Raw genomic sequence first — 144179 nt, forward strand, 5'->3', positions numbered from 1 at the left:
GTACAGTATACATATACTATCGTTAGCTATAGTTACTATGCTGTACATTACATCTCCCTGACTCAATTATTTAATAACTGGAAGTTTGTACCTTTTGATCAACTTCACCTGTTTCACTCACCTCCACTGCCGCACCTCTGCAACCAGTCTACTCTGTTCTCTGTATCAATAAGCATTTTTTCTTTTTCTTTTTTTTTAAGATTACACGTATAAGTGAGGTCATATGGTGTTTGTCTTTCTCTATCTGACTTATTTAATTTAGCAGAATGCCTTAAAGTCCATCCATATTGTTGCAAATGGCAAGATTTTCTTCTTTGTTTTGACTAAATAATATTCTATTGTGTATGGAATATTTTCTTTATGCATTCATTCATCAGTGGACACAGGTTATTTGCATATCTTGGCTATTGTAAATAATGCTGCAGTGAACATGAGGGTGCATATAACTTTTGAGTTCGTGTTTTTTTTTTTTTTTTTTTTTTGAGTTCATGTTTTTGTTTTCTTTGGGCTAATATCCAGAAATTGAATTGCTAAATCATATAATAGTTCTATGTTTAAATTTTTAAAAAGATTTTTTTTATTTATTCATGAGAGATACACACAGAGAGAGGCAGAGACATAGGCAGAAACAGAAGCAGGCCCCATGCAGGGAGCCTGTTGTGGGACTCGATCCTGGGGCGCCAGGATCACACCCTGGGCTGAAGGCAGATGCTCAACTTCTGAGCCTCCCAGGCATCCCTATTTTTAAATTTTTGAGGAACCTCCATCATCTATTTTCCATAGTGGCTGCAAGAATTTACATTTCCACCAATAATGCTGAAGGGTTTCCTTACTTTCATTTTTCTTGAATGGATACTGCCTTAGAGTTGTAGTTAAAATACCAATTATTATCCAGAAATGGCCATTTAGTTGAATTTGAAGGAACCAAAACTTGGACTAGAAATATTTTGTCATTCAAAACTTCATTTCCCTGTGAGTTTCAAGGCAAAGCAGTCCCTAGTTTTAAGGGAGAGGATTATAAAAGTAAAAGTAAAAGTGAATGGGTATTCTAAATAGCTAGAGAAACTAATATGTGTAGTTGGAGTAACGCCAAGGGTAAATAGTGGAGTGTGAATTAGGGTGAGGAACTTTGAGTAAGAAGGTGACACGCGGGGGACTGTCTTGGATGACCATCCCTTAATAGAATGTCTGTGGCTGAAACTTTTCCCAAACAACAGTGACTTGTAACATGTTTTGTCTGAGGAAATGGGTAACCAAAACTTCATACCCTTCCAGAGACTGGAGAGTGGGAAGACTTCACGCCCTGATTCACCACAGAGGGGCCCAATCTTCAAGTCCACACTGAACTCTCCTGCAGCCTCCTCCAAAGCTTTGAGACACCAGCCTAACACCAGTTGTGTCTGTAATGAATGAGGAAGAGTGGAAACACCCCTTTCCCTGTTGCGGCCCTGAAAAATTCTACCAAAATATTTCATTGAAAGCAAAATCTGCTGCAGGCACACAGCATCCTTTGTTCACATTTCTCACTCTGCTCCCCCACCAAAGTGGATTTTAACACTAAAAACTGAAGAAAGATGTGCAAAACAGAGCATAGGGATATACACATCTTTATTTTATCAACACTGTAAATTCCATTTTCTCAGAATGGCCAGTTTTTTTTTTTTTTTTTTTTTTCCTGCCTAGCAGCAAAAATACAGTTAAAGGGACTTTTGGTGACATTCCCTTTGTTTAATGAAGCTTGGAGTTACGGGCAAGTGCCTTGAACTGCCGTTATTATCTGCATGACTGAGTAAGGGCTGAGGGTCCAGATCTGAGCAAAGAGTTTTATTGCAAATAGGGACATTGATCAGTCATAATCAGACCTACCAGGTCAGCAGTGCTCAGTGCCAGCAAGCCCTGAAAAAGCTGACCAAGGGAGCACCAGTGCTCACAGGTTAATGCAATATTCAAGCAGAATGAGATCTTTCTCTTCTTACATGCTTGTCTCTTGGCTTTCTTCTGACAGAGTAGAAATGAGAATCAAAACACATTTGAACCGTATCCCATATAACCAATCATTGAGTCATCCTCTCTTCCTCTGAGAGCTCTACATGTTTCCAGAGACTTTCCTTTAGGGGTATATTCCTTCTGTGTAAAGGTTTGAGCTTTAGATCTATCATTATCATACAATTTAAGGTATTATGGAGCTGCTTCACTGTAAATCATTGCTTTCTGATTTACTCACATTAGAGATAATATTCAGAAGAGAGCATTTCAAAGAGATTACTAGTTGAAGATTCAGAGTGAATGTCAAACCACATGTTTGTTTCTTTATCATTCCTTAGGTTAGTAAGCTTTTAAAATATATTTTTGTGTACACAAACATCCTATTTAAAAATTCAGCTTTGTGTAAGTTATTGCACTTGTGGAAAGGGATGAACATATTACTAACGTGATCAGTCAGAGAGGTATTTATTTCACAGCAGTGTCTTTGCATATTGGATCTCTGACAATAACACAGGGACAACTGAAAAGGTGAGTGCCTTCTATTAGGTACAAATTTGGAAGAACTAGAAGCAAATGCATTTTAGATTTTATGCCTCCCAATTCTGCACAAAAGAGTAAAAAAGCTAAGGAGGTATTAATCACTAAGGGGCACAACCGTAGGTGACAGGGATGTAAAATTTGAGCAGAGTCTAAATCAAAGAGGAGGATTTTGAGATTAATAGCATATGGCAAAAGCATCAGAAACTTAATTTGATGTCCTGTGTTCACACAGAAAAATGATGTTGCTAGCCCTTTGTGAATTATTTTTCTATTGGTGATGAATTTGCAATGGTATATCCACATGCAATCACTCAACTGACCTTGTGACCAATGACAAGCATATGTCAGATAGCTGGCCAGGGTGAGAGGTTTACTTAGCCATCTGAATGATGAACTCATGAGCTTGTTAGCTAATCAGCTATGTTTAGTGAACACAGAGTGCACCAGAGGGTTAAGAAGGAAAATGTGACCAACTTGATAATCACCTCTTCAGGGACTTGATTCAGGCTATCCTTGGAATTCAACTTAGGGCATGATTATTCCATCAGGTGTTGAGAAATAAAGAAGAATTTTTTTTTTTTTTTTGAGAGAGAGAGAACACAAGCATGTAAGGGGGGGGGGTGGAAGGGAGACAGAGAGGGAGAGAGGAGAGAGAGAGAGAGGAGAGAGACAGAATCTTGAACAGGTTCTACACTCAGCATGGAGCCCAAAGCTAGGTGTGATCTCATGACCCTGAGATCATGACCTGAGCCAAAACCAAGAGTCCGATGCTTCACTGACTGAGCCACTCTGGTGTCCTGAGAAACAAAGAACTTTTAACCTAAAACAGCCAAATATATAGAGTTACAGATGAAAGTATTTTTAGATTTTTTTTCCATTTTGTCAAATAAACTTGAGATCATCACAAAAATTCAACTAACTTTATCATTGATTTGTGTTTAGTGAAATATTTAGTTATTATTTGGGCATGAGTAATTTGATTTAAACAATTAATTGTAGGAAGTTGAATCAGAATTTTAGAAATAGAAGGGACTTTATTGTTTAATCACTCACTTTATGACTAAGTAACCTTGAGGGTCAGGAAAGTGGGTTACTATTCTGAGGCTAGTAGGCTAGAGATTGTCAGACCTCAGGGTCCCAGTTTCTAGCTCAATGCTCTTACCTTATACTTTGTAATAATTTGTATTTTTTAAGTTTTGCACAAATTAATATTCATTTCTGATGCCAAAAAACCTTGAAGAATACAACTATTCTGGTAACCATGGTAATTTTGTATGAGACTTCTCATTTCTATGTCTTGTCATTTATTTGGCTAGTAAGCTTTTATAATGTATTTTTCAATACGTTCAACATATACTGTATTCTTTTAAAAATATTTTATTTGGAATTTATTTCATACTCAGAAAAATTGGAAGAAAAGCACAACAAACTCCTTTACCCAACTTTCATAAGTTTTAATATTTTATCATATTGCCTCATTCTCTATAATATATATTTATTACTTATTTCTAAACCATTTGAAATTGTTGCAGATATAGCTGCTTAGTATTCAGTGTATATTTCTTAAAAGCAAAGACACTTTCCTACGTGATCACAGTATAAGCATTAAAAAAAATCAGGAAATGGGCAGCTCTGGTGGCGCAGCGGTTTAGCGCCGCCTGCAGCCCAGGGTGTGATCCTGGAGACCTGGAATCGAGTCCCACGTCAGGCTCTGCATCTCTCTCTCTCTCTCTGTGTCTCTCATGAATAAATAAATAAAATATTAAAAAAAAAAGATTTAAAAAAATCAGGAAATTAGCAGTGACATAATTTCACCATCTAATCTACAGATGCCATTCAAATGTCATCTTTTGTTCCAATTATATTTTTTAGAGTTTCAGGATCCAATTGAGAATTATAGGTTGCATTTAGTTTTTATGTCTCTTAAGTCTTCTTCAGTCTGGAACAGTTCCTCAGTCTTTTCTGGTCTTTTACAACCTTGATGTTTGAAAAATATGGGCCAGTTACTTTGTGGAATGTCCCTCATTGGGGTTATTTTGAGATTTCATTATGATTAAGTTTAAGTTATGGGTACTAAGCAGGAATGCAACAGAAATGATGCTGTTTTATTTTCTGCATATCATACCAAGAGGTACATTCTTCCAAGTTTTCCCACTACTGGTGATATACACTTGAATCACTTGGTTAGAGTGTTATCTTCCAAGCTTCTCCATTGTAAAAGTATTTTGGACTTAGTAAAAGATAAGTAATAAGTATTTATGGGATGTTTGAGACCATGTAAGTATCCTGTTCCTCATAAAACTTTCATCCATTAATATAGTATCTATTGATGGTGTTTTGTCTGAAATTATATTTTTTCATAGTTACCAAATAACTATTTTCTAATTAAGATTTCTTCTACATTGTTCACTGGCATTTTACTAAGACCTTTCTAATCTCCCTCATTTATTTATTTAATCATCTATTTATATAAGTATGAATTCAAAGATATCAGTTTTGTCTACTGGAATATATTTTTATGATTATGATTTATTTTGTTATTCTATCACATATTCGACCAGTGGGAGTTCCTTCAAACAGAATTCCATGTCTTCTTGAAATGTGCCCTTCATTTTTTGGATACTCCATTAATTTCTGGCAAGCCATGACATTCTAGAATTATCATAGACTTTTTCTACCCCAGCCCAGAAATCAGCCAATTCTCTAAGGAACCCTGTTTTTTCAGTGGAGAGTGGTATTTAGAAACCAAGATCTGTGTACTAGGTGTGTTCATTGCTGTGTGGTATTAATGTTCCTAGGTCCTCTCAGCAGGTAAACCTAGGGGAATGTGTGTATGTGTGTGTGTACATATGCATATGTTTGTATATATGTGTATGTGTGTATGTATATATGTTATATATGTATATATATATACCCACACACACTCACATACATATTTATCTCTATTTTTTATCTTTGTATCTGCCTATCATCTGTATTACCTATCTTCAAAAAGAAACGTGAATTTACATTGATATCCTCAATTCCATTCTAAAACAACAGGTTTTTTTCTATCCTCCCTTTTTATACTTAAAAATTCCTTTTCTGACTACAAGAAAATTGGCTTTCATCAGCCACAGTATGTTTACTCATTTACTTAATCCCCTTACCAGTCTGAGAGACAGGTAAACCACCTCCTTGGACCTGACACCATGGTCTTCAATCAAATAGGATTCCTCCTTAGCCCTGGCCCCAGAAAATATACTAGTTAAGTCTCTTAATATGCTAGGAGAATCCCCCACTGGAATGTAATTTCCTGTCCCTCCCATCCCTTAACCTTTTCAAAATTCTGGTGGAGTCCACAACCAAGCCCTCTCTGACCCTGATCCTGGCTTAATGCAGTATATACCAGATGAATTCTCCTCAAAAAACCCCATAATTCTGGCAATATACATTTATAAATAATTCAAGTCCACTTTCAAGTAACACTATACCATTTCACAGGTAGAGTTCCTTATAACAACAAAATAATAACAAAACAATTCTAATTTCTCCATCTTATCTCTTATTCATTCATTTCACTTACACATAAGTTTTTAATATATATGCAAATGCATATATATGTAAATATATAAGCATAAATAATACAATACATTGTAACTGTTACTATTTGGAACAAACTGTTGTCTGTTAAATAAATTAAAAATAAGAATAAAAGTTTTTATTCTACCTTCATTTATTCCTTCTGAAGCTCTTAATGTAGTTCCAAGTTTCTTGCTTATATCATTTTCATTCTCTCTAAAGATCTTTTAATATTTCTTATAAGGTCGGTCTACTGGCAATAAATTCTCTTAATTTTTATCTAAGAAGGTCTTTTTTTTTTCAACACTATTGAATGATAATTTTGCAGGTTACCAAATTCTAGGTCAGCGATTTTTTTTTTCTCAACACTTAGTTCATTTTCCCTCTTCTTGTTTGCATTGTTTCTGAGGAGAAGCTGGGTATAATTCTTACTTTTACTTCTCTAGAGGCAAGGTGATTTTTTTCCTCTGCTTTCTTTTGAAAAATTTTTCTTTATCTTTTGACCTTCTTTGTTTTTTCTAAATTACATGCTTAGGTGTAGATTTTTGTTGGATTGTTGGATTGTTTGGTGTTTATTCTGCTTGGTATTCTCTGAGCATGTTGCATCTGTGATTTAGTGTCTGACATTAATTTAGCAAAATTGTTAGTCATTATTGTTTCAAATACTTCTTTTCTTTCTTTCTTCTCCTTCTGGCATCCCATTTGTGTACGTTACAATCTTTGTAGTTGTCCCACTATTCTTGGATATTGTTTCTTTTTTTTTTTTCTGCAGGTTTTTGTATGTGTGTATATGTGTGTGTGCGCACACTTTTCATTTTTGCAGTTTTTACTGAGATATGCTCAAGCTCAGAGATCCTTTCCTCAGCCATGTCTAGTATGCTAACAAAGTCCATCAAAGGCTTTCTTTCTGTTACAGTGTTTTTGATCTGTCATTTTTTTTTTTTGGTTCCTTAAAATTTCCTTCTCTCTGCTTACATTGCCCATCTTTTCTTGTTTGCTGTCTACTTTATCCATTAGAGCACTTATCATATTAACCATATATTTTAAATTTCCAGTCTGAGAATTCCAGAACTTATGCTGTATCTGAGATTGGTTCTGATACTTGCTCTGTCACTTCAAACTTTCAGTATGTCTTGTAATTTTTTTCTTGATAGCCAGGCATGATATACAGGGTAAAAGGAGGTGTTCTAAATAGGTCTCTGTAATGTGGTGGTGAGGTTTGGGGAAGGGGAAGTGTTTTAAAGTTTATGATTAAGTCTCAGTCTTTTAGGGATCCTTTGCCTCTGGACTGTGAACTTCACAAGTGCTTCTCATTTCCCTCACCCAAACCTTAGGAGAAACAGGAAGGGAGAGTGGACTGGTCTTGGTTATTTCCTTTCCCCCAGGTCAGCTGGACTCTGATAAAACCTCAGCTTATTAGGCTATGGTTAACTAGTTTCTCCTGAGTTCAGGTCTTTTTAAGAATAGGGTGTAATGATGTATTTTAAAGTGGTTCCTTTCCCCCTCCACCTGCCTCAGTATTTGTTTTGAGGACCTGGTAGGGCTCCTATGTACAATTCACAAAAGCATGCACCTTCACCGTGATGGTTTCCTCTGGAGTTTTTGTCAGACTGAGCCTCTAGCAATTTGTCAATGACACCTCAGCTTTTCACATCCCAGCAATTGTTCCTGTGGAGGTTTTAGCTCAGCGGTTCTGCTCTGGTATGTTGTGATTCTCTCTGCTTACCTGTTGGTCTCTCCAATTTGGGGGACAGTAGTTTGTCCTGTGATCTCTTTTTCTTAATAAGAAGAGTTGTTGATTTTTCACTTTGTTTAGATTTTTGCTTGTTAGGAAGGAGTGGTGACTTCTAAACTTCTTAAAAACTGGGCTGAAAAAAACAGAAGTCTTTATTTGAGCTTTTAAAAATTTCTCTTGATGATGTTTTGTAGTTTCAAGTGGATAAGTCTTGCACACATTTTGTTAAATTTATCTCAAGGTATTTCACATTTCGCAAAGGGCTTTTTTTTACGATGTTAATTTGTAATAGTTTATTGATACTAAATGAAAATACAATGGTTTTTATATATTGAACTCGTGTGCTGCATTCTTGCTAGTGTCAAAAATCCAGAAATAGCTGAATTAAAATCACCAAATCAATAAATAGTATTTAGTAAGAGTATATTGTGCATATAAGAACAGTTCATGAACTGGGAGCTTTTAAAAATAAAAACTGATATGAAGCTCAGAGGCAGTTACAGAATCGCTTATAAAGTGACAATGAGGAAGTTTTTTACCCTATAAAATGGTTATCACTGTGGTGGTTTCCAAATAGCAGGGGATTGGTTTAAAATGATTATCTCATACCAGTTTTAGAAAGGTGGTGTTTTAGGAAGGTAGTTTCTTTTTGACTGTCAGAAACATTTACAATAAATAACCTAAGTTAAGTTTTGTTTATGTTCATGAAATAAGATGTAGGTTTTGTCTTTTCAGGAAGTTCTCAGGTCCAGCCTCCATTTTGCTTTTAAATTTAACACTAGAAAGTAGCTTTATGTACATTCTTTAAGATTTAAGATTTTCTTCATTGATGATCATGTTATCTGAACAGAGACAAATTTTATTTTCTTCTTTTCCAACTCACATGCCTTCAATTTCTTTTTTCTTATAGTAGCTAGCACCTCCAAAGCAGTACTGGGAAGAATTGATGAGAGCAAACATTTTTGCTTTATTTCTGATATTAGGGGAAGTAGTCAGTCTTTTATCCTTAATTTTGACATTGGCTGTGAATTTTTGTATATGCTCATTATATTGATGAAGTTGCCTTTTTCCCTTGGTTTCCTGAGAGTTTTTAATCATGAATAGGTGTTCAATTTTAGCAGATGCTTTTTTTTTTCATCCCCTTTAAATGTGGCAATATATTGAATTATATGAACAGATTCTCAAATGTTAACCCAACCTTGTTTTCTTGGAATAAACTCTGCATAGTCCTGATTTATATATTCCTGGACTTGATTTGCTAAACTTTTAAAAGAATTTTTACATCTCTTTTTATGAGTATTGGATTGTAATTTTCTTATAATGTCTTTATCTGGTTTTGTTATCAGGATAATGCTGGCTTCATAAAATGGGTTAGGAAAAGCCCTGCCCCCCTTCTATTTTCTGGAAGCATTTGTGTATGTTTGGTATGTTAAAATTTTTTTTAAAGTGTTAGGTAGAATTGACCCAGGAAGCTATGTATTTTCTGGAATGGTTTGAATATGTTTGGTCTGTTTATTTTTTTCCTAAGTTTTGTTAAGACTTACCCAAGAAGCTATATGGGCCTATTGTTTTCATTGTGGAAAGATTATTCAAATTTTTTTTATAGATCCAGATGTCTCAGGTTATTTATTTACTCTTAAATAGTGCTTTCAAACTGTGTCCATTTTATTTAAGTTGTTGAATTTATTAGGATAAAGTTGACCTTAAAATTCCCTTATTACTCTGTTACTGTTGATGATAAGGTATTTAGTGATGACCCATCTTTTATTTTTGATATTGGTAATTTTTTTCAGTCATTTATTGGCAACCACTACAATAGTTATGATCTAAATTACAAGATATTATCTCATATAAGCATAAATATTTGATTAGTACTTTTTAAAATTAAGGTATTGTGAGGTTTAATCCGATTGGAAGTGAAATGAAATAGAGAGGCCAGGCAAAACTTGGTCAAAACAGGCTTTTAATGGGATGCACTCTCAGGGGGAGCCCTTATATAGGGTCTGGGTAAAGTATGGTTCAGGTTTCCTGCATATATCCAGTCTCCCCCTGATGATGTGTCTTCGGGTGGTCTGCGGGTGATGGGAAAGTTCTGAGGTGAAAGCAACAAAGTGGAGGATCCACCACCATTTTGTTGATGCCTCCGGATCCCCCTTGATCCCACCGGCCCAACAGGTGTAGTTGACACGTTATATTAGTTTCAGGTGTACAACATAGTGATTAGACGATTATGTATTATGAAATGCTCACCATCTAAGTGTAGTCACCATCTGTCCCCACACAAAACTATTACAATATTATTGACTCTATTCCCTACGCTGTACTTTTCATTCCTGTGACTTATTTATTTTATAGCTGTAAGTTTGTTCCTCTTAACACCTTTCACCTATTTTGCCTATCACCCACTCCCATCCCTTCTGGCAACCACTAGTTTGTTCTTTGTATTTATGAGCTATTTCTCTTTTATTGTTGTTATTTGTTCATTTGTTTTTTTTATATTCCACATATAAGTGAAATCATATAATATTTGTCTTTGACTTATTTCACTTAGCATAATACCTCTGGGTTCATCTATGTTGTCACAAATAGCAAGATCTTCTTTTTTATGGCTAATATTTTATTGTATATATACCACATCTTTGCCCATTTATCTGTTAGTGGACATTTGGGTTGCTTCTATATCTTAGCTAGTAGAAGTAATGCTGCAAAAAATTAGGGGTACATATATTTTTTTTAATATTTTCATCTTTTAAATTATGTTGGGACTAATTTATGGTCCAACATTGGATCAATTGTGGTTTCTATTCCATGTGTACTTGAATACATGGTGTAATCTGAGGTGGTGACATTACAATGTTCTTTAAATGTGAAATAGTTTAAGGTATTGTTGTTCAGGTCTATATTATTATAGATGGTTTTGTCTGGCTGGTTTATTAATTGTAGAGAAAGGTGAATTAAAGTCTGCGACTAAGATTGTAGATTTGCTGTTTTTTCCCTGTTTTTGCTCTATATATTTTGATGTTCTTTTATTGAGTCAAGTATATTATATTCATTTTATCTTCTTGATACATTGATTTTTATAGTGATCAAATATCCATCTCTATTTCTAAAAATCCTCTTTTTTCAAGTTTCTTATTATTTCAATATTCAGTTGTTCTTATTGTTAGCAAATAAATAGACAGCTTTTACTTTCAGCATTTGTGTCTTATTTTTAAAATATTAGCTCAATCAAGGCTTTTCTTTTTAATGTAAATGTTGACATAATTGCATTTTGACCAGCTTTTTTACTATTTGTGTTAAATTTTTGGATTGAGTTTTTTCTTCTCTCATCTTTCTTGCTTTTTAAAATTTTAATCAAATTTTCAAATGCTATTTTCATATTTGTGCTTGCTTTCTATTTATAACTGCTTATTTTTAGTGGTTGCTGCAGAGGTTGAAAGAAGTACTTTAAACCTGTTCAATCTATACTTATTTTATCTTTATCCAGTTACTCTAATTACAATAGATGAAGAGAGGTCAATTCACTTACTATTCTTAAACCTGAGTTTTTCGTTTGATGTAAATTTGATAAGGAGACTGTTTATAAAGGTATAGATATTTTATTACTTTTACAGCAGTTAGCTAGATATGTAATACCCACATTTTATTTGTTTTTTTAAAGATTTATTTATTTATTCATGAGAGACACAGAAAGAGAAGCAGAGACACAGGCAGAGGGAGAAGCAGGCTTCCTGCATGGAGCCACATGTGGGAATCAATCCTGGAATCTTGAGCTAACAGCACATAATCAACCATTGAGCCACCCAGGTGTTGTTTTTGAAGGAAATTAGGCAGTATTGCTTGAAATCTTTCCCTTGCTTAAATATTTTTTATTTAAACTTTTTAAGGTGTATATAGTTTAAAAATTTTAAAAGGCTCTAATATATTTATTTTTAAAAAATTTTTACTTAAATTTCAGGCAATAAGCATATAATGTATATTAGTTTTCAGGTGTACAATTAAGATATTATACCTTTTATAGAGGTCCTGTTCTTTAATCGTATTTTTTAGAAATTCAATATATTTTTAAAGTAAGACTTGTAAGATATGATCATATATGATTTTAAAAGAATTTTAAGTTTTTGTTTATTTCATGTAAGTATGGTATGCCTCATTGTTTCAAAGGCCAGTAGATCAAATAGGTAAATGATTTATTGCCACTAATATCCATTAAAAGTGATACAATGAGGAGCCCTCAAAAATTTGAGATTAATTAGTTGCATACTTTGCTTTGTTTATGAATTATAATCACAGAAATAGATAAAAGATATATATAAGCAATTACTACCCTGTACAGTATTTTATTTATGAAAACATTAAAAAAATATGCCTATATATTTGTAATTAAGTTACTGATTGAATGCTGTGGAAATAGTAATATATTATCTGAAGGTTTTCTAAATAAAAAGTATTTGAAAGAATTATATAGAAACAATCCACCTCATCTTTGTTCAGCAAATAATTTGATATATTTTATCATTAGATATCATTATGTTTTAGAGCTGAAAGGACATTAATAATTTTAAAAAACCTTTGAAATTAAGTTTGCTGTTCATTGCTTTCAATTTGTGATTTGATCTGACAATTCAAGTTAATAACTTAGGCATTTTACACTGGATATACATGCCTTTTTTGAGGAATTCGGTACTGTTTTTGCCATTTTACTTCTTTTATATTCACATCCTTTGTATTACAAGCATTTAGCAAAATTACAATAATAAAGGAAGGAAACAGTTTTTTAATGCTGCCCCCCTTTCAAATGCTGTGGAAATTATTGTTCATCACCAGATATTTCTAGCTCCCTTCCTTCTGCTTGCATACCAAGAAAGCACTTACCTGCCCCCTTTGATATTAGGTATGACTTAATATCTTGTAGGTTAGTGATGTGTATCATTTCCGTGTGAAAACCTTGAGAACCTGTGCATGTGTTGCCATGTTACTTTTTCCCTGTTGTAGAAGTTTTTATGTCAAGAATAAATCTTTATCATTCTGGGTCCTTGAAGGACTATGATGAGCATAGGTATTGCTGACCCCCACCTTGGACATGAAATAGACGTTTATGTGATAATCCATGAGATTTTTGTTTGTTACTCTGGTGTATTCCAGTTTATTCTGACAGATACAAAAATTATTACCAAAAGGAGATGTCATAAAGTCTAAAATATGTGACATTGGCTTAGATTTCTGGTAAGAGGCAACAGATGCTGCCTCTGGATGCTGGAATGATGGCAATCTATGTTATATGGTAACATAATATTTAATAAAATTGTGAAGATGTATCTAATGAACTTTTATCTCTAGGGTAGGAAGTTAAAAAACAGTCTTGTTAGTATGCATTGGGTGATGGCTGCATTTGATGAGAAATTATATGAAATGGACAAGTCAGAAAAGAATTCCCTTGAAAATAGAAATGAATGGAAGTCGAGTGTTTGAACTCAAGGTGTTGTAGAATTGAATAAGCAACTATTTCTGAATTCCCAATTAGTAAAACATAAAACTGAGAAGGATTTTGAGTCACAGAGGCTGACTAAAACTGGTTTAGTGAGAACAGTCAAATTAAGGTGTATGGTTTAACTTGTTTAGAACCTCTGGATAAAATGTCTTGGAATAAACTTCCAACTGAGGATGCAATACTCTTTAATTGTTACAAATGGACAAAATGACTCAAAGCTTTATAGATTACAGATGCCAATAATTAAGTTGCAAGACTACAGTAACACAAAGAAATATACCAATGTTATAAAATAGGACTAAAAAGAGTGTGATTATGGCTACTGGCACAGGAGGCTTGATGAAATTGATTAGATAAAAAAACTTACCAAGTTTTTTTTTTTTTTTCCTATGAGTTTTACTGAAAGTGGAAAGCCATGGCTTGCTGTTGTCAGAGAAGCCTTGTGGATTTAGATAACCTAATGGACAAATCTGATTTATTAACAATTGATACAATTCAACACTATTCACCTTGAATTTGCAAAAAGATTCATAATAAAATTCTTTACTATTAAGGATTTTTTATAGACATTATTTCTACCTGTGTTGCATTGGTAGGTATTTTATAACAGAACTGAAGTAATGACAAATTATTTATAAAAAATGCACAGTATGAAGAAAGAACTTATCAAGTGAATCAGAGGCTAATTTTTAAAAAGATTTTATTTATTTATTTATTTATTTATTTATTTATTTATTTATTTAAGAGAGAGAATGTGAGCAGGGAGAGGGGAAAGAGGAGAGGCAGGGAATGAGAGCAGAAGGAGGGGATGGGGGAACAGACAAGGGTAGATGGAGAAGCAGACCCCCTTGCTGAGCTGGGAACCTGATGTGAGACTCCATCCCAGGACCCTGAGATAATGACCTGAACCAAAGGCAGATGCTCAACCAACTGAGCCACCTAGGTGTCCCAAAGGCTGTGTTTTAAAAGCATGTAAAATCTGTATACTGTATATTTTTCTGTAACATCAATAATAATTATACTGCAACACTTTCAAAACATCCAATGATAGCTAATAAAACTCTACCAATAATGACTAATATAATTTTCAACTAACATAAAGATTATATGCAATATGAAGACTTGATTTTTAGATTTACATATTTCCTTATTCTGTTTCAATATTAAGAGAAGAAACACTTAAAACTATCAAGATAGTTTTATTCTTATTTCAGGATTCACAGAGCTACTAGTCTAGAATTCTGGTTGCTGATCTAGTTGTAGAAATCATGTTCTCTATGACAGTTGTGGAAATTAAGTATAACTTTTAATTATTCTCAAGTGAGGTTATTCAACCAAGGGCCAACGTTTTATGCACTGACAAATAAAATGTGTCCTAACAAAATGTGCTTCTGTGGTCCTTCTTAAAACATAATCAGGAATCTAAAAGTAGTCTTACTCTGATAAAATCCATATAAATACTTTTAGGAACCATAAATAAAAGCGTGGATATGTTTAGTCTTATTTATTTGGTTGATTTCCTCCCTTCCCTCCCTATCTTCTGCTACTTCTTGATCTTCCTCCTCCTCCTTCATTGCAAAAAAAAATAATAATTAGGCAACATTTACAAATTGAATAACAGTACTTATCACATTATTACTGCAAATAAGTCTATTATCTTTTTTTAAAAAAATTATGATCAGAGGTGTTAGGACAAAAAAGTTCATAATAATTTTGTAATAACATTTCCTTTATGAAAAATAAAAGGCTTTCCTGTGAAATAATGCTGGGGTCTAGTCATGCAAATCAAAGGACATTTAGACAACAATTGAACTCTCTATCTTCAACATGCTGCAATGAACTCATGAATATGTATGTGTCTAGTGGTAAGCACTATGACTTATAGGTTACTAAGTAGACCTCATTCTTAAAATAATATTTTAAAAATATGTTTGTATGTGTGAAACAGCCTTCAAGTAACAATTAATGAACTCCTAGTCCAACAAAGTTTGTAAGGCAAGATATTGTCATGTAGGTGCAGAGAAGGGGGAGAATATAGTAAGACTCGGTAAAGGTAGGTTGTGTCTCACTATTCTAACACAGTTGTAACAATAAGGCAATCTTACTTCTCAGATGAAACATCAACAGGGTCAGCTAAAGAAAGAGTGGATGCTGAGCAATGACAAATCATCCAAGGATGTTCAAACTGACCAATAATTATATAAAAAAATAGTGGATTATTCATAATTGACAAAAACTGGAGCTAACCAGAATGCTCATTAACTGATGAATATAAACAAAATGTGGTACATTTATAAATATTTATACAATAGAATATTATTCAGCCATCACAATTAATGAAATACTGATTTGTTACAACATGGGTAGATTTTAAAAACTTTATGCTAAGTGAAGGAAGTCAGACAAAAGGCCATACATTGTATGATTTCATTTATATACATAGTCCACAAAAGGTGAATCCTTATAAACAAAATAGATTGTTTGCCAGAATCTAGGTAGAGGGGAAATAGAAGTGAGTGTTAACAAGTAAAGGGTTTCTTTTGGGGTTAATGAAAATGTCCTAAAATTAGATAATGGTGATGGTTGTACATATTTGCAAGTATATTAAAAACCACTAAATGTACACTTTAAAGGTAAATTTTGTAGAATGTAAAGTATATCTCAACGAAAAGAGAAAGGAGTGGAATGAATGTGAGCCCTCATTGAACAGGTAACCCTTGAACCAACAATCTGGAGGTGACTATCTTTTAATCATCATAAGTACTATAGGCATCAGTTTTGATGATTTGTGAGTTTGTTTTATTGCTTTACTTTTCTCCCTTAAACAGTCATATTGATGTATTTATGGTTAAGATTGGACCACTGAAATAAAACTATTAACAGTGGTAGATTTTGTGATAGTCAGAAATGACTTGAAAATTTATGTCATCTTTCAGACACAACCGTGTTTAACTACACACTAGCTGTAGGTACTGAGGAGAGATTTACGATTTGGGCAATAATGGTTTACATCTTGAAGGATACAAAAATGAATTGAGTAGCTGAGTATACATCTAGGAATCATGGAATTACACAGAAGTTTTAAGTCAGAGCCCCTGCATTATAGGTTCCCATATCATCATCATTAACAATAACAGCAACAGCAGCAACAACAATAACTGCTGCAAGTACACAATCTAACCTCTAACAGAATTAGTGTGGGATGTGCAAAGGCTGGGTCCTATTCATGAGTCTGATATGAGCACTAGGGCTAGTCAAGAAATAAGGATTAGAGAAATGGAGAAAACAATTGTTAATGACCACAGTGTCTATATAGAAAAGGGGGAAATTTGGCAAGGAAGAAGGCCAAGAGACTGTTAAGATTATCTTAAAGCTTACATTTAAGTGCCCCCATCCAATGCACAAGTTGAACTGGGTTCCTACTAAATTGTTAATTATATTGACAAAACACCATAAATTCTGACTTAAAAAAATCTATGACTGATACTTAAAATAACCCTTGCTCTCTCAGCTTTCAGGAACCATCTGAAAAACTGTCTTAAACTCCAAGAAGGGAATATTCTTCAGTGCTTACTTTGTATGTGACCTAGTAGGATAATTGAAAAGGAAGGACCTCCCATTGAATAGAAGCAGAAGTCACAGAGAACAGTGGATTGGGGAAACCTTCTGTTTGACCAGATTGAAGTCTAGTCCAGAAACATTTCTTGGTTTAAGGGAGGGGATGTACAAAATCTCTAGATCTTCTTCTGATATTCTGAATGACCATATTTATTTGATGACCAGAGGGCAGAACATGAGTAGTTATTTTACTTTTCACTAAATATTTCCTCCTCTAAAACTTTTGGGCATATAAAATTATACTTCCTGTCCACTTTAGATAAGCAGAGTCATCCAATTTTATTTGATTAATAAAATGAGAATAGAAGTGATATATGTAACTTCCAGATGAAAATGATATAAACCAGTATGTGATTTTTATCAATATGCCAGTGTGTGATTTTTAAATATAGAACTTCAGTGTCTCTACACTCTCCATAATTTTAGTAAGTGCCTATTGTGACTTCTGGATTAATTTTCTAAAATATGTAGGTAATATTTCCAACAGAATCAATTGTCCATTTACTGACAAGAGCTTTCTGTTTTGCTTTTGCATAGAAACTATTTGCTATGGTCTAAAGAGGTCTCCTTAAAATGAATATGTTAACTAACATTGTAACTCCCAACAAGCTTGTATAAGGAGCTGGGCCTTTGGGAGGTGATTAGGTCATGAGGATAGAGCACTCATGAATAGGATAGAGCATCCTTATATGTAAGAGATCTCAGAGAGCTCCCTTGGCCCTTCTGCCATCGAAGAATATAATGAAAAGCCTACAACACAGAAGAGGGACCTCACTTGACCATGCTAACATGCAAACTTCAGACTTCCAGCCTCCAGAACTATGAGAAATAAATTTCTGTACCAAAATCTGTGTCAGGTTTCTTCAGAGACATGCAACTAGTAGGATATATATGTGGATATATATAAAAGGAGATTTAGTATAGGAATTGACTCATGTGGTTATAGAGGCTCAGAAGTCCCATGATCTGCTGTGTACAATGGAGACCAGAAAAGCCAGTATTATTCAGTCCATCTGAAGGACTTACCTAATAAAAGTAAAAACTGTAAGATTTATTAAAATAATAAAATTAGTTTATTACCTGAGTTACTTAGAAAAGATCAACCCAGACAAAAAATACTGAATGAAGAGGTAGAAAAATTATACTATGCAAAAGAAATGAGGCAATATTATTTCAAACAAAAGAATTTAAGGTAAAAGCTTTAGTAGGAATTAAGAAACATGCAACATAAATGATGAAAAAGAAAATCCACAATGAAAATATAATAATTGAGAATTTGCAAATCTCCAAGTACCTAAGAGGTAAACTCAAAATGTGCAAAGCAACAATTGATAGATCAAAAATTTGACATGAAAAGGTCAACAGTCACAGTGGGAGATTTCAACAAACTTCTTTTGGAATTTGATAGGTTGGAGGGAAAAGTGAGATTCAAAGAATACAGAAGACATAAGCAACAAAAACCTGCACTAAATACAGAATATACATTGATTTCAAGCCTACATGGAATATTTACTAAAGAAAAAATGACTACTTACAAGATTGTAAAGAACTCTCACTTCCAAGTAAGCAATAGGTTAATGAAAAAAATCCAGTGCATCTAACAAGAATGAAAATACCATGAATCAAATTTGTGGTTTGAAACTAAATAAAATACTTGTAGATTTATAGCCTCGTGTACATTTCTTAAAACCCAAGAAAGACAGAAAATAAATAAGTTCAGATTTCAAGCCAGGAAGCAAAGCAGGAGAAAATAGAATAATCTCTAAGAAAGTTGGAGGGAATAAATTATAAACAAAGTGGCAGAAATTAATTAAATAGAAACCAAGGAAATGAACTAGCTTTATGTGTCAAATAGCTCTTTAAAAATCCCCAAACCTCAGTGTTGAGTGAGAAAAACCTTAGCACAATATGCATGGAATATTATTTATGTTATTTAAACATCAAATATATATACCATTTATTGTTACATATGTAATATAGTCAGAAAAAATAAAAGAATACCAGTACAACATAATGAAGGTAGTTGTCACCAATGAGAGAGAAAGAAAGGAATGAGAATGTGAAGTGAATTAAATAGGCCTTAACTTTATCGATATTGCTATATTCCTTGAAGCAAAAATGGAATGATATTAACAATAATTAACTTGGGGCAGTGAGTTTGTCATATTTTCTATATACATTTTACATAAATTTTTATGAACACATTTATATTTTAAAATTCAGAATATATGTAAAATATATATTAAAATTGCACATATATATAAAACAGTGCAAAATAAGAAAAGAATGCAATTTAAGATCACTCTAGAGATGTTGTAACAGAACAACTGGGAAGACGTAAATAATATATTTTGAATGCCAATAATAATGAGAATGAGAATAAGAGGATATAGAATGTTGTGGGGCACCTAGATGGCTCAGTTGGTTTAGCATCTGCTTTCAGCTTAGGTTCTGATCCCAGAGTCCCCACATGGGACTCTCTGCTCAGCAGGGACTCTTTCTCCCTCTCCCTTTGACACTCCCCACCCAACCTCCCCCCAGCATACTCCTCTCTCTCTCTCTCTCTCTCTCTCTCAAATGAATAAAGTCTTGAAAAAAAAAAAGGAAGATATAGGATGTTGTTACTGACTTTATCTTATACCCTATATCCAACCACCTCATATTTCCAAATTTCATTGATTCTGTTGTATTCTTTTCCATTGATTTTATTGCCATCTAACAACTATATATTTTACTCCCCCCACCCCCCACCCCCAATTATCCATCTCTTCCACTTAGAATGTCCTCCTTGAGGAAAGCTATTTTTGACTGTTTGGTAACTATTATAATCTTCAGCACTAGAACATTTCACAAACATGGCAGGTATTAGTAAATATCTGGAGATTGAACGCATGAATTATCAAGATCAAATTCTGAATGCTAATGACAGAGTTGAGAAGGGAGAGGAGAGGAATAGGGAAGATGAAGTGATAACTTGAAATTTCAAACCTGGGTAACCAGAGAGTAGACCACCATCACTGAAATAGGGAGCTGACTCTTCTTTACAATGCTTTTACTTCTAATGATATAACTAATATTTGCTCATTGTAGAAAATTCAGTAGAGTGTAAGAAAGGAGAAAATAATCATCACTCAGAGATGCTCATTATTGAGGACCCCTACTCTACTGCCATCTTGCCCCCTCCTCAAAGTGCTCATTATTGATCTTTGATCTATTGCAGTAAGATTGAGATTATATGTATTCATTTTATGGATTTGTTTTTGGCTTTGTGTATTGGCAATCTACCCTAAACATTTTTTCATACAATTATTTTTGAGATTCTACATATAAAGATAGCATATTTTCCATTTTGTAAAATTAAAATTTACACACTTTTTTAGTAGATGTGTGTTGTGTCTATTTATCCACTATCCCAACTAATGCTATACTGAATGTCTTTGTTTCTATAATTAAGTTTTTATTCCTAGAAATAAAATTACTAGTGAGAAGATAAAGGTATTTCTAAGCCTCTTGAAGTAGGTTGTAAAACTATTTTCCAGAAAAGTTTTATCATTTCATTCTGACAGAATACCTTTTTCTCTCATAGTCTCTAATATTGACTACTATTCTTTTTAACTCTTTGTTAACTTGAGAGTTATATGAATGATATCTCAATTATATTTGCATTTTATAAAGAAATTAACATTTTTTCTTATAGTTTTCTGATGAATACATATAGTTTAAAGTGCTCTTTACTATTCTTTTTGCATTTGTATGCTACCTTGCATATAGTAAGTTTTTACCCTTTTGTATTTCCCCAGTTTTATGTTACTCTTGATTTTTAATATGATGTGTCTATTATAGAATACTTTCATTTTTATGTAATTAAACAAAGATATGTCTTTCTTTTTTGTCTTCTCTACTGTTCCACTTGGAATTCTTTCCCAAGGAGAGTTAAATATTAGCCTATATTTCTTCTGTGTGGATAGTTTGATTTTCTTATTTGTTAAAATCATCTAAAATTTAATTTTGTCTATTACATGAAGTGATATCTCAGTAAGTTTTCCCACATTGCTTATATTTGATTGCAATACCATTGCTTAGAATTCCTCACTATTTGTATTGCCACATTTCCCAAATGCACAGAGTACTTCTCAATTATCGTTTCATTTCATTTATTTGTCTATTGCTTTGTCAGTATCATATTAATTATTATGACTTCATGTTTCTACACTTGGTGAGCTTATTAAAATTTTTTTAATAAAGATTTTATTTATTTTAGGGAGACAGGGAGAGGGAGAAGCAGACTCCCCACTGAGCAGGGAGCCCAATGCAGGGTTCAATCCCAGGACCCTGGGATCACAACCTGAGCTGAAGGCAGACACTTAACTCACTGAGCCACCCAGGTATCCTGAGCTTATTAAATCTTCATCACACTTCCTTTTCAATACTTTTTAAATTTAGTCTTTAACATAATTTTGTCATTTTCTTAAAAAAATACAAAAATTCTATTGGCATTTTGACCAAGAATGCATTAATTGCATAGATTGGTTTGAGTAGAATTAACAATTTTGAAGTCTTAGTCTTCCTGTTTAGGAGAATATTATCTTTCTTCTATACTTCTCTGTCTTCAAATAAGTTCTCCACATTTCCTGATAACATTATTCTAATGTGTTTTATGATTTTTTCCCTATAATACCATAATGCATTTTTACTAATGCAACATCATAATATAGTTTCTTATTTTTATAAGTTGCTATTCTAAAAATAAAAATAATTTTAATAATGTTAATACATATCAATTATTAGAATCACTATTGAAAAATATATTATTTAGAATAGAATTTGTTTAGAATAGAATTTTAAAAACATTTTATTTATTTGTTTATTTTAGACAGAGAAAATGTGAGCTGGGGGAGAAGCAGAGAGGGAAGGAAAGAGAGGAGGAAAGAATCTCAATGGATTCTTAGCTGCTGAGTGCAGAGCCCTAGGTGGGGCTCCATCTTATGACCCTGAAATCATGATCTGAGGTGAAACCAAGAGTTGGATGCTTAATTGACTGAGCCACCCAGGTACCTCTAGAATAGTATTTTAAACTTTTATCAGTCTTTTTATATAAAATTAACTCATCTTAAAAATATTCTGGAGCCCAAAAGCTATTGACATTGAGCCCCGAAGCTGGATTTAACATGGTGGCCCTCACAGCTCCTTGATGCTTTACTCTTCTTAGTAGCTTCTGTTTGGCCCTTTGTCTTTTTCTATTTCCAGTTTCCTGCTCAGACAAAAGGCCTCAACATATCATTTTCTAGGTAAGGAAATGGCAAGACAAATGACTTTACCCTAGCTACAAGGATATTCTGGGTAAGAAACAGGTAAGAATTCTGTTTTTTTTTTTTTTTTTCACTTTAGCTCACTGATTAAGCAGTGAATTGAGACACCAATTGTTTCCTTTACTTTTTTAAATTTTTAAATTTTTCAAATTTTATTTATTAATGAAAGACACAGAGAAAGAGGCAGAGACATAGGCAAAGAAAGCAGGGAGCCTGATCCAAGACTCGATCCCAGGACCCCAACCTGAGCCAAAGACCAGATACTCAGCCACTGAGCCACCCAGGTGCCCTGCCATTGTTTCCTTTAAAAACGTCTTATTAGGATGCCTGGGTGGCTCAGTGGTTGAGCATCTGCCTTCGGCTCAGGGCATGATTCTGGAGTCCCATGATGGATTCCCATATCAGGCTCCTTGTGTGGAGCCTGCTTCTCCCTCTGCCTGTGTCCCTGCCTCTGTGTGTGTGTGTGTGTGTGTGTGTGTATATACACTATATATATGTCTGTGTGTATATATATACAGAAACTGGTTTCTGTACATTGATATTGTATCCTGCAACTTTACTGAATTTGTGTATCAGTTCTAGTAATTTTTTACTGCAGTCTTTTGGGTTTACTGAATAGAGTATCATGTCATCTGCAAATAGTGAAAGTTTGACTTCTTCCATTTGGAGGCCTTTTATTTCTTTTGGTTGTCTGATTCTTGAAGCCAGGATTTTCAGTACTATGTTAATTAACAGTGGTAAAAGTGGACATCCCTGTCTTGACTATAGAGGAAAAACTTTCAAGTTTTCTCAATTGTGGATGTTATTAGCTGTGGATTTTTGTGTATGGCCTTTATAATGTTTAGGTATGTTCCCTCTATCCCTACTTTGTTGAGAGTTTTTATCATGAATGGATGTTGTACTTTGTCAAATGTTTTTTTCTACATCTATTGAGAGGATCATAAAGTTCTTATACTTTCTTTTATTAATGTGTTGTATCACATTGATTTGTGAATATCGAACCTCTCCTGCAATGCAGGAATAAGCCCCAGTTGATTGTGGTGAATGATTCTTTTAATGTACTGTTGGATTTGATTTGCTAGTATTTTAGTGAGAATTTTTGCATCCATGTTCATCAGAGATATTGGTCTGTAGTTCTTTTAGTGGAGTCTTTGTCTGGTTTTGGAATCAGGGTAATGATGGCCTCGTAGAATGAGTTTAGAAGTTTTCCTTCTATTTCTATTTTTTGGAATGATTTGAGAAGAATAGGTATCAAGTCTTCTTTACATGTTTGGTAGAATTGCCCTGTGAAGCTACATGTTTCCTTAAAAGTTCATTTTATCTGACTTCTGAATTTTATATTTTTTTCCCTCTGTCTATTTGGACCTGAAGAATATACTTTACTAAGCTCAAAATTTCATTGAGCATGATTTTCTTTATAGTCTGTTAACATCCAAACATACAACTGTTGACAGTTGTATATTTTTGAAGGAACCTTGACATATTTAGTCTGATACTTCAGTATTCATACATAAACATTAGTGAAGGTCGGTCACTAATACGGTCATGGCTCCTGGATCTTTCTTCATCTCTTCTTGCTCCCTGTTATCCCACTGTTTTCCTTAGCATGGTCACTATTTCCCAAATACAAATGGTAAATATAACATTGGAAACTTTTCAAAGTTTGTTTCAATCCCAATTACAGAACATTTACAGAAAATGAATCTGTATTACTATTCAATTAAGCTCGTTCTAAACTTTTTTGTTGTTGTTGTTTAATTTTAGATTGGTATTATTTTCTGAAGATATTTTAAATTAATGTAGTCTGATAACTTAACACAACCATACTAATGGGAATTCAACCCCATGAACATGGAGGAGAGGTATTGAGAATAAATTTGAAGAATATTGATGGTAGAGTGGCTCATAATAAGTAAGAGAGGCGAATTCAAGCAGTGGCACATTTTATTTCCATGATAACTACATGTCTATTTATAATAAGGTAAGCAATAAGAAAATTTAGGTCATTGATAAGTTTAAGTGCTGTTTTATGATTTCTTCTTTCCACTACTAGGCTGGAATGAATTTTGAACCACTAGCGGTGCAGCTAAAGATGTCATAGCCTGAAGTCCATTTGATTTAGAAGTTCTTATTGAAGAGAAATATTCTGTCTCACATGAAGCATTTGTTTGGCCATTTTCCTTCTCAGTTCTTTCCCCTGTGTGTTAATATAATTTCTCCCCTGTTCCCTCCCTCACTTAAGTCTTCTTATTTTTACATCAATGCTGTGAGACCCTTCTGCCTGTGGCAGAGGCAAACTGGGCAGGCAGGCAGCTCCAGAGGGCCTGGCCAGCTGCATCATCTCTGACCTTCCTTATCTGCTTATCTGTGAACTTTGGATAGGTTTCTGCTGCACCACACCACACTGAGTTCTGTTAAGTGTCATCCCTTAAGAGCATCCACTGAGGAAACCAAGCTAAGAAAGACACTCTATTGTGTAGCACAAATTAATGTACCACCTCTCTGTTCTTGGCAATGACACTTTAAATGGCAGATGGTCTCTACCAGAGTATCATCATCAGATAGCTGGTAAAATCTTTTATTAACATGAAGACAATACATTTAAGATTTAAATGTTTTTGTCATTTATGGGTCTCTATAGTGGGGAGGAGTCAAGTGATTAACTCTATGACAGTTTCATTCTAATCCCATGTATCTGATTAAGGGAAATAAGTGTGTAGCTATAACATTTTTTTAAAGATGATTATGGTTTCTAAAGCATTGGATTAGTCTGAATTATTCATTGTATGTATAATTAAAAGCAGGAATTATAGTTTAGAATTGTAATTTGTCTGCCAACTTTCTGCTTCTCTGCGCATTCTCATATCGCCTTAAACTTCTGGAAGTATGGGAAAATCTTTCCTTGGAAGATGTTAGAATCAGATTTGCTAGAGGGACAAGAAGGGATGTGGACCTTGAAGGCAAAGTTGCTTGCAGCAGGAGAGGACAAAAAAAGAACAGAAGATAAGCAAACCCATAGCTTAACTAAAATTTTGGAGGGCAGTTGGGACCCATAATTATTTGAGCAGGATTGTATGATTATACTTTCTATGATGATTAAAATTTGTGTTTTTTGGCTAATATTGCAGAATATCTAGAATGGTGAATATGTTTCACAATTTCCTATCCTTTTTGAGATACTATTAGAATGATAAGTTTGGGGATTTTTGATAGTTACAAGGGCTGCAAATCTCCTGTCCATTATGCATTTCTTGTGATAAGGAAGACTGACTCTTCCCTATCTGTACTTGGCGCTTCTCAACTATCTTCATCAGAGTGTGATAGAGTTGGAAAGACAGCTTCATTTGGCAAATATCCTCAATTCTTGAGAACTTAAAGCTATAGCACTACAGGATATATTCACAATTATCACGGTTACAAAATTTTAAAAAATAAAACCTTTCCTTATTCTAGGGAAGTGAGGTTATTAATTATAAAGAATATAAAATTTTTTAATATTTTAGTATACCTAAAACTATACTGTGACCCAGTAAGTACCTTTTAATGTTAATACTCATAAAGAATAACTGTGTAGGATAATTTTGAAGATTAAACAAATTGTCATGGGGATTTATACATTTGTTAACGTAGCATTATGAAGCATAAGACTTGAGTACACTGCATCCTAATGACTCAATTATTTCATTTGTGGCTCTGTTCTGCTGCTAGTTCCATTCAGAGAACTAAACTGAACTGTTCTCTGACAGACATTTTTACTCTCACTAAAGAAAGACATGAATCAAACTGATCAGCTCTATAGTACAGGGGTGATTTTAGACATAGAATTCTACTCTCTGGTTATATTTTATTTGTATAATTAGATAGTTTTGATGATTTGCTCCAGTTCTATATTCTGCTATTTTATATAATTGCTGTGTGGCAACATTAATATAATGTGTGATAGTAAGAATAATGACACTAAATCTGGTATGTTCCTGAGGATTCTCTTTCTCCATCAAGGTGGGGAGAACCCTATTTTCTGCCAATTATTACAGTATGAATGACCAACTGGCAGAGATGACTCTCCTACATTTATCCATATTGTAAAGTCATAATTCAATTTGGTCATAAATTTGCAGATGGCAAATTATCAAATTGAAAATCCACTTGCTTTTAATCTAAACTTTGGAAGTAGGCAGGATTACATCCAAGATGTAATCCCTGGAACTTTCTATAAGTTATTTTAAAGGTGTCCTGTGTTTCTGGGTTACCTCCTCCCAAATCTCTTTAACTTTCCAATAGAAATAGTGAATAACAGAAGCATCTTCTAGAATTACATCATGTGGTCTTGAGATATTGTGTATTGTCAGTGAAGACATAGTAAAAATACTAATTCTTTACAAATAATTCAATATAGAGAAACAATTTCCTTTTTCAAATGTTTATTATAAATGATGAAATATTTGAAAATAGTGTTCCCCAAATGTGATAGCATCTATAAGCACACAATCTTGATGAAACAAATATCAACATTTTGCTGTAACTACTACAGATTCCTATTTATTTTTATTCAAGTATAAACTTATGGTATTATATTAGTTTCAGGTGTACAATATAATGTTTCAACAACTGCATACATTTTTCAGTGTTCATCAAGATACATGTACTTTTAATCTCCTTTTCAAAGCCACCCTCTCCATGTGACCTGGAATTCCTCACAACATAGCTGCCTCAGGGTTGTTAGACCTCATATAACATGACTTGGCTCCAAAGCTGAGTGTCCAGGTAGAATCCAGTGAAACCTGCATCACCTTTTGTCCTACTTTCAGAAGTCACACCACTTTATTCTGTTGGTCACAAGTAAGTCACAAGCCTTCCCAGTGCCAAGAGATCACATCTCTTTATAAGAAAACATTGTTCCCTCTGGCCAAAGATGAATTATACTCTTATCATATGTAAAATGCACTCACCTGCTCTCCCAAGACTCCCAAAACCTCTCGTCTCATTATAGCATCAAGTTTAGGTTAAGATGCAGGGTTGCATCATCTAAATCAAGTTCAGATGTGGATAAGATTTTTCAAGTGTTGTTCCTTTGGTACAACTCCTTTACTGAAGCCCCTCTTGATCTAAAGACTTTTGAACTAAAGAGACAAGAGTATCTGCTATCTATACATCCAGTATACAGTGGTTACATGAGTTTAAGATGATTGCAATAGAAACTTGTTCAAAAGGTGTGATGCATATAGCAGTCTTGGTCCAGAGCAACTGTGAAATTTATTTAAGCACATCTTTCCAGTTTCTGGATTAGGGCTTAGTCCTACTCTATGTGAGCTTTTCTCTGGAGTTATTGACCCTATGTTCTAAGTCATCCTTCTTTTTCTATAATAAATGGTCCATGATTGCAACTTGGATATCCTTCTTAGCCTGCTTTCTGCAGAAAAATTCTAGGAGTTCAAAGCCTTCTTTGCATTTTGTGCTGTTTCATTTCCCCTTAGTTGAATTTGGTGATATTTATGCCAATACAATTCTTGTAAGATTTAGTGACTCTTATTGAATATTCATTTGATTGTTTTCACCTCTAAAGACTAGCTTTGGAATATATTACCATTCTACTGTTTTTCTTTTCGAATTCATTAATTTATGCTTTTTTCTTTACTATATCCTGTTTTGCTTTCCTTAGGTTTATTTTATAGTTCTTTTTCTTTTTTTTTTTTTAACGTAAGTACTTCAGGGTATATATTTTCCTTAGACCATTGGTTTGGCTGTAGTCTTTATATTGTCTATGCATATACATTCTCCAATTTTGGTTTGTATTTCCTCTTTGACATATGATTTGCTTAAGGTACAACTTATTTTTTAAACTTTTCCTTTTTGAAATTTCCAGAAGTAGTTTTTCTAATTTTGTAATTGTCAGTTGTTAACTCCCTGGAAGTTCACCATAAAACCTGAGGATAAAGCAAAGCTAAGTTCATATGACCTACTGCAGTAAGAAAGAATACCACCTTGATATAACCTTTGAACTATATTGGAAGGAGGAGATCATAGTAGGATTTGTACATATTTTCAGTCCTGGGCTTCAGTGGTATAATAAAGTAGGGAAATGTGGGGAAAGGTGGGGAAATGATTGGAATTGGTCAAAGTTAAAAAAATAATGGTTTAATTATTGCTGGATACAACTGGATACAATGAAGAGAGAGAGTCATGAAGAGAGTCTTGATAAGTAAAGTGTTGTTTGATAGGTAAGGTATTTGCCTACATAAGTATCCTGTTGTAATGATACACAAGTTATTTGCCCAGATGAGTTAACTAGTTGTCTGGACAGACTGATTTGCTGGAGTTTCTGAATTACTGGAATTACTGGAGCAAACAGTAACTTTTTGGTTTATAGCTTTATTTTCATGCTCAGTAATTTCCTGATACAAATAGTGAAGTCATGTCAACACAGGTGGCCTCTGTTTCAGATTTGATAATTAAGATATGTGGAAATCGGTGGTCTCAGTTTTTATTATTGACATCTAATTTTATCATATTGTTAGAAAATATCATCTATGTTATTTCCATATTGTTAGAATTTAACCTACATTGTCTTTTTCCTGCTACCTGACATTTCTTAGGATTTCATTGATTATTTCAAGTTCTTTTTATATATGGACAGCCCTGCAACCTTTTCCTCCAAACTGTGTCTTCCGACTTAATTTATTTACTCATTCACTAACAATAATTTATTAAGTGCTTACGAGGGTCATTGTACTATTGACTGAACTTGACTCCAGTTAAGATATTTCTATTCTAACTGGATTTTTGAAATGGATTCTTTTCCTAAATTAGTTTTTTTTTAAGTTAATGGTACTACTGTATCACTTAGATTCAACTGAAGTTATCTTTGATTCATCTTTGTTTCTCTTTATTATTAAATCTATTAAGTATTCCTTCCAAATATCAGTTTACTCTCTTTAGTCCTAGTGTCAAAATTGTTGATCAGCATTTATTATCTTGTACCTAGACTTTCCATAATAGTCTTCTAATTGAGACATTTGACTCTAAGACTTTTCAGTCTCCCTAATTTCATGATTTACACCAAAGTTTATATTCATCAGCCTTCTCATTATCTACAAGATAAAGGGTCAAGATAGTTTGGCTTTGGTAATCCTTTTCAAATATCAGTCTTCTACATAAAGTCACTATTTCATGCTAATGGGTCAATTTGCCAGCTTTCAAATTATCTTAGTCTTTCCAATCTCCTTAGCTGATCCTTAGGGGGGGTGTAGTAAAAGCTGGCTACTAATAATCACTTGAAAACCATCTTTTCATACTCTTCTTTGAATTACAGTTTTACATTGGGTTATAACCCAGTATTGTTTTTTAAATTTTTAAATTTTTAAATTTTTTTGAATTTTATTGTTTTATTTGTTGCTCAAATCATTACACCTGTGGCCACTGGGAGCTCATGTTCTTCTGTGATATATCCCCATCAATATTTGTGTGCATGTGTGCATGTGCGCATGCTTTTGCCCATGAATATGCGCATGCACACACTTCCTTTCTGGCACCTAAAGATGTTTCATCTTATCTTGTATATTCCCTACCTCAGTCCTAGAACCAGTATTTCTTTAAGGAGCCATGGTTTATTTTATTGGAGAACAGTATTAGAGGCCAAGGTCTGGGTGCAAGGTGTGCTCAATGCTACTGAGATGTCATTTCTTTTATATCCTTTGAGTGGATAGAGCAAAGAAATATTTATCTATAAATATGTATGTAACCCTCTGTATATATATATATATTAAATTAAATATGAGTTATTTTGTTTTTCATAATAATCTATGACTACATGAATAATCTATGACTACCTATATATTTCCATTCCAACAGTTAGAAACCTGACTGCTATCATCAACCATCCATTTAATTAAATATTAAATCCTAGTATACATATATAGTAGTTTCAGAATTGTTAACCCCATGTGTGTGTGAAACAACTTTATCAATTAGACTACAGTGATTATATATAGTTTCTTTAGCCTTTAGTCTTGTAGATTCTATTAACTTCCATAGCTTCCTAGAGGTCAGTATCTTTTCTGCTAACTCCTTCAGAGAGATTGTTTCATACACTTGTAATACAGTTAGATTCTCCTGTCATTCCTTCTTAGAATCCCCTGACCTCCAAAATGATTTTTTCAAAATTTGCATAAGTTGAGGTTCACTCTTTGTGCTGTCAAGTTCAATGGATTTTGACAAATGGTCATGTATCCACCATTACAGCATTATACAGAAATAGTTTCACTGCCCTAAGATATCCCCTGTGTTTTATCTCTTCAACCCACCTTTCTTTCCCTGAGCCCCCTACAAATATTGATCTTTTTATTGTCCCTATAGTTTTTCACTTTCCAGAATGTCATATAATTATAATTGGAGTCACAAATAAATAGCTCTTTCAGATTGACTTCTTTCACTTACCAATATGCTTTTAAAATTCATTTATATCTTTTTGTTACTTGATAGCTCATTTCTTTTTTATTACTAAATAATATTCAATTGAAAAGATGTGCCACAGTTGTTTTATCCATTCATCTACTGAAGGATATCTTAGTTGTTTCTAGTACAGAAGGGTTTTGTGTGGGATAAAATGTCAAACCAGATGGATAAATATCTAGCTAGGAGTGAGTGCTGGGTTTTATGATAAGATTATATTTAGCTATGTAAGGAACTGTCAAATTGTCTTCTATAATGGTTGCATGTACTTCACATTTTTTGAGATCAAATTTTTTCAACAACTTTTCCAAATTACCTTTAAGACAAAATAAGTCATAGAATTGTTATGGTGTAGTTAATTGCACAGGCTCTGAAAGTACACTTTTTGGGTTCAAGTCTTGATTTTGCCATTTATTAAGTATATGACTTTGAGCATTTGGGTAACCTTTCTATACTTCAGTTTTCTTCCCTGTAAACTGAGAATTATCTTTTAGGTGTTGTTAGGATTAAATTAGATAGCATGACTTTGGTAAGAGTAAGACACTAATTGTTGTCATTTTTCTTTCAGTGCTTTGCTTTAGATTTTTAAAAGCATTTCCCCGCTCTTCCTCATTTCCTTCCTCCCTAACCACTCAGGAAGACAACTTGGTCTTTATTCCTAAAGTTTAGTTCCTCCTTAAAGTTGGTAGCAGAAAAGGCATAATAGCTTTTTGTTTCAGAGCCGTTAAGGGAATTAAATGTATTGTTCACAGTGGAATCCACCCTAGAGGAGGTTGAGGGGAGAGTGGCCTAAATTCAGAATGGTATTACCTGGGGGCAGGCCCACCACTAACTGACTTGTAAACGGTTTCTGTATAAAGTTACAAAAATACTCTGTGAGAAAATTAGCCCAGAGCCAAGACGCAACCCTTAGCCGGAGAAACAGTGCTGGATTTCAGCTCTCCCACATACCACTGGGTTTTATTGTGTAGTTCACACACTATGCAACTTAAGTATTGGGTCTGCCTGGGGGATGAGAGAGAGGATTGTGGGTTCCATGTAGGATAAACACATGGACTAAGTACATTGGAACACAGCATCTCAGAAGTTCTTGGACATCCATCCCAAAGAATGCTGTGAGATAAGAAAGTGTGAGTCACTAAGGACTGTGCTTTGGGAAGAATTAGGCTACTTTCAAAAGCCATCAGTCAATATAAGTTTCACATGTTGTCCCAGCCAAAAAGCTAAACACATGAGAAACATTGCAGACAGAATCACAAAGGGGACAGATAGTGGAAAACCAATGTCTAAACAAGCATTGAGTCACCATGTACAGAAAAGGTAAAGTTGGTTATAGACTGAGAGACTTCTGTGATGCATCTAAGTCTTAAGACTTTCCTAGAAAAATGAAAGGTTCCCCCCCCCAACCCACCCAAGGAATGATTGATGAGAATTCCTGTAGACTTTAGAGGGTGAAAAAATATGATTTGGAGAACAAAAATAAATGGGAAGTTTCTTTCACCCAAGCATTAAACCTTGGTATAAATAAAATTTAGACCTATATATTTTAACCAGACTCTAAGAATCAAATTTTTTAGCAGTTGTTTATACAGACAAGTTGAGTTCTACTTGAATTCTCATTTGGCATCCTCCAAAGTATTGTTATTTCTAAGTTACTAGAATCCTTCCTTTAGGCTTCTTGTTAAGTGGGAAATGTAGTACAAATATTTTCAGATGAGTCACCTCCCTTTATAAGTGATTTCTTAATATTTTGACTTTCTGGTTGGGAGTCTGTCAAAACAAGGGATTGTCAGAGGATGAAGAGGGTACATGTAGAACACATAAGATATTTTTTCTATAAAATAACCACTCAACTCTAGCTGAAAGTATCAGGAATCCTATTATTCCCATAATCTATTTTTAGTTCTAGTATGGCTTTTTTTAATGCGAAAACTTTTATTTCATTTTAGCCAAAGACACTTAAATTTTTTTTTTTAATTTTATTTTGGTGTATTTATTCCCATTACACTGTCAGGCCAAACATCTGTCATTATATTCACAGCTTACTGCTCTTTTGGATAGTAGACATGTAAGAATCTAGCTTGTTATTGATGCCATATAGCATTTTGCAAAAATATTTAAATATACCCCTTTGGAAAGACATTTGTTTAGACCATCTAGGAGCCCTGACGTTCTGTGGATATTTCTGTAGCAGGGAGATATAAACTTGTGAAAGCTATGCAATTTTCTCCTTTTGTTTAATTAACCACTTTGGGGCAAGAGTGTAACCCTCTTATATTCTACAATCTGGATGTACCATTAAATGATACATAAGCCCAATAAATTAATTTAAAAATTAGTTTGGTTGCTATGAATTCTCTCATTATTATGAAAATCATGTCCTTTTACAGGGAGGTTTTGACATTAGATTTGATTTCTCACCACAATATACAGATTCAGCATTCTATGTGAAAATGCTGCTTAACACATACCAGCCTTTATATACATGTTATATGCTGAATGTAGCTTGTTATTTATAAAACATCTAATGAGCATGTGAGATATGGGACATTTTCAGGTAATCCTGTAATATAAACATAAGGAGATAATATTTACTGAGCAGGGATTGATTACCAAACAGAACTGTTTGGGAAACATTACAGAGAAAACCCTTTGTACAGAATTTCAAAACTTAATCATTCAACGCTGACCAAATTATCCTGCAGATTGATTGTATTTGTTTGAAAACCCATCTGTTCTTATCAGATAGCACTGTATTTTAATGGATGTGGTTTGAAACAGACTCAAAAGAATGTTTGAAAGTTTCACTTACTATCTTTTATCTCTCACAATTTCATTTTAATTCATCCATATGAAACTGAGTTACCTGTACAAAACCAGTCTCCTTTTCTCTATACTAATAATTCATACAAGTAGATGCCTGTGAACTTTTAGGATAAGTGGGAATTAGCTGGTCTAGCAGGATGCAGAAGAGTGTATGTACCGCTGAAATAACATTTAGGTCTAGTATGAGGAAGAGGAACATGTATATTTAAGAAGTACAAATTTCACGCTCACTTCAAAAATCTTTTATAAAGGAAATTGGGAGCCAGTTGAATATAACGGTAGAGTGCTGTATTAGAAGAAACAATTTTCAGGTCTAGTATTATCTACAATTCATTTAGTCAATAATTTTGTAATGAACATATAGTATGTGTCACGCATTGTACCAAATTCTAGGTACTCACAACCCCATAGTGAGTAAGGCGCAGTTAGTCCCACCTCAATCACAATCTCGTAGGGGATATAGACAGAATTCCCACATAACTTGGGGATCTCATTTCTCCTAAGCCTCCTGAGTTACCTAAGAATTCCCAAGTATGTTTCATAATGTGCTCACAGAATCCTTCAGTGTTCTTTGAGTTCCTGCGAAGGTACTTCTCCCTGACACTATCACTGAGAGAGTTAGTCTGTGTTAATGTTGCCTGCCCAGTGTTCAGTTTCTCATATTCTCAACCCTGCAAAATCCTTGAGCCACCACTATGTTGCCATTGGATTGGTGTGACACACTGTTCTTCAACAGAATGTAAAACATGCCCTGAGCCGTGTCTCTGTTGTACTTTGTCACCTGAACTCCTAAGCAGTTCTGCTTATGACCCAAGGCTCACAAAGTTCTCTGTCAGATCCAGTGCCTGAGGACAGGCTGGGGAAAAGATGCATATTCTGTTCTCCCTTTCCCTCTCTTTCCTCTCCTTGTTTAAAAACAAACAACTTCACAGATCTTTTTCTCCCAATAATAATTCACACAAATAGGTGCTTGCAAATATCAGCTAATAATTTAGTACACAAAGAAACATCCCACTTTGTAAATAAACAGGTAATATACTGTTTACAATAGACTATGATAAAAATTATAGCAGAGTTCACTTATCAGATTTTGAGGGGCACATATAGGAAGGGCCCTGGACCCAGGCTCAGGGAAGCAAGGGTGGGGGCCAGAAGTCTCTCTGAAAAACATGACAACAAAGCTGAGAATCTAAGGATAAATGGGAATTAGCTGGGCTAAGAGAATTCATAAGAGTATATATGCAATTTAAATAGTGTTTTTGAAGCTCTGAAATTGAGAACACACTTACTTAAGAAGAACCAAGCCGGAGATCTTTTATAAAGCCTTTTCCTCTTCTCATTTATATATTTATACTCTCTTTCTGTATTCAATATATTCAATCTTCTATTATAAATATTTGTAAGCATATCTGCCTATTATTAGAAGATAGGCTTATTGTGGGTTCTGCTAAATTACTTTTCACATCCTCCATTTTAATAGCCACAATGGTTTGCATATAACAGGTGGTTAATTAAAACAATATGCTTGTAGTGGTTAAGGGTGCTTGGGATAAATAGATTTTTCATGAGCTAACAGTGGCATTAAATGATTTGAACAAATAGATGCAATAGAAAGCACACTGGTTCTAGATTAAAAGGAAAGGCTGGATCTTTTCTTATCTGTTAGAATAATTTCTTAGTGGTTAGTGTCACCAGAACATTTATGAAGCAGTGACCAACAGAACTATCTCTTAGTTCTTTGTACTGTTGACCTTAACAAATGGGTTTTAACTGCATGGGTCCATTTAGATGTGAATATTTTTCAACAGATACATATATAGTACTATAAATATATTTTCCTCATGATTTTCTTCATTTTCTTTTCTCTAGCTTTAGTACAAGAATACAGTGTATAATACATATACAAAATATGTATTATCGACTGTTTATATTATCATTGAAGCTTCTGGTCAAGAGAAGGCTATTAGCAGTTAAGTTTGGGGGAGTCAAAAGTTATATGTGGATTTTCTGCATGATTTCTGCATGATGTGGGTCTGTGCCCCTACTTCCTGCCCTGTTTAAGAGTCAGTGGTGCCACTTTTTTTTATTTCAAAAAATTAATGAAATAAATCAGACAAAATAATATGTAGCATATACATAAATTTAAAGATTAATAATAAAACAAAACTCAGGTACCTGACACAGAGCTTAAAAAATATAACTAAATATTATAATGAAAAGTTTATTCTCCTAACAAAATGGCAAACCAACATGGGCTGCTGGATTCCTCCTTCAGGTATGGGGAAAGTTTAGAACTCAGAACTAAAATTGCAGATGAAATTCACGTAATGGGATGGAGGAGACTGAAGAAATATGACAGCATGTGGTAACATTTGTCTTATTAGGGAGAAAATTCAAATCAATTATAAGTTAAATCCATTATCATAAGAGCATGTATAGAAAACATGACACAAACAGAATAACACGCAGTCTACTTGATGGAAAGCAGAAATAGAGAAAAGAAAAGCAAAGAATGTATAGGAAATGGAAAAAAAAGATAGCAGAATTAGATTCTAAAATAATAGGAATTGCAATAAGTATAAATGGGTTAATTTAGCCTTTTAAGTCAGAGACTATAAGATTTTATTTAAAATAATCAACATTCTCTATGAGTCCCAATTTTAAACAATATTAAGAGAATGTTAAAAATAAAAGCATAGATCAATTTGAACCAGGGAGAAGGGGAGTAATAACCTTAAATTTTGACAAAAGAGAACTTCAGGCAAAAATATAAGTGACTAAGAAGCATACAGTATATTTAAGAAAGAATAGACTAAGAGGAACAGATATGTATCTATAAAGCCTATAGGCTACTATGTAAATATGAAAAGAAACACCATATTAACTATAGCTTTGAAGTCCACCTTCACTGATTGCATCCCACTCTCTACCTCCTAGAGGTAACTACTACAAATTTTCTATTTATTTCTATATTAGTTTTTTATTCCTTTGTAACAAATTACCACACATAGTGGTTTAAAACAACACACATTTATTGTCTTTTAGTTTGTGTGGGTTAGGGGGGCCAGAATAGATTAGCTGGGTCCTCTGCTCAGAGTCTTACAAGTCTGCAACTGAGTCAGGTGGACTACATTCTCATCAGAGGCTCAAATGGGGAGAGATCCACCTCTAGCTCCCTTAGTTTGTTGGCAGAATTCATTTTCTTGTGGTTGTAGGACTGAAGTTCCTGTTTTCTTGCTGCCTTTTCTTGGGGTCATGCAGTTCTTTGCTATGTAGGCTTTGTCTTGGGCCTTCTCAGCATGTCAGCTTACTTCAGGGCCAGTAGGAGAATGTCATATTTCAGCTGTTACTCTAGAGTCTTATATAATGCAATGCAATCACTAGAATGGCATCTCATCACCTTTGCTGTAGTCACAGATTCCACTCTCACTGCAGGAGAGGAACTTATACGATGGTGCTACACTGCATTGACTCACTTTATTTTTTGCCGAAATATGTATTGTCTGGTTTGTATATGCTTTTGAATTTTACATAAATGGAACCATTCAGTATTATTCTATAATTTGTGTTTCTACTCACATTTTTTGATGTACCCATTATTGATGTGTATTCCTGTAGTTTGTCATTTTAATTAATATATAGTAGACCATGGTAAGACTGTCACAAAGTTGATCTATTATTCTACTGTTGAATAAAGTCTGGTCTATTTCCAGGTTTTGCTAGTATGAACAGTATCGTTATGGGTATTCTTGTTCATGTTTTTGCTGTAAATGTGTAAGAATTTCTCAAGGATTATAATCCATTCCTCATTTATAACCAGGGTAGGAAGTCTTTTAAAAATATAAATCAACTTTAACTCTTCCAGGTCTAAGTGACATCTCACTGTACTTTGAACAAAATCCAAATTTCTTTATTGTAATTTATAAAGTCTGATATGCTCTGGCCTGAGTCCATGTCTGTGACTCCTTCTTGGGCTAGTCTTACCCTTGCCCACTACATTCCACATAGCTTTTTTCTTTCTCTCAAACATACAAAATTTATCATTCTTTCTTGCTCTTTGGATTTTGTACCCTCTTACTAGAATGCTGTTCCTTGTGTCCTCTGAATTTTGACTCCATCTCATCATGCATGAATCATCTCTGAAAGCATCAGAAGGCCCTTCCCTAGATACCAAATCCAAAGTATCTTCCCATTCACTCAATCTCCTGACTCAATTTTAATTCTTTTCCCAGAATCTATCACTATGATATTCTTATTTCATTTATTAATTGACAATCTGTTTATCTCCCCATTTTGAATGTAACTTCTCTGACAGCAGGACTTTTTCTACTACTTAAATGTATATCCCTAATACTGGTATGTATAAAGTACTCAAAAATCTCGGTGAAAGAGTAAAATAATAACTGCAGTATCAGAACTTATGAAAGCCAATGGCACAGAGATAAAGAATGAATATAAAACAACTTTTCTATAGCCTGCAGGTGGGCTAAGAGGATCTGCCTGCCCGGTATTCTCACTTGTTAAGGAATGTTTCCAGAAACCAAAATACAGAGTTTTCTTTCAGACATTTTCAATTCTGAACTAGGAGAGAGTGACATACAGTGTTGGAAGATTTCATCTGGGGAAGCATTGGGAAATGCTGTCTTTCCAGGCCTATCATTGGGCTTTTTAGTTGTTGACAGCCTTCCAGGCTCACTAATTAGAACTGTAAAATTTCAGGTGAGTGACAGTAGCTTATACACTAATTCTGCTTTTTGCAGCTGCAATTGCTGGGCAGGTAATGCTATAATTGATGGATGCTGCCAGTTGCTGAGATGGATGGAAATTAATACTTAAATTACCATTGTTAGAGGTCATAATCACATTTTCAGTTGCCTCCATTAATGAAATGATAATTTTGGAGAATAAAGATGCCATGTATAACTTGGATGTTGAATATTATAAATATAGATATAAATATTTACATTAACTTCTAAATTTCAGTATATAATGTATGCAAGTTCTATCCTACCCCCAAGTAACAGTTCTTTAAGAAAAATACAAAAATAAAATAGATAAATAGATAAATCCTCAAGAAGAAAATTACTTGTCCCATAAGGGACTTTGATTTTGTCTTGGAACTCTAAAATTATTCAACATATCTGATTAAAATCACATATACTTCACCATGTTTTAAAGGAAATGAAATTTTGGGGAACACATTTTCTCTAGTAGGGTATGGAGAGCTAATGATTCTATATTGGTGAAATAAAGCTTGAACTCTTGAAGTGGTAGTCAAGAATTTCTGAAATGATAGTACATCACAGTATTAACTTTTAAAACAATGATTATGTCATATTCACTCTATTCTAGTGAATACAATTGGGAGTATGAAGGTAGTGTCAGATTTTCTTTTTTATGGTTCTCTTTATATGTTTCCGACCCTTCCTTCTTTCCTTCCTTCCTTCCTTCCTTTCTTTCTTTCTTTCTTTCTTTCTTTCTTTCTTTCTTTCTTTCTTTCTTTTTTTTTAAGATTTTACTTGTTTATCAGAGACAGAGAGAGAGAAAGAGAGAGAGAGAGAGAGAGAGCAGGGGGAGGAGCATAGGGAGAAGGAGAAGCAGACTCCATGCTGAGCACAGAGCCAGATGTAGAGCTTAATCCCAGGACCCTGAGATCATGACCTGAGCTGAAATCATGAGTTGGATGCCCAACGGACTGATCTACCCAGGCATCCCTCTGACCATTTCTTTTTAGTTTTTTCCATGGGCTTGCAATCTTAGGTTCCTCCTTATTTTCACCTACCCAGTAATTCCAGACCAAGGCTATACCTCTCTAAGGTTGATTTAAGTGGTTTAAGGTGATACTTGGTCATAAGTATCTTTTTGATTGATTCTAATATGCAATCAGAGTTGAAATCCAGTGTTTTATACTACTTTCTTGGGTAGTTCATTCACTTATATAATTTGAACTATTATACTGATGATTCTCATGTATATCATCAGCTCTAACCTGAATTTCACTTGAATATGAAAATACATGTTTTTCTTCTCTCCTTGGATGATCTCAACATGCCAGTACTGAACTTATCAACCACCATGTCTCCTCCACTTGCTCCTTGTCCTGTTTCTTATCTGGAATCCTAGAAATAATTATAGTCTTCTTTCCATGTGCCTTTCCAACTCTATTCAACGATCCTGACAAATTTTCTTCTAAATATTTTTCAGGTCTTTCCCATTTTCCTCACCCTAAACATCAAGTGTTCCCTAACACCCCATGTTTTTGTTCTTGTTCTGATTTTTGTCTAAAATTATCTTTCCTTTAAACTGTCTTTTAATCTCTCCTTACTACTTAACTCCTCATATCCTTGCAAAATGACTTCTCAGACTTGCTAGACTTGGATAAATGTCTCTCTGTCCTCTCCAGCATTCTGAGAATTCTCTTATCATAGAATTAGCCAAATTAAAATCAAATAATTTACTTACTTATTTCCCTCTCCATTAAAATGTAAGCAGGACCTGTGTCTTACTATCTTCATATCCTCAGTGCCCATGTGGAACTTATACCTGGAAATTAATTACACACTTCTTGAATGGAATAATTCCTGATGGCTCCAATAAGTCACCATATATCCTTTAGGCACTGCAACTCAATGAATGTGTTTTCCCACTCCTGAATGGATTGATGAATTACTGTTAAAATTAGTTTGTGATAGTTCTATTAATATGTTTCAGGAAGCATCAGGTAGTATTAATAAGAAAATGTCATTTTATTTCACACTTGTTCCTCTTTACTCGCTATTCCTTTTAAGGCATTCCTAGTGACTTATGTGTGAAGCTTTCCTTACCTAATGCTTAATTGCATTCTTTGCTTTTTGCACAGTCAATTCTTGATTATCCATGGTCATGGTAGAAAGGGAGAGCGTGAAAAATCTAAAAATCTCATTTGCATCAACTGCCTCTCTCACCAAATCTTTTGCCAGAGATAGTAATGAGTGCAGCAAAGCTGGTGGAGGTGCAAATGAGCTGTGAAATGGCAAAAACTCCTGTTGCCAGAAAAATTGAAAATGAAAAGCTCTGAATAGTACACATCTGGATAGTCACAGAATAAAATAAAATTGACTATATTAAAAAATAGAATTTAGTGTATGATTGATGAAGACTAATGCCTTTGGTTCTGTAAGGGTATCTGGTTTTGTTTTACTCATGGGCAAAGTAAGTGGTTGCATACATACTATTGTGTCAGGTGTTCTAGGTTGATGCTATTTCTCCAAATGTCACATTCACTCTCTTGCCTCAGTGTCTGAATTTTCACCATTAAAATATATAAAGTGTGTTAATTAAAAAATAAAATAAAGTATTGTTAATTAATAAAATAAAATAAAGCTTGCTGAAAATGGGTACGTAACTGGGTGTGCAAAAAATAAAAATAGATTCTACACCTAATTTTCTTAAGTCTGGCTATCCTTAGCTATATAAACATTTGCTTTCAGATTCTGATCACAGAGACTTTTAGAGACCATTTTATTTCATTCCCAGCTTTAGAGGACAGCTATAAAGCAGATAAATCGATGAAAGTAATACTTCTGTAGACACTTTTCCCAGTGGAATTGATAAATTGGAACTTCCAAAATGTTCTGTAAGTTCCTGTAACTTTCAATACCCATATGGTTTTGAATGTTGTTATTGTTGGAGATAGAAAAGTCCTACATTTATTAAATAAAGAATAGTTGCATGTGATTTTGGAGAATGGAAAGTCCAGAATCTGCAGAGTGGGCTGGCAGGCTGAAGACCTAGGAAGAGCTGATATGCAAAGGACATGTGCTAGCAGAATTCCATCTTGCTTGGGGGAGACCAGTCTTTCATTCTATTCATACCTCCAAATGATTAGAAGTCCATTCACATTATGGAAGGCAATCTTCTTTATTTAAAGTTCACTTGTTTAAATGTTGATCTCATCTATAAACACCCTCACAGAAATATCCAGAATAATAATGACCACATAAATGGACACCATGGCCAAGCCAAGTTGACAGATAAAATTAATCATCACACTCTTCATCTGTTAGATGATAAAAGGGGGAAATAACTTATCTGAACATCGAGTAATTGAGCTCAGACAAGTATCCAAAAACTTCTTGATATCTTAATTGGCACCTTTTCTACCATAGAGCACTGATTTTTTTTGTAACTGTGATGAGAAAAAAGCAATAGGATTTAGCTCAGAAATAAATACCGTGTGACTATCATAAATAAATAATAAAAAAAATAAATAAAAATTATAAAAAAAAAAAACTCTGTGTGTGACTATCATAAATAAATAATAAAAAAATAAATAAAAATTATAAAAAAAAAAAAAAAGAAATAAATACCAACAGTGTTTCATTAAAAAAAAAAAAAGTCTATTGAACAAGGCTTTTGTAATATTTCAGAATGTCTGGCATACTCTGTCCCTGCCTAAATTGCCAACAGTAGGGTCTTATTTTTTCTTAAATAATAGTTTTTTATTGAGATATAATTCACATACCATACATGTCACCCTTTTAAAGTGTAAAATTCAATGCTTTTTAGTATATTCACAAAGTTCTGTAGCCATCACCACTATTTGTTTCTAGAACATTTTTATCACTCCCTATTCTCCCTCTCTCCATTCCTTGGAAACCATTAGTTTCCATCTCTATAGATTTGCTTTTTCTGGACATTTCTTATAAATGGAACAATATAATATGTGGCCTTTATGATTGCTTCTTTCACTTAGCATAATGTTTTTAGGGGTCACCCATGTTGCAGCATGTATCAGTACTTCATTGCTTTTTATTGCTAAATATGTTTCCATTGTATGGATATACTGCATTTTTATCCATTTGTTAGTTGATGAATATTTGGGAAGTTTCCACTTTTTAGCTAATAGGTATAATGCTGGTATTAACATATGTGTACAGATTTTTGGGTAGACATGTTTTCATTTCTCTAGGGTGGAATTGTGGGGTCATATGGTAACTATGTTTAACTTTTTGAGATGCTGCCAGAGTGTTTTTTCACAATGGCTATACCATTTTAAACTATTAGCCATGTATGGAGTTCCAATTTCTCTCCATCCTTTTGTTCTCCACAATATTTATTATCTATATTTTCATTTAAAGCCATCATAGTGGGTACACAGTGATCTAATTGTAGATTTTATTTGTATTTCCCTAATGACTAATGATTTTGACCATCTTTTCATGTGCTTATTGGCTATTTGTATATCTTCATTGGAGAAATACCTGTTCAGGTCTTTTACTCATTTCTTAATTGGGTTAGGTTTCTTTACTTTGAGCATAAGAGTTCTTTATATGTTATAACTACAAGCCTACTTGTAGATCTATAATTTGCATGTTCTCCCATTCTGTGGTGTTCATCAAGGATACTTTCCTGATGATATTCGCAAAGTATAAATGTTTTCAATTTTGGTGAAGTCCAATTCATATTTCTCTCTCTCTCTCTCTCTCTCTCTTTTTTTTTTTTGCTTTTGTATTTGCTGTAATATCTCAGAGATCATTGTTTAATCCAAGGTTACAAAGATTTACTCATACTTTTTTTTCCTGAGTTTTACACTTTTAGTGCTTACATTTAATTTTATGATCCATTTGAGTTTTTGTTTTATTTATATGTTGTGAGGTAGGGATCTAACTTCATTCTTTTGCGTGCAGATATCCTGTTGTCCCAGCATCATTTGTTGAAAACATTATTCTTTCCCATTCAATGGTCCTGACATCCTTATCAAAAACCTATTAACTTTAAATTTAGGGCTTTATTTCTGGATTTAAATTTGATCTCATTGATTTTTTATAAGTATTATAAAAATAATACCATTATACCATTAGCACACTGTTTTGATTACTGTTGCTTTGTAGTAAATCTTGAGATCAGGAAGTGTTGAGTCCTATACATTTTTTTCTTTTCAAAGGTCATCTTGGCTTTTCTAATCCCTTCCATTTCCATATGAATTTTAAGATCAACATGTACAGGTCTGAAAAACAGGAGGTTGTGATGTTCATAGGGATTGCATAGATAGTGTAGATAAGGCTGAAGAGTATTTCCATTTTAACAATGTTGAATCTTTCAATCCATGTACATAAAATATCTTCCCTTTTGCTTAGTTCTTCTTTAATTTCTTTCAATGATGTTTTATGGTTTTTAGTATATATGTCTTGCTCTTCTTTGCTAAATTTATTCCTATTTTATTCTTTTTCATGCTGTAATAAATGGAGTTGCTTAATTTTTTTGTTAGCAGGTAGAAATGCAATTGATTTTTGTATATTGAGCGCATCTCTTGCTATATTGGTGAATTTAGCAAGATAACTAGAAATTTTTATAACTAGAAGTTACTCCCATATGTTTCCAAAAGCTTGTGGATAGGGGAAGGTGGTGTTCTGCCCAGTGAGAATCTCAAATGAAGAGAGCCTGAACTTGGTTTGAAAGGTGAGGGTTGAATTCCAGAGAACTAAAGGTTCTGCCTAATAAAAAACTGAAGCTGTTAGTATTGCCAGTTTTCAATGCTGGAAATTGGGATTGGTCAACCTCTTGACATGGAAGAGGAAAGATTAATGACAAGGATACACTTGAGAGAGTAGACCTTTATTTAGAAGGAATCATTATTATTTTATATGGTTTACTTGTTTCCAAAGAGCTAGGATACTGCAAAATATATTTACATTAAATGTTTCCTGGACTAAAGAGGAAACATGGTAAAGTGTTGATAACATAGGAGAGGAGGGGAAAGATAGAGAAGGAAATACTCTAAGAAGTGTTTTTTATAGGCTGTAATATATTAATACAACATATCTATGCTATAGGAATTGTCATCACCCATTTCACAGATGCAGAAACTAAAATTCATAGAAATTTAAAAGTTATCTGGGGGTAATGCAGCTAGTAAGTGGCCAAATCAGGTCACTAATTCCAAAGCCCTCCCAATCCTAAAATTTGTATGGAAACACAAAGGACCCTGAATAGACAATGCAATGTTGAAAAAGAAAAGCCAAAGCCGCAGACATTATGATTCTGATCTTTAAGCAATATTACAAAGCTGTAGTCATCAAGACAGTGTGATACTGGTATAAAAACAGACACTAGATCAATGGAATGGAATAGAGAACCCACAAAAGACACCTGGGTGGCTCAGTGGTTGAGCTTCTGTCTTCAGCTCAGGGTGTGATCCCGGTCCAGGGATCGAGTCCTGCATTGGGCTTCCTGTGAGGAGCCTGCTTTTCCCTCTATGTCTCTGCCCCTCTCTCTCCCTGTGTCTCTCATGAATAAATAAATAAATAAAATATTCTTTTTAAAAAAGAAAAAAAAGGGAAAAGAAAACCCAGAAATATGCCCACAACTATATGGTCAACTAACCTTTGGCAAAGCAGTAAAGAATACCCAATGGTAAAAATATCCAAAATCTATTTAGAAAAAAGACAGCCTCTTCAAACAAATGGTGTTGGGAAAACTGGACAGCAACATACAGAAGAATGAAACTGGACCACTTTCTTATACCACACACAAAAATAAATTCAAAATGGATGAAAATGGATGTGAGACAGGAAACCATCAAAATCCTAGTGGAGAACACAGGCAAACAACTTCTTTGAAAGCCCTCCCAATCCTAAAATTTATATGGAACGTCTTACTAGACATATATCCAGAGGACAGGGAAACAAAAGGAAAAATGAACTATTAGGACTTCATCAAGATAAAAAGCTTCTGTACAGAAAGGAAACAATTACCAAAACTGAAAGGCAGCCTACAGAATGGGAGAAGATATTTGCAAGTGACATATCCAATAAAGGGTTAATATCCAAAATCTATTTAGAACTTACAAAACTCAACAACTCAAAAAGCCTGAATAATTCAGTAAAGAAATGGGTGGAAGACATGAAGTCAGAGAAAGACAAATATCATATAATTCCACTCATGTAGTATTTAAGAAACAAAACAGATGAACATATGGGAAGGAAAAAAAAGAGAGAGAAAAGGAAGCAAACCATAAGAGACTCCTAACAATAGAGAACAAACTGAGGATTGATGGAGGGATGTTGGGGGACGATGGGCTAAATGGGTGAAAGCACTGTTATGGTGAGTGCTGGCTGTTATATGTATGATGAATTATTAAATTCTACTTTAACAAGTATTACACTGTATGTTAACGAACTAGAATTTAAATAAAAATTTGAAAAAAAAAGAAAAATCACTATAAAAACAAAAACCAAAGCCTTTCCTATTTCCACTGTATTGTGCTGCTTTTTAGGGCAGCTCTGTTGCCCAAATGCTGGAGTGCTATTCACATAATACAATGTGCCTGGTGCCAGCTAGAGTTGGCAAGACAGTTCCCTGAAAAGGAAACAAGATTTTGGTCCTAGCTATGTGATCTGGGAAAGTCATTTGCCCTTTCTGAGTCTTAGTCTCCATAGCTGTACCGTAGGGATCCTAATATCATCTCTTGATGACTGCAGTGGACTTTTGTGAACCAGAAGAGATAATGTAAAGGGCGCCTGAAAAGATATAAAGGTAGGTAGAAATAAGAAATGGTGAAGAAGATGCGGAATTCATGTCAATGTCTTAACCTATCATTTGGTCATCATGACAAACATTATTTATCATTATACCAGAGATATGTGTTGGCTCCAGCACCTGAAGAGTTTTAGTTAACAGAATCCTGACTGAAAGAGGGTTTGCCACCAGGCATTTTCTGTGGAATGAAAGACTTCATGATTACAAGGCTGCCCAGCTATATCCAGATTCTGTATTTAAATGTGTATGCTTGGAAGACAGCTGGAGAGGCTATGCTTGACTGGGAGTCTGGCAAGCTGCTTAGCATCCTCCTGAAGAAATGAAAAGATCCTGTAGCATGTTCTGTCAGGGGTCTGCAGAAAATGGGAAAGATCGCCCTATTTGTTATTTTTATTGGAGATATTATTATTTGTTTTATGCTGTGTGGAAGGAGGGCCAGAGCTATAATCTATTGATCATTTAGTTTTATGAAGTTCTCAAATGAGTGATCTGGTATTTTTCTGACAGAGAGGCTATGGTTCCTGAACACCAGTAATAAGATTGTCATGTCATTTTCTTCTCGTTGGTCTTTTTATTGCTTTTTATCTCTTTGCTGATATTGCCTCTACCCAACCTCACTTCCCCCATCCTTGCAACTGTATTTTTTTTTTTTTACCCCTCAGGTCCATAGTTAGGACCAGCTTGACTCATTTCATAGAATCTGCCCCCACGCTTTTAAGAGATTACTCATCTTTGCTTTTCATTTTCATCCTCTAAAACAATCTGCCCACTGCAGTCACTGTTGTAAAGTCTTCATTGTAAACACTGGAATGTAACTTGGGAAGAAATAGGTCAGGGAAGCAGAGACCAAATGTTCATTTTGTAGCCACAGTGTGAGCAGATGGATCACAGAATGAGGTGGCTCTCTTTGTGGACCTCAATTTTCTTTAAACTGTTTCAGGATCTCCTAGGATTCATGCTCCTTAAAGATCCCTGAGAGTTTTGAGCAGACAAATATTGAGAATGATATTTTTCTAATATGACACCAAAGTTATTATTTTCCTTTCAGTTCTATTATTATACCAAGAATAAATTTGATGGGCATACATCCTTTCTGCATGTTATCATCTAAGAATGCACCAAAGAATACAAAATCTCTTTGGGAAGCAGCTTGGCTCTCAACTGGTGACAAATGAGGGTCATTGCCCCCAGGTGGTCACCAGTGGCCACAACATGGATGAAACTCAATTCTGCCCTCATGCCAGGCAGTCAGCCTGATGAGGTGGTGGTTCTAACTCATTCATAGGCTGGTTATGCCTTTACTCCCAAGGAACACGGAGTTTAAAAGCAGAAACTGTTCAAAACAAAGATAAATCAAGGAGTATACCTTTAAGGAATAGATTGGAATGCATGCAAAGATAGCAGAAAGATTAGCAACAGCAGGCAGCTAATGTCCAGGCTAGTGAAGAGTTAAGCTCTGAATGTCTGTGGGAGGATGGTGTTATGGCTGGGAAACAACTGCCTAATGTCTTTCAACTGGACTGTTTCGCAAAGCTTCATTATGAATGTAATTGTGTGCTTGTGCAGGCACACCACACGGAGGGAATGCTCACAGTAAAGGTATGATTGTATTGCCCGCTGCCATGCCAATTACTGGATATTAATGGCAGGATGGCATGCATATGCCGGAGCTGGGAAGCAGAAGGTTAATAGACGAACAGCACCAGAAGAGCCCATTTATCAGTTTCTATTTATCTCTCCTTGGGAGGTGGCAGGTTTACAGTAAATACCTTCTGTCCTCCTAATTTCCTAATGATGGGGATAATGATGGAGAATGGTGAAGTCATTAACTGGGACAGGCTCTGCACATCACTCTGTCAACCACATCTCCCCAAGACCTGCAATGAGAAGTGATGGGCTCCAGCTGTTCACCAGAATCTGAGCCCCTCCTCCCATCCCCTTCACCTTAATCTGCAGATTTGGGAAATGTCTTCCCAGATGAAGAAGATGGAGGCTCTGGGTGGGTGGAGAAGCATGAGAAAAAGAGAGCAAGTCTCTTCAGACAGGAGTATAGCTTTTCCTGCCACTCCCCCTTTTCACAGAACGTGGAGAAAGCACTGCTGACACATGCTGGAATGCTTCTCCAGTGATGCCAAAGCTACTAGGAATTATGTGTAGAACTGGATGATGAATCAGTAATTGAAGAGAGTGTGCTGGGGGATGGTGGAGAAGCAGATTTTGCTAAATGTTCTTTTCAAAAACTGGGAGAAATTAATAATTTATTTTCTCACTCCACCTCTAAATGGACTAGATATATTGGAGGAAAAATAGCCTTTTGTAGAAGCAAGTTTTTACTTTAAAATTCTAAAGGCAGACTAAAAAGAGCTTAGATCAATTAGCTTGGATGTGCTTTTCTTCCCCCCTCATAGTAATCACGAGGTATCTATTCCATCTAGTTATTGTACATAGAATCTTTCAACCTTTCATTATTGCCTAAAAGCAAGTTGGTTTTGCCCCCATAGCTTATAGAGCTCTTGAAAAACTATGAGCTCAGTTTTTAATCTTTTTATTTGGTGAGCCCTTTGGCTGTTTCTAGAAATTTGCTCTCTATTGGTTGAAGAAAGCTATCTATTTTTATTTTTTTACTTATATATGTTAGGAATGTTTTGCTAGCAAATAATGGATAATGACTTGGGCCAACAATAGCAAAACATTAAGGTATATTCTAATGATATATAGTTCTCTCAGGATAAGGGATATAGTTGGGCCTCAAGAATGAACTGAGAAAATTGATATGAATTCTGTTGGTACTCTCTTTCTCTTGCATGTCTTATTGCTCTTTACCCATTTAGTTATTTTTTTCTTTGTATAAATCTATTCTTTTCAGAATACTGGATGGGAAATAGAGCTGCCCAGATTTGTATATTTCAGGTTCAGACCCTGAAGATAGATCAAATCAACTGATCTTTATTTGTTTCTAACTCTCTTTCTGCCTTCTATTCCAGGGGTGAGTCTCTGTTCTAGTTATTTTTCCGTATGGCCAGGCCATTGGAATCAGTCATATGAACATGTATGCTGTGAGGATGGAGGGATGGGGAGTCAGTGGAGAAAGAGAAATTATGAGCTATGAAGACAACCTTTTAGGTGCCCTATACTCTAGTTAAACCTTATAGAATGACCTGGTGGTAGGAAATGGGGAGCACAGTTCATTGGCATTTGTCTCTTGGGAAATTTCCTTCAACAACACTGACTGAACAGTGACAAGCACTTTTAGCGTCAGATCAGATCAATTCCCTGTTCTGTTACATATTGACTATATGCACTTTGCATCTGTCATATCAGCTCTGTAACAGGGACAATAGCACTGTACCTACTAAATGTCACAGGGTTAAATGAGGTGATGTCTCTGAGGTGCTCAGTGGCACCTCACATAGAGAAAGTTCTCATATGATGTGGATATTATAGTTGTCAGTAAGAATTTTCCAAATTTGACAGGTTTTTGTCCTCCAGAAATGAACTAGCTGTTTATAGCAAACATGTGGCAGACTATATTTTCAGAAATGACCGTATCAATTATTCCCAGCTCTACATGCTCTTCCAGATCTTGGTCACACCAAGATGTGGAGTTATTTCTCTTCCTCTTAAAATTGGGTGGGCCTTTATGACTACTTCAATGAATGGAATGTAACAGAAGTGATGCTGAGAAATCCTAGATCGTAAAATACAATATGGCTCCTACCCATGGCCAACATCATCATGGACATGTGACCTGTGCGGTGGTACAGGGCCCTGAATTCAGAAGGTCCCATCCTTGATTTAATGCTCTATTGTTGTCATCTTGAAATTCTTACTAATTTTTGAGCAAGGAGCCCTACATTTTCAGTTTGCATGGGCCTTACAAATTGTGTTGCTAGTCCTGCTTTCAGAAGGTTCTCTATCTCTTGGGACACACACCTTGGTATCCCTAAACTGAGGGCTAATAAAGCCAGCTCTGCTGAAGACACCATGCTGGAGAGGCCGCATGGAGATTACATTGGGTTAGAGAGCAATGCCCAAGGAGCTCCAGCTCCTCTAGCCATCCCCTCCTCTAGTCCTCTATTTGAATCTTCTCAGCTCAGGAGGCAGATATGTGAATGAACAAGTCTTCAGATATTCCAGAACCAGACTTAAAGTCATTCAGCTGACACTGAGTGGAGCAAAGACAAGCTATATTGGTATAAGCCTACTTAGGTTGTAGATCTATGAACAAAATAAATGTTGTTGTCTTAAGCTTCTTGGATTTGGGGTCATCAGTTGTATAGCCACAGGTAAGAGGAACAAAATGATTTCTGAAAATAACATTGAGAAAGGGGTTGTCTTAGTTACTAGAAAGGTACAGATGTGAATGATTAGTTTTTCTAATTCCTAATCTGTACATTAATACATACTAATGTTAATATTACATGAAACATTGTTTTCATTTTCATCCTAAGTTTTCAAGACCTTTTGTGTCACAGTATTATTATTACTAACATTAGTGTATATTGTTCTATGAATGTGAAGGCATAATTTAGCAAGGGCAATATAGAATATTAAAGATTAAAATCAGAAATGCCTAGACTCACTGGAACATAAATGTCATATAAATGATACTAAATATGACTGGTTTTTTAAATGTAATTCAGATCTTTCTGAATGTTTATTATATATTGGGTATTGCACTGGGTGCTGGAGATCCAAAGGTAAATAAGACAAATGTGGTCCCTGTCATCATAGAGTATATTCAGGTGTGGTGGGGAAAATATAGTGAACAAATATATACATTAATGAATTTATAAATAATATAATATAAATAATATGTGCTATGAAGAAAAAGAAATCAATGGAGGACAACATGAGAGAGAACATTCAGGAAGGGCCTTTCTAAGGAGACACATTTACAGTGGGACATGAGGAACGAAAAAGAGCCAATTGTGTGAATGCTGGGAATGTCTCTGGCAGAGACTAGAGTGTTCAGGGCCTCTGAGATCAGAAAAGACTTTGCATTTTGGCCTAGTGCCAGAGATTGTGTTGAAGGAGTCTTTGTATAATTGGTAGGAAGTTTGGATATGAAGGCTTAGAAAAATATTAAGAAAGCTTGAGGAAATTTATTCTTCAAGAAAATAAGGTATAGAACTTTTTAATTTATTTTTTAATTTTTTTTGATTACTAGACTGACTCTCCTTTTCCTCTGTTCTCCCTTCTCAATATTTTTACAGCTGTAACCTATGAGACTTCTAGTAGGGGGTATTTTTTTTTTTAAGTTCTGGCTTTAAAAAAAATAATTATGAATACTAGAGGGGAAGAAAAGTTTTATTTTGGGTAGATACAAGAAAAGCATACCATTGGCTAATTGAGATTGTTCTGTGAAATAATGTTTAAATAGTATAGCATTCACTAGAACCTAAGCTGTGAAACATTCTTTTAGAGTTGGCTCATTGATTTGGTCAGTACATACCTGCTAGGTTCCTATTCTGTGGCTGGTGTGATGCTTGGCACTGGAAGCAGTGTCTGCACTCTTGATATCTAAGTATCTAGATATATACAATCTAGATGCTAACCTGTAGATAAAATATAAGTAACTAAACAAGAGGTAATTTTATGGTTATCCTACAATAAAGGCTATGAAGGGGTAGGTACAAGTGCTGAAGCATATAATATGGCTTGGGAATGAAATCAGGAATTATTTTAATGTGAATATAGCACCATTATTGGAAAATGTAACATAAATCTTGTAATTTTAGTAAAAATGTTCACAGATTATTTACTTTGTTTATCCACGATCAGTGTTTAATTTTAGTTGGCCTCTCTCCTGATTCTAGGATGTTTATTTAGGAATACTTAGCAAATGATGATTCAAAGGACAAATCTATAAACACTATTAGCCAAAACGAAGACCAGAGTAATACAAATAACATTTGGTTGATCTGCAGTTTGTAGATTCTATGTGGGAAAATGCCTAGCACCAAGTCTAATAAATATGCATTAATCGTTAATTTGCTTAGTTATTTATATTGTTTTCCTTTATGGATGTAGAAAGTTGAACACATTCAGAAACTTAGAACACTAAGCAGAATGAAAACACTATGAAAGGCAGAAATTAGTAAAATTAACAGAAAAAAGTGTGAAATCAGGAGCTTGGCAGTTTTGCCTTGAGCTTAAAATTCCTTCATTCTGAATCATAATTCCTGATTTAATCATTTAAACATTGGGAAAGTAGCGTTTTCAATGATTTCATGACTGCACTATAAAATATAAAGTGAAAGGAAATGTTAGTGGGAAAATGCTATCTCTTAATAGTACATATTTCCTTTATAAAACCCATTTTCTGACATTGGAAGAATTTCCTTGAATCACTCTTGAAACTATCTTTTTTTAAAAAAATAGTAAGCTTCCCTAGTTGCATTGCAAAACTATATATTAACTTATTTTAGGAGGAAAAAAAAAGTTTTACCTTAGAATACTTTCTATAGTTTATTGATAGGCTTTAAACACTTCTCTACAGAGACCAAGCAGCTATTTATTTTGTGGATTTTTTTTTCAAGTCTCTGCTTGTCCACACAAGAGCTTTATTTAAATACGTGATGAAAATCAACAACACTCAAGGCTTATTTCAAGAATGGTCCTTGACAGCCTCTCCTTCATCTACAGGAGAGATTCTCAACTCTGGTGGAGGACAAAGGTTATTAGAGTCACCTATGGCAGTTTTTTTCTAGTCCTCCATGTCCTTTGAGCTATTCTGTATTTAGAAGCATGGATGTACACTAGTAGAGACTGACTCCTGCCTCTTTCAGCTTCCCCCAACCCTGTATTAACCTCAGGATGAAAGACTAGAAACTGTCTCTGGTGTGGCTAGTTCTCAGGTATTCCTAAATAAGGGGCATAGTTCTAAATCAGATTTCTGCCTGCGCTCCAAAGTCAGATTATCACTTACTAGCATTATAATCTTAGTTAAGTGATGAAGAATTGCTGTGATAGATTGCACAAATCCTCTTTTGGAAATTAAAGACTGTATCCCCCAGAAGGGCTCCTGGCGTGCAGCTCTCAGAAATAAAAAGCACACATGCTAGAGTAAGTATCTTATGTTAGACTGGAAACCCACCAGAGGACTGTGTTCTATGGGAGACACTGATGCTATACTCATAAGAGAGGTATCACTTAAGAGTTCAGCTGTGGCTGCCTTTTGTAGGACAGGGCTGAAAGTAGGAGATGCTATGGTGAAATGGACCCAATGAAAGCAGCATTTTGGGGCCCAAAACTAGATAGGCAGAGGAGTAACATGATACAATTTATATTTTTAATAATTCACCATCTGTGGTATTGAGACCAGACACTAGGGATATGAGACTGGAAGAAAGAGAAAGAGGGTGTGGCAATAATCCGGATGAGAAATTATTGTAGTTTGGATTATGGTGACAACAATGGAGGTGGTCAGAGGTGATCAGAATCTGCATGTGGAGGGTAGAACCGTTAGAATATGCTGATGGATTGTGTGAGGGGTAGAGAAAAAGAGGAATCAAACATGACTCCCAGTTCTCCCCATTTGGCCTTCCTTACCCCAAATGCCAAGGTTGAGACATCAAGTACTTTCACTCGTTCAGACCAAATAAATCTCTAGGTATCAATGAACCCAAACAAATACACTAATGCAACATAGTAATTGTGATGGTTAATTTTATGTGTCAACTTGACTGTGCTAAAGGATGCCTAGATAGCTGGTAAAACATTATTTTGGGGATATGTCTGTGAAGGTGTTTCCAAAAGAGATTAGCACTTCAAATGATAGACTGAGCAAAGAAGATAACCCTCACCAATGTGGATGGGTGTAATCCAAGTCATCGAGGGCCCCAGTAGAAGGAAAAAGCAGAGGAAGGGCTAATTTGCTTTCTTTCTTTGAGGAGGGACATCCATTTTCTGCCTTTGGATATCAGTGCCCCTGCTTCTCTGGCCTATGGACTCTAAATTATACCACTGGCTTTCCTGATTTTCCAGTTGGTCCACAGCAGACTGTGGGACTTCTCAACCTTATAATCCAAAAGAAATTTCTATCTATCATCTATCTATCTGTCTTATCTACCTACCTACCTACCTACCTATTTCCTATTGGTTTTGTTTCTGTGGAGAACCCTAACAAAGTTGTCAGCTTAATTACCATTGATATTTATTAGGTTTTTATTAGGAAGTGGTATTCAATTAATTATTCAGTAAAGATATTTAGAGGTATATGCAAAACCAAAACAAGCAAGCAAGCAAACACACTACCTCACTCCTACTTCCCAAGACTGAAAACTGTAATCAGAATGAGTTGGGCGGTTTTGTGATAATAACAGAAATCTAGTATCAAGCATAGAGTAATTAGGATACTGACAGGTTTGGAAGGAGCAGTCGAGGCAATCTCGTCCAACCCTAGTTTTATAGTTAAGAAAGCTGAGGCACAGGAAGCTTACATAACTCAAGCTTGGCTGAGCTTCAGGCAGAACTGCTGTCTCCTGACTCCACATTTCATTCCTCTCTGTCCACAAACCCTTAATCTCTGCTCTCTTAGCTCCCATTAGACAGTGAAAACTGTGCCATATGGGACCTTTAAGAAACCAAGATGGATATACTTATGTGATGGATATACTTTTGTGTATCTATACACATAGATAGAATGTGATTTTGAGATAAAATGCTGCTTGATGGAGACTTTGAAGATAATTTTTTTTTTTTTTTCCAATGAGAGAGCAATGTGTTGTGTCTTTGGTCCGTGTATTTCTTGTGAGTCTGGTGGTTAGAGAATAGGGCAGCAAGTGTGAAGAGCACAGGCAGCACTGACCTGCTCCAATGCCAGTCTCCATCCATTCAGGCAACTGTGTAGTGAACTGAACTCTGTAGGGGCTAATCAAAGATCATAGGATACTCCTGGTCTAGTATCACATTATATAATCTCACTGGGAGGTGCATAAACATGTATGAAATACACTGAAACTAGATAAGCTTGTCTCTCTTGTTCACTTTTTATCTCTATGACATAGAACAGAGCCTGGTACATAGTAGGTGTTCAGTAAATATTTACCTAATGAACTATTACACATAAGATTAAGAAATCAGGCAAGTAGAACAGAAAATAAAGTGTCTAGGAGTTTGGAGGAGTAGTCATTGTAGGCTGAGGTCATTTGGGAAGGCATCACAGAAAATGAGAGCTTCAGGTAATCAAGAATGAGAAGGCTGAGATTATCTGGAAAGGAGAAGGTAACCAGGTTGGGGGGGGGGGGGCGGATAAAGAGGAGGGAACACAGACAAAGGAAAGGAGGTTGGCATTAGTAAGGCATGTTCCCAGGACAACGAGAAGACAAGTTTAGCTTTATTTATATTTCCTTGGAATAACACAAGCTGTTATTTATAAGGTCAAGTCAGATTTTTGCAAGGTCTTTATGCCTAGGCTGGCCCTGGAACTAGAAAGAGCCATTGAAATTTAGAAGATAGGTAATGATAATGATATCCTTGGGCTACAGTGGAGCTGGGCTCCTAGGGCCATAGCACTTGGAGGAGATAAGAGGATAGAAGAGGCCTAAGACACACAGGAGGAGGGAGATTCCCCACCTACTGGCCTGTCTGGCTAGTCCTGGGCACTCATGTTGCTCACCTCTTGCTACTTCTCATTCCTTCTCAGCATTTAGGTAGGGGCTTCTGTGAAGAACACATTCTTTAGAAATTGAAGGAACCTTGGATGAGCACTGTAGATTAGATAGAATGTGATTTTGAGATAAAATCATCCGGTTTTAGAGAAAAGTTCCATAGAGTCTTTTCAAAAAAGACGAAGAAATGGGCAATTTCTCTGAGAATTAGACATTCTGAAACAATATATTTATATCTTTTCACATGTTCCTTAAATACAACATATTCCTGATGCTAAGGCCTTTGTTACAAGGGAGAAGTGGGAGAGAGTGGGAAAACAGTTCCCTAATGCTATTCAGATGCACCCTATGTCCACATCTTTGAGAGGCTGTGTAAGAATCCTGTGTTGTGGACCACTGGGAACAATTTAAGGTCTCAGAGTATGAAGTTTGTCCTCTGCTGTGGTTCCTTTTCTTTAGAATTTACCAGCCAGTGCTAAGAGACCAGAGGAAGCAGTGGGAATGTCTGTATCTAAAATCTCCAGACTACTTTGGAGCAAAATCACCATGACTGAGTTACAACCAGATGCACCCGCTCATTTAACAGTTGCCTCCTTAGCTTTGAAACATTGAGTATGACATGAATCAAGGTGCATATTAACAGGGATGATATAAAACATCTGTGGATTCTAAATAAGGAAAAAAATCACATTAGTCACCATGCAAACAATGTATATGATAATTTACATAAAAGCAGAAGGTATTCAGGAACCCAGACAAAAGAGCTAAAAGTAGAGCTTTTATCCCAAAGCAAATAATGTACAAAAGGAACCAGCTATTGTGTATCTTCCCCACACTCCCAACCCCACCCACTAGAAAGTAAAGGATACTTAAATAAATAGAATGCTTCCACTTCTTTAAGACAAACAGATTCTTCTTAAAAGAAAGGGAAAATGGTTTCACTTTGAAGCACCTAATTGCTGGCAAATGATCCTCCGAGTGTCTAAGTCACATGCTGCCCATTAGGAACAGTATTGTTGCCCATTGTTCAGTGTTGCCCACTGGAACAGTTTGCTGCTTACTTCCAGACACAACTTCTGTCTTTAAAATTCTTGACTAAAGTCAGTTTTGCAGAAAGGTGAGCCCTGAACACCCCATAAAAAAGACATGAGAATTCATATCCAGGCGTGGCCATTGTAAATATTTTTTGGCATCAAATAACTTATGTGCCTAGTTACATAATGTTCTCAACTGATATATGTCTACTAACATCAAAAGAAACCAAAGATGGTTGATTGTGTGCCTTGTGAAGCATTAAGGGAAATTCCCAAGTTACCATGCCCTTTCCTTTTCCCTGGATAGTAACACCTGACATTAAGCAAGTAGCCTTAGAAATTACAGAAGGACAGTTGTAGGGATAAGAGGCAGGTATCCTTCTTCCTTTGTCCTTAAAATCATAAAACTTCTCATTTCAACAACCACTGTACCTGAAGTTAGCAGTTTGTTTCGTCTGTAATTTGTGCTGTATAACAATGAGAATGATGTTTTCATTATTCGTGGTATATCAGTCTGTTCCTTTCCTTGCCCCCATTAACAATAAAAACCCATGCAGTTTTCAGCCATTATCATTTTTCTCCTGATAAACCATCTGTGACATGGAGACCTTGAAGCTGGGAGTTCTGGCCACAATGCTCAATAGACTGTGCACACAGCTTTTTCAGAGGTAACTGCTGTAAAAAATCAGCTCCACTGTTATTCCTTTCTGTTATGATTTTTCTCTCTCTCCTTTTTATATATCTAGTGTAATGGAGTTCACAGGGATTCAGCTAACAGTGTTTTACCTGACAATAGAAATTACATTTAAGGTTCCTATTGGGTGCTAGAGTTGTCCTTTCCCTTAATTCCAGTGGCTCTTGCTGCTAAATTTAATCGAGAGGCTAGAAGGAAAATGTTCTCAGTACAAAGCTACTTTGTCCATCTTTTTATAGACTCTTTTCTTATAGGGTTTGGGAGCTATGTGCCTTTTGAATAGACTAGGTCCACATGAACTAACCTAGCCACAAGTAAATGAAAAGGAATCAGATGAAAAAGTCTCATCCTCAACCAATGGGCTTCATAAATGAAAAAGCATATTTAGCTTTAGTGCTCCGGACTCTGCTGGTTTTGACTTTTAAGTCTTATAAAGTTTAAGTGATAATGGCAATATGAAGAGAATATTTAAAAATCAGTTATAAAAATAAATTTAAAATAGGTGTTAATAAATCAACTTTTGTGTCTGTGCATGTATTAGGGTTCTCCAAAGAAATAGAATCAACAGGAAATATATATATGTAGAAAGTGAAGCAGAGAGATTAAGTAATTGGCACACCCAGGACTGTGGAGGTTTAGCAAATCTAAAATCTGATGGGGGAAGGCTGGAGATGAAGGAAAGAGTTGTAGTTTGGATACAAAGGCAATCTGCTAGAAGAATTCCCTCTATCAGGAGAGGTCAGCCTTCATTCTATGAAGGCCTGTAACTAATTGTGTGAGGCCCACCCACATTATAGCAAATAATCTGCTAGACTCAAAGCCACCATTTTAAAGGTTTATCTCATCCAAAAACACCATCATGAAATACCTGGGATAATTTTTGACCAAACATCTGGGGACCATGGCCCGGTCAAGTTGACACATAAAATTAACCATCATCACACACATAATAATGTTCTGTAATAATGTATTACAATAATAATCTAATGTTATGTATAATCCCTATAATTAGATCTCACTTTGAACTCAGAAAGTCATTTGGACAAGACAGTGCTTTTATTTCCCATAAATATCCCCAGGACAAGAGATTATAGGTTATATTTTAGTTACAGTCACTCTATGTAACTATATATGTAGATACCGTATTTAGTTATGTAGTTACTGTACTTGTACAGTCAGGAGGTTTGTACAATCAGGAAGTTTTCTCCTTAGTCTATGCTAGTTTGTGGTACCTGGTTTTCTGTTGTCTTTGGGAGAAGCTTTCCTGTATTATTGAACACATGTAAGGCCATTGTAAACTCACTCAACTCTACTCAAACAGGAAATTAGGTGTTGCCCCAAAGATAGAACTTATTTTATATATATTTTTGGAATTATAAAATATGGACATTGTGTATGCATGTATGTGTGTGCGTGTGTGTGTGAATTTTTATTTTTTAGCAAGTCATTGAGTGTCCATAACTGGAAGAAACTCTGTGTTCAGCTCATAAGGCTTTGGGGACGAACCACATTTTATCTTTTTGGTTGAATTTTATTTTTTTCTCTGAGAGCATCTGCACCAGTGATGAAATGGAGTCCAGAAGAGGGGGTCTCACCTGTTACCTCCTGGACTCTCCTCTGTTCTCTTCTTTCTTAACTAAGCTGTGAACCCTCACCGATTTCTTCTTTACCTCAAAATAAGAATGACACAAACATGGAAAGAAATATCATGTGGAAGAAGGAAATGTCCATTTTGAGGGAAGAAAATGTCCTCTCATATATTATTTGAAGATGGAAGCCCAGTGCTCCAATGTTCTTAGAGCCATCAGCTCATTTGAGGGATACAATTCATATTAATGGTATGTAAATGAAGTTAACATAATTGTTTCTCCTAAGTGGGTTTGTAATAGGCCTAATTTGGTCTTTTATCCCATGAGATTTTTATGTTTTTAGTGATGATAAGAACAGGTCAGATCATACTGTACAAAGTTGAGAGTTTAGGATTCTTGGTATTATTTCTTTGAAGTAAATTATCTTCTTGGTATTATTTCTTTGAAGTAAATGATCTCTTATAGCAGTTTAGTTCCTGGGAAAAATAATTTCTCTCAAATGAGGTAAGAGGAAAAGTTTATTACCTGCCTTATTCTACTTGGGACTAGGTTTCATACCAGCTATGCTAATAACCAGATAAAAACATCACAGAGATGTAGATGTTAATACCATTTGGGGAGGATTAATAACTTTTGGAAACATTCCTCATCTAGTCTGACTTGAGTGTTCTTATAGATGAGAGATATTATCAGCATCTGAGTTGAACATGAAAAGTAAAATCGAGCACAATAAGAGACAAATAAATCAATCTTTTGAACAATAATACTTAGAAATATTTCTAATTTAAAGTTTACAGTGAATTTTAAATCTCATTTGTTAGTTGCCATGGCCCAGAAACTTGACTATACTCAAAGCTACTTTTATTCATGGTTTTCTCCCTACTTAATGGTTAGGTAATTCTTTGAATCACAAATATTTTTCACTTGCAAAATAAATGATATGAATCTGACATATGTATTAGGGAACTGGCAAATACTGTATCAGTTGTGTGGTTTGGGAAAACATATCATGATACAGATATTAAATTCAGGATATTTAACTTCTTCACAGAATATGAGTATTACTAAGTCAGTTATTGGATATTTTCAAATATTTATTTAGTTAATTTGATATAAGGCCTAGAGATTAATTCAAATGATGATCTAAAATATTCAGGAAAAAGTATATTAGGTAGGATAATGATAGGTAATGAGAGCTTCTGTTCATCCCACAAATATTCACTGAGTGCTTGACATGTGCTTTTAGGTCCTGTGCTAGGTACTGGGCATGTTGTTTTTATATAGCAGAAGCCTCGTCCCTGCTCTTACAGAACTTCAAGTCTGGTAAGGTTGTACAATAAACAATCAAGAGAAACATACACATGCATATACACTGTGATAAGTTCTGTAGCATAAAAGGACTGATGCTGAGACAGAATAATCTTTGTGATAGTTGCGGTGATGCAGGTCTACCTTAGATTGACAGGTCAGGGAAGATGTCTCTAATTTGACACTAATATGCTAACGTGTTAAGGATGAGAAGACCGCCATGCAGAGAATGACAGAAAGCCTTGCAAAAAGAAAGAGGAGCAAACGTGAAAGCCCTAAGGCAGGAAAGATCCTTGGGAATTCCTGAAATTGAAGGAAGGCCAATGAGACTAGAGCATGGGGAGCAAGAGTGACAGGGCCTGGTGGGGAGAGAGAAGGGAGGGTGAGGGGAGAGTTTGGATTCACGCTGTCCAGATTGTCATAACTGTTTCAGGCATTAGGGTTTTCCACAAGTGGAACCACTGACAGGTTTTGTATAATGGTAAGTGTGATATGATCATTCAAACAAATTTGAAAACTCGTGATACTTATTTCATGACTTTAAAAGGATAGATTTTAACCTTTTTTCACATATCATGTTCCACATTCTTAGGTTTTGTTGTTTGCCCTAGAGTCATTTTCAGTAGAGAAGTAGCAGTCATCTATAATAATTAGATAATATTTAGGAGAGAGGAAAACTTCTGCAGCTTCATACTGGTAAAGTTGTTTAGCCATTCTCTTCCCTGCTAGCACTCTGAACGTTAAAAATAAAATATGGTATAGTAATTTTAAAGCAGCAATCTAAGAATATTTTCTTTGAGGTGTATTTACATTTTGTCGTATTACTGATTATGTTCTTTTTAAAAACCTTTAATAAGGGGTGTTATCTTTCAAAGATAGTCCAGAAATATACACAATGGTTTTCAAATACCATTTTAGCAAAGCCATTGTCTACTGCTCCCTGAGTGACCTCACAGTGGTGTAAATCCTTTAGAGCCTCTTGGGTCAGGCAAGGGAATGAGAGCAAATACTGAGGCTTGCATGATCAAGTAATGCTTTTTGAGAAAACAAAAGGAAATGTTCTTTCGATTCAGACCAAGCAGAAACTGAGGGCAAATGCACTAACAATGACATGCTATTTCTCCATAAAAGATGATGAGATATTTTATGGTGATTTTGAATGCGTATGTGTTCTTCCACTTGTTGAAAATGAAAGAATGGAGTTTATCACTTTGGCTGAAAGAATACAAATACTAAACTCTACCCTTAACAGAAAATGAGATGTGTCATACTAGTAAAAAGAATCATTAAATATAAGACAATATATACAAACCACATGTTTTCTCTAAAATGTAAAATTCTTAGGAGTTCACAAATTTACATTTATATAACCAGCTATCCTCCCCGGTTATAGGTGGATGAGGTCAGAATTCTTCTCTGCTTGCTTGCAACATATTCCTACTTGCTATGGACAACGTGTCTTGGCATCTGGATTCTGTCTCTGCTAACCTGCGCCCACTGCTCTAGTTCTCAGCTTTCTCCTAGGAAAAAGCAAAGACGAAGTTGCCAGAGGGCCACCCACCGTCTATGCACTTGTCCCGAGTGCACTATGTGGGTGGCACATTCCCGATGCTGCTGGCCAGCTGCTGTGGACTCCGTGCCCTACTGCGGTGAAGCCCGGTTCCCAGAGATTTTCCTTCACTCCTTAGAAAGTTCTAGGAAGAAATTACGCATGCTGTGGTCATGATTGATTACACTGAACGGGAAGGAGACTGAAAGACCATAAGGTGGTTTACATTAAGGAGGAATTTTACTCCAGGGGCACATTATGGCTAAGTTTCTTGGTTAACAGTCCTGTAGTTTATTAGTCTCTGACCTTGTGCTGCTGATTTGAAACTATGTAACCTGCTCCTGATTCTGTGTTCTCTTGCCTTGCCTACTTTTGAAAGAGGAAAAAGGTTAAAATATTTAATTTAGGATGATACTAATTTTACACTAAAATGTGGAGTTGAAGTTGGTGTGTGAGTGCTCTGGCCACTTCAGTCTGTGCCTTGGATAGAATTCACTTAAGTAAAATGTAGCCCTTTTATTCAGGCTCATCTGCTACTACTCTTAAAATTTTATCACATGCTTTGGATAAAGCGTCTGAGTGGAAATACTTAGACATCTCTTTGGTGAAGTTGTTTCATGTATGTCCTAAATTAATCCTTAAAGAAATTCCATGAAGTAGATGTATTGCAGTTTTAGAGACAAAACCAAGGATCAGAAAAATTAAATGATACATACAGAATCACAAGCGATAACTGCTGGGACAGAGATTGTGCTGTGGATGCAGATTAGTAATCATGGACCTATTGGTTTCCCCCTTGCTTCACCAGCGAGCTAAATTCATCATTTTCGCCATATTAAATATGAAGATAACGAGGGCACAACACAATCAGGATTGTAGCATCAATGTTTATTCTTAAGGTATTTAAAGATCTCTGTTGTGTATTCATAGCAACAATTAAGCTCCTCGCAAGGCCAAAGGGTGCAAATATTTAAATGAATCTTTTTCTGCCATCCATTATCAAACTGGAAAATCAATACTAACAGGGGAAGCACAAGAGCAATGCCCAAGTTTGTTACACGTGATCAGAAAATGAAACACATCTACCATGTTAGTGTCGCTTTCAATTTATGGTGACATTTACGGAAAATATTCTGCAATATTTGGCAAAGTTAAAAGAGAGATTGCTCCCCAATTAACCAGAGGATCAAAGAGGGAAGATTAGGGAGGGAAGTGTTGTCTTTTTTTTTTTTTTTTAAGAAGCAAATGTTTGGAAAGGTCAGGCTTTGAGTTAGCTAACCTCTACCACTTTTAGTATTCAGGTTGACTAATGAGCACTTCACTCAGCATTCTAATGGATGCATTTATGCAGAGAAAGAACAATAAAGTGCTTTTCTATTAACTGGTACCAATGGCACCTCTAATCACAGAAGCTAAATTTCTCTATTATCTCCTTTACGTCTAAAAAGTCTGCAGGTTTGCTATAAACTATAATTTTAATACTGTAGTATTTTGTATTGAGTACTTTGAGATCATTAATTTAACCATCATTCAACCAATATTTATTGAGCTTCCGCTATGTGCCAAGCTCTGTTCTAGGCTTTGTAGAAACAGTGCCGTACAAAGTCCCTAACCTTTTGGAGTTTTTACTCCACAGCGTCTTTACAGGAATTATCTGGGTATAGTTAAGAAAAGTTGTTCTTGTGGTGATAACATTTTCCCTCTCTGAACATAGATTTGGAATGTTTTAAAAGGATCTGCATAGATCTCAGCACCATCTCAAGTAATGTCTGAGTCTTCTCTGTATGAAGAAAATTTTAATAGCTGTAAAACTTTAAATCTTCAGGTGGTTGCTAGGGTATACAACTCTACTCTGTCCCCTACTTTCTTCTTAAACATTATGTTACCTTAAGAAACAAGTTCCAGTTTTGGTATTGCCAGCAATGACAGGGATCTAAAATGGAAGAAACAAAATCTTTGCAAAAGTAAACTAGAACTCTCATGTTTTTAAGTGCTTTCTATTTAGGTGGTAAAGTTTAGTTAGAAACAACGGGGCCTCAGAGAACCCAAGTGGCTCTGTCAGTTAAAGTGTCTGACTCTTGGTTTTGGCTGAGGTCAAACCCTGATTCTCAGGGTTCTGGGACTGAGCCCTGTGTCTGGCTCCCCTCAGTGAGGAGCCTGCTTCTCCTTCTCCCCTTGCCCCTTCCCCTGCTTGTGCTCTCTTGCTTTCTCAAATAAATAAACTAATATAAATAAAGAAATAGTGGGGCCTAAGAAATTACAGTAGTACTGTCATTTTTCAATGATTTCTGTGGAGCGTTAATGCTCACGCTGGGTTAAAGTTATTTCACGTTCAAATAAGCTGGAAACTCAAAATAAAAGCCTCTTGCTGGGAGATTTATTTTGCATCTTAATATATTATGCTGTATGAAGTCCTGCAATTGAGAAACCTCTTTAACCCAATGATTCTTAACCATATTTGGCCAGGGAAATATTTTCATGTATCAATAGTTAGCAGTTGGAGAAACTCTTCTCAAATAAAAGATGAGTTCTTAACCAATGCAGAAAGAGGATTCCTTCAAGATTTCACTAGGACGATGTCTTGCTATATATTCTAATACCCTGGGGAAGTGAGTAATTATAATACAGGCATACCTCAGAGATATTGTAAGTTTTGGTTCCAGACCACTACAACAAATTGATTATGACAATAAAGTGGTCAAATCAAATGTTCAGTTTCCTAGAGCATATAAAAGTTATGATTATACTATAGTCTCTTAAGTGTGCAATAGCATGTGTAAAGAAAACCAATGTAAATATGTTAATTAAATACTTTATAGTTAAAAAGTGTTAACTGTGGAGGCCGAGAAAAATTAAGGCCATCCCACCTCAAGGTTAGCATTAGCACAAGTACAGCCATCTTAGGCCCCTGTGAATAAGAGCTGAACTTTATGGGAAAAACTGCAGAATGTCCTCAATGTCCTCAGCAGGTAATCCCATATCAGAAAGACAACAGAGCCCACGCCCGTGGTAGAAAATCCCATATTAGAATGAGAACAGAGCTCAATGCCCTTGAAAGCCCCACATCAGAATGTAAACAGAACTTAGAGAAATTCTTCCACCCCTTCTGAAAATCCCCTAGACCAGCCTATAAAAAACCCAGCTGTAACCCACTTCGGGGTCCAAGTCCCTGCTCCACTGTGTGGGGTACACTTGGACCCAAGCTCGAGCTTGCTAATAAACCCTCGTGCGCTTGCATCGGCGTCGGCTCCTTGGTGGTTTCTCGGATTCGCAATCTTGGGCACAACATTAACCAATGTGGAAAACAATGATAGAAGAAAAAAATTAAATTTCCTTACAACTTACAGCCCATTGACGAGTCCTTGAGACAGGAAGAGTGACCTTCCTCTAGGAACTCAATTGCCAATTTTAATACTTTGCTAAAGGCAAAAGGCAATCTTAACACTATCCCGAACTCCAGGATCCTATATTACTTCAACATATAAAAATTCCTTTGTATATACTTCCTTTATCTCTAATCCCCCAAGATAAATGTTTGCTGTCGTTCCCCAAGCATATAGCCTACTGATATACATCTGGAGGGTCTCATGACTCAGGGTTTACTAGACAGTATTAAATGACCTTTTCCCAACAATAGCTAGCCCCCTCAAATTTTGCTTCCAAAATTCCATAGAGACTTCTACTATCCCTAATCCCCCCCCAACCTGAAAGTGTTTAATCAGTTGCTCTTCACAATCTCAGCACAGCTCTTTCTGCTCAGGGGGCCTGTCCCTGTGCTTTTATAAAACCACCTATTTGCAGCAAAGACATCTCAAGAATTCTTTCTTGACCATTCACTCCAATCCCCAACATTTCCACATCAGTAACCATCATCTGAGTTTTTGGCAAGTTGTAATAACATATCATAGATCACCATAACAAATACAATAATAATGAAAAAATTTTAAAATATTGAGAGAATTACCAAGATGTGACACAAAGACACAATGTGAGTAAATGATGTTGGAAAATGGTGATAATAGACTTGCTCAACACAGGTTGCCACAAACCTTCAATTTTTAAAAAGTGCAGTATCCAGGAAGCATGGTAAAGTAAAACAATAAAAATGAGATATGCCTATACTGCCCATCTCCAATGTCCGTAATTCGCTTTTATTCTAGTATGACTGCTATCTTTTTCTGGTCTTGAAAATACAAATCTGTTTAGCCTCCGTTTGTTACTAAACCAATTGTTTTATTCTTCCTAAGTAAAATTCAATCCATTGTATTTTACTTAGGAAAAATAAGTAAGTCCTGTGTTTTCTTTTTCTTCGATTATAACAATGTAATATTTATGACTTCTGGTTTTCATCAAAAAATATTTTTAAATGAGGATTAAGTTTTATCATGTGCTGAGTTTTATCTTTCATAGTTTAAAATCTGTTCTACCTGGACAACAGTATTTATTGTAAGCATTCAAAACACTGGCTCTCATACTGTTCACACCATCTACATTTCTGTTAAGAGTCATGTAAGTTAGAGATGGTTTCTGTCTGTTATTTAAAGATCAGATGATACTTTAGCAATAAAAACATATCCAAAGTTGCTTCTCCTGGCAAATTAGTGTCTGCAGAGCACTTTCCCAATAGAGTGAAATATTGCAATTTGTTTTAATGAAGCCCATGTTATATTAAGATAAATGCCAATTTTCAGGTAATCCTATAGTCATTCCCATAAAAACAGCCCTTTTTTTTTAATGGCAAAGAAGTTTTTAAAATATGATGAACAGCTACAAGGATAGCACCTAGAATTCTTATGCAGAGATGCAAAGTAGCCTAGAGGAAACAAAGTCACTAAAAAGAATTCCTAAAATAAAAGATTATTGGATGGAAAAGAGAAAATATCAGATAAGAAGGGAATGGGTGAAATAGGATAAGGGGATTAAGAGTATATTTATCATGATGAACACTGAGTAAAGATTATTGAATCACTATATTGTACATTTGAAACTAGTATAACATTGTATGATAACTATACTGGAATTAAAATTAAAAACTTAATAAAAAATAAAAGCTACAAAAATACAGATGAATTAGTGCAAATTAGTCATCATTAAAATAAACTTTTTCAAAGAATTAGTCATTTTACAGAAAGAGAACCTACAATGTAAGAAATATTTCGATCAAGTAGCATGCCTTTTTTTTCTGTTAAGACAAATGTAACATATTAGAATTTTTTAAATCACTAATTTTATCCCCATTATAACAAAACTATTTTTATTTTGACATATTATATCCCGACTTTGTTGTCTTTCTCATTAATAAGTATACATTTAAAAATAGTTGCAATTAAAACAAATAATAAAGCCAGTTATTACAAAAATTGAAATCACAGGTGAATTGTTGACTGCATAGTATAGATCTTTTGATTTAGTCTGTTGCATTCACTCAGATCTCTGTGGGTCTGAAACACCTTGGAACCCCTGCCTTAATTGCTGGGCGCCAACTAGAGAGAAGAAAGATCTATTGTTTTACGTTGGATCTTAATTTATGCATTGGTTAGAGCTTACTCAGGCTCCTTGAGTCTGGGAAAACAGAACAGTATTCTGGAAGAACAGCTGTTTCCTACCAAATGTTGTGCATAGGTGTTTTTGCTAAGAGCTCCCCCCCCGCCCCCGCCTCCATCTATGGCAGTGAAAAATGACTTTTGCGGTTATAAATACATATATTTCTAGAAGACAAATAGAAGTGGATATGTAAGTTCACTTCCTCTATGTAACATAGACATTTGAATTTACCTGAAAACAGCAATTGTATCAAGTCAGTTAACTGGCAAAAAGTGAAAATTTCTTTTGATTTTGCTGGCCAAAATAAATATTTTATTGCCTCCATCCTTTTTTTTTTTTTTTTCTTTATTTACTCTTGGATTTCTGAGTGGGTGTTTATCATTGAATAAGCTAGATAAAAATTCTTTGTAGATAGATAGGATTTCTTTGTAGAATTGTTTTTGTATTGAATTTTACATGCTTAAGTTTGTTTTTAATTGTAGTTTGGATAATATATTCCATTTGATATGGTTAATATAAGAGCTTTTCTTTCATTTTATGTTCTCTCTTTATACTTCTTTTACTCCAATAGGCAGTATTTTCTACACTTGATGCTTTTATTCATGTGCTGCCATGTTTAACAAAACATTGGTTCAGTTTCATTTCTCATTAAAGAAACCAGCTAAACATCTAACAAAGTCACAAACTTTCATAGAATGCACAATGACAGGACAGAGGTCTTCTCTGCATTTCCTATCAGCACTTTTCTTCCCATAATTCACATATAGGAGTCTTTCTTTGGGGTTTTGAAATTTAATGGTTAGTGATGTCATGACGGGAAGACAGTATATCTTTAGAAAGCAGATAATGTGGCACACTGATACTTTTCAAAGAACTGATTGCAAGGATGCTGGGATGTTTGGGGATTGAGTTTGGAATCAGGAATTTCCTAGATGATCCTAAACTCTTTGGGGGAAGTTGCTATTTTAATGGATAAATAATTCTCTTGTAAAAAAACAGACTTGCTGTTTCTTTAAAAAGCTATTTCTATGTCTCTCAGTCCAATTAAAAATCTCTCATTGTGTAGATATGGCTTTAATTTGAAGCAATATGGTATTCTCTTTTTTCCCCCATTCTAACTAAACAAACTCTGTAAGAATTAGCTTTGAGTTATTCCATCTGTGGACTTTTAATTTTGTCATAAAAACACAGAAGCCTGGCAGGGAACTCTTTCCAACTGGCTACATGTATCATCTTGTCTGAAAGCTGGTTAAGTAAGTATGGCATTTAAAATGAAATAAAAAAACTTCATTTATGGAACTAGTTCACACGAAGTGTTTGCCCACTTCTTTGACCATCTGTTTATGTTGACAACCACCGCCCCACATTGTGCCAAAGTGCCCTTGGCTATTAAAAACAGTGTTTTGTGTGTGAGTGGTGTGTGTGTCCTCACACATGTATGTGTTTCTGGGGTGCCATTTTCTTGAGAAATGTCTTGTTAAAGGTTTTATATGATCCATGTGGAGATATTTCAGGTCATTTGCTGTTCAGGAAACATTACACTAAAAATACTACAAGCCCTCTCATTTTTTAAAGAAGCTCTCTCATTCCCTTCTCTCCACCCCCCTCCTTAGATATTGAAATGTCTTCTAAAAGACTATGAACGTATTATCAAAATACCTGTTGAGTTTGGGCTAGCATGGTAATGATATTATGTGTTGAAGGAGAATTCAAATAGGAATCTAAACATTTCTGAGTACAGAAATACTTTGGGAATGGCTCAGGAATCCTAAACTCTTGGCAAGATTCTTTCTGCCAACAGGAAAATCTGAGTTGATTTTAATTCCCCAGACAACAGGGTAACCCTTCTTTTACATTTAACAGTGTAAATAAAGCCTTTGGGGGCAAGATGGCCACCTTGCAGATGAAGAACTAGGACACAGGAATTGCCAATCTGGTATCATCATTTTTCATACTTTGAGCAGCTACTTATCAAAATTTTCAAACACAACTTATTAAAAGACAGTGCACAACACTAGTTTAAGCTGAGTTGGAGAAATAAAATGGCACATTCTCAGTTGTACCAAAATGACAATTCTAGTGGGAAGGAGGAGACATGGTTGAAAAGATAAGGCAACTAAGAGATCTTGTTAAGTGGAGATAAAAATTTTTAAGAGCTCCAAGAACAGAGAGGTTCTGGTGAGCTGCTGAAAGTCAGTGACAGGTCAGCTTCTGTGCTGTAAGGGCTTCGTCTTCTCTTTCCTCAAAGACCCTAACTGATCTGGAATGTACATGGGAGCAAATGAGAAGCTCCTAACTTCCCCTGAGCACTAAAATGCATATGATAGCACCAGAGGAGCAGTATGAGAGCAGTCATATTTATATACTTGAGTAACTCACAGGGATACAAATGCATGATTTGGGAACTAGTGTAATAAACTGTCACAGAACTCTTTTAGATAAGGTTGAGTGAGTATCCTTTGTCTGGCTCTAATCTGTAATTATTTTTATTATTACATTTTAATCCTCTAAGATGAAGTGAGGATTTTATTTTACTTTATTTTTACCATTTGTTTTTAAAATAGGTTTGCTTTTTCTCAAATAATTTTCCATGTGTTACCATCAGTTGCCTTAGAATTCTTTCTGAGAGCCTGGGCTGAGCCGAATAACAGATATCATTTCTGACAGCTGTAAAGTGAGGCTAACGAACATCCCAATGAGGATGTACAGTGCCAGGCTCATCCATCCAGCTGAATTTGCATTGTGAGTGCAAATAGCTGCATGTCATGGCCCACTGCTGCCCAGGGCTGGAGTCATTTATTTAATAGCTCAGTTCACAAGCATTATAGGGTAACTGCAGCAGTTCATATTATTGAAGACAAATAAGAAATCAGAAAATGCTGCATAGAAAAAAGTAATGTCTTCGTTGTTGTTCTCACTGACTGCAGCTGTTTAAATGCAGAGCATTACAGTTACTCCTGAGGAGTAAAATGTGAACAATTTTTGCCAAGTGTGGAAGCTGTATTTCCATCTGTGTCACTTGATGGCATGCAGTTTTTCTTTGTGTTTGTTGGGAAGGGTATTTAAGATGTGTTTTTTTGTAACCTTCAGTATTTAACGTGCAGACCATTTATGCATTTTAGCAAACTGAACTTGCTTGTAATAGTTGATAGTTAGAAATACTTGTGAGAAAATGCATTAACAACGAGAACAAAAAAAAAAAAACAAAACAAAATAAACAAATCCACTGTTAAATATGGATTGTTTGTTTTACTTGGAATGAATTTTCTCTCCTTTCATTGGATCTCTTCCCATCCCCTCTTGTTCATCCATCTACAACTAGTTTAGGTATTCCACATCTACAACTAGTTTAGGTATTCAGCCTTACTTGGAATATTACAAAGTTATCTTTGAAACAGCAAGCTATAAGCAAAACAAAAAGAATTATCTTCAAAGGGAGGCAAAAAGAGTGTTAAAGTAGCAGAGTAAAGTTACTAACTTTAATTTAAAATATATGATCAGGGGCACCTGAGTGGCTCAGTCAGTTAAGCATCTGACTTCGGCTCAGGTCCTGATCTTGGGGTCCTGGGACTGAGCCTCCCATGGGCTTCCCTGCTCAGTGCTCAGGGCTTCCCTGCTTCTCCCTCTCCCTCTGCTTTTCCTCTCACTTGTGTGCTCTTTCTCTCATTTAAATAAAACCTTAAATATATATATATATATAATTATGATGTTAATGATGAAAAATTTTACCCCTTGGAAATGTAAATGTGGTAAAAACCTCCTTTTGTTTTTATGATTTATATCTTAGCACATCCTATTTTGCATAGTAAATTCTCAAGACTTGTTGAAATGAATGAATGAAAAAAAGATATACCTTTGTGATAAAATCACACCGATGGAAATAAAGAAAAAGTCTGGATTTATAAAGTGAGTCTTAGAGAATATCCAAAAACATCATGTCAAGACAACCAAATCTTTTAATTTGTTTTTCCTAAATAAAGATATTTTCTTCCAAAGAGGATTTTTGAGTACTTAAGAGCAAGTCAATATTAGAAGAGTCCAATATAAGGTGCAATTTGTTTTCTCTTCCTACTATGAACTTGTACGTCTATGTAACTACGTCTCATTTAATCAAATGCATAGCTCTACACCTGGCTTTAAAGTTATCTGTATTCATACTGAGGGGAGCAGAATATGCCACCCCAAAATATGTCCCTTTGGCATGTAGATTATTTTGAGCTGAAAACAATCAGGACTCCGCAAACTCAGTAAGAGTCTTCTTTAACCACCTAATTTAGATAGAGGGCCTATATCAGGAAGAGAGCTATTATAAGAGATAACTTTTTATATCAAAAAGCATTATCGGCATGGCATGGAAAACATTTGTTTACCAAACATTTGCTCTTTTTGTCTTCCTATGTATTGTCTTTCTCCCTTTAGAAGTGCCAGACTCCTATCCCCTTCTCCTTAGCTCTGGGTGGTATAACAAGCCTCAATTACCAAACTGTCAAGGGGAGTCTCATATTTTTATGGCATTCCCCTAAGTAGGAAATTTGTTTTTCTTCTGTTAATCTCTTATGTCAATTTAATTATTAGACCAGACAAAAAATCCGGAAGGGAAGAAGGAGAAGGTTTTCTGCCACTAATGTTCCTTCTGAAATAAAAGCTCCTTGAGACAAGTCTGTGTCTCCTTCATTCTCATAGCTTTGTACCTGCAGTAGCTCAGTAATTGTTAAATAACGGAAAGCTTGTTTCCTTGTGGTCTTTCACAATATTAAGGTTGGGAGCCACACACTACTCCTATGGGCATTCCTTAGTTATACATGAAGCACATAAAGCAAAGAATAAAGATACTTAATCATAAAAGTAAAACAAAGCATTCATCATTTGTTATGTTGATATTAGTACTTTATAATTTGGGAGAAAATCCAGATTCAAACATAAAAGAAATGTGAAATTTATTCCTCTGTGAATTGCAAAACTAAAAAAAAAAAAAAAAAAATACCCAAACAAAAAACCAAACTGAATGTGTTTATAAGGGGAAAAGTTCGTATTCTTCTTGGATTGTTTTTACAAAGATGAAATTTCACAAAGGTATTTTAAACATCTTATTTCTATCTGGCCTAATACATGAAACTATTAAACAACAGCAACAACCAGGGGCGTCTGGGTGGCTCATTCAGTTAAGTGGCCAGCTCTTGGTTTTGGCCCATCTCAAGATCATGAGATGGAGCTCTGCACTGGGCTATGTGCTCAGCCAGGAGTCTACTGGGATTCTTTCTACCGCCCTCTGCCCCTCCCCTCACTTGTGTGCATACATGCACAGTCTCTGTCTCTCTCTCTCTCTCAAAATCTTAAAAAAATATATAAAAGCACAGATTAAACTGTTAATAACTTATCTTAATGTCCTGATGACAAGAATTAGAATAGTGATTCCTTTATTTAACATTTCCCGATAACTTAATCATGATAAACAGTTGCTATGCAAGACACTGAAGGTAAGCCAAAAAAAAAAAAAAAGTCAGTTCTTCCCCTGGAAGAATTGTTTGCACCTTAGTAAAAGGAACATACTTTTAAAGAAATAATTACAGCATAGTGTGAGGAATGAGAGGTAAGAGTCATTCTGCATGATGTAATGTTGAAGGTTCCGTGTGGGTCTTTAAGAATGAATGGAGATTTAATAATGTGACTCTGGAAGCCTAGAATGGGATGAAGTAGGGCAGAGAGAGTGGAGGGGGGTGATGAGAAATGAGGTGAGAAAGAAAGTAAAGAGCCCAGTTTTGAAAGGCCTTAGGTGGCATGTGTATCAGGATTATGTTTTGTTGTGAGGATCAGAAAATCCTACCCTAGGCGATTAAGCAAGTATAAGATTAATTTTTCTCACATGCCTGGCAGTCTGGGGTGTTTAGTTTTTAAACACTACCATGATGACTATTTTCTAAGCACATTATAGAAATTAACTCCTCTGATGCTTAGAACAACCTTTAGTATGTCTTATTTATATCCCTATTTTACAGATGTAGAAACTAAGACATAGAATAGTTAAGTAACCTGCTCAATGTTACATGAACAAGTGGCGGAGTCCAAGTTTGAATCCAGGTTGTGTTAAGGGTGCCCTGAGTGACTCCACTCTGCTTACCAGAGTGGAGGAGAGGCTTACCATAAAACAGCAGGGCAAACAGCGAGACACTGCCATATCCCCAAACTCCAAGGAAGTAGAGGCTAAGGGGACTGGAAGGAAGAAAAGAGTCCAGTCTTATCTTTAGTATATAAGAGTGAGAGATTCAATTGGAATAATACATTCTCATCGTTCAAGATCTTGTGCTTCTGATAAGAATGAGATAATGTTATTTGACAAATACCTAGAGCTTTGGATTCTGCTTATAACAGAGAATAGACCAGCACCTACATGATTGGACTCTCATGAAAGACTTGACAGCAAGTGGTGGATAAATAAACAGGTGGGCAGTTAGAGTGAGGTTGAATATAATTTGGGGTTGGAAGTTTTTTTAATTCTCTAAAATGTATTTATATGGATGAACTTACTCAGTTTATAATTCTATTTTATTTTATTTTAAAGATTTATTTATTCATGAGAGATACAGAGAGAAAGAGAGAGGCAGAGACACAGGCAGAGGGAGAAGGAGACTCCATGCAGGGAGCCCAACATGGGACTCGATCCCAGGACCCCAGGATCACACTGTGGGCCCAAGGCAGCACTAAACCACTGAGCCACCCAGGCTGCCTTGTAATTCTATTTTAAAAAGGGAGTTTGAAATATGTTTTTATCCTAAGTAAGTGGACATTTTTACATACAAAAACAATAAGCTTAGATGCAAAAATACTTTATTCTTTTCTTTTTTTTTTTGGATTTTTAGATCTTTAAGAAAACTATTTTATGCTGATTAGCTATTTTAATGAAGAACTACTGGCTAGAATGTTAGACTAAAGCAGGTAAAAAGAACTTTCATTATTCCTGCAGTATCTTTGTAAAACATATAAAGCCTATTATATCATTCCTTTGCTTAATACAAAAAAAAAAAAGGCATCTCTTTTGCCTGCAGTAGACACCACAATTTGGTCTTGCTTTACGCTTCCAGCCTCTTCTCCTGCATCTTTATACTCTGTCCACATAGAATTTCTCTCCATTCTCTGCATGGCTGATGCCCTTACATAACAGATGCCCTTTCAACCACTCTGCCCTTTGCATTGGTTCCCATGACTAGAATGCTTTTGTCCTTATGCCCTAGGGGCATGTATGCCTAGATCTCATCTCCTCCATGAAGCCTCCATAGCCACCTAGAGAGAATTATTAATCACCCTCCTCTGTGTTCCCATAACACTGCTAAGCTTTTACCTCATTCTTTTTTATGATGATGAATTAGTCTTTAATCTCTTCTCACACTAAGGTTTAATTGTACTATATTCATAAAATCAAGGGAAAAGGAACCTTAGAGTTCAGGTAGGCAACCTTTTCATTTCACTGGAAACAACTGAAATCTGAAGGGACTGTCCAATATACTATTTCTTGTTAGTTCTAAGATGCAAACTAAAACTATTTCCTGAACCTGTGCCTTTTCCATCATATGTGTTATAGCCAAGAGATGAATAATTGTTCTAACCTCCCCCCACCCTCCACCTTAAGATTTTGACATTCTACTCCATGTGAATATGTTAGGTTATATGGCAAAGGGAAATTAAGGTTGTCTGTGGAATTAAGATTGCTAATTAGCTGAAATTAAAATAGGGAAATAATCTTGGTTTATTTGGCTGTGTCCAGTGTAATCACCAGGGTCCTTTAAAGGTGGAAGGGTCAGGTAGAAAAGTGATATGACATGAGAAAGACTTGACTGGCATTCACTGGCTATGAAGACGGAAGGGAGCCATGAGCCAAAGAATGTGGACAACCTTTAGAAGCTCAAAAGGCAAGGAAATGAATTCTTCCCTAGAGCTGCCGAAAGGAAAAAGGAAACCTGCTGACACTGAATCTAGCCCAAGGAGATCCTTTTCAGACTTCCAACCTCCACAACTGTAAGATCGTATATTTATGTTGTTTTAAGTCACTAAGTTTGTACTAGTCAATTGCAGCAGCAACAGGAAATTAATACAGGCACTTAAGCCCAGTAAGGTAAAATAGATAACTCAAAGCTTGGTAAAGAGGAATTTAAACACCACTATATACATATTTTTAAAAGTATATTCTATTTTTACAACTTTGGATCTATTCTGAAGATTTCTGGTTTTATTTATTTATTCATCCAACAAATCACTATTGAATGAGTGACATTTGCTGTACTAGAACTGAAGGAGATTGGATTATTAGTCCTAATGTATTCCCTTCTTCCCTGTATCCATATCCTTACCATGACCTCATTAGAGGTGCAGTGTACTTTTTTATCCATTGACTTTAGACTAGGCTATCTGACTTTGGCCAATGATATGTGGGCAGAAGTGACAATGTGCCAGTTTTGATCCAAGTCTTACAAGGCTGCATATAGTTCCTCTTGCTTTTGTATGCTTTTGTCATTCCGTTGCTTTAAGAAGAGCTTTCCCTTGTCTTTGGTACTTAGCTTGAACAACACATGAAAAACACTTGAAACAAGAGTACTGACCTGACCCACGTACCAGTGAGTAAAATAAGTGCTTATTGTTTTATGCCACTGATATTTACTGGGTTTATTATGCTGCCTTGTTATGGCAGTAGTTGACTGGTACTATTATATAAGGAAATGATCTAAATACATTTGCATAAAGATTTTGGTAGAGGAATATGCAATATAGTACAGGTATAATTCAGTATAATTTCAGAGTATAAAAGAGAGCCGTATCACAGCACCTACCTCTGAGAGAGTCAAGACAGATTTCCCACATGAAGTGACATTTGAGCTGAGTCATAAAAGATAAATACAATTTCTGTAGGCTGATAAAAGGTGTAGTTAGGTAGATAGGAAGGATTATGCAGGGTAATTACAATACTTTTAAGTGAATTTAACAAGAATTTAGAGTTTCAGCTGAAGAAGCTGGTAAATATGCCTCTGGTTTACTTTGGTTTTGCCTTTTAAATAATTTTTCCATGGGCCTTGCAAAGTAATATTTCGCAGGTAGTTTGTTAAACAGGTATCATATCTGCTTTTGTGATGATAATCACAAAATTATGGTAAACTCTCTTTAAGAGAGTAAGAAAGCAGGAAGGGCAAGAAATGAAAATGGACTGGTTTTGAGAGACTCCCCTTGATCCAGGCAGTCTATGTCTCCTTTGTGGGGATGAGGGTTGTTTCCCTATCAATTTTCTTATGCCCCAGAAAACACTACCTAAATTATGCCTCTTTTTCTGAGAGTATTTTTAGTGAAAAATTGTACTTTCCAGCTGCTCTTGGCTCACTTGAACTGTCAAGTGTTCTCAATTAAGCATGGGATCAATAACTAGCAAGAATTAATGGATTTTGAGAAGATTATGACTATTATTTGTAAACAATGTCATGAGTGGTACTAATGAGCCATTGTTTAATGTCCTCATTATTTTGGTTTTTACTAAGTTCTGGGGCTTCTTGGTATACTGCCTAACCCTAGTTAGCTATTTCTCAAATGCACACTTGAAGTCACACAGGAAAAGAAGAAAGTGCAGAGTCCTTCCCTTCTAGGAAGAAGAGCATAATTTTCCAAATGATCCTTCATCAGTAGTATTTTTATCCAAGATACATATATGGTCATGATTACTATTTCAGCAGAGATTTTGAATTTGTTCAAGAGCAATTTTGGGAATACTTAGAAGCATGTGCACATTGCAATGTCTGTTGAACTTCCCTCTATCAAATCTGAAATTTACAATTTTAATTCATATGTAATATATTTTTGCTACTTAAAAAATTTCATATTCACTTACTCAAATTCTATGCAACCTGCAGGAAAACATGCATACTCTTTCTCTATGGGAAATGACATGCAATTCTAGCCTAAGCAGAGTTGAAGATGTTAATGCAGAGGGATCTGCAAGTGTAACTAATATCTTATATTTAAACAATTCACAAATAAATACTATGGTTGGATTTAGATACCAGATGTCAAACTACATAGTAATACAGATACAGTTGCTTGCCTCCCTGTCACTGGTCGCCAGAAAGAAACAGATGGTTAAAAAGATATGTAGCTAAGGCAAGGCATGGAAATAGGAAACCACAGAGCAGAAATTCTGCCATTTAAGCAACAGTAATTTTCTCGTCTGGAAAACCTGGCTGTTTTATACCTCCGCTTATGCACTTAAGCAGTTTAAATGTGAAACATAGCAAAAATAGTCCAAGCAAGGTTGGCAACGTGCAAATTTTGCAATGCATAATTACATCTCAAAAATCTTGGAGGCAGACGCACAGCAGTAAAAAGTAAACACTTGTATGCAGTTGAACACAATTATGTGGTGGTTATTACCTAAGCTCATTATAGCTTCAGAGAGGGCTCTGTGAACTTGTGCTCTAACTAGCAGGTCAGGCAAAATGCAAATAAGTACAAAATTTGAAAGCAAGTGATAAAAAACCAGATACAATTTAGACTAGGAGTCTATAATTTGGCTTTTAAAAATAATCCTCAGCAAGAATCATCCTCATTACAATAATGGCTTGTTTATTCTGCACAACTTGTTTGCAATTACAGACCCTCTTTCAAAGCTGATTTCAACAGGAAATAAGAGCATGCGAAAAAAGGGAGAGCTTTGTGGTTGGTCAGTTGTTGTAATTAGAGTGGATGCATATATGTATCATAAAACTGTTTATGCCTTTACTCCAAATATTTTAATTTTAGATTCCTGTCATTTAAATCGAAAGCCTCTAATAGTCTATTATTCTAAAGAAATCATTATAATTGAATTTCTAATGAGGGTGTCTACGGAGCTTTGTTCTTGGTATTTCCATTATAGGATTGGAGTCCTATGCATCTATTATGATCAGGTGACCATGAAATGATGAGCTACAGCTGTTACAAGTCATGTCTCTGCTGGTGCTTAATTCATGGCAAATACACATTTTATTGCTAATGTATTTCTTTATTCATTTCTCCAAATATTCGTTCAAATATTCATGGGCTACCTATAACAAGGAGGCTTAGGTCATGATTTAAGATGCCAGGCTGCCTGAGTTTGAATCCTGGCCCCATTACTTACTATAGTTGTATGACCTTGGCCTTAAAAGGAGGGTGATTTTAATATCCTCCTGTAGGAGTGTCGTGAAAATTAACCCAGTTAATACACCTAAAGAGCTTAGAAGGGTACCTGGCATATTGTAATATGAAACCTATTAGTATATTTGCTGGACCTTGGGGACAGAGTGGTGAACAAGATGGAGATGGTCCCACCTTTGATAAAACGTATGTTCTGGGTAAGAAGGAAGAAGGCATTAAGCAACCAATCATTCACTTAATTATTTAATTACATTTGTGGTAAGTACGATAAGAAACTGTAAAAGTGTAAGGATATTGTATAACTGGGGACTTGACTTGTTTTGGTCAGATTTTTGGTTTCTAGAAGGAAGTAACATTAAAGACCTAAATGATTCTCTATTTAGGAGAACAGATATTAGGTGAATATTTAGGGAAAATGTTCCCTTTATAGAAACCATAGGAGAAATGGAGATAGATTCATGTGAGAAAGTATGTGAAATTCATAATTAGAGATCCTGTAACTGGAAGAAACTCAATTATAAAAATGATTTGCCCTTAGATTGAATTTCTTTCTTTTTTTAAAATATTTTATTTACTTATTTATGAGAGACACACAGAGAGAGAGAGAGAGGCAGAGACACAGGCAGAGGGAGAAGCAGGCTCCATGCAGGGAGCCCAATGTGGGACTCAATCCCAGGACCCCAGGATCACACCCTGGGCTGAAGGCAGGTGCTAAATCGCTGAGCCACCCAGGGATCCCCTAGATTGAATTTCTTATCATTGATTCCTCTTTCTCTTCCAGTTAGACTTTGATCCTTTGCAAACTCTTATCCATGTAATTCCCTGTGAAATCCTTGTTTTTCATTGGTATAGGTTTGTCATTTTCTTACGAGTTCATGACAGAGTTGTTTTCTGCTGTACTTTGTTGCTATCCAGAAGTCAAAGTTCCAATTCAAAAATGCATGAAAATAGATGTGTAATAAGCTGTATATAATAAATATACTTGTGTGTATGTATATACAATTTTGTATTAAATTTATAACTTTTTTTTACAAGTTGGCTTCAGGAGGCCACATATCCTGGTTTTTCCTTAATATTTTCCATGAAATTTTTTGGAAGTTTTATGGTATACCTTGAAAATAAGATTTTTTAATAGTTTGAAAATATAACATATGGCTCTACTTTATCTTATTTATTGACCCATTAGACAGTTACAGTGTTTGCCAATTTTCACTCTAAAAAGTAATGCTGTAAAAACTTTTTAGAACTCTTTGGGCAAATGTTAGGTTAGATTCTTAGTAATAGTATTACTGTATCAAGACCTGTGGACTTTTTTTTTCTTTAAAGATTTTATTTATTTATTCATAAGAGGCACAGAGAAAGAAGCAGAGACATAGAGGGAGAAGCAGGCTCCTCGCAGGGAGCCTGATGTGGGACTTGATCCCCGGACCTGGAATCAAGCCCTGAGCCAAAGGCAGACGCTCAACTGTTGAGCCACCCAGGTGTCCCAAAGCCTATGGACTTCTTTTTAAGTTCTCTGTACATATAAAAAATTGCTTTATAGAAACATCAAATTTACCAGAAGTGAATGAGATCACTAGTTTCAATGTTTTTTCAACAATTTGGAGTACTGACAAATGGAATCTTGTTTTAATTTATAATTACTTTGATAATCATTGTTTGCTGTATTCATATTTATTTTGCTTTCTCCATGAATCATCAGATTTTGTCTTTTGCTTTTTTCTACTTGTATACCATTTTTTTTTTTTTTACACTGGTTTGTTAGAGCTCTTTCTGTAATAATCCTTTGCTTGGTATATATGTGGAAGAATTTTTTTTTCACTTTTATTTTGATGATTTTTATTATTGTTAGTGTTTAGGACTTTTTAATCTTTATTTTTTTCAAAGATTTTTATTTATTTATGAGAGACACACACAGAGAGGCAGAGACATAGGCAGAGAGAGAAGCAGAGAGAGAAGCAGACTACACGCAGGGAGCCTGATGTGGGACTCGATCTCAGGACTCCAGGATCACACCCTGGGCCAGAGGCAGATGCTCAACCGCTGAGCCATCATCGATTTTAATCTTTATGTGGTTGAATCTACAGATGATTCTATTTCGTTTTTTTCTTTCATTTGCTTTTGTGGTTTAAATCTTCTTCACGTGTACTCTTCAACTATTCCATGTAAACATTCCATTTTATCCATCAGTTCTCTAAAATATTGCTTCTAAATTTAGACCGAAATTTATAGACATAGGATAAATGATGCTTAAACCACCTTCAAGTGATTATTGAGTTATTTAGAGATGTTTCTCATCGAGCGCTACTGTGAGGCTATCAAGCCAATAATGTCAGCCTGTGGTATCTTTTCTAATACCTTTGTTTTCATCACATTTTCAAACAGGTGAGTCCTGTAATGTGTTGGCCGTATTTACACTTGCCTGAGCTCTATAGTATTTTTCTGAACTGAACTACAGGTTTCTGGTTTTATGTGAATATAAAATGGAATTTCATCTTTCAAAAGTCTTTTTATTGGCCATTATTGGTAAGGAAAAGCATCAAAATAATTGAACCTGCTTATCAATGTAGGAATGTTGCTAATATGTTTAGAATTATAGAAGTTTATATACATGTTATCATATATCTTCATTGCAGTGTTGCACTCAAAACAGTTGAAAGCTAACTGGTTTCTGTAGCTGTTTAAGTTTTTCTTAGAGCAACACAATCATCTGGGTGCTGTATAATTTTGCCTTTTATTAGCTTAATCAACTATGAATTTCTCTGACTTCAATGAACTTTTCCTGCATATAGAATGTAGGTGTTTTGAAAATATTAAATTTATGTATTTCACGACAGATTTTATTTGTTGATAGATAATAACTTTATACAAATATTTTAAAAATTGGGATCCCTGGGTGGCGCAGTGGTTTGGTGCCTGCCTTTGGCCTAGGGCGCGATCCTGGAGACCCGGGATCGAATCCCACGTCGGGCTCCCTGCATGGAGCCTGCTTCTCCCTCTGCCTGTGTCTCTGCCTCTCTCTCTCTCTCTCTCTCTCTCTCTCTGTGTGTGACTATCATGAATAAATAAATAAAATCTTTAAAAAAAAAACAACAAATATTTTAAAAATTGTATCTATTTTTTTTTTTAAAAGATTTTATTTATTTGAGAGAGAGAGCACAAGTAGGGGAGTGGGGGAGAAGGAGAAGCAGACTCTCCACTGAACAGGGAGCCCAACGTGGGGCTCGATCCCAGGACCCTGAGATCAGGACCTGAGCTGAAAGCAGACGCTTAACTGACTGAGCCACCCAGGCACCCTTGTATCTATTGTATTGTTTTTCTTCCTGAGGTTTCTAATTATCCCAATAATGTTATTTAGCACTGACAGTTTTAGAGCTTTGCTTTCAGAATTACTTTAAACCAGTTTATAAACCATGGAAGAATATCCAGGTCTCAAAGAAGAAAAGGAAAAGTTAACAACTGAGGTTGATTTCCTCTCATTTATTAGGTTTGATCAAATGATAAATATCTGACTCAAAGTAGTCAAATAGATGTATTCTAAACTTTGAGGTCATTCAAGGCATCTTGCAATACACATACAGGCATACACTGTTAAAGTCTCATAAATATTTAGGGAAACGGACAAATGGAAATAAATATGAGAAGATAGTGAAGGACTGTATAATGCTACAGAAGTGCACATACTTCACAGCTTCTGAGGTTGTTAGAGGTAGATTATAAATTTGTTTCTAAGCTTACTTGTGGTAAGAGGAAAGAGAGAAATAAAATCAGTTACATAATGCACAATGCCCATAAAATAAAAACACACTATTTTCCTGGAGGAGTGTCCTTTTTCTGATACTGTGACCTAAGTATTTAAAATATCAAAATATATATGTATAATAAAAAGAAAATAAAATGGAAAAACATTGAAATAGCTGTGACACTCAAAGAATTAATAGTTCTCATGTATATTAATGACAAAAAGATGAACCCTCTGATAGAAAAAGAAATAAGGACCATGAACAAGACATCCTCAAAAGAAGAAATACGTATGACTAAAATATATTTTTAAAATCCTGTTCTTGGGGGTGCCTGGGTGGCTCAGTGGTTTAGCGCCTGCTTTCGGTCCAGGGTGTGATCCTGGAGTCCCCGATTGAGTCTCACGTCGGGCTCCCTGCATGGAGCCTGCTTCTCCCTCTGCCTGTGTCTCTGCCTCTCTCTGTGTCTCTAATGAATAAATAAATAAAATCAAAATAAAATAAAATAAAATAAAATAAAATAAAATAAAAATATTCTGTACCTAATGTTATGGACTGAATTGTGTCCTTCTCTCCTCCAAATGTATGTATTGAAGCCCTAATCTCCAGTGTGACTATATTTGAAGATAGACCTTTCAAGAGGTAGGTAAAGTTAAATAAGGTCATAAGGGTGGGGCCCTAATCCAATAGAACTGATGTATTTGTAAGAGAAAGAGATGCCAGAGATGTCTGTCCCCAGCCTCCCTACCCCTCAACCCCCATGTGCACACAAAGAAAAGGCCATATGAGGATGTAGCAATAATACAGTCATCTGCAAGTCATAAGATTGTCAACCAACCTTGCTTGACACCTTGAACTTGGATTTCCAGCCTCCAAACCTGTGAGAAACTAAATTTCTGTTGTTTAAGCTCCGTAGTGTGTGGCATTTTGTTATGGTAGCCAGAGCAGACTAATACACTCTGTACATTCCTTAATATATTAGCATAGGAAATTGGCCAAGAAAGTTATGATCCAAAGGGTTATCATTAGTAGCCACTTGGTAGTGGGAGATTGTGACTGTTTTAAACAGTTTATTTTTTATACTGTCTTCTGTTTTTTTCTACAAAGACTAATATTGTTTTGTAAAGAAAAAAAAACACATTGTTTTTTATTTAAAAAACAAAAAGAATTTTCTTTCGATGGTGATGATATCTTCAACAATCTTTATATAATACAATTATGAATTTTATATCCTTGTAATAATGATCTGCAGTGTAGGTTGGTGTCTAACATTGAAGCATAATTCTTTTTCAAGCAGTTGTAAAAAGGTAAAATTATAAACAGCATTCTGATCAAGTTTGAACTAAAAATATTTAGAGAATTATGAGAACTGCCTGGCCTTCAGACAATCTTCAACAAACAAAGTTCATAAAACTTGGCTTCCAGTAGGGATCGGATAGGAATGGCAGGTACAAGGTGAACAAAGTCTCCACTTTTGAGACTAGACATTCTGGTTCTTATTCCCATTTGGCCTCTTACTAAGACATTTCCAGAAAGGCATTTAAACTCTCTAAGCCTCAGTTTTCTCATTTAAAAAATAGTATAATATTGGCTCTCGCATAGGATTGTTATAAGAATTAAGTGTGATAATACATAAAGACCCTACCATAAGACTTAGCTGCTCGGGCAAAACATAGTAAATAATAAATGTTAGTTATAAAATTGTAGAATTAGTTGAGATTTCAAGATTCTGTATTTTCTGTAAAGGAAATATTCTGTGAATGAGTTCAAGTATAGCTATTTTCCATTTCTGACTGAAGCAGTGTAGATGATTTTCATTATATTTTTAGCTCACATGTAAAATAAAGCCTTTAATGTCTACAAGGAGGGCACGTGATGTAATTAATGAGCACTGGGTATTATAGAAGACCAATGAATCACTGCCCTCTACCTCTGAAACTAAAAATACATTATATGTTAATTAATTGAATTTAAATAAAAAACATACATGCAGAAATCTTAGGAAAATTCATGTATAACAACGTACACAAATCTTATAGGTGCTTTCTTATTTTTTTATTGTATTTTTTTATTGTGAATAATTTTTTTATTGTGAACTTGAAAATAAATGTTGAATTCCAATTAAAAAAAAAAACAAAAACAAAAAGTAAAATAAAGAAAAGAAAGACTCTAAATCGAACTAGTTCTTGAATAGATAGTCACTCTGCCTTCATAAAAAAGGAGATTAAGCCCAGGCAGTAATTCTAGACTATATTTTTAAACTCAGTTTTGTTCCTAAGTTAATATCCATAGTTTTATAACTTAATATTTTATAACTAATAGTCACATCTGCATAGGGTTATATATATTTTACAAATTGCAGTACTTTGACTATATGGGATAATATCTCTTGATAGGAATTCCTTCTAGATTGTGAGCTTTAAAAAAATGAAGGAATCATACATAAAACTAATAATTTGGATTTTTATCAGCAATGATAAAAAGCCCCCCAAATCTAGGGGTCAGTAAATTGTCAGTGACCTTAACAATTATCTGTATAACTGCTACAAACTGTCCTTTGCTTCTGGAACATAATTTTTAGGCTTGCATATATATTTCCTGGCAATACTATACTTCATTTAATTTAGGAATTATGTACTAAATAGCTATCTGCCTTCCTGAAATTTGTAAATGGACAAGCTGGTAAAAAGTTTATGGGATGAACAATTTTTTTAAAATGTTGCCTGAATGGACCTTTTTCTGAAATATATTTGACAAATCTTAACAGCACCAAATGACCTAAATGAGTTAGGATCCCTCTTCCAAACCCCTAAATTAGTATCAGGAAACAATTTAGGCACCAAGGAGAATTGAACTCAGTGTGTTAGTTAGTGAGAAGAATAATTGAAGCTTTTGAAGTGGGTGATAGATCTTAATTATTACTTTTATTTATAAATTCCTAAACAAGAAGTCTTTATTGAGATATGGTTGGAATAGCTGCCATTTGTCACTTGGCCTACACATGCTTCATCATCTGTATTTTCAGCCCACTAAAGGCATATTCAGTATATTGGAGCAGCCAAAAATAGTTGACCCATCCATTGAATAACCAATCTAAATCCCCTAGGAGGGCAACATAAACATTGGGAAGGAATTTGGCTTAATGTTGTCTTTCTGAGCCAATAAACCATTATTATCCCTATATCCCCATAAGTTTCAGTTAACGTTAATATATCACTAGGAAAAATACAGGTATTTTTGCCATTTTAATTCTCATTTAAATTTGCATTGGAATTATAGGAATTATTTTTAAAATGAAGTTAAAATTTTATATCAGACTTAATGTAACTGGTGCTGCAATAATGCAGTTTAGATTACATTGATTGGTCAGACAGTGCGTCATGAAATGTATTAACTGCTTACGATAAAGGAATGATACAAAAGGAATCTAAAAAGAGTTTAGCTTCCATCACCCAGACTAGCATCATAAGCTTTTCTATTCCTATATGGGTAATACATGCTTTAATATTTGTGAGCTGTTTTAATTTACCTTGAGCAAGAGGCAGCCTCAAGTGGTAGTTAACAAGACAGGCTATATGGAGGGATGCCTGGGTTGCTTAGATGGTTAAGAGACTTACTCTTGGTTTCAGCTCAGTTCATGGTCTCAGGGTCATGATCTTAGGTCTTGAGATCAAGCCACTTCCAGCCCTGCATTGGGCTCCCCTCCCTGTTCAGTGCAGAGTCTGCTCCAGATTCTCTCTCCCTCTCTCTCCCCTTCTGTCCTTCCTCCCACTCATGCCTATGCTCTCTCTCTCTCTTTCTAGAATAAATAAATTTAAAAAAAGAAAAAAAAAAAAGGTGATGACAGGCTGGAGACAGATATGTCTGGCCAGATCCTGGCTCCTGGGGTCAGTTGTTGAACCTCTCTAAGCCTGTCTCTCCTCATCTGTAAAATGGCAAGAGTAATGTGGTACCAAGCACACAGGGGCATGCCGAGGAGTAAAGGACACAGTAGGGGCCAGGGCTTTTGTGTTGTGATGTGCATGTAGTAGTCATTACATATAATTTTCTCTTATTGAATCTTCTCATTTGTTTATCTACTCATACCATGCTGTGCTTTTTTGTGCATTCCAGCACCTACACAACCATCCTATAAGCATTAAGTGTTGATTTGGCTTCTTTAAGCCTTCTGACTACATTAGCTGTCAGACCAGAACCAGCTCAGTGATGCTGGCTGAGCAGTATAAAATATGAGATTTAGGGGAAAAAAAAGATCTTTTTATATTCATGAAATATGAAATCTATATATTTTCTTAAGGTGTATGGGCATGTTTTAATAAAGGCAAGCAGCAGATGAGAAGAATTTATAATAGCTAAATTCCATATATTCTTAATTCTACTCGATAATTTGTCTGTGGTAAGCATGTAATTTTTTTTCACAGTAGTTATTCCCAGCTGCATATGCGTGCTGCAGAAAGAAAGAGCATATGGAATATATACTGTGTATATATACATATAGAGATATTCTGGCACCGGGCATGGGGATTCACAAGCATCTACATGTGCACACTCACATTATCAGTCTATGTATGTCTGTATGTACAGAGAGACAAATATATGTATAGATATCTATCCTTCTGCTCTTTTCATTGTGTTACGCATGTCAGAGGCAGGAAGAGTTCTGTTCTCCTCCCTGTTCCCCACCCCCCACAAGCTGGAGGGCCAGAAGGTAGGGCGGTACCTCAAGATAATGGCAGCAGAAGGCAAAGGGAGCAGACAGCTGGCAAGCTCTGCCCCAATATGCTTCCCTGAAAGAGGCGAGGAAATTTCAGAAGATGCAATGCCTGAATGGCTCACTTTGCAGAAAAACAGAAGCAGCAAGGTAAAATTCCTTAGAATGCCCTCCATTTTAAAGGGTCTAGAATTTACCATCTTCTTTTCACTACTTGGTAAACTGCCCCAAAGCCATGAGTTTATAAACACTTCATCTTGGAAAATAGTCTAGAAAGAAATGTCAACTTTTTTTTTCTCTCTCTCTCTCTCATGAGAGCTATTCTCAAAAGCTTAAAAAGACTGCCAATGCCAGGTGTCTCCCTGGAATTTTCTAGAACAAAAGTGTATGGTGAAGCCTCTGTACACTAGGAGCATTAGAAATTCTGGATAGCAGATCCCCTGTCATAAACACTACAACTTCACTATTTCAAATGAAACAGTTTCAAAGCTAATTTTATATGCCTCCTTGCCATCTTAAGCAGATTATTCTAATTTCATTCTTTCTTGATGATTCAGAGTCATCATTAAGAACAATAATTAAAACATAGTGCTCTTAGGGGCCATTGAGATATGTAGGATTATTGCCCTATTATTAAAGGTTTTCTTTTTCTTCGTTTTGCTCTGGACCATTATTTCTCTCAAGATCTATTTTGTAACTTTTAAATCATTTGTCTGCCTCAATTATGTAGCTTAGTTTGTTAAGTTATTGTAAAAATAGGAAATAATCTCCAGGTGGGGGCTTAAGGCTTCCCTTTTTATAAAGGCCTTGGAATGTACCACATGATAAAAGCTTTTTTGTGCTTGTTTCCTGGGTTATAAGAGGTAAATGATTACAGGCTAAATCTCAATAGATAAGAAATTTCTGTCTTTCTCAATATTATCATTTGTATAGGGCCTTGTAATGTTTGATTTTGTCCAAAAATCGTAATCTTATCTTCACAATTAAGTTGTAAATGTTTTGTGACAGGGACCATATTGCATACTATTTTCATCATTCTTTATTATACTCTACACATAAACCAGACACTCACTCACTTATACATTGATTCCAGGGTATTAAAAAAAGTATCCTGGTTAGTTATTATCACAGTTACAGAGGTATTAGGTGGAGCTATCAAGCTAACAAATTAATTTCAGAAACTACCAAAAGCACAGGGAGATAACTGTATGGTTGAGCCTTGAACAACACAGGATTTAGGGGTGGTAACCCCTCACAGAGTTGAAAATCTGTGTATAATTTTTGACTCTTCAAGAACTTAATTACTAATAACCTACTGTTGACCAGAAGCTTTGCTGATAACATAAAGTAGTCTATTAAGACATAATCTGTATGTTATATGTATTCCATGCTGTAAAAAAAAAAAAAAAATCCACATGTAAATCAACCCACACAGTTCAAACTCAGGTTATTCAAGAGTCCACTGTATTTTGGGACAGATAGGAGTATGAGTAAAGTAAGAGCTATGGAGTTCAGATATTCAGTCTATGCTGAAAATATTCACAGGCAGGCAAGTAGGTATCGGTCAGAAGTGTAGATAGTAAAATTGACTGGTAGATGTGATTTGTAGCAAGAGTTAGCTTTCTTTAGGGTATGAATGATCAGTGCTAATCTAAGATTTGGGCGTACAATTTGGCCTGACTTTCATTTTGAAAGTATTTATAAATTCAGATTTGCAAAAGCCCTTTTTCCTAAAGTCAATATTTGAAGTTTCGTGGGCATAATCTATCCCATTCTATGTGTACTATGGTAAGGAAAGCAAGATTTAGGATTGGATTTTATATGGCTTTATTTTATGTGCCAGAACTTCATAAAGTGAAAACATAGCTAAACTCTGATTTATTTGTATGTTTTCAACATAGTTGAATATTTTCTAGCTTACATGTGGGAGAAGGGGTCATTTAGCTGTTTATCTTTCTAAACAAGATCCAGCTATTTATTTTCTATGTCATGTTGGTTTTAAATTAGGTAAGAGTCAGTGCATAACTTTTGTCCCTCACTTTTGCACTTGTTTTTGATATGCTTGCAGTAACTAACTCCACCCAGTTCCAATTGCTATCTTCAGAGGCAGTGTTCCTTAGGCAAGAATTAACTTCCCACCATTCACATTTGTCCTTCTGTAGGTGCCTCTGCTTGATTATGAGAAGGAAGATAATACTATGTTTCACCACCTCTATCTCATTTAGTGCTCTTTTCACAAGACACTTAGGTACCCAAACCAGAAAATGTGAATTTTGTAGCCAGCTTTAAGGATTTATATGCAGATAGGTAAGCCTGGCTAGAGCTACTAACTAGGTGTATCATACAGTTTATTGTATTGTCTCTGAGTTAAAGCCTATATCAGTTAAGATGCTTTTGGCTTCCAAGTAAAAGAAAGCTCCAGCTCTGCCTGCTTAGACAATGATGGTGTTGATAGTTTCACAAGAGATTTAGTGTAAATGAGTGGCTCAGAGGTATTATCAAAGACTCCTGGTGTCTTGTTTTTCTTTGCCTCTCTCAGCCTCAGCTTCATCCTAAATCTGTTTCCACTCCTGGTTTCAAAAGGACTTGCTTTGGCAGTCAGACAAGTCATTACATGTTTCTCTGTTCACAAACAATAGGAGCATTAGAAATGCACTTCTCAAAGTATGGAGTCTATATTCTTCTCTTTAGTCTGTTCAGGTCAGAGTAAGTATGTGCCCATTTTTTGACCAATAATAGTATTAGGTGAAGGCCAAGCTCTTCTTTATGTGGATGCATCAGAATGTCCTCTCTAGAGTAGGAGAAGGAGTGGACAACATGCATAATCAAGTTCTTTTAGGAGAGAGAAATGGGAGAAAATAGGGGTGGCTATTGACAACAGTGTCCCCCACAACATACATATTGATGGCATCATTTTAGAAACAGAACTGTTGATGTTTCTATTTATTCATGGCATGCCCAGTTTTGCAAAACATGCAGTTAGGCCCTTAATAAATAATGATGTGCTGGAGCGAGCTTGTACTTGTTTTTGTGAGCTGATTGTTATGTGGTCAGGAATTTTGCAATCTGATTGATAAATCATTGGTAGCTTTAAATTAACCATGGTAGGATTTTTTATAATAGCAGTCCTTGATTCTTAGGATTATTGAGTAAGCGTTAAATGAGTCCATACATATAAATTAGAACAACACCTAGCAAAGGGCAAGTATTACACACCTTATCTATTAGTATCATTAAAAAAATACGTTTTAAGAAAAATCGCAGACTTCGATAAACAATAAATATTATCCACTCATAGTTATCAAAGGGAAATATACATGAATCACATGTTCTTAACTGCTCTGCTTTACTATTTTTATATATATTTATACACGCAGAACACCTATTAACTCAATTATTATCACTTTTTAAGCTATGTCCAGTCCTCTGGTGAGCAAAGTAAGATATAAATGAAAAAATAATTGTACATTACAGAAAAGTTGGGGAACATAAATCAGAATAATAAAGGGAAAGAATCATCCAGAAACCTATTATCTAGAATATTCATTAATACCATTTTAGTTTAGGGATGCCTGGGTGGCTCAGTGGTTGAGTGTCTGCCTTCAAGCTTAGGTCATGATCCCAGGGTCCTGGGATAAAGTCCTGCATCAGGCTCACTGCAGGGAGCCTGCTTCTCCCCCTGCTTATGTCTCCTCCTCTCTCTGTGTGTCTCTCATGAATAAATAAATAAAATATTTTATAAAATCACTGTTTTAGTTTACTTATTTCCAATATTTTTCCTAAATATTTGATATATTTGAGATCATAGTGTATCACCCTTATTCATTTAATTTTACATCGTAAGCATGTGACCTAGAATTTTTCCTATATCACTTTAAGAAGTCAGTGAATTTTGAAAGTCTTTTTTTTGGGTGGGGAGGATATAATTTACCTTTTTAATTAATAATATCAATCAGCAAAACTTCTACTTAGTAGATTCATCAAATAACTGAAATGGCATTGTACATTCTTGATGTCTGTATAGAAGGATTCAGTGACTTTTTAGTGCCTCAGGCTGAAGTTCTTTAAATGTATTTTAGAAAATACATATTTCTAGCTTTATCCTCTGAAATGACATTACCAAACATTGAAAACTTACTGTTATTAATTGGAAGCAAAACAAGAAAATTTGCTTCCATTATTACTTAGGTTTTTTTTTTTTTTTAAGATTTTATTGATTTATTCATGAGAGACACAGAGAGAGAGAGAGACAGAGAGAGAGAGGCAGAGACACAGGCACAGGGAGAAGCAGGCTCCATTCAAGGAGCCCGGTGTGGGAGTTGATGCCAGTACTCCAGGATCATGCCCCAAGCCGAAGGCAGATGCTCAACCCCTGAGCCACCCAGGCTTCCCTGTTTACTCAGTTTTTGATACCTTCTTGCATTTCTTACCAGCTCTTAACTTCATAAGTTTCCTATTCACTTAAGTCTTGGTGGATGGCTGGTGAAATTGAGAATATGCCCATGCCAGTATTGATGGAACAAAATGGCTTCAAAATAAGGCTCTCTTAAAATGTATTCTGTTTTCCTTGCAAATTTGTGAGTTTTTTTCCTCTAAACATATGCATATCTGAAATTCAAATTGAGTACTCCTTACCTCTTGCTCTCCTCCGTACCTCTAATGAGGTGGAAAAATGTACATTAATGATGGAAAGTTATTTAGTGCTGAACAGAGTTAATTGCTTCTAATCACTGCTTACATCCATCTGGTTTTATGGTAGACAACAAACCTCTTCATTGGGCTTGCACATTAGACATATTGTAAATCACAGAGATGCACTGGCATCTCGCATATTGTGCTTCTATTAGTGAGGCTGCATTTTCATATAGCCCCGATGGCAGGCATTGGGATGCAGATCAACTTGTCCATGTTCTGGTAGAACTGCAGGGAGCCCTGGTGAACTGGCCTCCCCAGGCTCACTTGGAAAGCAAAGGAAAGCTACTGCCTGTCAAACTCTGGATCAAAAACTATGAAGAGTGCCAGAGATTGGATAGCATGATGTCTTTGCCATAAAATTGGACTTGAGGCGGTAATATTGTTGATAGTCTTTTTTTTTTTTTCCTAAAAGCATAGGGTTAAAGCCATCTTCTACTATGAGTTGGCAGGATAAACAGGGAAAGTATTGTATAAACAAAGAATCAAGGTTTAAAACTAAACTAGATACAATCTTTTATCTTGTGTCTAATGCTAATAGCTTTTTAAGGTTTGAAGACTTAAACAATATTTTATTACAACTTTAGGATCATCAAAGGAAATCCATAAGCACAAGAATTGTGATAAGGAATAGCTTTATTACAGCATAATAATATTTAAGCTAGAACAAATTTAGAATGTTATTAGTACAAGGATGCCATTGGCTAAAATCTATTGATACTAAGAGATTTAGGCAATTAGTATGGGAAATAAGACCTGCAAATTCTGTGACAAGCTAGGAAATTTGATAGGATATTATAATTACCATAACATCCTACAGTTTAGGTGATTTTATCAGTTAAATGAGGAATAATGCCCAAATATTAAAAAAGAAAAGGAATTAAGAAAAAGTAGGAGAGGAAGAAGGACTATTTCCAAGAATCTGATATCACTTTTGCTTTCTTTGCATTTGCCTGATTCCTTCATGATAAAGGTGAATAACTTTAGAAAGAGATAACTAAGTCATAAAAGATACAGAATTTAAAGCTGAGTAGTAATTTAAGTATTATCTGGTAATATATGCTCTCCTCATTTCATAAATGACAAAACTGAGGCCCAGAAAGATGAAATGACTTGTCAAAGACAGGTCAAAGAGTCATGCATGGCAATATTAGGGTCAGAGAACAGATCAATATCATGCATCTTCACTCAGACATCCATTAATTTGTAATCCAGATTACCAGTGACACACAAATAAACACTGTGTGCTCCTTACCTCCATATTCCCTATTTTTGTATTCTATTTTTATGAAAGAAAAAGAAATGACAAGTTCTTATCAGCTTTTTCATTGAAGAAACTACTTAGACAATATGGTGTATGATAACTACCTATACGGCTGAATTTCTATACATAAAATTGTGAAGTCCTGGAAAGCTTTCTGAGTCATGAACGAATGATTTTGTAGATTGGAGTAATAATTAAGCCTAATTTAAATATTCATAAGGCCAATTTTTTTTTTTTTTAGGACAAGTTTTATTAAAATTGGTATCTCATGTATGTCATGCATAACTATTGTCCCAAACGCCTTATTATCTATCAGGGGTGTGGATATAGATAGATATAGATATACATATAGATATAGATATAGATATAGATATAGATATAGATATAGATATAGATAGATACAGATATATAGAATTTCACCATAGTTCAGTTTTTTGGAATAATTATCCCAATCTTACTCCTGCTGCTAATATTTTAATGCTTAGACTAAATTGGATTTCTGAATCTTTCATGCTTTCTCTGTTACCTTTATATATGAGCTGAAACTGAATAAATTCAACCTGATTTGAAATTACTTTGAAAAGATTTTCAATACAACCATACTTTGGTCTCAAGATTTTGCTTAGATTCTCCAAGGCTCAAGGGCAATATGTGTTCAATTTATGTCTGCTTAAAATGCTCTTCCTTTAATTCTAGACTACCTATGCAAAAATTTTGCATTTCTAGTAAAAGATGCACAGACTCATCTTTATTCTTCTTTCTCTTTTGGGAAGATGGTGTGTGTATGTGTATGTATGTGTACATGATGTATAACAAATATACATATATATATAACTGAGTTATTAAGGAACTTACTTATAAATGAATTATGCCCTCTTTTTTAGTCTCTACACTGATAATTCATATTTTAGTTGTAACTCACCACCTCACTAATGATTTGATTTGATTTGATTTGATGATTGAAATGAGATTTTAAAAACTCTATTTTGGCAGTATCTTTTCCTCCTTCCACATCTTTAGCATTCAACATGAGTGGAAGGCCAATATGGGCTTGGTTGATTGGATGAGGGTTAAATGAAGAGTAGCCATTATTTCCATTGCTTTAATTACACCATCTTCACGCCATGATGGACCTTGCTCCATTTCCCTCCGGTAGACCTGACACACTATAACTGACCTAATTGATACCAGATGACAGCTCAAATAAGGCCTAATAAAGAAGTAATCACACTAATCTAATGAGCAAGCTGTTATGATATTGGCTTATAGGAAGCTGTTTTTTAATCCCTCCATTTTTCTTTTATTCTCTATAACCACTACTCAAAATCTCCTTTTCTGTTACTATAGAATCAGAGCACTAAAATGGACCTTGTGGGGAATGTCAGCTGCAGTTCCTGTTCCTTGCTCTATTAGATGTACATGGACATAATTTTTTCCATCTTTTATATATATAAACTGTAAACATACTGGAAAGTTGGAAGACTAGTACAATGATCCTTGTACCTATCATTCATCTTCGATAACTGTAATTATTTTTGCCATGTTTGTTTTGCCTGTATATGTATATATATGATATATACTTTCTGAATCATTTGAAAATAAGCTCCATACATTATAATATTCTGTCTCTGAATATTTCAACACATATTTCTAAAAAGTAAGGCATTCTCCATTTGTACAATGTCATTAGCAAATTAACAATAATATCCAATTAATAGTCATATCTTTTCATATTTCCCCAAATACCTTTTCTTAAAGAATCATTTTGCTTTCAAACCTATCTAATCAAAGTTCCATTAGCATTTGAACATTTGCTTGCCTTCTTGCATAATAAAATGTCTTAGGTTCACCTTGTACTTTCCTTGTTCTAGATCTAAAGCCAATCATTGTTTCAGGGAGCCCCAGATCAAGATCTGGACTATTACGCTCATTGCTATAGGAACATTGTTAATTCCATAACTTTTCATTGGAATAGCTAGTGTGTGTATGTGTGAGTGGCACGTGTTGAATTCCAATTAATATTTCCATTTCCATTTTAATATTATAATGTTTCTTAACTTTTGGATTATTATACACATGATATACATTTACAATATTTATGCAGAAGGTGTTGGTATCAATGGCATTAACACTATTTACTTTTTTGTATAATCATAAAATAGTTTCTAAATTACAATACCAATATCATAGTTTGCATATTATATGCATATTATATGCATATAATACCAATATATATAATACCAACATATTGGTATATACCAACATATATATAATATATATATATATAAATCAAGTTAAAGATTTCTCTGTGCATGGCTGTTTTTTCATTTTTGTTTTTTTAGACTGTATCCCACTCAGTAGCTATAGGCAAAATATTGTACTCAAAAGTCACTTGGAATAATATTTTTATGCATGATTAGGTTATTCATTTGAGTATATGAATGCATATGTTGCTTCCAATTCTGGGGTTTTTATTTAAATGTATGTTTTGATTGTGTAAAATTTACATGGCTTAGAAGTGTATATATAAAATAATATCCATGGATTTGTTTCTTCTATTCTTATATGTCTTACTATATTTCTCCCAATTCCACCCCATATAGATAACAATTTTAGTTTCTGTTTTATAATTTCAGTGTTGTTTTTTTTTTTTTTTTGTAAAAATAAGTAAACAACTGACCACAGGGTGTCAATTCTTCTGCACTTTGAAGTTACACATGAAGGGCAGGGTTCTACATCTGGAAGTCTAGGAAACAATAGGGCAATAGTCAAGAAGGGCCAAGTGTAGGTGTGAAATGAAAAGCAAAGCATGGCCAGGGGACAAGACTGAAAGAATATGGCCCCAGGTGGCATGTGGTGCCACTGCTGTAGATGCCAACTATGTTGATGCCAGTGTTGCTTTTTCAAAGGGCAAGTCACAAAATGCTGTCTACTACCAATCTCAAAAATTTTCAGTATAGATAACATAAACTCTTTTCCTGTTCATTTGTTTGTTTCTTCATTTAAATACCTTTATTTTTATTCATATGAAGACTTGAATATCTTTAGGTTTGAAGATTTCTTCCTAATAAGTATAGTTTTTCAAATCTAATTATTATTGCTATCATTTGAATCTTTCCCTATTTCATTTCACTTGAGAAGCTAAACTGATATACTTTAATAAATATAAAACCTCAATACTCATTTTTGATACTTTTCTACTCTAGCATTTGAAGAAAGAATATTTATTCCTGATTTCTGTTCAACACATATGGAATATCTACCAGATTCTTTTTAATTCCATTCTTAGAAATGAGATATTTGAGGGGCACCTGGGTGGCTCAGTCATTTAAGCAGTCTGTCTTCAGCTAAGGTCATGATCCCAGGGTCCTGGGTTAGGGCACTGCGACAGGCTTCCTGCTCAGAGGGGATCCTGCTTCTTCTTCTCCCTTTGCCTGCCGCTCCCCCTGCTTGTGCTCACTCTGTCTCTCTCAAATAAATAAAATCTTAAAAAAAAAAGACAGGAGATATTTGAGTAATTTTTATTTATTCTATAAATTACTACGTTTATATGTCTTGATTTGCTGTTTTTAAATTTTGTCTCCACTTTTAAAAATATTCCTTTATTACACAAAATAGTACATATAATTTGTGTAAATTTTAAAAAGATGTAAAAAGGGGGAAAATTGCTCTCCCCCTTATATCCCTGTCTTTCTGAGATATCTGGTATAAACTCCATATATTTATGCTCCCCTATTTTTACCTGCTTACAGAAGCATACACACACACATATATGTAGGACAATTTATCTTCCTTTTAAAAATATGGGATAAACTTTTACACATCTCCTGATAATTTTTTTCACTTAATTGTAACATCTTTCCTGATCAATAAATTCAGATCTAACTTATTGTATTTAAATAGCTATGTGACATTCAGTATCATGGGTATATATAATTGTATCAAACATTCTCTTTTGTTGTACTATCAGATTATTTCCAGGTTTTGTGATTTTAAATAATTTTACAACAAGAACTCTTACACATATATCCTACACACTCACACTCTTATTTTTGACAGGTGGATTCCTAAGACTGAGAATGCTGGGTCAAAGGATATGTATATGTAATGTTTTAATAGATACTCCCAGATTGCCTTCTGTTTTGATTTCTCAGATGGCATGAACACATGGATGTTGTCATAGTTCCCCTGAAAAGAAGCCTTGAGATAAAGAATTGGGGACAAGTAGTTTATTTGGGACATTAAGCCAGGAAACTGAAGTGAGAGAGATGTTAACTCAATCTACTTCAAGTCCACTGTCTCTGGGTTGTATACTGCCCTCCCAGTATCAGTTCCAGATATGGCTTACCATGGTCCAGCAAGGACCTTTGCATGGAACTTTCACCAAAACTTCATTAAAAGCAGTGAGGCCAAGGAACTATGATGTAGTACATTATAAGGGCCTGCTATACATGTTGACAGGGGTCTTATAATATTTCTACTGTTATTAGTTCAATTCAAATATTTAAGAAAGTGTTACTTTAGTTCATTTGTATTTTATTCGACAACTGTTTCTTGAGGATCCACTCTGTGCCATGCACTACATTAACTAGCAGGGATACTTTATAAATTGGGTATAAAGCAAACATAAAACATAGTCCTTTCTCACATGGAGTTTATAGTTTAGTAGTAAGTAAATGTACCAACGAAAAAGAATATGATTCGATTCTAAAGAAATGTAAGACAAAAACCCTCTAAGCCTGACTTGAAAACTGGGAGTTGTGAGAAATATTTGCTGAGAAAGTGCCTTGAGCATAGATCTGAAATATGAGCAGAAGCTCATCATATGAAAGTGGAGAGTGAAAGTGACAAATGAATGTTCCAGAGAGAGAGAGACATATTTTTGAAGTGTCCATGGCACTTACAGATGGCCAGTGTGGCTAGAATTTTGAGAATGAAATGAGAAATGGAACAAAGTAAGGCTAGGACCACATGACAGGTGAACATCAACAACGTTAAGTCACACTGCCAGTACGTATCCTTGGTATTATATGATGGAAACGGCACATTACCTCCACGGTCATTCTCTCCAAAACCCATAACCCCATACTAATCATGAGAAAAATAACAGACAAACCCAAATTTCTACAGGTGTTCTACACAATACCTGACTATACCTCAAAACTGTCAAGATAATCAGAAACATGAAAAATTGAAAAATCTGACAAAACGTCTTATGGAGACAAGATGACTAAAAGTAGTGTGATATCCTAGATAAGCTCCTGGAACCAAGAACAAAGATATCAAGTAAAAATTAAGGAACTCTAGAGTGCCTGGGTGGCTCAGTCAGTTAAACAGTCTGTCTTTAGCTTAGGTCATGATCTCATGGTCCTGGAATTGAGCTCCACATCAGGTTCTCGGCTCAGCAAGAAGTCTTTTCTCCCTCTCCCTCTGCAGTCCCCATCCAGCTCATGCTCTCTCTCTCTCAAATAAATAAACTCTTTAAAAAAATAACTCTAAATATATGTGCTTTAGTTAATAATAATGGTATTAGTTCATCAGTTGTAACAAATGTATAATATTAATATTAATAGAGGAAATAGCTTGGGGATATATGAGAACTCTGTATTTGCAATCTTTCTGTAAATATAAAACTATTCTAAAATAAGTTTATTTTAAAAATGTTTGGAGAGGTAGTAGCTGGGTGTTAGACTTTGTAGGGCCTCATAGACCATCTGAGGTTTTGGTCTTTTTTCTAATATATTTGAAGAGCTGTGGTCTTTTAAACAGATGTACCATGATTAAATTTACTGTATTTAATATCACTGTAGCTGTGATGCCAAGCACTGAATGACAAGTGTGGAGCAGAAAATCTGATTTTAAGGCTGTCTTAATATTCCTGGCAAGCGATGATGATAACATGGGTGGGGCAGTGGAGACAGCATGAAATGCACAGAATTGATACCATTTTGTGGATAAAAATCACAGCATTGGATGGCTAGCTTGACATCATCAGAAACAATAGGCTTGAGAGAGAACATAATACACTTAATCTTATGTCTGCCACTAGGCTGGCTCCCATTTTCTTGTGTAGAGGACCTACATGGGTTTAATGGAGGAAGCTTGAAAGAGGCCTACAGTCTTATTTCCTGTTCTTTGGTTAGTAGTAGCTGGCTTTTCCAACTCTACAAGGCTCCAAGCTAATGATTACTAATTAATATAGCTTCAGGCATTGCGAATCTTCCTTAAAGGAGCTGCCTTTAAATAGTGTGTCAGTTTACATCTCTCTTACAGTGTCTTATTAAAAAATGTCAAGGTGCAGTCAATATACATGTACCTTCTGGCTCTTTCCAAGTGCTTTTTCCCTCATGATACAGGTTCTATAGGAAAGTGATGTCCCTTCCAAGTTAGGTCAGGTGACAGTTTTACAAAACATTTTTACCATGGTATAAAGAAGCTTACCAGCTTCCAAGCTTACAGAATCTGTGCTTGTGTGTGTTTGTATGTGTGTGTGTATGTGTGTTGTGGCACTGACTTCCTGACTATAGCAAGTGATTGCCACATATTTTAAGGTTTTTTTCAGCAAAACTCTATTATTGAGGTGCCTGAGTGGCTCAGCTGTTTTAGCATCTGACTGGTGATTTTGGCTCAAGTCATGGTCTCATGGGTCCTTCTCCAATTGACTTACTTCACTCAGCAAAATACCCTCCAGTTCCATCCACTAGAAGCAAATGGTGGGTATTCGTTGTTTCTAATGGCTGAGTTATATTGCATTTCATTCATAAGGGGAATATAAGAAATAGTGAAAGGGATTATAGGGGAAAGGAGAGAAAATGAGAGGGAAAAATTAGAGAGGATGACAGAATATGAGAGACTCCTAACTCTGGGAAACAAACAAGGGGTAGTGGAAGGGGAGGTAGGCAGGGGGATGGGGTGACTGGGTGATGGGCACTGAGGGGGGCACCTGATGGGATGAGCACTGGGTGTTATACTATATGTTGGCAAATCGAATTTCATAAAAGAAATATATATATTAAAAAAATTTAAAAAAATAAAAAATAAAAATGATCTTATGGGTCATGAGATCAAGCCTTGTATCTGGCTCCATGTTCAGTGGGGAGTCTGCTTGAGATTCTCTCCCTCTGCCTCTTCCCCCACTCATGTACATGCATGTACTCTCCCTCACAAATAAATAAATAAATCGTTAAAAAAAAAACAACTATTAGGTATCGGAATTTTCCTTTATTAGATGTGGGGTAAACTGACAATAAAGAATGACAAAAAATATGATGATTGAAACAAGATAGAAATGAATTTCTTTGGACAAACTGTCCAAGGAGAGCAGGCAATCAGGATGCATGAGCAGCTCTGCTCCATGGGATTGGTCATGGACCCAGGGTCAATACTGTAGCCCTGTCACTCCTTCAGGTATGCTACCTTAGCTCTTCACTAGATTTTCATTCACAAATGAGGAAAGAAATGGAATAGAGGTTAGGACTCCCTTTTAAGAAAATGACATGAAAGTTGCAGACATCTCTTTTGCTTGACTTAGGCACAGACCAAGCCATAATGGAGGTTTTAGTGGCCATGTGCCCAGCTAAAATTTTATTTCCCCTGAAGAAGCAGAGAATGGATTTGGGGAGCCAACCATCAGCCAAAGGAGATGGAGAAGGACAAGAGGGTTATGAATAGTGAATATCACAGAAACCAAAGATAGAGAATGTTGCATGAAGAATGAGATGTTGAGTGCAGCCTAGAGCTCACTTGAGAAGAACTGAGTATCATGCATCAGCTATGGATGGCAACATGTATTTCACTGGTGACTTTAGAAGTATTGTTTCTTTTATCTTTTTCATCTATCTTTTTTTTTCTTAGAGATTAAGCATGGGAGGGGCATAGAGGGAGGAAGAGACAGAGAATCTTAAGCAGACTCTGTGCTGAGTGTGGAGCCTGATGTGGGGTTTGATCTCATGACCCTGAGATCATGATCTGAGCTGAAATCAATTAGATACTTAACTTACTGAGTCACCTAGGCACCGTGAAAACATTGTTTCAATGAAGTGATAAGGGTTAGATTTAGGATCGAGTAGGAAGAAAGAATATAGGCAATCTTTCAATGAGAGAAAAAGTGTAAGTGGAGAGGGACTACTTGTATGTTTTAAATAGGAGATATTTGAGAATGTTTTGATGTTGATGGGAAGAATAGAACAAGCACATAGAAGTCAATTTCAAATTGCTCTAGTATTTGACATAAATTAGTTTGAGAGTGTGAGTGGGTCTCTCAAGAAACAATTTGACATCACACTAACAAGTTGGGTATGGAATTCTTAAGTGAGACAAATATCATACCATGGGTAGGAGTGGACATTGATTCATTGATTATTCAGACAGAGCACTGCCAGTTCCCTCAATTCTTTTTTTAAGATTTATTTATTTATTCATGAGAGACAGAGAGAGAGAGAGGGGCTGAGACACAGGCAGAGGGAGAAGCAGGCTCCGTGCAAGGAGCCTGATGTGGGACTTGATCCCAGGACCCCGGGATCACACCCTGACCCAAAGGCAGATGCTCAACTGCTGAGCCACACAGGCGTCCCCCTCAATTCTTTATATAACAAGGTTTCACTTTGGTGAAGTTCATTTCCTCATATAACAGATAATTTAGGATCTACTTTAAAGGATAGATACATAGATCTAATAGTTCATAGATCAACCCAGACATATATACTCAATTGATTTTTTAATGAAAAAGTAAAAGTTATTCAATGGGGACAGTCTTATTAGCAAATGATGCTGCAATAATTAGGTGTCCATAGGCAAGAAAAACAGTGTATCAATCCATTTTTCACACTATACAAAAAATTAATGCAGAATACATCATAGATTAAATGTAAAACCAAAGTATAATTTTTTTAGGAAAAAACATAAGAGAAACACATTGTTATCTGAAGTAAGGCAAAGATTTCTTACATATAATACCAGAAGTACAATCCATATAAGAAAATATTGATATATTGGATCTCATAAAAAACAAAGTATCTGCTGTGTAAAAGACACTGTTAATAGAAGGAAAGGACAACCCAAAGATTAGGAGAAAATGTTTGTAAATCATGTATCTGATAAAAGACATGTATTCAGACTATATAAAGAGGTCTCAATACTTATTAAGAAAATAAATACCCAGAACAAAAGATGGGCAGATGATTTAAGATGAGAGTTCACTGAAAAATATATAAAGATGGCAGTTAAGCGTATGGCAAGCACATGAAAAGATGTTCAAAATAATTAGCCATTAGGGAAATGCAAATTGAAAGCATAATGAGATAGTACTCCACATCCACTAGAATGCCTGAAATCAAAACAATACCAAGTGCTGACAAAGAAGTGAAGTAACTAGAACTCTTATACATTGCTGATGAGACTGTGAAATGGTGCAGCCATTTTTTAAAACAGTTTGGTAGTTTCTTATTTGGTTAATCAAACATATACTTACCATATAACCCAGTAATCTCACTCCTATTTACCCTAGAGAAAGGAAAACTTATGTTCACCCAAAAACCTATACATGAACATTTATAGTAACTTTATTCATAATTGCCAAAAATTTGAAAACAATCTAAATGTTCATTGGTGAATGGATAAAACAACAGTGGTACATCTATGTATGAAGTACTATTCGGCAATACAAAGGAATAAAAACATGAATGAATTTCAATGAATCATGCTAAGTGAAAGAATCCAGACTCAAAAGTTACATACTGTATTACTCAACATATGTTCCATTCTGGTAAAGGCTAAATTACAGGGATAGGGAGTGGGGATGGGGAAGGAAATAAGTCTAAGTGGCTAAACAAATTTTGTTAAAACCTTTGTGGTGGTGGCTACATGACTGTACAAGCTCAGTGACAGCTACAAGCGCCAAATTATGGAAAGAGTCCAAACGTCCATTAACTTACTGATGAATGGATAAAGAAGATGTGGTGCAGGGATGCCTGGGTGGCTCAGCAGTTGAGCGTCTGCCTCCGGCTCAGGGTGTGATCCCCTGATCCAGGATCGAGTCCCACATTAGGCTCCCTGCATGGAGCTTGCTTCTCCCTCTCTCTCTCTCTCTCTCTCTCTCTCTCTGGGTCTCTCATGAATAAATAAATAAATAAATCTTTTTTAAAAAATGATGTGGGAAAGATGGCGGAAGAGTAGGGTCCCCAAGTCACCTGTCCCCACCAAATTACCTAGATAACCTTCAGATCATCCTGAAAACCTACGAATTCGGCCTGAGATTTAAAGAGAGACCAGCTGGAATGCTACAGTGAGAAGAGTTCGCGCTTCTATCCAGGTAGGAAGACGGGGAAAAAGACATAAAGACACAAAAGGCCTCCAAGGGGGTGGGGCCCCGCGAGGAGCCGGGCTGAGGCCGGGGCGAGTGTCCCCAGGACAGGAGATCCCCGTCCCGGAGGAGCAGGAGCTGCACCGATCTTCCCGGGCGAAAAGGGGCTCGCGGGGAGGTGGAGCAGGACCCAGGAGGGCGGGGATGCCCTCGGGCTCCCAGGGACACTAACAGGCACCTGCGCCCCGGGAGAGTGCGCCGAGCTCCCTAAGGGCTGCAGCGCGCACGGCGGGACCCGGAGCAGCTCTGGGGGCTCGGGGGCGGCTCCGCGGAGGGGGCTGCGGGGGGGGAGCAGCTCGGGGGGCTCGGGGGCGGCTCCGCGGAGGGGGCTGCGGGGCGGGAGCGCGAATCCACCAGCACAGGCCCCGGGAGCACAGGGCGCCGGGACACAGACCAGGATCCGGCCTCCCCCCGGGACAGGCAGAGGCCTGTAGAGCCCAGGACAGCGAGGACACTCCTGCAGCCAGCGGCCCCTAGATGAGCAGATCAGTGGCCCCGCCCCGGAGTCTCCAGGCCCTGCAGACGGAGAGCTCTGGAGCTACTGCAGGAGCTGACTCCAGGGCTCCAGCGCTGGCCGCCGCCACTTGTTGTTCCTCCTGGGGCCTCACGGGGTAAATAACTCCCACTGAGCCTCACAGTGGCCTCACAGGATAAGCAGCTTAAACAACCCCCACTGAGCCCTGCACCAGGCAGGGGGCTGAGCAGCTCCCCTAAGTGCTGACACCTGAGAATCAGCACAGCAGGCCCCTCCCCCAGAAGACCAGCTAGAGGGACAGGGGAAAAACAAGTTATTGACCAAGCAGCACTGGAAAGTTCCAGGGGAAGTCAAGGGACTTACAGGATACAGAATCAGAGGATACTCCCCCTTGTTTTTTGTTTTTTGATTTGTTTTCTTCCCCTCCCCCTTTTTTCTTTTTTTCTTTTCCTCTCTTTCTTTTTTTCTCTCTTCTTTTTTTTCTTTTTCTTTCCTTCTTTCTCTTCTTTTTCTCCTTTTCCCAGTATAACTTGTTTTTGGCCACTCTGCACTGAGCAAAATGACTAGAAGGAAAACCTCACCTCAAAAGAAAGAATCAGAAACAGGGGGTTTATCCAAGATCTATAAAGAAGTTATTAAACTCAATAGCAAAGAAACAATCCAATCATGAAATGGGCAAAAGCCATGAAGAGAAATCTCACAGAAGAAGACATAGACATGGCCAACACGCACATGAGAAAATGCTCCGCATCACTTGCCATCAGGGAAATAGAAATCAAAACCACAATGAGATACCACCTCACACCAGTGAGAATGGGGAAAATTAACAAGGCAGGAAACCACAAACGTTGGAGAGGATGCGCAGAAAGGGGAACCCTCTTACACTGTTGGTGGGAATGTGAACTGGTGCAGCCACTCTGGGAAACTGTGTGGAGGTTCTTTGAAGAGTTAAAAATAGACCTGCCCTACGACCCAGCAATTGCACTGCTGGGGATTTACCCCAAAGATACAAATGCAGTGAAAAGCCGGGACACCTGCACCCGATGTTTCTAGCAGCAATGTCCACAATAGCCAAACTGTGGAAGGAGCCTCGGTGTCCATTGAAAGATGAATGAATGGATGAAGAAGATGTGGTTTATGTATACAATGGAATATTCCTCAGCCATTAGAAACGACAAATACCCACCATTTGCTTCGACGTGGATGGAACTGGAGGGTATGATGCTGAGTGAAATAGGTCAATCGGAGAAGGACAAACATTATATAGTCTCATTCATTTGGGGGAATATAAAAAATAGTGAAAGGGAATAAGGGGGAAAGGAGAAAAAATAAGTGGGAAATATCAGAAAGGGAGACAGAACATGAAAGGCTCCTAACTCTGGAAAACGAACTAGGGGTGGTGGAAGGGGAGGTGGGCGGGGGGGTGGGGGTGACTGGGTGACGGGTACTGAGGGGGGCACTTGACGGGATGAGCACTGGGTGTTATTCTGTATGTTGACAAATCAAACAGCAATAAAAATAAATTTATTAAAAAAATAAACTGGAGTTTAAATTAAAACTTTAAAAAAATCATAGCAATATTTGAAAAAAAATAAAATAAATATAGTGCATTAAAAAAAAGATGTGATGTATATATATACAATGGAATATAGCTCAGCCATAAAAAAGAATGAAATATTTACAATGACACGGATGATGCTAGAAAGGATAATGCTAAATGAAATAAGTCAGTCAGAGAAAGACAAATAAATACCATGTGATTTCACTCATGTGTAGAATTAAGAAACAAAACAAACAAAACAAATGATCATGAGAGGAAAGAAAAAAGAGAGAGAGACAAACTAAGAAATGGACTCTTAACTATAGATAACATTGATGGTTATCAGAGAGGTGGTGGATGTGGGGATGGGTGAACTGGGTGATGGGGATTAAGGAATGCACTTATGATGAGCACCAGGTGTTGTATGTAAGTGTTGAATCATTAAATTGTACACCCAAAACTGTATGAGCTTATCAAAATTAATAGAACTGTACACCAAAAAGAGTCAATTTCACTAGATACATTGAAATATATATTGAGTGCTGCCTAGACCTCAATATCAGTATATATTGATATATACAAATCATATCAAAATAAAATAAAGAATTCCAAATTCTTAAACAAACAAACAAAAAAAGGTTTTTAGTGGTGGGAGTTGTATGGTAGCTATGATAACAGTACTAGATTTAATATTGGAAAATCCAGTAAAACATTACTAATACTCCTCCAAAATGTTCAGGAATTAGATATCCCCAAAAAACTTCCCTGACACCCAAAATTGTAGCAGAGATTCCCATAGTGTATTATAGCATTCTCTACTTTCTTAGCAACACTTTCTATATTCTAATTCTTTTTAAATTTCTATATGTATATTTTCTGAAGCATGTTGAGAGGGTAGGATTGTGCCTGTTTTGTCACAACTTAGCATAACGTACAATGTATATTAAATATTCCAGAAATGATTTCAACAGACTGATGTAGAAAGCAATTGAGGCCACTAGTGTAACTTGTTCCTTGGATACTTTTGCAAGGGAAGCTAAATGTTGGATATGGCAGATCACTCTAGAAAAAGAAGCCGCCTGTTGGTCTGGCATAGAACTCATTTTATAACTAAATAAAATTAGCAACTTTCTTTCGGTGAAACAATGGGGGAGAGTATTGGAATCATAGAAGGACTTGCTAATGGAGAAGTTACTGGTACTGAACTTTATTTTTTCCACAATTCTATTAAGGGTATTCCAGAGAAGTTGCCTTCCCAGTTCATAGTGTGGGACTTTAGGGTTTTTTTTTTTTTTAACCCCTCATTTGAGAATATTTGTGGCTAAATCCCGTGTCTGAAGATTGTAAACCACAGCTAGTAGTAGGGAAGTTGTGTTTTCCAAAAAATTTTTTGTTTGTTTTTGAAACTGTGTCAGCTTGTTTTTTGGAGGTTTATATGCACCCATAAAAGTAATCCCACACTTTTTAGTGGATGAGTCAGGTTGATTAACATCTGAACCAATTAATCAACCTTTAACGTTATAAAAAAACAGATAATCAGATAATGTGCCTTCTAATGAGATGCAATAGGGAGATAAAACACATGATTTTTATAATTTATTATTGCCAAAAAATAATTAAACCTAAATCTGATCAAGCGTTTACATCCCTTACCAGTTTATAGGAAATACAAGGCAAAAAAGAATGTGTTAAGTAACACCATGGAGATGCATTCAACTAAGTCCTGAATATAAAATATTTTCTAGGACAAATCACATGTATCGATGTATGTAATACATATATATGACATAATCAGGGATATTTGAACAATAAGTGGCTATTTAGTGACACTAATAATTTATCATTTGTTTTTTCAGATAGGTTAATGCTGTTGTGATTATGTTTTTTAATAGTTATTATCTTTTAGAAATACATTTTGAAGAATTTTTAGATGAAGTAATATGCTGTGTGAAGTTTGTTTTAACATAATCCAGTGGGGGGTGGGTATTGTTAAGGCTAGGTAAAACAAGATTATTATTATTTTTTTTAAGTTTTTATTTATTTATTCATGAGAGACACAGAGAGAGAGAGAGAGAGACAGAGACACAGGCAGAGGGAAAAGCAGGCTCGATCCCGGGTCTCCAGGATCACGCCCTGGACTGAAGGTGGCACTAAACCGCTGAGCCACCAGGGCTGCCTGTAAAACAAGATTAGACAAATGTTGATAATTGTTTAAGCTAGGATAGGATAAATGACATAAACAATGCTTCTCTACTTTGTGTAAGTTTGAAATTTTCCATAATAAAAAATGACTTGTAAAAAACCACTAAATAGTGATCATGCATTTGAAAATTTCCCTTTAGCTCCAAAGCAGCTATTCAATTTTCCACAATTCTCCTAGGTATATTTTCTAAAATTGTTCTGTGATACATTGAAACGCTTAATGTTCTTCCTACACCTATTCAGGTTTCTTTACTATGTGTTTATCAGCATGCTTCAGAAGCTTATGAAGTTTCATTCATAAGATGAAAATATTTACGTCAAAAATAGTTGGATTTGACATTTGTGTAGCATGTACCTGGCAAAGTCAGGAAAAGAATCCAGTTTTTCAGCCCCTCTGTTGTCCTCTATTTACTGGTACAGAGGACTACTAAATTATGAGCCAGATGACTCATATAAACACCCAAATCCTTCTGACATATCCTATGAAATGAGAATTTGTTCTCGAGGATAACATCTGTTAGAGAGACTTTTGTATAATACCTGAGAGCCCCAAGGTTCTTTGGATACTGACAACTGCCATGGATCAGTAACGGAGCATAGCAGCAGGATAATCAACACTGGATTGATTCATACTCTGTTCATCTCACCATGGATTATTTTTTGTTTTTCCCAGGGAAGACAGTTGTCACCTGTGTTGAGAAGGAACATGCCTGGTGGGTGGCTCAGTATGGATTGAGTATGGGTGGCTCAGTATGGATTGATTCATACTCTGTTCATCTCACCATGGATTGTTTTTTGTTTTTCCCAGGGAAGACAGTTGTCACCTGTGTCGAGAGGGAACATGCCTGGTGGGTGGCTCAGTGGTTGAGTGTCTGCCTCCACCTCAGGTCATGATCCTGGAGTCCCAGGATCAAGTCCCCCATCAGGCTCCCTGCATGGAGTCTGCTTCTCTCTCTGCCTATGTCTCTGCCTCTCTCTGTGTGTCTCTCATGAATAAATAAATAAAATATTTTTTTAAAAAGAGAGGGAGCATGGATTCAGATGCTAGCTCTACCTCTGTAACTTTTATGGCTAAGGCAAGATCCTTACCCTCTTTGAGCTTCATCTGTAAAATGGTGATCATAATACTTATCTCACAGAGTTGATGGTGAGGATTAAATGAGACAAGAATATTTAAAGTAAGTAGGACAGTGTGTGTGTGTGTATATATACATACATACATACCTATGTGTACATAGGTACATACATACCCTGGGATATATATATATTCCTTGGTTTTCTTTTGAGAATTACTCTTTACCATTTTCTGATCCATGTGAGGAGTTAGCAAACTTTCTTAAATGGTCTGATAGTAAATAGATGTTTTTGTGTTTTTTTAGTAAATGGGTTTTACAGATTATATGGTCTCTGTTGCAATTACTCAACTCTGCCATTGTAGCATAAGAGCAGACATAGTACATGAACAAGTAAGCATGACTATGTTTGGTTTATTCACCAAACCAGGTAGCTGACTTGTGGGACATAGTTTGCTGACCTCTGCTCTAAGACATTTGGATGGAACTACCTTTCCCCTCTCTTTCTATTTCAAGCATAAGCACATGAGGTGGAACTGGCTAAGTATATTTTATCCAACTGACTGTTGTGATAGGCTCATGATGGACATTTGATTTAAGCTGGACCAGTAAGATTTATGCCCAAGACATTTACTATTACTACTAAGGGAGATATATACTCTTTTAATTGGGAGAATATATTCCTGGGGTTATTGGTGAGCATCTTGTCACTAGAATGAGAACTTCCAACTGAGGTGGAATTCCACCTAAAGCCAACACAGAACACAGAGCAGAGAAAAGATAAAGAGAACGGAGACCTCCTGTGTCAAAAAGAGCTAGTTCGTTTCAGGAAAACTTTTCCAGAAAAGAAAAGATCACAAAACTAATAAATTAATGTTTGTGTCAAGTGATGATTTCTTTAAAATCTTTCCAGGATATTTTTATCTTTTGCTGTAGAAAGTCAGGGCTTTGATTGCAAATATGTCTCTCCATAGGTAGACAGATAGGTAGATAGATACATAGATGATAGATAGATAGATAGATAGATAGATAGATAGATAGATAGATGATAGATAGACAGATCTCCTTCGGTCTGGGTTAGACCCAGAATTTTTATTATTTTAGGAAAGTTTTGTTCCTATAAGTGGCTATTCCCTTGCCCCATCACCCACTCCCAAGAAATCCCATAGCTTTCTATTTAAGCACATGTCCTGTTAGTCGTCACATTTCCTAAAACGATGTCAACCCTGATTACTCCCAGGATGGATGGTTACCAGGGCATATGGGTCTATATTTAACTGGCCTAGAAAAAGAGCTACAATCCAGATACTTTCCAGGCAGCATAAATTAGAACTCACTGACATTTATTTTGGGGTTAATGAAGACAATAGAAAACTGTGAATTTAGTTTTCAAAATGTTTTGCTTTTGTTGAACTATATCTCAAAGCTTTGCTATTAGTTTACTGAAGGTCATTATTAGAAGTGGCCCCATGGAATCTGTTGCAGTTACTGAATGGATATCATTAAGGATTTACTGTCTATATCAGGCAGTGTCCTTTTAATGAGAGTCCATGAGAAAAAATTCTTTCAAATCTCAGTGCCAGGAATATCTGATTTTTTTCAAATCAATTGAGTAGGTTTTTTTTTTTTTAATCTTATGAATGCCATTAATCAACTTCTCTCTGAGCAAGCTAAGGTACTCAGTGTTCTGTTTATGACTCACCTCTACTGAAAGTATAAGATCTTAAAGCATATATTTTTGAGAAATACATTTCAGTCATCTTTTTTCCCAGCCATTATTTTTCTTTTATCCTTATTTTCTAACTATATTAATGTATCACATAGCACTGTGAAACAGTATGTCAATATCTACTGTATATTACATTAGTGAATAGTGAAATGTTAACTATGAAAGGAGAAAGGAACAAGGAAAGAAGTGGGAGGGCACCAGAGGCTGGTTTTTTATAATCAGTTTAATTCTGTGTTTTGCCTGAACTACCAGGTATCTTTTCTGATAAGGGAGAAGCCATGAAGGTGTTCAGACTGTATTGCTTCTAAATATGTGCCAATTCTCAGAGACCCCATCTTTTGGGGGACCTAAGCCTTAGAGTTGAGAGCACCCATAGGATTCACGCTTCCCTGACTCTGGGGTTCTCTTTAGGTCTTTACCAGATGGAAAACTAGCACCTCAGAGCCAGTAAGGTGGTGAGCTAACAGGCTTTATCGACAGATGGAGGACCCCAAGTGTGAATGAAAACAGCTTCAGCTTGAAAAGAAAAAAAAAAAATTCTGAATCCAGTCTATGTAAGCAAATCTCATACCAAACCAATTATCTATAGAAATTGATCCAATGGCTGCTTCTGTGACTTCACATAACAGGTATTTACCTGTCCACTATCTTCTTAATCCTTTCGAATAGATTATGCTAGGTTGACAAAGAATGGTGTTTTCCTCTTTTAAATGTGAACCTAATGTAGAGTGAAGAATTCCCTTTTGTTGGTGGTGGTGCTAGGATAGTTTTTGACAATTTAGGGCAAATAATTTTATCACACATTGTTTGCAAAACCTGAAGTGTATCCCTATATTCATGATTTATCTGAATGTAAAGAAATAAATGTATAACTTGGATCATATAGAGAGATCAGAGTCCCATCATTTAGAAATAGGACTGCAGTTATGAAGTGTTTGTCTAAAGGAAGAAGTCTCCTATCCAATACTTCTAACCGTTTAAATTTTTTCTCTTTCCAGAAATACTAACATTTATGCAAAGAGGATGTTTCTAGTATCCTTAGTTTTTATTCTTATTGTTAAATACTTCTTATAGATTAATTTCACAACATATTTGTCAAAACTATACAAATCTTATAAAAATGGATCTTTTCTTGGTTAACATTTTGTATTTGTTCTATCCAATGCAGAGAAAACATTGACAAAATTCTTATAGGTATTTTTAACTTCTTCTTACAAACTTCTATTTGTTTCTCAACTTCAAAAGGAGTCCAGATATAAATATTACATTCTACTGACCACCATTTCACATGTTCTTCGGTTTTTAATTGTCATAAAAATTGAAAAGTATATATTTTGAGGACTGTAGTCTATGAATGTAAGTATGCTTAAGATAAAAATCAGGTGCACCTGGGTGGCACAGTCAGTTGAGCACCTACCTCTTGGTTTTGGCTCAGGTCACCGGATGTCAGGCTCCACACTCAGTGCAGTCTGCTTAAGACTCTCCTTTTCCCTCCCCCCACCTCCACCTCTCTAAAATAAATAAATACATTTTTTAAAAAAAGATAATCATAAATCTTTACCTAACTTTAAAAGGCTTTCAAAAGAAAAGGGGCGGGGGATGCCTGGCTGCCTCAGTTTGTACAGCATGTGACTCTTGATCTTGGGGTTGTAAATGTGAGCCCTTTGAATTGGGTGTAGAGATTACTTTAAAAATTAGAAATCTTAAAAAACTAAAAATAAACGCATAAATAAAAGTTTCTCTAACAGTTTAATCATCGACAAAATATATTTTTCTTCCCTGAGGGTCAGACAATCTAAATTTCATTTTAAAACTGACCTTTAAATTCTGAAGAAATTGTGCATCAACCTGAAGGGTGATTTATATTTTAAATGTTTAAATTTGAAGAACATTCTTTGAGACCATAAAATTTTAATTGTATCATAGATACCAATAACACTATCAGAATTCTTTAGTTAAAGCTGAAGTATTCAAAACCCTATTGAAGTTCCCTTTCTGCCACTGGGAACATGGACTATGCAGCAGAGTTGTAAAGGGCCACACAAACAGAGCCATGTCTGTACAAGTAGCAACACTGTATTGGTCGTGATGGTCGATGGTCTGCCATCTGTCTGATAAAACAGCTCAGTGTGCTAAGTGCTATTGACAGGAAGATGGGCAAACTGCCTCCTTTTGCAGGGCTCTGGCTGACCCTTCCTCAAAGCCTGGCAAACGTTCAAATGTCTGTTTCTTCAATATAAAATACCATCAATCTGTCTGCCTCAGTATTTCCGTTTTCTTAGGGTACATGCAACATTCTTTATGAAAGGAATGGCTATTAGTATATTGCGCTGATCAAAAATGATGAGACTTAAGGTACCTAAATAGGGTCATGTAAATGAGCTTTTTACTTATAGATAAAATGTACCAGATACCAGAGGGACATCTAATCAGCAATGGAGGTTAATGACACGATGGTTCTAGTGATTACTTCCAAGTTATAAGGATGGTGTTAAGGCACACAGTAAGTAGGCTGAACAGTCACATTCAGCTGCTCATCCAACTATGCAAATGTAGATTTCTGGAGACAGCTAGTTTTAAGTGGTTAGGGAACAGATGTAGAATTTCAGGGCTTCGGAGGAAGGTACTCTTTTCTTGACAATCACCTGTAATTTTTTTCTTTAAAAAAAAAAAACCAGCTGTATTACAGTATACTTATATACCATACACTATATATATATGCACATACACATATATATGTAAATAAATATAATTTATATTTCACCCATTTTGAGTATCGGCTTCAATCATTGAAGCACTATCACCTATCACCTATATTTTTTACTTACTAGACAATCTGCTTCATTCTGACAGTGTTTTAGCTAGGAGTATATTATGTTGATTTCTATTTACTTATGAAGCTGCTAGCAATTATTGAGAGAAGTTTTACAATTATTGAAGATTAGTGAAACCAGAAACTTAGGTTTAAGCATTGCATAAAAGCTGGTTCAAGAGTGATCCTTAAATCTTTACTTCTATATAGACTTCATATATAGGTCTCATTTTCCTCATCATAACAGAATATGTATAGTTCATTTGGTGCTATAATTTGGATTATTCATTATATGTCTGTCCAGTTTCCACAGATCAGCAAATCAATTCATCATATATATATGTTGGATAGAAGCTATATGGTGAATTTAATGGCTATATGGTCTTTGTACTAAAAAAGACAAAAACAAAAACAACAAAAAACAAACAAAACACATTTTTTTAAAGACTCTACAGAATCCCACTTTATGAAGCCTGTATCCCAGGCAACTTCAAAGCTTTGTAAGGAATGCCAAATAGACAGCTGCTATAGCTACTACCAAAGAACAAATCTTTGTTCACCTTGGCATCTGGGTTTTCCATTTGTTGGCCAAAAGAAGCACAATTTCAGCATTGTCTTTAGCCATCCAATAAATACCAGTGGGTAGGGCTACTGGGAATACTGATGAAGAGCAGTTGTTTGGTAAATGCCATAAAAGCCATTATTTTGGCTGTTAAAATCAATTTTCTGAGTAAAAAAATATAATAATCCGTGTTGTTTAACTGAGATTTTTCTGAATTCCTTCCTTTTCTCGTAGCTCACTAAACCTCTGATGGAAAGATATGCTATAATTTAGAAATTATACAACTTAAAACTTGAAATAAATTATGGAATGAGATTCCAAAGTAATTTTGATGGCCATATATTAAATAAAATTAATTTATGGAACTTCAATACAACAGAGAAAACAGGAAAAATACATTAAGAACATTACAAAACAACCATGATTTCTCTTTAAAAAAATCCCTTATAGTATTATGATGTATATTAGCCCACTTTACCTAGAAAACAGAGCTTGAGACAAAGCTGATGTGCTAATGCTTTCCTGGAGAATACAACCCCAGTTAATAAGAGTGAAGGAAAACGGGAAATGAGATCAAGAGAAAGGAGAGCAAATAAAAATCATTTGTGGGCAGCCTGGGTGGCTCAGCAGTTTAGCGCCACCTTCAGCCCAGGGCTTGATCCTGGAGACCCGGAGCCTGCTTCTCCCTCTGCCTGTGTCTCTGCCTCTCTCTCTCTCTCTGTCTCTCATGAATAAATAAATAAATAAAATCTAAAAAAAAAAAAAAAAAAAAAAAGAAAGATTCTCTCTCTGCCTTTGACTGAAGAATTCCTTTAAAAAATCATTTGTTAACTACTCAGTTACAGATTCAGAAAACACATATGGCCAGCTGCTTGGTCATAGGGAATGTCTTCTGAGATGATGTCAGGAATTCCTGTGCATTAGAATAATCAGCAGGAGGAAAGGAAAGAGTTTGTCAGTTCTTACCTGTTCCTGTATCACTCCTGGTCAAAATTCTTGCCATGGACACTAATGTCAATGCTCTTCTGGGTTGTGTTACTTGGCCATTTGGCCATCTTTTGGGGAAATCCAGGTCATACACCTCATAGCGTGATCTGGTTGAGTTGGACAGGAGGAGGTACATTTGCTTTGCTTTCTCCTCTGACAGGAGCCTTAGAGGTGTGCCTAAATCCAGACCTCACTGTGGGAAAGATTAAGAGAATAGCATTAAGTAAAAACTGACAATGGCAGCTGCCAGGAATCCATTGATTAAGTATACAAGGCCCGGGAGTCAGGTAGGCCTAAATGAATCTAGGAAGTCTCATAGCTGTATTCAGGATGGAATGTTATTTGCTTTGTAGAAATCCAGTTTGTATGCATCATTAACATTTCACCAACCTAATTATTTTGGTTGTCTACTATGTTTTGAGTGAGAGATAGCCTGAATTACAGATGCAGTGATTCAGGTGCAGTTGTTAATTGTTTGGCTAGATGATCAGGACTTAACAAGCTATGGGAAAGGAAGATTGGTAACAAGGGGGTCTAGTGGACTTCTTAGAATGTGAAGATATTTATTTCCAATGTTACATCCATCTTGAAAGCCAGGCGTAGGGCAGCCCCGGTGGCTCAGTGGTTTAGCGCCGCCTTCCGCCCAGGGTGTGATCCTGGAGACCTGGGATCGAGTCCCACGTCAGGCTCCCTGCCTGGAGCCTGCTTCTCCCTCTGCCTTTGTCTCTCTCTCTCTCCTCTCTGTATATTCTCATGAATAAATAAATAAAATCTTAAAAAAAAAAAAAAAAGCCAGGCATGGAAGATGACAAGTTCTCAGGAGGTTGGTCAGCTTTTTTTTCCCCAGGTACCCTATTGCTTGTTTGTTTGTTTATTATTTTAATTTTATTTTTTTAAGTAGGCTCCATGCCCAATGTGAAGCCCAATGCAGGGCTTGAGCTCATGACCCCATGATCAAAACCTGAGCTGACAGCAAGAGTCAGATGCCCAACCAACTGAGCCACCCAGGTGCCTGCTTAATTAATGGGCTCATGCACAAAGTAGCCGTGGTATCAGACATAGGATCTTAACATCATGGCATACCTTTACCAGGGATGAGCTAGTTAGTACTACTGCTGAGTGCCTACTCTCTGACAACAGAGACCAATACTGAGCCCTTGATATGGTGGTACCAGTTCTCAAGGTTTCCAGTTAGACCCTTGATAGGAGATTAATTACATTGGATGTCTTTCATCTCAAAGAATAAATAGATTTGTCTCTTGGAATAGACATATTTTAGATACAGATTTGCCTTTCTTGCCCGTTATGCTTCTGCCAACATTGGACTAACAGAATGACTTGATCTCTTCATTACCTTATTTCAAGGTTAAGTCTGGTTAAGGGACTCATTTGAAAGCAAAAGAAATTCAGCAATAGCCTCATGCTGATGGACTTATACCACATCCTGCATTACTCAGAAGTGGCTGGCCTAACTAAAAGGTGAAATGGCTTACTAGACCAATCAGTAATAGTATAGTTAGGAGACACTTCCCTGAAAGGATAGGGCTCTCTTTTTATAGTACTCAGTATATATGTTGAATCAGAGACCATTATATGATAGTGTTTCTTCTATTGCCAAAATACATGGATATGGGAAGCAAGAGATAGATTTGTGGTACTCCCCTCAAAATAGCACATCATAACCTACCCATAGAAGTTTTGCTGCCTGTCCTTAAAATTTTGAGCTCTGTTCCTTTGTAGATCTTAGTCCCCAGTTGGATGGGAGGCAAGGGGTCAGGGGTGGAGAATGCTTCCATTTGTAGGCATAGTAATGATTCCATTGAATTGGAAGATGAGACTGTCATGTGGTCATTTTGTGCTTCTTATTCCACTGAAAAAATAGGTCTGGTTGAGGTGATTGATTCAAATTATCAAGGAGAAATTGGGTTGCTGCTACACAATGGAATAAGGAGGACAATGTCTGAAATTCAATGGATTCTCTGGGATGCCTCTTAATACGTTCATACTCAATAGTAAAATTCATTGGGAAACTATAGCAATCACAAAGAGGTAGGGTTATTGAGGACTCAGACCCTTTGGGAATAAAAGTTTGGATAACTCTACCAGCTACAGAACCCTAACCAGCTAAGGTTCTGGCTGAGAGAAATAATATGGAGTGGATAGCAAAAGAAATGATAGATATCAACTGTAGCCTAATGGCCAAATGCAGAAACAAGGAGTTTTATATATTCTTTTTACTTGTAATATTTTCATATACTAACCATTTTCTTCTTCTAATGGCCAAATGCAGAAACAAGGAGTTTTATATATTCTTTTTACTTGTAATATTTTCATATACTAACCATTTTCTTCTTTCTTCTTCTAATTTTATATACTAGTTAGTAGAAGTTAACTTTATAATCTGGTCTTTAGGTAATGGCGTATTCAGTTTGAATTATGACAGAATTTGAGGAATTACTGATATAGCCAGCAATGGATACAAAGAATGCTAGGATTATGTCTCTATTCACTTTGGGGAAAGGGCATGAACTTCATCACTTGTAAATAAGATAGCTAAATTTTTCTAGGTGGAAATACAGAGTTGTTGTATGGACTTCAAATGTGTTAGAAGGGTACACATGGAAACCAAGTAGCCAAAGACATGGCCTCATGGTCTGTGATGTTAATAGTTTATTGCTCCACAGCCCCTGATCTGCCACTCATTGCCTGCTTTGCAATAATTTAGATGGACCCTAAAAGCATTTCTCTTTTGCATTAAACATGATGTTAAACTTTGTCAATAGAGAGCATGTGAAGGAACTTTGCAACAAGAATGGGATTCCATCCCTGGTTCCAGTGTGCTCCCAGATGCTTCTTCTTGTTCCTTTGTGCCTGGCTGACAGTGATACATGTGGGAGACATTCAGTGGTACTCATTCCCACTAAGTTTCATTGACAATCTTGTGGATGGCTTCATATTAAGTTTGTGTGTGTGTGTGTGTGTGTGTGTGTGTGTGTGTTTGGAGGCGTAGAGGGGCAGAGGGAGAGGGAGAGAAAGAATCTTAAGCAGTCTCCACACCCAGTGCAAAGCCCAACATGGGGCTTGATCTCATGACCCTGAGTTCATGACCTGAACCAAAATCAAGATCTGGATGCTTAACTGACTGAGCCACCCAGGCGCCCCTTCCTATCAAGTTTTATAGGCACCCCCACAAGTGGATTCCTAGCTGAGTTTTGTAGGGCCTCCAGCAATCAGCTTCACAGCAGCAGGTTACTTGTGCCTTGGAGGGGAATTTCCTGCTTGTTAGTTCCAATCTAGTGTCCTGCCTGCTAGCCTCAGCTCACCTGCACCTGGAAGGTCTTTCTGGCTTGACAGTTCTGGCCACGATTCCCTGTCCACCAACTTTAGCTCACTTGTGCTCTAAAGGAGTGTTTCCTGATTACCTAGCAATTATGGATCCACCTGGCCTGGGGAAACTCAGTGAAATTCTCTGCCATTCAGTGGTTTCTAAAATACATTCTCCAGTGAGTTCTGGAGTTAGAGGGTAATATTTTCCTTCTTTGGGTGTACTCTCTCAGCCCTAGAGTATTTTTTAGTGTTCTTTTTATCCTATTGTAGTAAACTATGTTTAAAATCTTTATATTAAACTTTCCCTCTTCAAATGACTTTGAATACTAGTAATAGTGTTTTCTGTCTCAGTCGTTAGTAATTGATAAACTACTTATCTATGAAATCTGGAAGAAATTTTGTATGATAGTTTTTTTTTTTAGATTACCCAAGTCATTTTATGGGACTGGACCAAATGGGAAATCTCTGGGTAGTAGTCTGAGATTGAGGTAGGACTCTTTCTGGTGTTTATAGTAGTTGAGAGAAAACCCTAGAGCACAACCCACCAAGAAAGACTTCCTCAGGTTCTGAAGACTTCAGGACCCCCCCTTGACCTTCATATCATGGTCTTAGTTGGAAAATGGGTACCTTGATAGTTATCAGTAGTTATACCTAGAGAAGCTTCAAATAAGGTGAATAAATTAGAGAAGGTGCTCTTTTTTACTCAATTATCTTAAGATCTTGACAAAATTGTCAGTTTTAGCAAGAAGGAAAATAAGAAATGTGGGATTCATATCTTTCCCCCTCATGAAAACACTTATACCAATGAAGCTTGGAAGATAAGTAATTGGTAAGTAATTTAATCTTTCAAATTATCTCACTCATTTTTAAATTTTTTATTGCATGTTCTCTGCCTTTCCCCCACCACTAAACTATAAGCTCCATGAGAGCAAATATCTTTTCTGTCCTGTTTACCACTGCATTGCTTGCATGCTTATTGTATTCTCTGTGAGACAAATTCACTTAGGATACTTCCAGTAGTACTAAACCATGAGACATTAGTACATGTTTGTTGAACGAATGGCAGATATATTGCCTAACTTTTCATTTAGCACATTGTCTGTTATCTTTTCCACTTATTATTTATCTATTATCTACTTATTAGTAAAACAATATTTGGTACACGGAGGTTGGGATAATGTTAATGTTTCCATTATAGTGTGATATGTTCCCAAGACAAAATTTAAGAGCTAATAATTTTACAATGCCATTTAAACATTCTATTGTAGCTCTTGAAAGAGAACTTAAGCAGTTTCTTTTTTTAAAGATTTTATTTATTTATTTGAGATATATAGAGAGAACACAAGCAGAGGAAGGGGAGAGGGAGAAGCAAACTCCCCAGTGAGCAGGAAGTGGACTTGGGGTTTCATCCCAGGATGCCTTGGGATCATGACCTGAGTCAAAGGCAGATGTTTAACCAACTGAGCCACCCAGGCACCCCTTAAACAATTGCTTAAGAGAAATGCTAGAAATGCTCTAAATATTAGTTTAGAAGAATCTTTCAAAATATAATTAAGTGATCAACACCAATGGGGTAATCTGTCACATGGACCCTCTGCATCCCCCAAATGAAAATGAGGCTACCTAATAAGACCCCCTGCCCTTCCCCATAAGGGAAGGTGACATTGCCTGGAGCAATCTTTTCTTTTACTAACAACTTTCTTGCTCCACCCACCCTCGTTCCTATAAAAACTTTTCATACTCTACAACCCAGCAATTGCACTACTAGGTATTTACCCAAAGGATACAAAAATACTGATTCAAAGGGGCATATGCACCCCAATGTTTATGGCAGCATTATTAACAGTAGCCAAATTATGGAAAGAACCCAAATGTCCATTGACTAATGAATGGATCAAAAAGATGTGGTGTATGTATGCAAAGGAATATTACCTAGTTATCAAAAAGAAGGAAATCTTGCCATTTGCAATGAATGTATTATATTGGTGAAATAAGTCAATCAGAGAAAGACAAATACCCTCTGATTTCATTCATATGTGGAATTTAAGAAACAAAACAGATGAACCTAAGGGAATTGGGGAAAAAGAGAGGGAAGCAAACCATAAGAGATTCTTAGCTATAGAGAGCAAACTAAGAGTTGATGGAGGAATGTGGGCAGGAAATGGGCCAAATGGGTGATGGGTTAGGAGGGCACTTATTGTGATGAGCACTGGATATTATACCTAAGTGACGAATCACTAAATTCTACTCCTGAAACCAATATTACCCTATATGTTAACTAACTAGAATTTAAATAAAAACTTGAAAGAACAAAAAAAAACCTCAAAAGAACAAAAGATAAAGTATTTGATAAATAGAAAATGAGCAAATAAAAAAACTTTCATTTTATTAAGTTCTTAGATCTCTACTAGCTCAATTGGATGCTGCTCAACTCATGAATCATTTAATAAAATCAATTAGATCTTCAAAAAATAATAAAGTATTTAAACTAAAAAGACATTTAAAAAGAAAGACCTAGTGATATCTTCAGAGAAAAAGAGTAATCCATTTATTAAAAGTAAGTAGCAATTAAATATTTAAAACAGACTTATTTAACACACTTCAAAAAATCTGATTAAATTCATCAATTGAACCTGCTTACTTCTCTGTTCCTAAGGCAGTTTACTAAAGTGTACTAATCATCACAGCATGTGCTAAATAGTGAACTAAACACTTAACATGCATTATTTCATTTAATTAATTAGTATGCTGTGTAAAGAATGCAAAAAGACCTTGAATTGACTGAATCTACTGATCATTGGTTTATAAATTCATTATATTCACTTAGAATTCAGATTTCTTTGATCTAGAAATTTGTTCCCCTTGCCCCAATCTATCAGAATTTCTCTCTCTTAAGACAATCATGTCTGGCCCAATGAGTGCCACCTGAGTGATGAGGGTCAAGTTTTGGCTTCTTGAGGCAGAGGTAAGGCAAGAAGACTCCCACAAAGACATGGGCTCTGGAGGTCTGGAGTCCTAAGTCAAGTCAGGGGTATGAGGTGGGGGGGCTTGTTTAAACACCAATCATGATAGGTGCTGCAAAAGTAAGATCTGAGACTTTGATTCCAAAACTAGAAGTTCAGAAGTGGGTGTAGTTTATAAAGCAATGAAAAAACAGATGGTAAAAAAGCTCAGGACTGGAGGGATTTAATTTGATTATTGCAACTATCCATAGATATTTTGATAGCTCATCTTCATTGGTCCAGGGGAGAGTGATGTGTTTATCTGGTTTAAAAAGCTATATATAGGGAAGATCATTACTAGTTCTATATCATAAATATTTGGTTGTTCTCTTGGAAGCCTCAGTTTTTCTAGATATATTCTCTCACCACTGAATTTCAGAGAATTTCATACTCTTCCCTCTATCTTGCCTCCCAGTTTTCCCTGGAGTGGCTTCTTCACAATATATTTATTCCAATTCCTTCCTCATTTACCCATATTCTCCCAGACATCCACTTTATAAGAAATTAAAGACCATTAGTATTTCTTTTTTTTTTCCGTTAGTATTTCTAACAAGAGACAATGCTTAATGACTTAGAACCAAAGGATCTGAGAATAAGAAGACAACTTATTATTAGATTATTATCCCTGTACTTTAATTTAAAAAATTTATCATTTATTGAACACCTAAAATGCACTGGGTACTGTTTTAGAACTGGGGAAATAAAGTTGAATAAAATATTAAATACTTGTCTTCATGTAACATACATTTTATTAGGGAAATAGATAATAAACAATTAAATACATATAGAAGTGTAGTATAAATTATAGATAAAAGCTATAAAGAAAAATAGAGCATGATAGTGGCATAGAGAATGATGGAGGGAAGAAAAGTGATTGAGATCTTCTAAAAAGTGAAATTTGATCAGATAAATAAAATGAGGAGAAAAGACTCACATTGCTGCTCTGAGAAAAACATGTCTAGGGAAAAGGTAAAAAACTCCAATTTTCTAGGTCAGAAAAACATTTGAGGGTCAGAAAGGAGGCCAGTGAGACTGAAAAGGAGTGGGAAGAATGGAAAGAGATGATATTAGAGACAAAGAGGTCAGATCACATGGTCACGGTGAAGAATTTGGAATTGATTCCAGTGCAGTAGGAATTAAACTATGTTAAGCAAGAGAAAGACAGATATATATTTTTTAAAAATAGATTTTAATGAAGCATATATTGAAGAAGGGCAAGAGAGAATGCGAGGACACCAGTTAAGGGGCTCTTGACGTTGTCAAAGTGAGACATGATGAGAGCTGGGATGAAGGCAGTAACAGTTGATGTGGTGAGAAGTAGTCAGGCTTGGAATGTATTTTTTAAAGTTGAAGTTGACAGCGCTTTTGGTTGATTTCATAGGGACTAGTGAGGACAAGAGAGGGGTCAAAGGTGACTGTAAGGTTTTGGATATGAGTGGCAGTGTATATCACATTTAGTGACATGGGAAAGACTAGGAGATAATTATGTTTTGAGGGGCAACCAATAGTTTAGATGTTTTAAGCTTAGATACTTTTTAGGCACTCAAGTGGAATCATCAAACAAGCAATGGATATAAAAATATGGAATTTAGGAGAGGTACAGGATGGAGTTATCAAACTGTGGGAATCTGTTGAATGTTAATGGTATTTAAAGCCATTAGACCCGATGAGATCACCTAGGGAGGAGGTATAGAGAAGAAAAGTCTGAGGACTAAGTTTTTGAGCACATCAACATCTAGCAGTTAAAAAGAAGACAAGAAACCAGCAAAAGGGATTTGGAAGGAATGTTCAATGAAGTAGGAGGAAAAGTCATGGTTTTCTAGAAGCAAAGTGAAGAAAACATTTGAGAGAGAGAGGAAGGAGAACTAAAGTTTAGTTATTGGACATGGCAAGACGTATGTTGTTGGTGACATTGACATAAGTAATTTCAGTGGAGTAATGAAAGTCTGACTGGAGAATATTCAAGAAGAAATAGGAAATGAAGAAATAGTTTTCAAAATAGAGATCAGAGGAATGGGATGGTAGCTACAGGGGATGTCAACTCTAATAAGGGTTTTATTATTTTTTTTTAATGAGAGGTATTAGAAAATGTGCATATGCTGACAAGAATGATCTGTCATGCCTCGACTTTTGAGTTTGAGAGGAGGGCATATTGTCAGACTTTTATTTGTCAAAACAGATGAGCTTTGTGTCAAGAGAGGAGGTAGTTTTTGTTGATGTCTTCATTAGAATCAATAGCATTGTTTATGAATAGCTTCAGATTTGCTCTTTTAAGACAAACATAAATAACTTCTCAGGGCTTGCTCTGCCTTACGCAGATTCCCAGGCATCTAGGCATGTGGCAGGAGTGGCAGACCTGCCAAGTAGTGTGTCTGGCCCTGTGTGATGGATTGGTGGGTTTGATGAATGGCCTGTTCCAGGAAGCACCATTAGAGCTGACTGGCTCCAGCAAGATTAATTGTTTTAGATTGTACAGGCAGCTTTCAAGAGGGAAGTATTTCTGTATATCTATCTTCTGTCCATCATGAAGGGGTCCTTTGCAGCTTGTCATAATCTATAAAGAGGAACAAAACATTTTCATACCCATAAAGAACGCTTTCAACCATTTCCTCAGTTACTTTTTAGATCCTCAGGGCCAATATGAACATACTGATTTTCTTTTGTGGTTGTTAAATTATCATTGTAAGTTATCCCTGGTACCATTGAGGAGTGAAAATTAAAACTGAAAGGTCTAAACAGCTTAATATTATGGTTTAATCTAGTTTGTAGAACATAGCAATTATATTATAAATATTTTTCTACATGTCTTAGTTCCCTTGAGAGATACCATAGGGCCTGGAATATATTTATTCAATAAATATTTGTTAAGTGAATTAATTTATGAATGAGATACATAATACTATTTTAGAGTTAATGGTACTTTAAAGGAATATTTAAAAAAGCTTTGACCTTTTCTTAGAAGAAACAAATTGATAAAGAAAATGTATTTCCAAGTCACATACATACTATTTATTTTTAATCAAACACTTCTTTTCTTTTCTTTTCTTTTCTTTTCTTTTCTTTTCTTTTCTTTTCTTTCTTTTCTTTTCTTTTTTTAAGATTTTATTTATTTATTCATGAGAGACACACAGAGAGAGAGGCAGAGACGCTAGAGGAGGGAGAAGCAGGCTCCTTGCAGGGAGCCTGATGTGGGACTCATTCCCAGGACCCTGGGATCACGACCAGAGCCAAAGGCAGACGCTCAACCAACTGAGCCACTCAGGCGTCCCTAGTCAAACATTTCTATAGAGCTTATTATATGGCAGGCAGTATAATAGTTGCCTTACAAATATGAGCTGTGATAATTTCTTAAGTCAGTATTATTATCAATGCTTGGTAATTGATTTAACGTAAAATATTTTTCAGAATCAATTGCTCTTGACCAGGAATAAACTATAATCAGAATGCTGCACTTGGAACTGCTTTGAAGTGTGAGAGATTCATGTTTTGAAGTCCACAAGACAAATAATTACTGTTCAGTATATATTTACTATTGCCAGGTATCATACTAGGTTTTTTTTTTTTTTTTTAAGATTTATTTATTTATTTTGGAGAGAACAAGCAAGGAGAGAGGCAGAGGGAGAGGGAGAAACTTCAGCAGACTCTGTGCTGAGCGCACAACCTGGCATGTGGCCTGACCTCAAGACCCTAAGATCAGGGCATGAACTGAAACCAGGAGTAGGATGTCCAAACAACTACACCACCCAGGGGCCCTATGCTAGGTTCTTTATATGTACTACCTCAATTCTTAAATGATGAATCTGAGCAATAGTTTTTACTCTATTTTATAGATAAGGAAACGAAAGTGTGAGTGGAAGAACTGGACATCAAACCCACATATGTTTTATTTCAAAGTCAAGGCTCTATAGAATGACTCAGCTAGGAAAATAAAAGGACCTATTTAAATAAGTCAACTTTGTAGAGAAGATAGAACCAGCTGGGTTGAACTACAGTGTTTTTTGAAGTTGGAATTGAATTTAAGATTGTGTTCTGTAAAAATTCCATTTCATAACATGTGAAAATAAAAATTTCCACTATTTTTCATTTTTATATTTTGATTAATAATTTTGTGTAATTCAAGTAGAAAACCATGGAGAACACAAAAAAAGAAGTGATCAATAACAATAATAAAAATGAAAGTATGTATTCTTAGCAGAAAAACAACTCATTGCTTTTGTCTTCTGAAATTTATTCTTACTAGGAATCAAGAATTTTGGGCTTTATCTTCTCTTGTCCACCTACAGTTCTATCAAAGTTATCAGAAAATAATAACTGACCTTTAATCTACCTTGGCTAGCTGCCATGTAAAGTACTTTAGATGCACTGCCTAATTTAATCTTTATAATAACCCTATTAGTTAGATACTATTATTATTTCATTGATTAGGTAACTGAGAACTAGAGAAGTAATCACTTGCCTAAATTCTCTCAGATAATAAGTAAGAGAAGTGAGATGTTAATTATGGTCTATGTGATTCTAAAGATCATTAAGCATATTTGTTGTAAATTACAGCACCCAATGATAACTGCTTAACTATTTAGCAAGCACTTCCATATCCTTTATCACATTTAATATGATCAATTTTGTGAGGTAGGTAAGTCAGACAAAAGAAAGACCAGAAATATCTTCAGTTTGGAAAAGCTTGTTTTTTAAATGAACAAAGACTATATAAAGTTAAGTACTACTGTTCACCAAAAGGTATATTTAAGAGAAAGAAAATGTAAGCCACAGAATGGGATAAAATAATCTCAAAACCTAAACCTAACAACAACAACAACAAAAACTCTTTAAAATTAATGGAAAATAGGCAGATAACTTAGTAGAAAAATTAGGAAAGACTTTGACAGGCACTTCACTGAGGGTATCAACAGACCAATAAACCTATGAAAAGGTGCTCAACTTGATTTTCCTCAAGAAAAACAAATTAAATCCACAATACAATACCATTTTGGCTAAAACAAAAAAGTGTTGGTAAAGATATAGAGTGGCCAGGACCCTCATACACTGGTGGGAGAATAAATTTCAGATATTTTGAAAAGCTATTTGGCATTTATCTACCAAAGCTGAGTATATACATTCATACCGCATGACCCAAGAATGCCACTCTTAAGGACATACTCAACAGAAATGCATATATATGGGCACCTAAAGACATGCATTTATATTCTATAGAAGCATTTTTTGTAATACTCTAAAACTGTAAACTCTCCAAATGTTCATTGACTGTGTCAAATGGAGAAGTATGTGCGATATATTCACATAATGAAATGCTATACAGAAATTATAATAAAATGCAATTTCGCACAATGACATGAAAGGATCTCCCAAACAAAATGCAGAAGGAGAAAAGACAGATACGAAAGAATACATGCCATGTAGTTCTGTTTATATTACACAGAGAAAACTAATCTATACGGTTAGAAGTCTTGGTAATTATTGGAAAAAAGTATGAGAATAGCATGTGTTAAAACAATGTATTCTGTTATTGATGGATATTTGTGTTGTTTTCCATTTGTGGTATTATGAATAGAGCTGCTCTGAAAAATTGTATATACATCTTTTGATGGATATACATGTTTTAGTAATATTTTTTACTTTATACTCTACTGATATTAATATAGTCATACCCATTTCCTTTTTGTTAATGTTTGTGTGGTATTTTTTTCATCCTAATTATGTCCTTAGAAGACTATATCATGGGAACAACCTAAGTGTCTATCAATGAATGAATGGATAAAGGAGTTATGAGATATGAGATCTATCTGAATACTTATATATAGATCCAAATGGATATATGCAGTGGAATATTATTCAGCCTTACAAAACCACAAGGAAATCCTACCATTTGTGACAACAGGGATGGAACTTGAAAGGCATCATGCTAAGTGAGATAAATCACAGAAAGAAAAATACTGTATGATCTCACTTGTATGTGGCATCTATTTAAAAACACACATATACACAAAAACTCATAGAAAAAGAGATGGGATTTGTGGTTATCAGAAGTGTGAAGTGGGGGAAGGGGAAATTGGAGAAAGGTAGTTAAAGGGTACAAAATTTCCAGTTATAAGATAAAATAAGTATGCTAGAGATGTAATGTATAATATGGTGACTATAACACTGCTGTATGATATATAGAAAGGTTAAGAGAGTAGATTTGAAGACTTTTGATCACAAGGAGACTTTTTTTCTGTGTAATTATAGATATTCTTCTGACCATGTCAAAAAAGTTAAAAGGAGCTTATAAAATTAATTTTCATATGTTTATCTATATCTTAACACAAATACAAAATTATCATTTCTATATGTATTCAATATAAAATCATTGAGATATTTTACAATCTCTTTTTTTGTACTAAATCTTTGGAATCTGTTGTGTATTTTATATTTATATCACATCTTAATTTGGACTAGCCAAATTTCATGTGCTCTATAGACATGTGACTATGAACTATCATGTTAGATAGCACAGTTTTAACTCTTTTATGTTTGTAAATTAGCTGGAGTAATTTTATAAGAAGATGCTTCTTTCTGATCATAATTTTCAAGTTGATAGGGGAAGATAGATATAGAATATCTAAGAATTACTGATTTGCTTTATTCAGCTACATATACAAGGCAGTCTCAGCAAACAGTACTATTATCCCACTGTAATTATTTAAAAGAATTAAAACTTCTTTTGCATATTCTCTCTCATTTCGTCCCATCTTTTAGTGTTTTACCATTTCTACATTAACAGAACATATGTCCATTACCATATACACTCTTCCTTTTACTTATTTAATCTTTGTTCTGCTAGTAACCGTATGTTTAATGCTGATAAGTGTGCTGATGTTTCTCTAGTCATTTTGGTTGTCTAAATGAAGTTTGTTTTCTAGAAGATGCCTCAAGTAGGGTCCTGGGAACAATATTTTATGATTACTTGAATGTTTCTGACAAATATTCTATGCCCTTTCTCTTTGAAAGTAAGCTTTTCTGGAAGTGAAATTCTCAGCTCACTTTTTCTTTTCTTGAGAATCTGTTGCTCCTCCCTTTTATTTTTTGGCATTCGGTGTTGCTTTAAAATAATTTTAAAAAATATTTTAGAGAAGTTTTCTTGGATTTTGCCTTTAGTTTTTGTTTAGTTTAGTATTTAGTTCCCTTGCTTTGATTTTCTTCTTTATGTCTCTTATTACTTATAACTTTGCATTAATCTGCATAGATTAATATGCATAGATCTTCAATAGGTGCCACTTTTAAGACCTTTTTATCTCTTTCTCATTTCTTTTTTTTTGGTAAAGATTTTATTTATTTGTTTTTTTTTTTTTTTTAAGATTTTATTTATTCGTGAGAGACACAGAGAGAGACACAGGCAGAGACACAGGCAGAGGGAGAAGCAGGCTCCATGCAGGGAGCCTGATGTGGGACTTGATCCCAGGTCTCCAGGATCACACCCTGGGCTGAAGGCGGCACTAAACCGCTGAGCCATCCGGGCTGCCCGATTTTATTTATTTGACACAGAGAAATAGAGCATGCGCACAAGCAAGGGGGAGTGGCAGGGAGAGCGAGAAGTAGGTTCTCCTTTGAGCAGAGAGCCCAATGTGGGGTTCTATCCCAGGACTCTGAGATCATGATCTGAGCCAAAGGCTGATGCTCAATTGACTGAGCCACTTAGACACCCCTCTTCATTTCTTTTTTATTCTAACATTTCCCCCTTTTTAGTTTATATTTCTCTTAAGTCAATTTTTGGTTATGTTTATATGCTTTTGTATTACTTCTAGTTTGATCTTGATTTCTAAAAATTTTTTATTTCTAATTCTTTGAAGTCTGTCACATTATTTCTGAGCTTTTCTAATTCTAAATTGTGCTATTTAATATCTTATATAATTTTGTTAATGCCTTTTAGCTAATTTTAGAATGTATGCTGCTACTTTGATTTATATTTGAGCATGTTTTTCTGGCATGCTTTCACTGTCTGCAGGATGTTATCCTGGCTTTGATTCTCTCTCTGCCATATATCCATACCATTACATTCATTCAGTTCAGATATCCCTGTCCTACTGTTTTTTATTCCACTCCCAGAAGTTTCTTCTCAGTATGGGGACTTATCTTGGAAAGAAATCCTAATGGGTCACTTCTGAGAGTTCATAGGGCCTAGAGTGCAACAGATACTTTATGCCTTGCTACAGGCTTATTAATTTCACCCTCTATTGGATTGGGCAAAACACTTTACAATTTTAGATGCTCTGTCAAATGCATTCATTGCACTTTCCAATGAATACCTGTTTGATATTTTGGGGTTATCTTAATCTGAGGTCCATCAGACATCCTATTATTTCCTTCTGCTTTCTTCTGCACAGATGCTAGTAACACACAAATCTTGGGGCTATTGGTAGTTTGTCCTTGTCCACTTTTACTTTGAAAATAATTGGGATACTTTATCATTTAGCTTTGTTGTAAATGTCCTTTGGTTTTTGTTTTACCATCTGTTTTAATGTGGAAATTTTGGAAGGTGCAAAAACTATGCTGCCATCACAGTTGCCATCTTTCTGGAATATGGTGCTATTTTAAATTAGCTTCCTGAATACCAAATTCCAACAATGAACACTTGATTGACACCTGGCTAGGCCATTCCTGTACCTTCTGTAGAGTAGAATAAGATGAATTTGGGCATTAAATATAGTATACATAGAGTTTTGGCTTGTGAACACCTACTATCCACCATCTGGACTAGGAAAGCATATTCAAGGTTATAGAAAGCTGATTTCTATTTTTGATGAACAGTGATTGGGACTAAGGAAGAGCAGCCATTTGAACACAAAAGGCCTGGAAAGAACTCTTAATAAGAAGGAAATGGAAACTCAACTCCATCCAGAAAACTTGAATTGAAATCTTCATGATGCACTACTATCTCTTTGACTTTGGGGAAGTCATTTATACTAATTGAAAATTAGATTTTTTTTTTTAATTTCTAAAACACTTTCTTTACTTGACTAGGAATATGGGAGGGGGGAAGCAAAAGATGCAATGTTTTAAAGAGATCCTTTAAAGCTAGCAAGTCACTTGTTTAAATTATTTTTGTTACATCTTTTCTAAATATTACTTCTGTGGTGTTATAAAAACCAGTTCTGGGGTCTCTTTAGCTTTAGGGCTATATGCCACATTAGAACTATATCAGCAGGCATTGACATGAAGATTAAAAGGAGAGGTTAAGAATTGCATTACTAAGCACATTGATACGTGATATAAATAAATACTGTTCGAAAGTGATAAAATGACATCACTGAGACATGTGAGGGTCCTCTAAAAATGACTTTAATAAATAGTCTAAATACAACTTTTTTTTTTTTTTTTATGCAGCTCTTTGTTCATGACACCGGTAAATTTTGGCTTCTACATTCAATCTGGCTGGAAACTCTTGGGCCAGGCAGCCATCTGCCTTGGATGCTTCAGGTGTTGTTTTGGCTAAGTGTGAGACCAAATGACCTTTGAAACACCTTCTGTGATTCTATTTCATTAGGAAGCAGGAAGCAGTGTATATCATTATAAAGTTGTATTATACTATATTCAGTATAGTATACTTTCCAAGTAAAAGTTCACTTGGAGTAAATATAGTTTACTTCAATATTACATATTGAAATAATATGCATTACTTCAGTGCATACTGAAGATCTATGCATATTAATGCAAAGTTACAGGTAATAAGAGACTTAAAAAAGAAAATCAAGACAGGCAGTCTTGTCTTTATTTTATATATATATATGAAATATATATATTTTTTGTATATATATATATATATATGAAATAAAGTCCAAGAATTATTGGAATGGAAAAGCTCAAATGATCATGACTTTCACATTAATTTGTATCAGTAATGTAGGAGAAGAGGTAGGGATAGGATAGGGATACAGTGTGCTTATGTCCTGGACTCGAAGTAAAACTTTGCATATGGATCAGCTAGAGAATAGATAATCACTCAGAAGTTCAACTTTGAAGAATATAACTTTGGGGGAAAATATGGGATCATGAGGTTGAACCCAGGTGATACAATTGTGTTTTTATAATTTTAAGTCATTTAAGGTCCAGAGTCCTTAGGTCTTCAACAGAAATAGGCAACTAAGTGTCTAAAAATATCTAGACCAGCATGATGAAAGATTTTTCCCTTCAAATATTCTCTCTCCGGGCAGCTCCGGTGGTGCAGCGGTTTAGTGCCGCCTGCAGCCCAGGATGTGATCCTGGAGACCCTGGATGGAGTCCCATGGCAGGCTCTCTGCATGGAGCCTGCTTCTCCCTCTGCCTGTGTCTCTGCCTCTCTCTCTCTCTCTCTGTCTCTATGAATAAATAAATAAAATCTTAAAAAAAACAAATATTCTCTCTCCAAAATGCTCTCTGAAAAAATAAATCCTGTTAAATATTAATAAATAAATCATGCTAAAAATATTAAAAAGCACAGCTTGTTATGTGCCCCTTTTGGAGATTTGGCAGGATATTAGCATATTAAAAGCACTGAAAAAGACCAAAGTTTAGAAACCTATTTATCCATCTATAATCTAATATTTCTAGGTGACACCCCTTACTCTCTTTTTATTTTCAAAAAGCTATTAATACTTTGGAGACAAGTGGCTATCTGAGGCAAACTAAGTCTTTGGATCTAACGGTATGGACTGAAAGTTGGTGGAGATAGAAGTGTCATGGATTCGATTTCGGGCTTTAAGCAATCCTAATAGTATTCAAGTGCCTGAAACTGGATAATCATGTAGCCGAAAGTACAATTTCCAATTATATTAGTGGATACAAGGAAGAGCTAGAACCTCCGCTGAAAATCATGGAAGGACAGACTTGTTAAACGTGAGGACAAAAAGAGTTCTCACATACAGGAAGTAGCATACTGTGACATTGCAGCGCTGGGAGATCTCTGCAAAGAATGAATGAGCTTGCTTGGAAAAAAATGAGCTGGACAAATATTATTAACAAATATTTGGTTAATATAATTATTATTCTTAATTCCTTCTGCCTTTGCCACCTCTTACTATAGAGGTTGAAGAAATCTAAATAGTCACTTTCCTTGCAGCTATGGCTGGCCATGTGACTGAGTAATGGCTGGTAAAATGTAAGGGGAAGTTGGGAAATTTGTGAGAAACACCTTGCTGTATAACAAGAGAGAGAAATGTCTGTCTCTCCCAAATACTCTCCAGCTCTGCATCTTCTCTAAATGAGGCTTGCCTCCATAAAGTAAGAAGCCAAGGAGAAAATGATGGTGGAGTCTATGTCTTTGAGTAGCCCAATCAATTATAGGTTCTGCCTAATTGTGGACTTTTATAAGAAAAAACAAACTCTATTTGTTTGAGTCATTAGTAGCTGAATATCTGTTATTTGAAGCCAAACAAAACCTAATTGGTAAAGTAAACATGTTCTAAAGGGTGTAAATATAAGACGTTCTGTGAACTCTACCATTTCAAAGATAGGCAGTTCCCAAGTCCTAATGAGGTTATGATGCCACCAAGTATTTAATAAATGATTATTCTACATCCAGCACCATACTAAGGATATGAAAGAAATACAAGACTGTCTCTGCTTTTTAGAGACTTACACAGTGACAAGGATGGCAAGATTTAAATACATAAAACATAAATAGTCAAAAAATATATATTCATATTATAAACTATAAATACTATAAAAATTCAGGCAAGGGAAATAACAGTGTTGTGTGGTTCAAAGTGAGAGCAAGGAAAATCATGATATTTTTATCCCTTTTAAATGGAGTGGTGGTACCAGTGACTGGTACATAGTAGCTATTCAATAAAAATCTATTAAATTGAGGAACGCCTGGGTGGCTCAGCGGTTAAGCCTCTGCCTTTGGCTCAGGGCGTGATCCTGGGATCCAGGATCAAGTCCCACATCGGGCTTCTTGCAGGAAGCCTGCTTCCTCTCTCTCTCTCCCCCCATGTCTCTCATGAATAAAATAAAATCTTAAAAAAAATCTATTAAATTGAAATATGATTTCCAAAGTCTTGAAGAAAGTATAGGATATAGATGACATGCAGAATGGGAAAAACATTTGTCTGTGATCTCTTAAATATGTTGTTGCTTGTGTGTATGTGTATACATATATGAGAGAATGAACAATAAAGAATGACTTGAAGAATTGACCCAGTGTGTGCTCAAGATTGAGGTATGACTCTGGGTGAACTTACATGGCAGGTTTGTAGAGCAGAAAGGAAGCACCATGATTTCCTGGGCTAATTGAATGAGAGGTTTTAGCAAGATTAATGTGGTTATAATACACAGATACATTGGCAAAGGGTAGTCATTTAAGATAGTATTAAAGCAAATAAGACATTTAACAATGAATGCTTTTACAAGAGCAGAGGCAGCAGGACTGTAGGAGAATAAACTTATCTGAAAAATGTTACCAGAAAAGCACTTTCTCCTCTCTTGCCCTCTCTCCCTCTCTCATAACCTCTTTACCCCTGGTTAAATAACTCTTCTATTCCATGTCTGCATTCAAGAAGGCATGTATGGTTGAAAAAAAAATATAGACAACAATACCAACTGAACTAACTTTAAATTCATGGCTCCAAGTCTCAAGCAAGTCTACTTGGCAATCCTACTAGACTTTCTGAGTCAATTTATACCCTCATTCTTATAGACTACTTGTTAATCTTGCCTCTCCTCAATTCCCCAATACTCCATACGCCATTTTCACCTACTCTGTGTTCATGGAGGAAATAAAAGCCAGTGGAAGAAAACCTCCAACATCCTTCCAGAAGTCTACTCTCCTCGCTTCATCTGATCCCATATACTCTGGCTTCCTAATATATAATTTTGGATTATTTCAGTCAACATTTCCTCTTGTGAAGTGGATCAGCCCTATTCAAAGTGCAAACCATGGACTACTGCTGGTCATAGACTAATAACTTATCAGTTTGTGATAAGACAAATACAAAAATGGAGAATAAATATACAGAAACTTTTATAACAATTTAACAAAGTTGACTTTGTGTCAGTTTCATATTATTTTTAAAAATGATATTTTATATGATGTGACTATGATTTCTTTCATTATTCTAATATTGATTTTGTGTTGTGTTTAACAAAAGCATTGATCTTGGACAAATTGAGGGGAGCTGGTTTTTTTCATCACTGGATAATTTGAGAAACACTGCACTGATATTATTCCCTTTGAGGACATCTCTCTTGCAATTGTTCCCTATCTTGGAACATCAATTTTTTTTAAAAAAAAATCTATCATTTCCATCATTATACAAATAAGCTGTACTATCTCCCATGGTAAAGTAAATTTCCCTGAATCCACCATTCCCCTTCAGCTTCTGCTCTATTTCTCTGCTCCTTTTACAGCAAAACTAATTGAAAGAGTTGTCTGTTCTCACTATCTCTCATAGATGTTTCCCTCATGTCTTTGCACCACCATTCCAGTAAGAGTCATCCACATGACTCCAAAATACCTGATTTTATCATGCTCCTCAGTGATCTTTACATGGCCAGATCCAATGTTTAATTCTTATTCCTTATGTTTCTTAATCTTTCATCAGCATTTGGCACCGCTATTCACCCCTCCTCTTTGAAATATATTTTGTGTTTAGCGAAGCAGCATTCTTCTTGTTTTTATCACCTCATTGGCCACTTCTTAATTTCCTTTAATAGACCATTTTCACATTTCTCTAAATGCCTGGTTGTTTGAGGACACAGACCTTGAGTTTTTTCTAATCTACATCCATTTCCTAGAAGACCTTCATTGAGCTCCATGACTCTGATGACCATCTCTAGCCTGATGAGACTCCAGCCACAACTTCCTTCTCGTTGCTACATTCCAATGAGAGTCTCATTCATAGAGTCTCTATGAATTCTAAATTTCATGTTGCCTACTCAACTTCTCTATTTGAATATCTGATTGGCATTTCAAACTTAAAATATCTAAAATAGACTTCTTAATTTTCTTCCCAAACTCTTTCCTCCCCTAGTCTTCCACATCTCAATAAATGTAGTCCCATCCTTCCACTCACTTGGGTTAAAATCTCTGCAATCATCTTCATTTTTGTCCTTTCTTAAACCCTATACAACTTATTAGCAAACTCTGTTGCTTTACCTTCAAATTATACTTCAAGTCTGACCACTTTATTCTACTTCTGCTAACCCCACTCCAATGCATCATCATTTCTTTTCTGGATTTCTTCAATAACCTCCACACTGGTATTCCTTCTTCCATTCTTGCTCCTCTGCAATGTGTTCAACACACAGCAAGAGACTGTTTCTGTTTTTTAAATCTAGGTCAGGTTAAGTCAGTCCTCTCTTCAGTACCCTCCTCTGGCACCCCTCTTACTCAAATTATTATGCTGGACCACTGTTCCTAATAAGACTGTCTTATCCCCTCCCTCTAGCTTACTCCCTTTCACCCGCAAAGGTGTCTTGCTGTTCTTTGAACACACTGAGCTCTTTCTTACTTGACAGTCTTTACTGTTCCTTCTGCCTGAGATGCTTCCTCCAGTTATGTGCAGGGCTTACTTACTCCCTCATCTAATCAGATCTGAGCTCAGAGAGGTATTTATCAGAGAGGCATTTCCCGACTAAGTGTTAAAAAATAATGCTAATCTCCTCTACACCACTCATTTAACCCTATGTTATTTTTCCTTAGAGCACTTTTCACCCACCTATTAAAATGTTTTATGTGTGTATTTGTTATTTGTCACTCTCCTCTAGAATTATTATGCTCAGAATCCTTGTAAAAATTATCTTTATTTCTTTAAATTAAAAGGTCCATGCTTGGTCCTTTTGCCTGTTGGGAAAATTTGGTCTTAAGCTCACATTCTTCTGCTCTCCCTTTTCAGTGTTGTTGTCTATGCCTTTTAGATGTGACTCTCTCCCACCCACTTGCCCTCACATCCCCACTTCTGGAGCATACATTACACATGCATTCAGTTTTATAACAGAGTGTGAGACTTGCAGGGCCTCTGCCAAAGCCCTGCTCACCCAGAGTCATTTAGTGAAGGAGTCCATTATGATCAGGACTTGCAGAGCAAAATCCCCTGTGATGGAGGCAGCCCACTCAAAGCAGACGCATTCTCCTCCTAATGACATTCTGCTCTGTCTGGCAGGCTTCCTGATGGGGACTCTGCCCCCCTGGAAGAGCACCAAAGCACAGAGGAACATCCAATAATGACAATAGCCACAGCAATAAAAAAAAATGTATATCTTCACAGGATTGCCTGAAGAGAGACAAAAGAAACTGAGCTTTGTAGTCGTTGTGACTGTTTTCGGCCCTCAGCATGATGGCGTTGCTAGGTCAGGCACCTGACATCCTGGGCTTTCTTGCAGTTTGGCATGCTCTTTCCTCTAGAAGCCAGGTTCTTATAGAAGCTGACAGTTTTTATAGTCCCAAACTCAAGAATCCTTTCATGTGGGGAAAGAACTTTAAAAAGGTCTTTCAGTTGAAGACACCTGGGAAACTCTTCCAATAACTAGAGCAAGGAGTTTTTATTTTTAGGATGTAATCACACCACAGAAGATTCTTCTTTTCCTATTTTCTGTTAGCATTATTGAGTCACCACTTCACCTGGGAACAGGAAGCAGAGACCAAGAGGAAGGAAAGTGTACATATATTAAGGGGGTAATTAGGGCTTCACTCTATCAATGAGGAGCATTATATTAAATCAGTAAAACTTTTGGAATAACATATTCCACCGAATGATGAATTTATAACTATTCAAATAAAAAGCACATTAAAGGACAAATAACATGTTTTATTAAACTATAGGGAAGAATTTCTAGAACAGGGATAATTCAGTCACATATTATCCAGCTTATGTATTTAAGCAAACGGAAATGCTTTGAGTAGATATAAATTATCAAAAGCATAGACCTAAATCACAACTGTCTTCCTGAAGCAACTTCATTTATATGTTTTAACTAAGGGAAAGCTGAGAGAAACTTCATAATAGTCTTCAGGAAGATGCAAGCATATTACATACTAAATATGCTTTATTTCTATGGAGAACAGAATGAAGACAATGAATTTCAGTGGGGGAGATTAAGTAAAAATTAAATGACTTTTCAGAATGAAGATTATTACACCAGGGGAGAGACTAATAATGAAGGAGGAACCACCCCTAGCAGTGGAAGTCTAGAAACACTGACAACCTCAAACATTCATCCAGACTCTGAACATTTGGACAAGTCCTAGAATGTTTCTTTAATTGCAGAATGAAAAGGTAGATCCTTACGAATCTTTCTATCTACAAAGATATAACTTGTTTGGAGGCAAAGGGCTATACTATTTGAATGGTTGAGTTCTTCCCACGGAGATGTTTCTTTGTATTGGAATCTCATAACTGCAAATATTAAAGCCTGAGACCGAACCCTGACACAGCAGCTTCAGGGAGAACTTCTGGTTCTTTGTCCTCTTCTGGGGGAAACAGACTTTCCCTGCCTGCGGTTGCTGGCATGACACCACAAGAAGAGTTTGTTTCCCTATTCTGATGACTGGGAAATGGCATGTGCACTAAGCCCTCAACAGCACTGAAGAGTTTTGGGGTGTGTGTCTTCAGTACTGTGGGAGCTGACGTTCCCGTTGCTGTTTCCTAGGAGGAAACAGCAGCTTCTGCCTGCCATATGTTCATATAACACTGCATGCCAACTTGCATGCCATATCATGCCAGCCTGGAAACAAGTATGTTCACCAGGACTATATTAGCATCATTCTACTTGCAATCTAATTAATAATTAGCTGTCTTCCTGCAGCCCTTGAAGACAAATGTGAGAGTAACTTTGTCATGTTTATTAAGAATACACTTATCTTGTGGTGTTTTAATATGGACAATGCAAAAGGGAAATTTCAAAATCTTGGAGCATTGGTGAATTTGAGTGAAAGGTTCAAGGGACTCTTTGTACTGTTTTTTGAAACTTCCAGGGAGTCTTACAATCATTTCTAAATAAAAAGTTAAAAAAAAAAATCTGTGACACAAAATCAAGGCTGGCCTCATCTATCAAAAGAGTAAGCAGTAACTTAGTATCACTCCAGATATTTACAAAGTCCATGTCAGAAGCTAAAATTCTGATTCCTTTCAGTCTTCTTCAGATCATTTTAGTGTAAATGATTTAGGAAGAAGTTATGAGAAGGTGAGTGATAGAAGATCAAGGAGGCTGACCTTTCTTGCTTTATAACCCTACCGCAGGTGATCCTTGAGGTTGGTTCATTATGCTCCTAGACCTGGGTTACTGGCTAGTACTACCAGAGTACAAAAAATTGAGACCATTTTGCAATTTTATCTTTTTTATTTTATCTTTTATAAAGTGTGTTTTTCTTTTTAATTTTTATTTATTTATGATAGTCACACAGAGAGAGAGAGAGAGGCAGAGACACAGGCAGAGGGAGAAGCAGGCTCCATGCACTGGGAGCCCGACCTGGGATTCGATCCAGGGTCTCCAGGATCGCGCTGGGCCAAAGGCAGGCTCTAAACCACTGGAAAATTGACTATGTATCTTGGACATCTGGACCTTGAAGACCTCTTGCTGTAATGTCACATTATTGCATACAGAATTTTTTATTCCTCTAAATAGAACTATCTTTATGAGCAGCTAAGGATACTTTGTGTTTTTCTTTTCGTAAAAAGGAACATAAACATTTGTGTCTCTTGGGACACCTGGGTGGCTCAGTCTGTTAAGTGTCTGCCTTCAGCTCAGGTCATGATCCCAGGGTCCTGGGATGGAGCCCTGCGTCACGCTGTCTGCTTGGCGGGGAGTCTTTCTCCCTCTCCCTCTGTCTGCTGCTGCCCCCAGCTCATGCTTTCTCTTTCTCTCTCAAATAAATAAATAAAATCTTTTTAAAAATTTGTTTCTCTCCACACACTAAATGATTTCTTGATAGGTTAAGAAAACTTAGGGCATTGCTAAATAATTAAATATGTTTAGGGGAAATACTCCTTTTCAACTTAGTAAGAGGGAAGAAGCTGTTTCCTAATTTTTCCACAAAATTGAACTAAAATAAGAGCAATTTTTATTTAAGTAATGTTCAAGTGTTAAATTCTTACTAAAATTGCTGTAAATTAGGAATTAGGCTGTGTAAGTCCATTTGGTTAATATGTAAACAGTAAATAAGGCAAGAAAATACAGTAAAACTATATTTGAATGATACATTTACAAATAAAAGGCAACTCATAGTGTTGTTGCCCGTCTCCTGAGGATGTGGTAGGGAGGCGGGAATGGTGAGCTAGAATCCAGAGCGTTTACGTCCTAATGCAGTGCTCTCTTCCTAGCCATTAAGCAAATGTAAAGTAACTGAAATAACACCATATGCTTATTAGTGTATAACTATTCCTCACTAAAATTTATATATATTTGCGCATATATACACCTATACATAATATATGCCATATACACAAATAAGGCCATATTGTAAAGGTCTTATCTTGTACGTGGTAAAAGCACTTCTTAAGGCTTCAAAACTTGTACTTTTCCCAATAGTATCTACATATTTATAATTGATGTTGTCAAAAGAGAATTTGTATAATTTCCCAAAGTTGTTGGAATTTTATTAAAAGAACCAAATTTCCTGGAAGGAAGTGTTGATTTTATTCAAATTCAAACCAGACTGTTGGATATATATTTAGACAAGAAAGACCAAGTACATTGATCTGAATTGATATCCTGTACAATAGCAGAGACCTAAAATATCTAATCGCTTATTTTATGGGCAAAGCAAGGGAGTAAACCCTTCGCTGACAATGGAGTGAGTGAGACATGGAATAGAAGAAAAGAGGAGTAAAATGGATTTTGAGCACTTGCTTTTCTTCCTTTCCTTTAGTTTCTTTTAACTAGAAACTACGATGATTTTTACTGTATGAATTACAATTTCAGAGGGAGATTTTTCTCTTATAGGTTGTAATATCAGTGTTGTGGAATGATGCTAAAGAAGTTACAGATTCACGGGGGGGAGGGTGGGGTGTCTTCCAGGTACCAACTGCTGTATAACATTTAAAAAATCATGTTATTATGCTCGCAATTCTGTAGGTCAGTAATTCAAGGACAGTTTATCTCCATTATATTTAGAGCCTCAGTTAGGATGGTAAGAACAGCTAGAGATGCTGGGATGGCTGGGATCCTGGAATGTCCCAGTTGCTCATTCTCTCACATGAACGGCACCTGGGCTATGAGAGCTGGGACAGCTGGGGGATGGCTCTTGTCACTGTCTCTCCATACTATCCCTCCACGCGGCTTCATTAGGCTTCATTACAGCATGTGAGTTCCAGAGTATTAAGGGTTCTTACATGGCACTTTGCTTCCCTCAGAGCAAGAGTTTCAAGATAAGGGAAACAGAAACTGACAATCCTCTTAAATTAGGCCCATAACTGGCAAAGTATCACTTCTGGCATGTTTGATTGGTCAAAACAAGCAGTGGCCAGCCCAGATTCAAAGGATGCCATAGATTCCATCTGTTGATGGGGGAATGGCATACAAGTACAAGGAAGGGAGAAATTGATAGTGGGCACTTTGGAAACAACCTACCATAAGCCATAAGGGAAATTTTTAGTTTATGTAGTTTTGTAGATACTAATGCAATTTTAGCTCATGTAGATGATACCCTATTTTTATAGCTTAAAAAAATGATGGATTAAAAGAATATGTATGGAAGGTCAATTTCAGACAGAAATTCAGAGGAAGCTGGAACACAATAAGTTATATTAGACTCTGGAATAGTCTCCACGGGGTGGGGGGAAATAGGGAGAGACCAATTGCCTGAGTCGCTTTAAACCAGGCTGGAAAAAAATACGCTGCAGGGATCAATGTTGCATTGGCAAGGAAGTGCTATTGGTCTTTTTAACTCCAAATATCTATGGTGTGTTGCAATATATGTATTCTTTTGTGGCCGATAAAACTATGTCATAAAGTTCACTGAACTGTTAACATTGTCCATTTTGAGGATTCTATCCAAGCATGTTACCAGGTTCCTGGGATGCCACTGAACTGTGTAATCGATCACCCAATGCAGTTTGTTGGTGTGTTAAAGGAAGTTAAGTACATTGCTGCTGTGAAACTCCTCTATGCACAACTTTCCTTCCTCTTCTGTGAACATAAAAGTGCAGGAATTCTTTCATCAGGCTATTTGCAAGTCCCTTGCTCCTCCATGTCAGCTGCCCTTGGCTGCAAGATAACCATAAAACATTTACTGCAAAGCCATGAAGAATCCATATGTCCATTTGATGTGTCAGGCCACCAAGAAGCCAGAGCTTGTGGGGTAGCATAAGGATGTCTGAAGGTGACACATGCTGTCAGTTGATGAACAGAGATGCAGAAGGGGGTTCTGGCAGCCTCTATCTTGGCCTTGACAACTTGTGATGGTGACCAGGTGGGGTGTGTTATCTTAATAGTCTGGAGCTCTTGTGAATTATTTGCTGATAGATGTAAACAGCTGTTATTCTTGGTAATGGAAAGCAATTAGAAACATCTGTACTCTTGGCTATGAGTAATGCCTCCTATCCTCACTGCTCCCAAGTGCCAATTGGAAATAACTACATCATTGAGATGGTGTTGGCAATTCTATGCCACATTATGGGCTGATGATTAGTACTGAGCTGTGAAGAACAAGAGGTGAAGTGCGGGAGAAAGCGCCTTTACCTGGGATTTATGAAGCAGAGGGAAACACTGCTTTATCCGTGCAACAGAAAGCAAGCATTATGGCCTTGGGAAAGGTATTTTGGCTTCCATCTCAGAGACACTTCAGTATAAAAAGTTACCAGTTCCTAAAAGAAACTTGTTCATTGACAAGTCTAACCTAGTAATTAAGCATGGGCTTCAGCAGTTGGGACTCATCAGGTTTGCCTGCCAGCCCTGCTACCTGTGTGACTTTGGGCAGGTGTTTAACCTCTCCTAGCTTTAGTTTTCTCATCTATAAAATGGATATAATACCTACTATATAATGTGGCTATGAGAATCAAATGAATTTGTATATGAAAAGTGCTTAAAACCATTAATGGCAAATAATAAGTACCCACACAGTCTTATCCAATGTTGTTATTAAACACCTACTGTGTGGGCAGCCCCGGTGGCTCAGTGGTTTAGCGCCGCCTTCAATCCAGGGCGTGATCCTGGAGACCCATCGGGCTCCCTGCATGGAACCTGCTTCTCCCTCTGCCTGTGTCTCTGCCTCTCTCTCTCTCTGTCTCTCATGAATAAATAAATAAAATATTAAAAAAAAAAAGAATCTGTAGGTGGATACTGTCAGGGTAGATAATAATGAATTAGAATTGTTAGATTTGTTAAGTAATTATATTCTAATACTCTCTCATCCCAGAGATTGCTATAGTTTTTTTTCTTTCTGATGCCCATTAAATGTACAGCACACACATTGCCAAATTGAAATATGCTGCTATCTATATGCTTCATCATTTGGAAAAAAATAGAGATCAAGTTCTGTCTCTGGGTGTAATTGTCACAGTATATAGTTTCATGATAGAGATCTGTGAGGAAGACAAATGTTTGTCATAGGGAAAGGTGATGGGGAATTTGAGTGAATTCTGTCATAAGAAAGGGGAAAATTGAGGCATTTCAGCCCCCTACAAGTTGAGTATCATCTTAGGAATGATAGTCTACCAGATAGAGACTTTGTCTTGGTAGGACAATATTTTTCACTCATTTATTCAACCAATATATAATATATACCGAAATCTAGACTTATGTAAAATAGAACAGGGTTCTAGTTTACTATGGACAAGGAAAAAAATGAGATGCTTGCAAACTGCTGAAAAGGGGAAGTGAAAGAGTTTCTCATTAAAAATGAGAAGATCCTCAAAGTTAGGTGAGTTAGGACTTAGAAGGATATGCTGTAAGCAACATGCGAAATTTGCAGTGAGCCTGGCATTCTTTTGGATACTAACAAATGCATGCTTGTTAATTTAACTGTTTAAGAAATTTACAGTTTAGGAGGAGAAGACTTCTATGAAACTCATGCTTAATCATCTTGACAATATATTACATATTTTTAAAGGACTGGGATATTTTAATGCTTTTTCTTCTGTTGCTAAAAGTCCTTACAGGTCTTGCTCAACTGCTCGTGTAAAGGGAAGGCATAGATTCGGCTATTCCCATTCATCAAATACAGAAACTGAGACTTAGAGCATCTAATCCATTTTATAATAATTTAAGCAACTTTCCGATTCCTACTTGGAAATCTTGCTCTTTTGATCGTGTTCTTGTTTGCAAGAAGAATGCATTTCTTTTCTTTTCTTTGTTTTTCATTTGTTTGTTTGAAAATGCATTTAAAATGCAAAGGTTGACTAGAAAAGAAAGTAAAAGCCAATGGAGACTGGTAAGTCTTCACAAATATATCTGCACCACCATGAAGAAAGATAGGCACGTGACACTATCAGAGTAGCTGAAGTCTGGCTCACCAGGTCTCCTGGAGTGATTTATTTGCAAACTTCTTTAAAGAAAAATTGGCCAGTAGAAGCTTCCCTTTCTTGGTTTCCATTTCTTGGACTCGCATTTCTATCTCCCCTACCATCCATAACCCCATACAATTAACTAGTTCTAGAGCTTCCCACTTTCTTTGCCTTTTCTCTCCTCTCTACTGTCTTATTTTCCTCCCTTGTTGCCTCCCACTTGGACTCTTAGAGGAACTTTCTTCATATTCTTGTCCCCTTCAAATTCATCTTCCACTTAGTTGCCAGTGGTTAGCCAATAGACATCTGATCATGCTGTATTATTTCTTATTCCCATTCTGAGTTCACATTGCCTAAAGAAAGTCTAAGTTTCCTAACATGTCATAGGATGCCCTCAATTACCCAGTTTCTACTTCTTTAATCCTATCTCTCACTTTCTTTACTTTGACATTTTTTCTTAAATCTTTTTATAATCACTCTGCACATATGCCTTTTTCATATTGTTCTCTTATTTTATTTTATTAATTTTTTATAAGATTTTATTTATTCATTCATTCATGAGAGACACACACACAGAGAGGCAGAGACACAGGCAGAGGGAGAAGCAGGCTCCCCACGGGGAGCCCGATGCGGAACTCGATCCCGGAACTCCGGGACCATGACCTGGGCCAAAGGCAGACACACAACCACGATCCGCCCAGGCGTCCCTCTTATTTTATTTTTTAAAAGATTTTATTTATTTATTCATGAGAAACATAGAGAGAGGCAGAGACACAGGCAGAGG

The 144179-nt window shown here is 35.8% G+C and overlaps 1 long non-coding RNA gene across 1 annotated transcript; it reads left to right on the plus strand.

Moving 5' to 3' along the window:
• The first annotated feature begins 7459 nt into the window (after positions 1-7459).
• LOC140624036 (uncharacterized) lies at positions 7460-105142 on the plus strand. Its single transcript, XR_012023582.1, has 6 exons — positions 7460-7788; positions 18340-18493; positions 22179-22282; positions 99480-99630; positions 103127-103226; positions 104277-105142. It is a non-coding gene; the product is annotated as an uncharacterized lncRNA (long non-coding RNA).
• Positions 105143-144179: the final 39037 nt, after the last annotated feature.

The sequence above is a fragment of the Canis lupus genome, chromosome 33 (genome assembly GCF_048164855.1).
Source record: "Canis lupus baileyi chromosome 33, mCanLup2.hap1, whole genome shotgun sequence".
Classification (NCBI taxonomy): Eukaryota; Metazoa; Chordata; class Mammalia; order Carnivora; family Canidae; genus Canis; species Canis lupus.